The 121726-nt window shown below is 43.8% G+C and overlaps 5 protein-coding genes and 1 non-coding gene across 14 annotated transcripts; 4 read left to right on the forward strand and 2 right to left on the reverse strand.

Annotated features, from left to right (window-relative positions):
* Positions 1-1080: 1080 nt before the first annotated feature.
* Positions 1081-17723, forward strand: DDX55 (DEAD-box helicase 55). 3 transcript variants are annotated; one of them, XM_032603284.1, is made up of 14 exons: positions 1081-1230; positions 3804-3854; positions 3948-4034; positions 5210-5301; positions 5381-5443; positions 7308-7457; positions 8686-8875; positions 10566-10648; positions 12514-12645; positions 13492-13584; positions 14660-14774; positions 15252-15420; positions 16422-16714; positions 16977-17723. In XM_032603284.1, exons 1-14 carry the CDS (start codon positions 1123-1125, stop codon positions 17151-17153), a joined length of 1803 nt encoding a protein of 600 aa, XP_032459175.1. In that variant the 5' UTR covers positions 1081-1122; the 3' UTR covers positions 17154-17723. The 3 variants fall into 3 exon arrangements, with proteins under 3 accessions (XP_032459175.1, XP_032459176.1, XP_032459178.1); XM_032603285.1 differs by having other exon boundaries at positions 1089-1230; positions 15264-15420; positions 16977-17721; XM_032603287.1 differs by lacking the exon at positions 13492-13584 and having other exon boundaries at positions 1089-1230; positions 16977-17721.
* EIF2B1 (eukaryotic translation initiation factor 2B subunit alpha) lies at positions 14361-28503 on the reverse strand. 3 transcript variants are annotated; one of them, XM_032603289.1, is made up of 9 exons: positions 28345-28503; positions 27370-27471; positions 24815-24951; positions 24589-24705; positions 22730-22842; positions 22110-22178; positions 20807-20882; positions 19386-19511; positions 14361-18697 (listed from the first exon to the last, which is right to left on the reverse strand). In XM_032603289.1, exons 1-9 carry the CDS (start codon positions 28355-28357, stop codon positions 18533-18535), a joined length of 918 nt encoding a protein of 305 aa, XP_032459180.1. In that variant the 5' UTR covers positions 28358-28503; the 3' UTR covers positions 14361-18532. The 3 variants fall into 3 exon arrangements, with proteins under 3 accessions (XP_032459180.1, XP_032459182.1, XP_032459181.1); XM_032603291.1 differs by having other exon boundaries at positions 28107-28486; XM_032603290.1 differs by lacking the exon at positions 28345-28503 and adding an exon at positions 28083-28101.
* A 63-nt stretch (positions 28504-28566) lies between these two features.
* GTF2H3 (general transcription factor IIH subunit 3) lies at positions 28567-50330 on the forward strand. The gene is made up of 13 exons (XM_032603288.1): positions 28567-28656; positions 31664-31743; positions 37607-37713; positions 38107-38273; positions 40504-40566; positions 41450-41479; positions 41628-41656; positions 44418-44492; positions 45267-45320; positions 48946-49014; positions 49393-49528; positions 49642-49678; positions 49766-50330. Exons 1-13 carry the CDS (start codon positions 28644-28646, stop codon positions 49833-49835), a joined length of 930 nt encoding a protein of 309 aa, XP_032459179.1. The 5' UTR covers positions 28567-28643; the 3' UTR covers positions 49836-50330.
* LOC116739386 lies at positions 42169-42273 on the reverse strand. The gene has a single exon (XR_004345563.1). It is a non-coding gene; the product is annotated as a U6 spliceosomal RNA (small nuclear RNA).
* Positions 50331-52910: 2580 nt separating the features above from the next.
* On the forward strand, positions 52911-80139 carry TCTN2 (tectonic family member 2). 3 transcript variants are annotated; one of them, XM_032602468.1, is made up of 18 exons: positions 52916-53102; positions 53281-53388; positions 53818-53894; positions 55346-55541; positions 58295-58395; positions 62289-62479; positions 62997-63123; positions 65061-65202; positions 66473-66538; positions 67829-67963; positions 68204-68281; positions 72291-72371; positions 73566-73677; positions 75841-75947; positions 77503-77659; positions 79307-79432; positions 79586-79674; positions 79918-80139. In XM_032602468.1, the coding sequence occupies exons 1-18, from the start codon at positions 53021-53023 to the stop codon at positions 80037-80039; spliced, it is 2097 nt and encodes a 698-aa protein (XP_032458359.1). In that variant the 5' UTR covers positions 52916-53020; the 3' UTR covers positions 80040-80139. The 3 variants fall into 3 exon arrangements, 2 of the variants coding, with proteins under 2 accessions (XP_032458359.1, XP_032458360.1); XM_032602469.1 differs by lacking the exon at positions 72291-72371; XR_004345350.1 differs by lacking the exon at positions 55346-55541 and having other exon boundaries at positions 52911-53102; positions 77503-79432.
* Positions 80140-83440: 3301 nt separating this feature from the next.
* Positions 83441-120143, forward strand: ATP6V0A2 (ATPase H+ transporting V0 subunit a2). Of its 3 annotated transcripts, XM_032602464.1 has the most exons (20): positions 83441-83772; positions 89066-89144; positions 91136-91233; positions 93245-93382; positions 94414-94502; positions 95686-95812; positions 102546-102628; positions 104439-104532; positions 105490-105702; positions 107755-107905; positions 108181-108317; positions 108823-109010; positions 109109-109199; positions 110221-110339; positions 111757-111967; positions 112578-112697; positions 114249-114368; positions 116144-116261; positions 118168-118339; positions 118989-120143. In XM_032602464.1, exons 1-20 carry the CDS (start codon positions 83656-83658, stop codon positions 119086-119088), a joined length of 2565 nt encoding a protein of 854 aa, XP_032458355.1. In that variant the 5' UTR covers positions 83441-83655; the 3' UTR covers positions 119089-120143. The 3 variants fall into 3 exon arrangements, with proteins under 3 accessions (XP_032458355.1, XP_032458357.1, XP_032458358.1); XM_032602466.1 differs by lacking the exons at positions 83441-83772; positions 89066-89144 and adding an exon at positions 90125-90266; XM_032602467.1 differs by lacking the exons at positions 83441-83772; positions 89066-89144 and adding an exon at positions 90136-90187.
* Positions 120144-121726: the final 1583 nt, after the last annotated feature.

A 121726-nucleotide genomic window follows, 5' to 3' on the forward strand; every position in this document is an offset into this window, starting at 1 on the left:
ACATCTGTTACCTTGGGTGCTATTATAATCCTCATTATGGAAATAAGCAGGCTTGGAAAGGGTCCCCAGATCAGAAAATTAGTAAGTAGACCCCAAAATGAAAATGCAGCTATGCGTTTTCCTTCTCTCTTTGCTCTCAGACCTGTTTGGAAGTCCTATTTTATAAAACAGTTGTCAAAGACGTTTTGAGGATGTGATGATGGCATTAAAGTGAATGTTGCCTTAGGCTTTACTCTCACTTTCTAGTTTGAGATGACTGGAGTTTGCATAAGTACTGTCCCCATTTATTCATTCCTAAAATACTTGGGTGACTGCTGTGTGTAACCAGTTGTAGGCACTGAGATAAATAGAACAGAAAAATTCCCATTATCCTAGGATTTACCTTTTAGAAATTATATGGCATATTAATGATAATGATATGGCGGAAAAATAAAGCAGGGTAAGTGGATTAGGAAGGCATCACTGAAATGATACTTGAAAAGTCCTGATGGATGTAAGGGAGCAAGCCAAGCTAAAGGTATGGGCCCAGCTCATAACATCTGGTCAGTAAAAGCTTGCTGAATGAATGGACACGTGCACGAGTCAATCCAGTGGTCAATCCAGTGGTGAACACAGGAATAAGCTGCAGTGTTCCCGTTTAGGTCTCTGACCTCACTTCCTCGGAAGTAAACCAACATTTATTGTGTAGTAGGCAGTGGATCCCCACCATGACCCTGTTTTGCATATTTGGGGCTCCCGGGCTGGGGTACATTTCTGTCAACTCCCTCCAGACCTACTACTGTCCTTTGGCCAGGACGCGGTGTTGTGCAGCCACCTGCTTCCGACTGGCAGGGAAAGTGTGAGAGCCGGGGCAAAATCCCTCCCGCCCAAATGCCTGCCCGATGTGGAAAGGCGCTCCGAGCCCAGGTGTCTGCGCTGGACGAATGGCACCATGGCCGGGCCCCCGCGGCCGGCTTTCACCCGCCAGCTCTCGGCTTTCCACTCTCCTGCGGCGAGGGCGCCTTCCCCTGCCCTCCGGAACTTTGCGACTGGAGCACGGTTCCGGGCGGGGCCTGTTGGCGAGCGGAAACGGAAGTGTGCCAGGGAGGCGTAGTACTGGTAGCTGCGGTGTCGGAGCGAGCCATGGAGCACGTGACGGAGGGCTCCTGGGAGTCGCTCCCGGTGCCGCTGCACCCGCGGGTGCTGGGTGTCCTGCGGGAGCTGGGTTTCCCGTACATGACGCCGGTGCAGGTACCCGGGGCCGGGGAGGTGGGCCCTCGGTACGCAGGGGGCAGTTGGGGAAGGGGAGGCTCAGGGCGGGCCCGGCAGCCGCTTAATTGGATGCGGCCGGTAGGTGTTAGGACTCGCATCCTGGAGTTTTTACTCCTCCGGCTGGGACTTTTGCCACGTCTTTCTGCTGCGCCGACTCGGGAGATGCCAAGCTGGTTAATGATCGCCAGGCAGAGGCGGCAGGCGGCGGCTCACCTGTGCCAGGGTCTTCACCGCCCCCCACCCCGCCCTTAGGTGCTGGGACCCAAGTGCCTGGTTCGTATTCTCCCCCTACCCCCTCTAGCTGTGAGACCTTGGGCAAATGGCTTAACCTCTCTGTGTTTCATTTCCTTTCTCTGTGAAATGACGAAAATAGTATTACCAGAGGGTTGTTGTGGAGATTACCGAAGACAATTTGGGGCACATCATGGGCGCTCAGTAAATGTTACCTGCTGTCATTGTTTTTATTACTTGGGCTAAGTGAAGTGTCCTGGTCCAGTTTATTCATTTATTCAAGAAATTTCTTGAGGACAAACTACGTATTGGGTAATTTTTTCTAGGCTCCAGGGATTTTGCAGTGTTGGTCCCCACTCATGGGCCTTGTTTTCTAATGCCCGAGAGAGAGAAAGGGGTAAAGGAATAAGGTAATTTCAGCTGGTGATAAGTGTTGTGGAGGAGACAGTGACAAGAAGGTACAGGATAGGAGATAAGATAGGGGAGGCCTCTCGGAGGAGGTGTCATTAAGCTGCTACCTGAATGAGAAGGACCTGGCTGTGGGGTGATTGGGGGCATGATATTCCAGCAAAGAGAAATGCCCGTGCAAATGCCCTGGGGCTGGAAATGAGCTTGGAGGAACAGAAAGAAGGCCTCTGTGACTGGAGCAGCATGAGTAGTGTAAGAGGTGAGCAAACCGGGTGCTGGATCGTGCAGGATCTTCCTTGTAGGAGCTTGTATTTTATTCTAAATGCAGCGGGAAGCTGTCTTCCATGGGAAACTGTGCAGAGAGGGAAGGGATGTGACTGCGGCGTAGAAAATAGACTTTAGAGGAATAAGAGGAGAAGTGGGGAGGTCCATTAGGAGGCCACTGTCAAGTTAGAGGTGATGGTGGCGTGGAGTAGAGAGGACGCAGTGGATATTGAAAAGTCAATGTTGGGATAGCTTTAGGGCTCCTGAGGGGCCAGATGTGGGGTTCATGAAGAAGGAATCTACAGGGACCCTGAGGTTTTTGACTTAGCAGCTGGGTGGATGGTGGTATCATTTATTGAGATGAGGAAAGCTGGGAAGGATAACAGGCTTCAGAGGGAAAATCAAGAGGGTTCTGTTTTGAAATGTTAAGTTGAGATGTCCATAGGCTCCTCAGGAAAGGTGTGGAGGAAGCAGGCAGTGCTCTGTGCCATGCCTCGGGACTGTAGTGCAGACAAGACCCAGTGTCTGCCATTGGAGTCGATGGTCTAGGTGCCGTCCACTATGGTAGTCACTCACCTGTGGCTGTTGAACACTTGAAACATGGTGAGTCCATATTGAGATGTGCTCTAAGTGTAAAATGTACAGTGGATTTTGAGGACTTAGTGTGAAAAACAAATGAAAAATCTCATTCTTTTTTTTTTTAATAAATTTATTTTATTTTTGGCTGTGTTGAGTCTTTGCTGCATGTGGGCTTTCTCTAGTTGCGGCGAGCGGGGGCTACTCTTCGTTGCGGTGCGCGGGCTTCTCATTGCGGTAGCTTCTCTTGTTGCAGAGCACGGGCTCTAGGCATGTGGGCTTCAGTAGTTGTGTCATGCGGGCTCTAGAGCGCAAGCTCAGTAGTTGTGGCGCACGGGCTTAGTTGCTCCGCGGCATGTGGGATCTTCCTGGAGCAGGGCTCGAACCCATGTCCTCTGCATTGGCAGGCGGATTCTTAACCACTGTGCCACCAGGGAAGCCCCCCCACCCTGTTTGACAACCCCAAATGTCTTCAGATATTGCCAAATATTCCCTGCGGGCACAGAAATCACCCAGGCTGAGACTTACTTGTGTTGAAGCAGTTAGAAAAGTGCTACACGTGTTGCAATGGGTGAGCTCAGGCTCTGGGGACCAGGAGTGGAGTGTGGTCCTGGAGGGGGCGACCTTGAAGCCAAGACCTGAGTCTGCTTCAGGTTCAGCTGCTTGTTGCTGCAACCAAAGGGCCAGGCCTCTTGTAACCCTGTGGGTTTTCTGCGGTGTTTATAATTAGAGGGCCTATTTAAATCGTTGTTCTGTGATACTAGAGCTGGAAGGAACACAGTGTCTTCAAACCCTTCTTGGTCCAGAGAGGAAGAGTAGGCGAGGCAGGGCTAGAACTCAGGACCCCCAAATCCCAGCTTGGCTCACTTCCCCTCCATGCCATCTGTGTAGACACCGCTGCTGTATTACCTGTGAGCTGACCCCACTGGGGCCCCGGTGGGTGACTGTAATCGGAGTCCAATTTGTGGTGGGGTCCAGTGTGACCAAGGCCAGCCTTGTGTTCCTTGGGCTTTGGGCCTCATCGGTGGAGTCACGGCATCCCCTAACCAGTGCTCTGCCATCTCTCTCTTCAGTCTGCAACCATCCCTCTGTTCATGAAAAACAAAGATGTTGCTGCAGAAGCGGTGAGTACCTTGTGTAAATGCAGCTTGTCTTCCTGTTTTCCTTCCAAAATGAACTGTGAGGAAAAGCAAACGGAAACTTTCTGCCCTTTGCAGGTCACAGGTAGTGGCAAAACACTCGCTTTCATCATCCCCATCCTGGAGATTCTCCTGAGAAGGGAAGAGAAGTTAAAAAAGAGTCAGGTGAGGATAGCTAAATGGTTTATTTTCACTTAGTCATCAGAGAGTTCACAGTTGAGGAAGAAGCTGGTCAAAAGCTTGAAAAAATAAGAAGGAAAAAGTACAGTCTGTCCTCATTACCTGCAGGCTCTGTGTTTATGAACGTGCCTACTGCTTAATGTTCATTTGTAGCTCCCCAGAGCAGCACTCAGTGTGCTGTCATGCTCGTGCCTGCACCTATATGGGGCAGCGACAAATGGGAGTCGCCTTATGGCACTTTCCCAGCCGAGTCTGATCAGGGCGATACTGCCTTCTCGTTCCAGATCTCAGGCTGTAAGCACGTGTCCTTTTCCCGGTCAACTTGCTGCTGTGATTTTTTTTTTTTTTTGGTGATTTCACTGTTTAAAATGACCCCCAAACATAGTGCCGAAGCGTTGTCGAATGTTCCTGAGTGCAGAGAGGCTGTGATGTGCCTTACGGAGAAAATACATGTTGCATAAGCTTCTTTTGATAGTGCTGTTGGCTATGGGTTCAATGTTAATGAATCAACAGTATATATTAAATGAGGTGTCTTTATTTAATAATTTAATTGAAGTATAGTTGACTTACAAAATAAGGTATCTTTAAACAGAAATATATGTAAAACAAGCTTATGTATTGATAGGTCGACACAGATGTGGCCAGAGGCTTGCAGGAACCTAACCCCATTTCCCCAGGAGCAATGGTCCAGTGTTCACTAACAGCGTATGTGGCCACTTTGTAGAACAGAACGAGGACTGACTATAATTCAAACTACAGTTGACCTTTGAACAGCAGGGGTTTGAATGGTGCAGGTCCACTTAAACACGGGTTTCTTTCAGTAGTGAATAACTATAGGTCTACACCAGCCGAGGTTGGTTTAATCCCTAGATGCGGAATTGGGACATGGAGGAACGAAACCGGTTGTATGGAGAGCCAGCTATAAATAGTTTGCGGATTTTCGACTACGCAGAAGGTTCACATCCCCAACCCCCACATCATTCAAGGGTCAACTCTCGATGTGTACTGTGACCGGGCATGACCGGGCACTGCTGAAAAAGCCCAGGAAGTGCTGTTTCTCTGGGAACCTTCGTCCATTAGGTGGAGGGTGCAGTCTCGTGTGAGTTCAGCTCTGCAAGCCCTGGGCTCTGCTAATCACGTGCCTTCCCCCGCGTGGGCAGGTTGGCGCCATAATCATCACACCCACGCGAGAGCTGGCTGTGCAGATAGATGAGGTCCTGTCGCATTTCACGAAGCCCTTCCCACAGTTCAGGTAAATGGGAGGCAGAGTCCCTGTCAGCCATGGGCTGTGATTTTGCCTGACCTGCTCAAAGACGCTTTTCTTGTTTTAGCCAGATTCTCTGGATCGGAGGCAGGAATCCTGGAGAGGATGTTGCGAGGTTTAAGGAACACGGGTAAGTTGCCTTGCTTGCTCTTGGCATTGAACCCAAGAGGAATCGACACATGATCTAGGCTTAACCGGAAACCCCCCGCTTCAGAAGCCCCCTCCCCACAAAAAGTTCTTTCTTCAGGCCAACCTCCCATTTTGCTCACGGGCTCATGATCTCGTCCCTCCCGTGGTGGTCCCTGACCTCTCCCCGAGCCCCAGACACACAGATGATCCACCTGTCTGCTTGGCATCTCCCCAGGCATCTCACAGCTGTTGCAAATGCGTCTACAACAGGAGCTTGGAATTTTCATCCCCAGACTTGCACCTCGTCTGGAGCTTCCTGTTCATCTGCCCCCGTTGCTTCTCCTGAAGTCAGGGGCCCAGCCTCAGCTCGTCCCGGCCCCTCCATTCCCCCTCACAGCCAGCTGACACCACGTCCTCTGCGTTTTCTCTCCAGAGCGCGTCTCTAACCGTCAACCTTCCCATCGCCACCTCTCCTACTCATTTCCCCCCCGGACTCCTGCAGTGGCTTCTCTGTCTCTCTCTCTCTCCTGTGTGTGTCTACTATTGCCCCCAATAGTCCACTCTGCGTAGCAACCAGAATGCCAGTCGGGTCATGTCACTCACTGAAAGCTTTTCAGTGGCTCCTCCTGGCCCTTGGGGTAGATCCTAGTGTCTGCCTAGGGCCTGTGAGCCACCACTCTCCACCGCTGCCCGCTTCACAGCCCACCCTGCTGCCACAGTGGGCTGGCGTTCTCCCAGGTACTGCACGTGCCAGGCTCTTCCGTGTCTCCAGGAGGCTCGGGAAAGTCGGGGTGGTGTCTGTCCGGCAGCATTTTACCTTCAGAGCCTAGTGAGGCGCTGAGCACACGGCTGGTGTTTAAGAAGCATTCGGAATGCGTGTTTGAATACGCGATGGCCATCACTCCTTGGCATTTTATTGTACCACGATGAATAAGGTTTGTAATGAGCAGCAATAGAATTTATGCCCAGTTTGTCAGTGAATCTCCATAAAGAAAACTATTTTTCTTGAGCACTTGCTGTGTCCAGCTACAATGGGAGATACTTTGCAGCAGGGGTCACAGACTCGAGTTGCTGCAGGGCTCAGAGGATAATATAAACGTGTGAAGGGGGTGGGCGGGGAGTGGGAGGGACTGGCTAGTTCACGCCTGAGTACTCACCTCCCACTGATCGCTGCCCACAGAACTCTGGGCTCAGTTCTCCAGGTTTTGAATGTTTTACAAGAATATGGAATTCCAGATTTCTGTGTGTTATCTCCAGATTGTTTTAACTGTTGGCATGTAATTCACATTTAAAAACAACAACAACAAAACTTTCCTGCAGGTCACCCAGTGTGTGGGGGCCATGTTTGGCTTTCAGTCTGCCAGTTTGTGATCTTTACATAAAATTATCTCTAGTTCTGTTCACATTCTCATTTTATAGATAAGTGACCTGGGACCTAAAGTGGTTGAGTAAAGTCAGGGGGTCAGCAAACCCTTTCTGTAAAGAACCAGATGGTAATTATTTTACCTTTGTCGATCACACAGTCTGTCATAACAGCTCACCTCTGCTGTTATCGTGTGAAAGCCACCAGAGGCAACCCATGAATGAAAGAGGATGTGTAATTACGTGCCAGTAAAATGTCATGAAAGTAGCGGAATCCATACGTGACCTAAGAGCCAGTTTGCTGAGCCCTGCCCTTGATCTCAGCCTGGAACCCAGACCTGTCCCCTCACGGCGCAGCCTTGTCTTCCCGCTGTGGTGGTCTCCCTTCTCTTCACTGGCATTTTAGATGACTTTTGCTGGGGGGAATACAAAACTTGGTGTTTGGAATCACAGAGGTCTCTGAGATCCAGCGAGTGCGGTAAATGTTAACTTTGTTTTCATAGTGGGAACATCATTGTGGCAACCCCAGGCCGCCTGGAGGACATGTTCCGAAGGAAGGCAGAGGGCCTGGATCTGGCCAGCTGCGTGAGGTCCCTGGAGGTCCTGGTGTTGGATGAAGCGGACAGGCTTCTGGATATGGGGTTCGAGGCGAGGTACTGGAGTTTGGACTTCGTGGGCTTCGGGTGACACAGGATGAAAGGGAGCTCAAGATGGAATTCCTTTGTTACTCCATGACTGTCTCTGTTAGCCACATGTGTATTTCTTTTTTTAAATAAATTTATTTATTTTATATTTTGGGTGCGTTGGGTCTTCGTTGCTGCGTGCTGGCTTTCCCTAGTTGTGGTGAGCAGGGGCTACTGTTCATAGGGTACACAGGCTTCTCATTGCAGAGGCTTCTCTCGTTGCAGAGCACGGGCTCTAGGCGCGTGGGCTTCAGTAGCTGTGGCTCACGGGCTTTAGAGTGCAGGCTCAGTAGTTGTGGCGCACGGGCTTAGTTCCACGGCACAGTTCCTGGACCAGGGCTCGAACCCGTGTCCCCTCCACTGGCAGGCGGGTTCTGTTTATTGATTGATTGATTGCTGCCTTCGGTCTACGGTTCTGCGTGTGGGCTTTCTCTAGTTGCGGCGAGCAGGGGCTACTCTTCGTTGAGGTGCGCGAGCTTCTCATTTTGGTGGCTTTTTTTGTTGCGGAGCATGGGCTCTAGGCACATGGGCTTCAGTAGTTGTGGCACGCGGGCTCAGTAGTTGTGGCTCACGGGCTCTACAGTGCAGGCTCAGTAGTTGTGGCGCACGGGCTTAGTTGCTCCACAGCATGTGGGATCTTCCCGGACCAGGGCTCGAACCTGTGTCCCCTGCATTGGGAGGCAGATTCTTAACCACTGCGCCACCAGGGAAGTCCCCACATGTGAATTTCAAATCATTAGGTTGTTTAATCCTTCAGATTCTACCACACAACTTAAATTCCATTTCTTATGTCTTTGATGTTCTTAAGATGTGTTTTCCTTCATGGCTTCTTTAAAAGTTTCTGTGAGTTTTAAAAAAGTAAGTAGCTTTATTGGGATATAATTCATATGTTACACAGTTCACCCATGTAAAGTGTACAGTTTCATGGTTTTTAGTCTCAAAAAGTTTTGTCTTAATTTCACTCTTTTAATTGCCCCCCATTGTAAAAGTAAAATTATATGCTCACATTGAAGAAACCTTGGGAAAATGAGAGTATAAAGAAGAAATGAAGATCGCCCATAATCTCACCTCCCAGTAGTAGCTACTGTAAATATTGTGATGGTTTTCAGTCTTTTAAAATAACCTGTTTAGTATCATAAAACACCATTTGTTGATTATGCTGTTAATTGAGGGGTTAAGATGAGCCCTCTCTTTTTAGCATAAACACCATCTTGGAGTTTTTGCCGAAGCAGAGGAGAACGGGCCTCTTCTCGGCCACTCAGACACAAGAAGTGGAGAACCTGGTGAGAGCAGGCCTCCGGAACCCTGTGCGCATCTCGGTGAAGGAGAAGGGCGCGGCGGCCAGCAGCACGCAGAAGACCCCCTCCCGCCTGGAGAACTACTACATGGTGAGTGCTGGGTGGTCTCACTGACTCCTGCAGGCCATCGAGGAGGCTGTAGGGGTCTAAGGTACAGCGTGGGGACTGGGGTTAACAGTGTCGTGTACTTGAAACTTGCTAACAGAGTAGTTCTTCAAGTACAAAAGGGAACGATGTGAAGGGTGTGTTAATTCACTTGATTATGATAATCATTTCACAGTGTACTCGCATGTCATCACTTCGTACACCTTCAATGTATACATGTATAGATTTTTAACGTGTAAATATGCTTAAATATATACAATTTTTATTTGCCAATTATACCTCAGTAAAGCTGGAAAAAATAAAACAAGTATTAAAAGCCAAAGCAATTTACTGAAAAAAATTACTAATTTTTTTTGACTTGAACTGCTTTCAGTAAGCTTAGTTATGTTTTTTCGGGGTCTGCGCCGCACAGCACGTGGGATCTTAGTCCCCCGACCAGGGATCGAACCCACCCCCCTGCAGTGGAAGCGTGGAGTCCTAACCATTGGACTGCCAGGGAAGTCCTGGTTTTCCTTCTAAATGATCAGCTATAATAATTGTTTTAACAACTTATTAGATTTTCCAAGTTTTATCAATATGGTGTACAGTGTTCCCACTGATATATGTTAACTCTTAGCAATTAAAACAAATTAATAAGCAAATGGGACTTCCGTGGCTGTCCAGTGGTTAAGACTCTGTGCTTCCACCGCCGGGGCACAGCTTTGATCCCTGGTTGGGGAACTAAGATTCTGCATGCTGTGTGGCGTGGCCAAAAAAAAAAAAAAACAAGCAAGCCAAAAATAAGTGCTCTAGAGACTGGCTTTCAGTTTTCTAGGAAACTAAATCTATAAAATGATACCCTGTGGCACATTTTTTTTTTTTTTTTTTTTTTGCGGTACGCGGGCCTCTCACTGTTGTGGCCTCTCCTGTTGCGGAGCACAGGCTCCGGACGCACAGCCCCAGCGGCCATGGCTTACGGGCCCAGCCGCTCTGTGGCATGTGGGATCTTCCCGGACCGGGGCACGAACCCTTGTCCCCTGCATTGGCAGGCGGACTCTGAACCACTGCGCCACCAGGGAAGCCCCTGGACACTCTTAAGTATTATGGACCCTTGGGTCCAATTCCACAGCTGTGAATCGTAATCTGTATGCTGTGTCCAAGGATCTGCATTTTAAAGACCTCCCCGGGGGTGGTGGCCGGCATGGCGCTGTCTGCATGTTGGGGTTTGGGAGGTACTTACTGCACTGGGTGACTCCCTGTCCTCAGTTACATGACTTTGTGACTTACGTGTGTCAGCAGCCCAGGCTGATGTTTATTCTCATCTCGGTAGACTGAGTAACATTCTGACGAAAGTCTGTCCCTTTTCATGGAGGAAATTAGATTCCTTAAAATTTAAGGCCGGGCTTCCCTAGTGGCGCAGTGGTTGAGAGTCCGCCTGCCGATGCAGGGGACACGGGTTCGTGCCCCGGTACGGGAAGATCCCACGTGCCGCGGAGTGGCTGGGCCCGTGAGCCATGGCCGCTGAGCCTGCGCGTCCGGAGCCTGTGCTCCGCAACGGGCGAAGCCACAGCGGTGAGAGGCCTGTGTACCGCAAAAAAAAAAAAAAAAATTTAAGGCCGAAACTGAAAATAGCTATGGGGTTATTATTGTCAGCAAATTTGTTTTTATTTTATTGGTTTTCCTTTTTATTTTATAGGTATGTAAGGCAGATGAGAAATTTAATCAGCTGGTACATTTTCTTCGAAATCATAAGCAGGAAAAACACCTGGTCTTCTTCAGGTAATACTTCTGGGGTTCAGCCACACCCAGAACGTGCACATGTGTGTAACCTTCAGGTTTGGAATTCCCTTCAGGTTGTTTGTCTGTTAGGAATGTGTTTGCTGCAAATGACTTCTGCAGCTCAAGCTGGAGGGGTTTATTTTTCTCCTGTGAAAAGAAGTCCAGAGGTAGGCAGTTCCTGACATTGGTTTCTGTCTCAGCAACGTCAAGACCAGTGTTTCTTTAACTGTCTTGGCCTTTCCTTCCTGTAGGTCACCTCCTAGTTTTAAGATGACCACTGTGACACCTGCTGCCACGTTTGCATTGAAAGCAGATAAAAGGAAAAGCAGGGAGAGGGGGAAGGGCAGTGCTTGCTATATCCGACCCTTTTAATCAGAAAAGCAAAAGACTTTCTCAGGCAGCCCCCTCCCAAGCTGACTTCTGCTTTCATTGTATGGGCCAAAGGTGGGTCACCCAGCAGCCCCTCACTTTAGGAGATGGGAAAAAAACAAGTGGGTAGCTGTCCCAGCCTCTGTAGTAGAGGGAGGTGAAGGAGGAAGTGGTTGGGAGGGCGTTTGATCCGCCAGCCTAGTGTCTGCCACACTGGGTGTGTCCTGTTGTCAAGAGCGCAAGATAGGAACAGTTGTGTGCATCCTTTGGGCTGTTTTTTTCCTCCTCCAGATATACCTGTGGTGTTGTCTTTTTTGCAATACCAAAATAATTTTATGTTTGTTTTCCATCCATCATGTCACCAATAAAATACATTAGCTGTACTGTCCCACAGTTAGAAATACAACCTGGTACCCACACCACACACACACACGCACACGCACACGAAACTGAAACAAAGATTTCATAAAACTGCGTTTGACTAGGTGGGATGCATTCTGATGCTTTCTGTTCTGTTCTGCTCTAATTTTTAAAAAATGCTGGTCCAGACTCACTAAATTGATTTCAGAACCCACCAGATTGCTTTCAGGATCTGTGGGTTGTGACCCTAGTGTGCAAAACTGCTTTATTATGTACTGATGTGACTCTTGGTGGAAACTGGGGAATCTGGCAGCAGTCAGTTAGCACAGGTGTTTAAGACAGGAGAGTTAGACAGGAGTTAGCCCGAATTGGAATCCTGCAGCCTGGTGTAGTGGGAGAACATGGGAGACGGAATCACACCTTCCTCTGGTTCTCCTCTGCCACTCACTCGTACTGCCTCTCTGGAAGCTTCAGGTCCCTCATCTACAAAAGGATGTGACATCCCTTTGGGATCCCTCAAATAAAAAAGGTGAACTTTATTAGAAGGGGGCTGTGTAGGGAGCTCACAGACTCAAAGAGAAAGTTGGGTGCACCGCCTCTAGGGAAGACAGGATCTGGGGGACCCAGATGGCCATCTCTTTAGGGCACAGCCTCATTGGGATGACCTTGCTCCAGTCCCCTTTTGTCCTTGACTCCAAGTCCAATATCCAGGATAGAGGACCTGATAGGTCTGACTTCTGCTGAGCCCTTGGGAACTGCACTGAATGGGGAAGAAGCAGTTCCCTGAAAGAAAAGCAGGAGTAAAGCTGTATTTAAGACGTCATCGTTCTTGTTGTGAAGGACTCCTTCCGTTTAATTAGTTCCTCCGGGAGCCAGGGAGATCCCCTTGCTAGAACAGCTTTAGACAAGAGGAACACGTTGTTTGGGTTTTAACTCCTGCTGAAGGGGTTTTGTCAGAAGATTGGCCTTCCCCTGGCCGAGAGCTTAGTCGTGGATGATAAGCACAGGCATTCTCCTCTGCAGTCTCCCGGGACGACTGGGTGGTCCCCACTGCATCTAGTGCTTGCGGCCTCCCTCCCCCATCGCAGGAGGACCAAGGCGGCCTACGACTCTAAGCCCTCTGTCCCCTCTCGCAGCACTTGCGCCTGCGTGGAGTACTATGGAAAGGCTCTGGAGGCCCTGGTGAAGGGCGTGAAGGTAATGTGCATTCACGGAAAGATGAAATATAAGCGCAATAAGATCTTCACGGAGTTCCGCAAATTGCAAAGGTGGGTTGGCTTCCTTGGAGATGGCGGATCTCCAGCCACTCTGCTCTTTTGCAGGTTGCTCTGCCTCGAAACCTCACATGTGTTTCCCTGCCTGGAACTCTCTTCCTCCTCAACCTGGTTATCACATCTTCTCTGTATAAACATCCAGAGCCCCTGCCCTCTGTCCTGACCCCATTACACTTTGCTACACTGACTTCCTTACTTATCTGTCAACTTCCCTGCTAGGTTGTAAGCTCCATAAGAACGGGAACCTGTGTGTTGTGTTCGCTCCCCCAGTGGGGCTTTGGTAGCTGTTTGTTGAATGACGGAACAGACAGGAGCAACCCGTTAAAGGCTGTAGATTGTCAGCTGGTGGCTAGGCTGTAGGGAACTTGTGGCTCTAGTGATCATAACTTGATTCTGTTTGTGCATAGAAGTAATACTTCTCTGTGTTTCTTAATCATTGAGCCTTCTGGCTATGTTAAAAGCAATCTTTTAGGCAAAGTGATAGAATTGATGGATACATGACAGTCTGGGAGGGAAAATTTCATTTGTTTTTTTTAAACGGCTGCAAAGGATTAGACCAAATACTGTGGGTTTTTTTTTTTCTTTTCCCTCAATGGAAATATGCTAATTTAAAAAAATCTCTTCAGTGTTTCCTCCCCACCTCTTTACAGATTTCACTGACAACTTGTAAAGTCCTAGAGGTTCTTAGGAGGAAGAAAAATCAAAATGTTATTCCTATATATTTGCTTCTGTGAGAGATTCTGCAACCTGTGTTATTACTGTCATCCCTCAGTAAAGACTGCTTGATGGTGAGGGAAACAGTGGCCTCCTTACTCAGTGTGGTGTTTTCTCATTTTCTAGTGGGATTTTAGTGTGCACTGATGTGATGGCCCGAGGAATAGATATTCCTGAAGTAAACTGGGTTTTGCAGTACGACCCTCCCAGCAATGCCAGGTACAGCATGAGAGAATGTTACCCACTCTGTCTAGGAATCTAGGCTAATGAAATAGGAATCCTGAGGAAGAAGACATAATGATGGTTGTCAAAACATTACAAAATAGCAAAAATAGGGGAACTGGTGAGTTATCATTGATAGGTCAATAGTGATACTATATTATCACTGAAATTTCAGTCATTTTCAAATACTTTTTTTTTATTTTTTGGTACGTGGGCCTCTCACTGTTGTGGCCTCTCCTGTTGCGGAGCACAGGCTCCGGACGCACAGGCTCAGCGGCCATGGCTTATGGGCGCAGCCGCTCCGCGGCATGTGGGATCTTCCCGGACCGGGGCACGAACCCGCGTCCCCTGCATCGGCAGGCGGACTCTCAACCACTGCGCCACCAGGGAAGCCCCCTCAAATACTTTTTAATGGATCTTTTTTATTTACTTATTGATTTTTAAATATTTTGGCTGTGCCGCACAGCATGTGGGATCTTACTTCCTGGACCAGGGATGGAACTCATGCCCCCTGCACTGGAAGTGCAGAGTCTTAATCACTGGGCCATCAGGGAAGTCCCTTAAAGTTCTTGCAGAACTGCACAGGATAGAGTGTTTAAAGGAGAACAATATATACACCATATATGAAGATGTCAGTTATTCTCTGAAAGCAAGCATATATTCCTGATAAATGCCTCCAAACATAGGAAAGCACCTGTAAATACAAACTCCTAAGCAATAGTTGTTACTTCCGGGGGGGGGGCGGGGGTGCGGTTCCTCATAGGTCACTTTTATTTTCTTTTTTACACTTTTCATTGTTTTTCAAATTTTCTACTGAGACTGCTTCCTCCTACCTGTACCGTCAGATAGGCATAAATTTAAAAGTTTTATAGTTCATAGTAAATGTCTAACAGAACCCTCCCTGGTTTGCACGTGTACTTTAATAGCCAGCTCTTCTATAGCACTAATAAGCGGCGGGTTGGTATGGAGCTCCTCGGGTCATTTTAGGTGCATCAGCCGTGCAGCTGCAGGCCTGTGCTCTGCTCGGCCACCGTCACGTGGTAACCATGTTCCCGCCCCTTGTTGTTCACAGTGCCTTCGTGCATCGCTGTGGCCGCACAGCCCGCATCGGCCACGGCGGCAGCGCACTTGTGTTTCTCCTTCCCATGGAAGAGTCGTACGTCAATTTCCTTGCAATTAACCAGAAAGTAAGCTGTCTTCCTTTTTCCTATGGAATGTCCAATGCTGGGGTAGTTGAAAAAGTTCTTTTCCAGCAAGTGGGGTCCAGAACTTAGATTAGGGGTTGCAGACACACAGGGGCCAGGCTGGTGATGTCCGTGCGGGAACCTGGCTGGCTTTATGGCTGTGGAGAGGCTCTGGGGTACGGCCACTGCTCGGCCCCAGCTAAGTATCACTAGTTGGGAACATAGACCTATGTTACCATACTTTCCAACCAGAAATCAGTATTATTAGGTAAAATCTCATTTTAAACTTTGCTTTAAAATTTTTAAAATACTTTCTGGACCAAGTAAAATACTTTGCTTGGATTTGGGCTTCCAGGCCTCCGCTTTAAGATTAAAATGGATTGTTCTGCCTTTGGTTTTATTGGCACTGGCTTTTATGGGGTAGCCTTGGTTGGGGATGAGGGGATTCCAGCCAGAAGTGATGCTGTGGTCCCTGTGCAGTGCCCCCTGCAGGAGATGAAAGTCCAGAAGAACACAGTAGACCTCCTTCCAAAGCTCAAGTCCATGGCCCTGGCCGACAGAGCTGTGTTTGAAAAGGGCATGAAAGCTTTTGTGTCGTTCGTCCAGGCTTATGCAAAGCATGAGTGTAACCTCATCTTCAGATTAAAGGGTAAGTTGGACTTCTTCACATAGTTGTATCTCCATCTGAAACATCTGGTGGTTTTAGAAGTATTACAAGTATGAAAACTGCTTTGTTTTATAAAAACGTCAGGCCTTATTACTCAGCCATAAAAAGAAACGAAATTGAGCTATTTGTAATGAGGTGGATAGACCTAGAGTCTGTCATACAGAGTGAAGTCAGAAAGAGAGAGACAAATACCGTATGCTAACATATATATGGAATTTAAGAAAAAAAAATGTCATGAAGAACCTAGGGGTAAGACAGGAATAAAGACACAGACCTAATAGAGAATGGACTTGAGGATATGGGGAGGGGGAAGGGTAAGCTGTGACAAAGCGAGAGAGAGGCATGGACATTTATACACTACCAAACGTAAGGTAGATAGCGAGTGGGAAGCAGCCGCATAGCACAGGGAGATCAGCTCTGTGCTTTGTGACCACCTTGCGGGGTGGGATAGGGAGGGTGGGAGGGAGGGAGACGCAAGAGGGAAGAGATATGGAGACATATGTATAACTGATTCACTTTGTTATAAAGCAGAAACTAACACACCATTGTAAAGCAATTATACTCTAATAAAGATGTTAAAAAAAAAAAGTCAGACCTATGCCAGGTTTAATGTATTCTAAACATTTAAAAGAAAGTCTTCCTGGGAATTCCCTGGTGATCTGGTGGTTAGGACTCCGAGCTTCCACTGCAGGGGGCATGGGTTCGATCCCTGGTCGGGGAACTAAGATCCCATGTGCTGTGCAGCGCAGTCAAAAAAATAAATAAAAATAAAATAAAAGAGTCTTCCTTGGGTTTGAGTAGACAGAGAATACGCTGGCTGTCGAGTATTCCTTTTTAGTAAAAATGTAATTATTTTAATTCTAATTAAAATGAGCCTGTTAGATCATTTAGGTAGACAAAATTATATTGTTATGAATGTTCTGTGGGTTGATGCCAGTAACCCTGTTTTGGGCGTGCTAACCGCAGTGTTTCGGTTTTATCAGACCTCGATTTTGCAAGTCTTGCTCGAGGTTTTGGCCTGCTGAGGATGCCCAGGATGCCAGAGCTGAGAGGAAAGCAGTTTCCAGATTTCCTGCCTGTGGATGTCAGTACAGACAGCATTCCATTTAAAGATAAAATCAGAGAAAAGCAGAGGCAGAAGCTATTGGAGCAACAAAGAAAAGAGAAAACAGAAAATGAAGGGAGAAGAAAATTCATAAAAAATAAAGCTTGGTCAAAGCAGAAGGCCAAAAAGGAAAAGAAGAAAAAACGGAGTGAAAAAAGGAAAAGGGAAGAGGTAAAGTTTGCGTTTTTATTATTTAAATACTCAACTTAGAATTCTGAACAAGTTTCACTGAAGTGTCGTGTATAGTTATCTTCTAATAGGAATTGCGTAGGACTCTCCGATTTCTATACTCCCTTGGTGGCTTGGGTGGGGAATGCGCTGTGTTTGTGGAAGCTGATCTAAGAGCAAGTAGTTACCGATTAAAAATTGCTGGTTTCACTTAGAACACTGTTGCTGAGAAATTCAGTAGCTTGTTGGTCTCTTCTGCACTCAGGGTTCTGATATCGAAGATGAAGACATGGAAGAACTTCTTAATGACACAAGGCTCTTGAAAAAGTTTAAAAAAGGCAAAATTACTGAAGAAGAACTCGAGAAGGGGCTGTTGACGAGTGGCACAAGATCAGTCGAGACAGCAGATTTGGGGATCTCAGATTTGGAAGATGACTGCTGATTCCTGCCGCTCAGGCGAAGTGCATGAGAGCAACGGCAATGCCACGAGCTGCCCTGCGCTCGCAGATAGCCTGCGCTCGCGTCTACTGAACACCAGAACTTCAGCAGATGTCCGGGAAGAACCACATCTCCCAAAGCTGCTGTTGCAGACGGCAGAGATGTGAGGGGTTTCACGCTCATGAATATTTTATGAAAAACATACCAGCCTTTGGAGTCTAACAGAAGAAAACGTAAATTAACTGAGTGTAAATAACAGATGTCAATATTTATTTTGATGGGTTACTCAAAGAGCTCATTGTTTGGTGGCTATTTTATACTTCTTTTTTAACATAGAGATACTGATGTAGACTTGATTTTAGGCCTTTTAAAATTCCTGTGTTTTCAGGCACCTGATCTCCCTGGATGTCCTTCTCCCTGGACTTCAGTTCTCTCTTTGATGTACTGTGCAGAACACCTGCACAGCCCCTAGTACTGTTTTATTGATGAGTATCTGAAAAACAGAGGAAGCAAGTCATTCTGGAAAAGAAAATTATTATGCCTTCTGTTGAATAAACTGTATTTCATTCTAATTGTGCCTTAAGTGTGTGAAGGTGGCTGCATAGTGTCTTTACCAAGATGGACAATACATTTGGGCCTGGGGTCAGCTTGCAGTACCGATACAACGCCGTATCAAAATCTTTCATACAATTTGAAAAGATGCTGAATTGTTCCCAAGAACAATTTTAAAAAAGCTGTTCAGGACCCAAACATGTTTAAATTCACATCTTTCCCAGATACAGAATTAAAGTTTGCAAATATTCTGGAAGGCGTCTTCGTAAGTGGTGAGGCGTGCAGGGTACTCCTGCCAAAGACGCTGTTTCTGTCTTGGGTTCTCACGTCCACTGCTGGAAGCCTGATGCAGGTTCAGCAAGTGTCTCCTGCCTTTCTCACACGGCACCGTGTAGCCTGCGTCCTGGGTGGCTGTTGGTCGCTGGAGGGGCGCCTGGCCGCAGTTAGGACCCCTGCTCTCTTAGGCCTGCATGGCTTTCACTGATGCTTCTGGCAGGTAAAGTCTGGAGTGTGGGGAAGATGAAGGGAGGGGGACGGGGCACATCTTCTTTCATCAGTCAAGTAGCCAATAATCTAACTTGTATTTCTGGAAACTGGAAATGAATGAAAGTGTCTGGAAACCATAAGCACAATTTAGGTTGGGTTCTAGGGGAACCATGAACATATTTTAGATGGGACTGAAATGAATAAAAAATTCTCCAAGACGTATGATTTTAAGTCCTTAGTCGATAAAATTTCATAAAAAAACAATTCAGTTTTGGCCTGGCTCATTGAGGGGCCAAGAGGCTGCTCCCAGCATCAGCTGTTCGCCGGCAGGAAAGGGCCCGGCGGTTACAGATAGAGCTTGATGAGTTCGTCGCTGACTGCTGAGGGCGTCAGCACCCCCAGGTCTGTAAACAGCAGTGTGATTAAGGAAGGGGAGGTGTAGTCGACCCATGGGTGCTCCTCTTTGAGATCCTGTTCAGTCTGCGTGGACTTCAGAGTATCTGCCTTGTACTGAGGAGACAGGAAGCATACGTTAGTCTGCCCCATGTGCTCAGGGCTCTGAACTGGAGAGGCCTTGGCCTGAGCAATTAGTGTGCTCCTGCCTCAGAGTGCTCTCTGGAAACGGGGGGAGGCCAGCTGTGCGGCACACTGGCGAGGGGGACGAGTGTGGCTTGGGTGAGCAGATCATTAAAGAAAAACTTAAGCCATGTGTCCCCTCACTGGTGTGCTGGATTAACTCCTCCAGACCTCTCAAGACAACCATTTAGAGCATTTATAGAGTGCTTACTAAGTGCCAGGCACGTGCTAAGTTCTTCCCATGGATTATCTCAGAATTGTCATAACCCTTGTACAGATAACTGAAGTTCACAGAGCTTACAATGAAAGGACTTGCCCAAGGTCACATGGTTAGTAAGCAGTGGAGATGGCAAGTGAGCCCAGACAGCTGAGCCAAAACTTCGACTATTACCAGTTTCCCCTGCCTCCTTGGCCTGTATCTAGTGCTTAATTGAATGAGAGACAAAGACTTAAATTCTGGGGACAAATTAGGCTGTTCAACAGCCACCAACTTACCTTTGTATCCTGAGTACTGGAAAAAAGTGGGAAGTGAGTAACTTAATGGAACATTCTTAGCACTGCGTTTTTCTTCAAAGGTTTCAGTTTAGACTCAAATACCCCTTCAAATATGTAAAACTCTTGCCTTAAACTTATCTGGGACATCTTGCTGGTTTAGTGGGAAGAGCCGTACAAACTTGAAACTTTCTGCAACAACATAAAAAGGCTTGTTCTGTGCTTTGGCACACACGGCCATCTGGTTGGTTCCAATCTGGGAAGTCAGAGAAAAGCGGAGAAGGGTGAGATCTTATGGCATATCTGAAGTGGAAGCAACAGAAAGTATATGAGTGAACGTAATATATGTACTTCTGGCTTTGGAATTACAGAAGACCTTTAAAAAAGAAAACACGTTTCTCCAAAGATATACAAATGGTCAACAGACAAATGAAAAGATATTCAAGATTCTTAGTCATGAGAGAAACACAAGTCAAAACCACAATGGGATACCGCTTCACATCTACTAGGGTGGCTATAGTTAAATAAACAAGTGTTGGCAAGGATGTAGAGAAATTTGGAATCCTTGTACGTTGCTGGTAGGAACGTAAAATGCTGTAGCTACTATGGGAAACAGTTCAGCAGTTCCTCAAAAAGCTAAACACAGAAATACCATATGACCCAGCAATTCCACTCTTAGGTATATACCTCAAAGAATTGAAAACAGGAACTCAAATAGGTAATCGTACACCCGTGTTCCCAGCAGCATTAGTTACAATAGTCAAAGGATAGAAACAACTCAAGTATCCATCAACAGATGAATGGATAAACAAATGTGATGTGGTACATTATGCAGCCATAAAGAGGAATGAAGCACTGACACATGCTACAATATAGATGAGCTTTGCAAACATCATGCTAAGTGAAATAAGCCAAACTCAAAAGGACAGATACTGTATGATTCCACTTATATAAGGTACCTAGAATAGGCAAAAATCATGGAAGGAGAAAGATTAGGGGATGGGGAGAGGAAAATGGGGAGTTTTGCTTAATGGTGACAGTTTGGGGTGATGTAAAAGTTTTGAAGACAGACAATGGTGATGGCCACACAACAATGTGAGTGTAATGAATCCCACTGAACTGTACACTTAAGAATGATTAAAATGGCAAATTTTTATGTTATATATTACCACATACAACAAACTATCGTGAAATCTTTCCATGTTAAGCAACAGATAAATTTGAAACATTATACTGATGTCAAATATGCTCCATTAAAAAGAAAAACCAACCAAAAACTCAATTCCAGTTAAAGCATGTTTTGAAAATATATAAATTACATTCTCCTAATTTACACAAATCAGTCTCCAAAGCAGGAAGAAATCTGAACAAAATTTGACCGCTGCAATGGCTCATGGGAACTGGGAAGCCATTGGCTGCAGTGGTGGAGTCTTGAAGCTAAGCAGGGTTAGAGGAACGAATCGTTAACAATACAGAGCTAGCTGGATGTCTGAGGTCAGTGATGTAGCTCCACGCCCTGAGCAAGGGCCTGTGGAGAACTGATGCTCCTACCTTGTTAATGATTCCTCCGTTTTCAACAACTCCTTCAGCACCAACAATGACAAGGTCCACTTTCTCCATGATGTAGCTAAGGAAATTAAAAACAATTTTTTAATGCTCCCTTGTCTTTGCTCTTCTTAGTAGCAACATCGCCTGCAAAGATTAATACTCCATTTTCACCAAGGTAAGTTCCTCTCATAACTGTCTTCCAAAGAGCACTGAACTCATGAGACAACCGCTGGCACCGTTACCGGTTCTGCTACAGGGGCACCAAGACCTGTTTTGGTCACGACACCACAATAAGACATGTAACTCATCCTGCCACCCAGTAATGTACATGCATACGTGTGTAGCTGAAGCAAGGATTTCATGACCCGGCATTTATCCTTACTATATGTGGCACATTCTATTTTCCTTTCTACGTTAATACAAACAAAATTTAAAGACCTGATGTGATCTGAAGTTGGAAAAAATGTTATGTAATTCAAGAATCTTGCAGGTAGGCTGAAGGCCAATCTACCTTTTGAAATGAGCAATTAGGGACTTCCCTGGTGGTCCAGTGGTAAAGAATCCACCTTACAATGTGGGGGACGTGGGTTTGATCCCTGGTCGGGGAACTAGGATCCCACATGTTGTGGGGCAACTAAGCCCGTGCGCCACAACTACTGAGCCCGTGCACCTCAACTAGAGAGAAGCCCACGTGCCGCAACAAAAGATCCCACGTGCTGCAACTGAGACCTGACGCAGCCAGAACTAAATAAATAATAAATAGATCTTAAAAGAAAATAAAATGAGCAATTAGTAGAATTCTTTAAAATGTTTACTCTTAAACACATTCCTAACTTCCTTAATCATCTCCTTATGTGTTTCCTTTCCAAGGGATTATTACTCCTGTTTTCTCTTGGGAGGCACGCTGCCAATCCATGGAGCATGTCACCTGGGCTTTAGGAGTGAAGTTGCACAGGTGAGACGAAGAATCCCAGAGTGCCACTGAGGGCAGCCCGTGTCTTCAGATGAAGAGGGAGCACTGGTCACGTGTGCTGACCTGACCTCTGCACCTTGCTCTTAAAATGCACTATGATACCGCCATGTAAATGACTCCCCCTCTCCCTGACATCCTATAGCCCTGTCTGTACACTATCAAGGCCTTATAATGAGCTTGCTGGTTTAGCCCAGCTATCAGTTAAGAGGCAGGACGCTGCCCAGTCCAGTTTTATGAACGAGACTCAAACCTTCCAACTGGAAGTGCTGTTCCAAGCCACCCCTGGGAGTGGGCGAGGAAGAGTAATTGTGGCGGGGGAAGCCAGGCACTTACCCAACAGCGGCATCCAGTACGACGGTGACGGGGACACTGAGGTGGCAGAGGGCTTTGGCCATTTTCTTACTGAAAGCGACAGTTTGAGAACATTAGAAAAAAGTCCAGGAAAGTCTCATAGTGGTGTATGGTGAGTCACTTAATTTGGACAATGATAAATCACTTTAGTTGGAAACTCAGTTCACATTAATGGATTAAGGGGCACATCCTGAGACTTTGGACTAAGGAAACAAGAATTTGGGTCCTTTAGAAGGAAGTATTTGTTTTAGGAGAACTACGCTCTTGGGGATACAAAAAGATATGTAAATTCAGAAAAAAAGGGTTTTTCTTTTACTATGTTCTGGCTAGATATGAGGTGAATTATCTATTCCTTGATAAAAATCTTTCAATTGCTGTTCCTCTGACTTAAGTACTAACTAAAACCCCTAGATCCTGTACTGTGACCTACTTCAAATTCACGGTGATTTTTCTTCCAGGGGCAGGAATGGGCACTGTCAAAGGCAATGCTGACTGATTGGCAAATCAGGGGCCTATTCTGGCTCCTCTTACAATGGATTCTAATCCTCAGTTCGCTCTTTAAAAGGACTGCTGGGCTCATAACCAAATGGAAGGATACTTGCCCTGATAAGTCAGGCTGTGACTCTGTAATGTACACACTGAAACGCTTCTTGGCCGCCACGGCTGCTTCCAAGACTCTCAGGACCACTCTGGAGTAGGCGTGAGTTAATATTCTCTGTGGGCACAGAAAGCTCTGTCAAAAGGGCAAGCTTCTGGCGATCACCCATACTCTATGACCCTCTGATGCGTGTTCCTGGTACCCTAAAGCTTCTCCATATGCTTTCTCACAAATCAGCTGTAATCAGAAAGGAGATCCTTGATAGTACACTGACTTTAAGCCCATATACAAGCTGAAAAAGTTTTCTGCCAGAGGAATATATTATGGGTCTCCTCTTCCTGTAGCAAGCGCAGAAGTGACATCTCCACGTGGTGTTACTCAGATACAAAAGCCTTTATATCTGAAGGCTCTGTTAGGTTCCTTTGGGTTGGCTTCCCTAATTCTAAGACATGGTTCGCACTCTTGGGCATACAGGCACCAGGCAGGTAGCATAAAGGAATGCAAGGGGCCGGTTGGGGCCAGCAGCAGAGTAGAAAGGCTGAGCTCCAGCTGTTGTCATGTGGGCCCACTGTGGTCAGATCATCTGGTTTTTCTAGAGGCGCTGAAAATCCAATATTTCAATGTTAGCTAACTAATTTTTAAAAACTTATAAACGCTGTTTGGGGTAAACACAACCCATCTGTGGACTGGATACAATTTGCAGATACTTAGATGTAATCTCCGCTCTGGGGAACAGAGTGCAGACGACAGTGTAAGCAAGGAGGAGGGACGTAGCTCCCTAGCTCCTTTCTGGGCCTCGCCCAAGAGCTTGTTAGAAATGTAGGTTCTCAGGCCCCACCCTTGTCCGACTGAATCAGAATCTTCATTTAAAAGATCCCCAGGTGGTTCATCTGCATTTTCAAATTTAAGCAGCTGTGCTGGAAATTTAGCCAAAATAGCACTGATGCGGGTGGTTATTACACATTCAACTCCACTAGAGCAAATGAATCCTGCAGCGAGTCTGCAGAAGGAGAAGGCCTCGGCGAGAGGCAGTCACAGGCTTGCCTCCACTTGGCCCCAAGATGGCTTTGTTTGCAGCTGGCTTGTGTACAAGTTCCACTCGCATCTATTACGTCATTTATTTAATAACATACTCCAAAAAAAAAAAAAGACTTCAAAAATTGGGAAAGGGGTAATAAACAGTGGACAAGAGTCCAGATGCAAGTGAATACTTTTATGGTCTATGGAGGCTTAGATGGCAGAAAGAAGGCGTGCTGCCGGGAGAGATGTCATAAAAGTTTTACGACCCCTTTGCTGGGAGACTGACTTGATGTGCAGCTCCCGTCTTTCCTCACTCAGCTTATGAACACTTGGTGGTATCTCTGTAAGAGCGTTTGGAATGAAGATGAAAAAATCTCAATCCAGTGCTAACATTCAGCAGGAAGACAGTCAGTATGAACCAATGACAAGAGCTGTGTTAATTTAATTCAGATTAATTTAGTACATATCCAGTAATAAAAAATACTTTTTTTAGTAAGACACCTTATCAAATCAAGAATCATCCATGCTGTCCAGGGTTTTTCTCTGCCTGTTTAAAATGACAACCACCTATGATAATAATATCTACATTTAGACAGTGCTTACTATGTGCCGGGCATAGTGCAGAGTCCTTACACATACCATCTCATTAATCCTCACAACACCCCTATGAGGTAGGTGCTGTTATTACCCTTATTTAACAGATGAGAAAACTGCAGCACAGAGAGGTTAAGTAACTTGTCCAAGGTTACACAGCAAGTAAGTGGCAGAGGCAGGATTTTAGCCCAGGAGTCTAACTCCAAAGTCCTTGCTCCCAATCACCACACATGATCAAGATCTACTCACCGCCCCATCTTTGATGAAAGTATGGCACAGATCTGCAATTTTATTTCTCGACAGTGATGTTCTCCTGAGAAAAATCTCTCCCCGCTCAATCATGATCTTTTTACATTTGGAGTAATCCTAGGAAGAAAAGAGCAAAATGAGGTGAAGGGGAGGATCCAGATAAAGCTGAGAATATTTGTGGCCAAACAGAGAAACGGAGAGGTAACCGAGGAGGGCAGGGGCTTACGGAGTATTCCAGGGAGGTAAGGCTAATGAAGCGCAGGAAGAGCTCCCCGCCCGAGGACACGGCCACAGAAGAGTCCACGCCACACAGGGTTTCTATGGCACTGGTGAGATTCGCTCTCAGGCCCTGGAGTGTCTCCCCTGGAATGATCACACGAGGAATGTGACGTTCATTTTTGACCCTTGATGGGTCTGTGATTCACTTACTCATTCAACCAGTGTTTACTGGGTGCAGGCTGTATGCCAGGCGCTGTTCTAGATTGTAGAGATACATCAGTGAACGTGACAGACAGGGTCCCAGCTAACGGAACTCCCTTTCTAGTGGGAGAGGCAGACAGTAAACAAGCACACAAAGAAATCAACAAGTTAATTACAGACTGAAATGAGGACAGAAAAAAGCAGAATGATGAGAAAGGTGGAGCTACTTTAGACAGAGTTAACAAGGGTGGTCTCTTGGAGTGCAGGCCTAAGCAGAGACCTGAGTAAGAAAGGATCCAGCCGAGTAAAGATCCAGTGGGAAAAGTCTCAGATGCAGACTATAAACGCAAAGGTCCCAAGAAGGGAATAAACTTGGTATGAGAAACAAAGAGAGGCCAGAGTGAAGCACAGCTCAGTGAGGGACAGCATAGAAGGAAATTAAGTAGCAGTGACAGAAGAGGTCTGCGGGGTGGGGTAGGTAAGGCTTAGGTGTTTGGATTTTTTTTTTTTAATACTTATTTATTTGGCTGCCCCGGGTCTTTAGTTGTGGCATATGAACTCTTAGTTGCAGCTTGTGGGATCTAGTTCTCTGACCAGGGATCCAACCCGTGCCCCCTGCATTGGGAGTGCAGTCTTAGCCACTGGACCACAGGGAAGTCCCAGGTGTTTGGATGCTATTGTAAGTGCAATGGGAAGATGCTGGAGGTTGCCTTAGAGACATGCATCTCTAGGCCAGCGCTTCAGATTAAAGAACACTTTGTTGGGCTTCCCTGGTGGCCCAGTGGTTGAGAGTCTGCCTGCCGATGCAGGGGACACGGGTTCGTGCCCCGGTCCGGGAAGATCCCACATGCCGTGGCGCGGCTGGGCCCGTGGGCCGTGGCTGCTGGGCCTGCGCGTCTGGAGCCTGTGCTCTGCGGCGGGAGGGGCTGCAGCGGTGAGAGGCCCCTGTACCGCAAACAAACAAAACACAAAACAAAACAAAACAGAAGAACGCTTTATTATTTTTATTGTTATTATTATTTTGTTTATACCCAGATGCTTATATTTAGGATGTCTGAATTAGTAGTAATCACGATGACATTAAAACCAGAATTTATACTGGAACATTCTCTACAGCAACTGCAAAGAAACTGTCACAAGACAGAAGCTCAATAAATCCTTGTAAAGCTCAACTATTGCTATAATTTAAGCTTCAAAGTTAACCTGGTATAATATGGTCATTCTTTTTTTTTTTTAATTTTTTTTTCTTTTATTTCTAATTGTTTCTTGAATTCTATCACTACATTTCTGTTTTTCTAAATCTGATTTATATTATGTCTCATGTCTTGTACCATTTAAAAAAAATTTAGCTCATTGTGAAATAGCATTTTTTTTTTTTTTTTTCTGGTTGTTGCTCTTTTTTGGGGGGTTTATTTATTTATTTATTTACGTTTTGGTGTGATTTCATTGTCTGCAGGGATATTATTCTCATTCTGTCTTCCTTACAGTAACTTTAATGGGGTTTGGACATAATCATTTCATTTTTAAGTGAAATGAGTTTTCCTGATCTTTTAGAAAATGACTTCGTTCAGTTGTCTTTTCTAACCCCACAGAGCTCCCTCTTCCATTGTTTTATGTAGTGTTAAAAAATACAGTAGCTTGCTTTCTGAGATTTCTTGGTTCTGTTCTCCTCCCCAAATCTTTTCTGGACTTTCTCTTTCTTTCTCTTCCTTTTCTTTTCATTACCCCAACCTTCTGCAATGTTGATTCCACTCCCCACTATTCAGTGGGGACCCTGGCAGGATCTATGCTGGTCTAGCCCCTTCAGTCCATCTGGGTGGCTCCCTGCACTCACCTGCTATTGTAGTGAGTAGAACCACAGCATCCTCCCAATTTCAGCTGCTACTCTCAAAGTGAGACGGTGCACCTCAGATTGGGACTTGAACCCACATGCCGGGACTCAAACCCGGCCAAAACGCACCGTCTTCCAACTGAGATCACACACCTGGCTTCAGGACTTAATGAAGCTCAGGTTCTTGATGTCTCATCACAGAAAGAATTCAGTGAGAGACAAAGTGATGGATACGAAGTGGATTTATTTAGAGAGAAACACACTCCACAGACAGAGCGTGGGCCATCTCAGAAGGTGAGAAAGGCCAATAAGGTCATTCCTGATTCAAAGTATATTTCATTGAAAGGAGACCCATTCAATGATAACTTGAGGGCTCTCTTCACATTAAAAGGACAGAAAAAGAGGGAGGAGCTGAGTTTGGGGCTGCATTACCTTATGTAGGCACACATCCGTCTCTCACTTGCTACACTTCTAACAGTTATGAGCAGACTTTCCTAACACCTGGAGTGATGGAGGATGACCGTCTTTACCTTTATCTCTCCTCAAGTACTCCAGCAAAGTCCGGATGGCAGCTACTGCTGAGGCCATGTCAGGATCTTCTTTCATCTGAGACTTAAAGTATTCAATTAACTCTGGGAAGGGAGAAAAAAGTGATTCATCAAATTCATTTAGCAGGATAGACGACCAGAGAGCTTATCAATGACTGTTGACTTTAAAAAGCAAACTAATTTAAAAAATATTTTCTTTGCAGGGTGTTTGGCTTCAGGGGCACCATAAATGTTGACGGGAATAGATATGACATCACTCTACTATTTGCAAACTCTTTCTCTCTCATTTTGCAAAAGCTAGCCATGTACAATGGCATAAAATTTAAGCCCCATCAAAAGGTAGTGAAAGGTCATTCTCCCCCTTATCCTAGACCCCAAGTCCGGAAAGAATCCCAGAGTCATCTCCTTACCGATTTCTCCTGCACCCTCCAGTCTATGCCAAGTCAAGCGTATTCACCTACATACATATGTACATGTATGTGATGCAGAGGTCCACCCTGCTCTTATTTCTTTTTTTACATGAAAGGTACTGTATACACATTAGTTTGCCCTTGCTCTACACTTAATAAAACACCTTGATAACCACATTAGACAAGCAAATCAAATACGCCTTTCTTTTAATTCTAGTACCAGATCCAACAGGGCAGGGAGTCTTACTCGTACTTCACATAAGAGGAAATCAAGACTGCGAAGACCTGCACATGCGTCCGAAATCTCACTTTTTTGGACGGCACTGGAAAGCGTGGGGAGAAGGGGTGTCCGGGGATACCCCCAGGACCCATTCCCTGGATACAGGAGCAGCGAGTGGTTTTAGCTGTGACTAGAGGAACCACATCCAGCCAAACAGCCTGAGCTTGGAAAGTGACCTCTCCCGGAGCCCAGTCTGGGCGTGCGAGGTGGAGGGATCCCTGCGCGGCTCCGCTTTAGGCCCAGCAGGCCCGTCGCGCCCCAATTTACCCTTGTCGTCCATGGTGCCCTCTGGACCGCGGGGCCCGAGGGGCCCAGAGCCGCTCGCGCCACTTGGATGGGCCCAGCGACCGCGCGGGCTCCGAATCACAGTGACCGAGAGCGTACAGCACGGCTCTGCAAGGCTCTGCACTCCACTTCCGGCGCCTTGGGGGCGGGGCTGTGGCTACGGCTCGCGGCCCGAGCCCGCACTCTCTTACGTCACTCGGAGGCGCCGGAAGTTGGGGTGCGCCGTACCCCGGAGGCCCGCTTGACTGCAAGTGGCTGTTCGCTGAGGGACACGGGCAGCTATGGTCTCAGACGGTGAGTGCTGCGATGGCGGGACCCGGACCCCGGGGCTGAGCAGATTTTACCCGGCCAGGACCGGCCAGATGGAGGATCAGTATATTCTGGGGGCTGGGTGGAGCTTGTTTGGTCTTTAGAGGAGTAGCGAATGTACTCATTCAGTAAATATTTTTGGGGCGCCTCTTGTGTGCCCGGCGTTATTTCATGCCCTGGGAGATACATAGAGAACGTTACAGACTCGTGGAGGTTACCGTCTAGTGAGCGAGACAGACAGTAGGCAAGTAAATAAAAATAATTTCGAAGGGTGACAAGAGCTGTGACAACAATATAAGGTGATGATGGGGTCGATTGTGATTAGGGGATGATCAAGAAGGAGCTGCTTTCGATAGGGGTCCAGGGAAGACCAGTGATATTGAAACTAAGACTTGAGTGATTTTATAAAGACCCTGTGGCAAGTTGAGCCACTACATTGCAATGGGAAGACGGAAAGGGGGCACCCGGGGGTAGAGGAAGGTGGAGAGACTTTCGTTCATACATTAAGCTACCAGTTATAGAGCCTGATATCTTAAAGGGAGAAAAAAGGCCAGGGTGGGCTAGAAGGGTGAGATCAGGGAGCTAGCCAGGTGCAGGGCCCTTGTGGGGCTTGATCTCTATTTTAAGTGTAATACAAAGCCGTTTTAGGGCTTTAAGCAAGGTAGGTTTACTATCTGATTTACGATTTTTTTTTTTTTTTTGGCCACGCAGTATTTTGCGGGATCTTAGTTCCCCGATCAGGGATAGAACCTGTGCTCCCTGCAGTGGAAGCGTGGAGTCCTAACTACTGGACCTCCAGGGAAGTCCCTGATTTATGATTTTAAAAGATTACTTTGGCTGCTGTGTGGGAAATGGACTGCGGAGAGCAAGAGTAGAAATAGGTCCTTTCAGAGGCCATAACAATTGTGCACGCATCCTTCATCTGTTTTAATCAATATCACAGCCCTGCGAGGGGCGCAGACCTTGTATGGCCCCTGTCTACAAATGCGGAGGTAGAGACCCAAAGAAGGAGATTCATAGGGACATTCCATGTGTATATGGAGACACACCTCTCCTGACAGGCAGCACTTTCTGTTTTTCTCAGGCTTGATAGTAGCAAGGAAGGCCCTGAGAGTTGGGAGGTGGGACCTGATGGAGAATAAGGCCAAAGGCTTTTGGGTAGAGGAGTGAGGGCCTGTGGGAGACACAATTAAGTGCCTCTTCTGTGCCAGGCACTTTCTTCCGTGATTTATGCAACATTACGTTATTCATTCCTCATTCTTTGAGGAGTCCACGGTTTAGAGGGCAGAGCTGGGAAGAGAGATCAGAAACACAGCTAAGTGTAAAATGAGGTAGTGAGTGCTGTCATGAGAAGAGAAGTGATGCTGTTGGTGTTGAGAAGTAGGCAGTGGGGCTTTGAAAAGCCACAGTCATTAGAGTCAAGCAGATCTGTCTTCAAAGTTGGGTGTTAGCTTTGCTACTTGCTAGCAGGCCATGTGACTTAGAGAAAGTTACTTTCTCTTGCAAAAGAGAAATACCATGTTTCCCCTAATCTAAGATAGTATTGATTATGAAACGTGCTTTTATTTTATTTAATATACCACTAAGAGAAAATAAAATGTGATCAGTCATAAGGGTAAGATACCATCCTCAGTTCAGCATCTGTCAAACTTAAAAAAAAAAAAAAAGAAAAGAAAAGAAAGGAAGGAGTACATCTTATAAGTGGTGAAAGATAGCAAAAGATAGCAACAAGTCCCTTGCTGAGTTGTCAGCATGGGATGGGATGATAGGATTACACGTGCCGCACCTGATGCAGAGGGGCTGAGATTTCCAGTCTCCTGAGATGGGGGAACCAGGACCCGTTGGGAGACCTAGGGAGGACTTCTGGGTGAAGACGTAGCATTGGTTTGGGGCCTTAGAGAGTAAATAGGATTTGGGTATGTAAGCAGACATCAAAGACGGGGTGGGATTATTCTGATATAGGGAACAGGGAACTGGAGGGTGGAAAGTATGGGGGCAGGAAAGGCATTGTTGCTTTTTGCTATTAAATGAACATCCTGGGTTTTTTGTAACAGTGTGTGCTTATGGGTTCACATGTCTGTCACCTCAGAATGTAGGCTCCTTGAGGGCTTGGACTCAGTATCCTCAACACCTATCCCCAACACCTAACACTGGTACTTAGTGTAGATGTTTGTTGAATGAATATAATATAATAATATGTTAAGTTAGCCTCTTTAGTTGTGTCTGTCACTTTGTAGAGAGTAGCCTAATTTTTTTCACAGTAAAATCTTGACATAGCAAGTGCTTTCCACTCTGGTTTTCACCTGTTTTTTCTTTTTTCTTTTTTTTTGGCCTCACGGTTTATGGGATTTAAGTTCCCCGACTAGGGATCGAACCCGGGCCCTCTGTAGTGAGAGCTCAGAGTCCTAACCACTGGATTGCCAGGAATTCCCCTCGTTTTCACCTTTTAAAGATTGGTTCCTAAGTATAATTGACCTTGCTGCTAGGTGATTTGTTGGACTTGGAGCCAAACTGATTCTGTGTCTCCCTTTAAATCTACCCCCCTCCCCGCGCCATTCCATGCCTGAAATTCTACTAGTGATTCTAACTACTGGTTAATCAGTGCTTTCTGTCCTTGACCAGCTGTTTAAAATGCATATGTCTTTGGATTCATAAAATACATATTTATTGATCATCCACCACATGCTAGGCATTGTGCTCGGAGCAGAGGATAAGCAGTGACAAAAGAAACAAAAATCCCACCTCACAACGCTTACATTCTAGTGCATGAAAGGTACAGATGTACAGGAGGCAAGCAAGAGCTTGCTAAGGGCCCCCAGAGCTTTAAATCTTTAAAAGAACTTGGCCTTGTGTTAATTTCATGATTGTAGGATGATAAACATGTAAAGGCACGTAGTGGTTCTTGCTCTGGATCTAATTTACAAATCGAGAATGTTAGCTTTGTTTCTCTTTTACGAGGCTAATGTTTTTTATTTTTTGTTAATATTTTCAGAAGATGAACTGAATCTTCTGGTTATCATAGTTGATACCAACCCAATTTGGTGGGGAAAGCAAGCATTAAAGGAATCTCAGGTAAGATTGCTTGAGAAGGCTTTTGGATAATTCTGGTTTGACTGAGTATATGTTTATGTTGCTTTTTTATTAAGGTATAATTTACATATCATGAAATTCACCCATTATAATGTACAGTTCAGTGTTTTTTTAAAGTAAAAATCACAGTAAAGTTGTTTAACCATCACCACAATTCCATATTAGAACATTTCTATTTCCCCCAAAAGTTCCCTTGTGCCTGTTTGCCGTCACTGCTTCTACCCCCTAGTTGTAGGCAACCACTGATCTACTTTCTGTCTCTATGTTGACTTTCCTGGACATTTCATATATCGATTCCATATAATATGTAGTCTTTTTTAAAAAACACTTTCTATTTTGAAATATATTGTTTTGAAATAGTTACAGACTCACAGGAAATTATAAAAGTGGTACAGAGAGGTCCTGTGTGCCCTGGCTTCAGCGTCTCCCAGTAGTAACATCTTATATAACTGTAGTGCAATAGCGAAACCAGGAAATTGACATCAGTACCATCTACAGCCTTTATGCAAATCACAGCAGTTTTGCATCCACTTGTGCGTGTATGTTTAGTTCTTGCAGTCTTATCACATGTAAGATTTGTGTAACCCCAACCAGAATCAAGATACAGAGCTGGAAAAAAATAAAAATAAAAAGATACAGAGCTGTTTCATCGCACAGGAGCTCCCTGGTGGAGGCATCCTTCATGGTTGCTGTAACTTTCTAGTCCCTGGTACTAATCCACTAATCTGTTCTTCATCGCTAGGATTTTGTTATGTAAATAGATCAGACAGTATGCAACCTTTAGACTGGCTTCTTTTCACTCAACATAATGCCCGTGATCTGTTCAAGTTGTTCCATGTACAAAAGTTTCTCCTTTTTATTGCTGACCAGTAGCCCATGGTGTGATGTACCATAGTTTGTATGATCATTCACCTATCAAAGCACATTTGGGCGGTTTCCAATTTTTGGCTATTACATAAAAAGCTGCTCTGAAAATCTATATACAGGTTTTTGTGTGGATGTAAGCTTTCATTTCTCTGGGATAAATGCCCAGAAGTGCAACTGCTGGGTCTTACGTTCATCACATGTTTGATTTTATAAGAAACTGCTTTACCGTTTTCCAGAGTGGCTATACCATTTTACATTCCCACCAGCAAAGTATGAGAGGTCCAGTTCTTTGTATCTTTACCAGCATTTGCTGTTGTGACTTTTTTATGTTGGCTGTTAGTATTATTAGCCGCACCTTGCAGCATGCAGGACTTTAGTTCCTCAACCAGGAATTGAACCTGGGCCCTCAGCAGTGAAAGCGCAGAGTCCTAACCACAGGACCGCCAGGGAATTTGCTCATTAGCGTTTTATCAGTTTTCATCAGACAAGTTTTGTAGATTTATACCTAAATACATGTTTTTTAGCAATCGTAAATTAGTGTGTTTCAAATTTTGGTTGCCACCTGTATAATATTAGTATATAGAAATATGATTGATTTTTGTGTGTTGCTCCTATATGCTGGGACTTTGCTTAACTTATTTATTAGTCCTAGCAGTGTTTTTTTGTTTTTTGTTTTTTTTGTGGTACGCGGGCCTCTCAATGTTGTGGCCTCTCCCGTTGCGGAGCACAGGCTCCGGACGCGCAGGCTCAGCGGCCATGGCTCACGGGCCCAGCCGCTCCGCGGCATGTGGGATCTTCCCGGACTGGGGCACGAACCCGTGTCCCCTGCATCGCCAGGCGGACTCCCAGCCACTGCGCCACCAGGGAAGCCCCCCTAGCAGTGTTTTTGTAGATTCCTTGGGATTTTCTAAATAGACAGTCATGTCATCTGCAAGTAGGCACAGTTTTATTTTTTTCCTTTCCAATGCACATACCTTTTATTTTTTTCTCTTGCTTTATTGTACTAATAAGACTTACAGTACTACATTCAGGAAGAGTGGTGAGAGTGGACATCCTTACCTTGCTCCTGATCTTAGAGGGAAGCATTCAGTCTTTCATTGCTAAGTATGGTGTAATTTGTAGCTTTTTTTTGTAGATGCTCTTCATCAAGTTCAGGAAGTTCTCTTCCTAGTTTTGCTTGGAGATTTTTATCATGAATGGATGTTAAGTTTTGTCAAATGATCTTTCTGCATCAATTAATGATTTTTCTCTTTAGCCTGTCAATATGGTGGATTACACTGATTGATTTTCAAATATCGAACCAGCTTTGCATTCTCAGAATAAACCCCACTTGGATTCAGTTTTTATTTATTTTATGATAGATGCTGGTCTATAGTGTTTTTTTTCTTTTTTGTACTGTGTTTGGCTGATTTTGGCTTAAGGGTGATACTGGCTTCATAAAATGAATTGGGAAGTGTTCTCTTCTGTTTTCTGGAAGAGATTATTTAGAATTGGTATCAGTTCTTTAAACTTTTGGTATAGTTCTCCAATGAAATTGTCTGGACCTGGAGATTGCTTTTTGGTGAAGTTTTAAACTATGAATTAAATTTCTTTAATAGTAATTAAACTATTTGAATGATTTTTTCATATTGGGTGAGTTTTGGTAATAGGTAGTCTTTTGATTTTGGCTTTTTTCACTTAGCATAATATTTTTGAGGTTCATCCATGTTGTAGCATATATTGGTGGTTCCTTTTTATTACTGAACAGTATTTTATAGTATGAATATACCTCTTGCTTCCTTGGTGGTGCAGTGGTTGAGAGTCCGCCTGCCTATGCAGGGGACACGGGTTCGTGCCCCGGTCCGGGAAGATCCCACATGCCGCGGAGCGGCTGGGCCCGTGAGCCATGGCCGCTGAGCCTGCGCGTCCGGAGCCTGTGCTCCGCAACGGGAGAGGCCACAACAGTGAGAGGCCCGCGTACCGCAAAAAAAAAAAAAAAAAAAAAAAAAAAAAAAAAGCTGCTTTGAATGAATATACCTCTTGTTTATCTGTTCACAGACATTTAGATTGTTTCCCCTTTTTGACTATTATGAATAATGCTGGTAATTCACAAACAAGTCTTTGTATGAGCATATGTTTGCATTTCTCTTGAATAGTTAGAGACCTATGAGTTGAATTACTGGGTAATATGGTAAGTTTAGACTGAACTTTTTAAGACGTTGCCAAACTTTTCAAAAGTTGGTACACCCTGGGACTTCCCTGGTGGTACAGTGGTGAAGAATCTGCCTGCCACTGCAGGGGACACAGGTTCGAGCCTTGGTTCAGGAAGATCCCACATGCTGCAGAGCAACAAAGACTGTGCACCACAACTACTGAGCCCGTGAGCCACAACTACTGAAGCCCACACACCTAGAGCTGGTGCCCCGCAACAAGAGAAGCCACCACGATGAGAAGCCCATGCACTGCAATGAAGAGTAGCCCCCACTCGCCACAACTAGAGAAAGCCAGCCCACAGCAACGAAGACCCAACGCAGCCAAAAAATAAAATAAATAAATGAAATAAAATAAAATAAAAAGAAGTGGCCAAAAAAAAAAAAAGTTGGTACACTCTTCTCCATTCCCATCACAAATGTATGAGAGTTCCAGTCTTTTCTTCACATCCTTGCTGACACTTGTCTGTCTTTTTGATTATAGTCATTCTAGTGTAGGTGGTAATATCTCATTGTGGTTTTAATTTGCATTTCCCTAATGACTAATGATGTTGAGTATTTTGTTCGTAGGCTTATTAGCCATCCATATATTTTCTTTGGTGAAATTTGTATTCAAATATTTTGCCCAATTTAAAAATTTTTAAGTTGGACATTTTCTGAATGGTGTCTTTTTAAAATTAACTTTATCAAGCCAGAGTTGACATACAATGAGCTGCACGTGTTTACTTTGTTATGTTTTAAGTGTTTAATTTGTTATGTTTTCACTTATGTATACATTCATGAAATTATCACCACAATCAAAATAATGAACATATAGATCCATCACCCCCAAAGTTTCTTCCTGTTCCTTTGAATTCATCCCACCCACCTCTCTGCCTGTCCCCTCCCGAGGCAACCAGTGATCTGCTTTCTGTCACTATAGATTAGTTTGCGTATTTTAGGTATTTATATGTATGGAATGAAAGAGTTTTTTGGTTTTGTTTTTTCTTTTTTGGTTTGGTGTTTTCACTCAGCATAATTATTTTGAAATTTGTCCATGTTGCTACATGCATCAGTAGTTCATTCCTTTTTATTGCTGAGTAGAATTTCATTGTACAGCGAGACCAGTATATCACTGCATATTACCATATTCTCCAGGAAGACTGTCTTATTTTGAACTCTCATCAGTGGTGTATGAGGATTCTGGGTTTTTTTTTTTTTTTTTTGGTACCAACACAAGATGCTCTGTTTCCTTATTTTATCTTTTGCCAGTATGATGTACCAAAATGATCTCAGTTTGCTTTTCGTATATTTAATGGTCCTTTGTATTTCTCCTCTGGGGCATTGCCCATTTTTCTCTTTGCATATTCCTTTTGTTTATTTGTTTTTAATGGTTTGTGGACACTTTATATTAAAGGTTAACTCATCTGTCATACGTTGCAATTATTTTTTTCCGGTTTGTAATTTGCCTCTCACTTTTTTTTTTTTGCGGTACGCGGGCCTCTCGCTGTTGTGGCCTCTCCCCTTGCGGAGCACAGGCTCCGGACGCGCAGGCTCAGCGGCCATGGGTCACGGGCCCAGCCGCTCCGCGGCATGTAGGATCTTCCTGGACCGGGGCACGAACCTGCGTCCCCTGCATCGGCAGGCGGACTCTCAACCACTACGCCACCAGGGAAGCCCTCACTTTTTTTGTTTAGTCTTTTTTTTACCATACAGAAATTTTAATAGGTTTGTTTTACATTTTCAAAAATAGAATGAGTGAAATTTATCAGTTTTATTTTCTGCTTGAAGTATTTCTTTAAGAGAAACATGCTTTATTACATGATTATAAAAATATCCACCTGTGTTTTTTTAGTAATATTAGTACTTGTCGGAATGTAAACTCCATGAAAGAAGGGGTCTTCGCCTGGCACATAATAGGTGCTCAGGATATTTAATGAATGAATTCAGAAGTTTTACAATTACCAATTTAATCAGTATGTATTAATTGTCTATTCCGTATGTAGCAATAGTTTGCTAGTAATTTTATCATAGAAGTTGTGATATGTTTGCTGTTCCCTGAATGTTATGCAGAAAACATTTGTGGAATATTGTAGTGATGTAGAATTGGTTTCATAAGTAAAATTAGAAAACTATAGTTTCTTTTTTTCAGGTTTATCCATATTTTTGCTATGAATATATTTATTTATGAATACATAGGTTGTATCAATTAACAGTATAACAGCTGGAAAAATAACAGTGAAAATGAATGTCTTTGCATATGATTTCTTGTCTCAGTTGGAATTTTTGTCTTTCTTGGGTTTATATTTCAAATTGGACTGTTCTCATTATCGTGGAGGATGAAAATGCAGCAGGTAGACAGTTATGTAAGGGAGGAGAAAAAGTAAGGGCAATTCTCTATAACCGGTATTAGTAAAGATTGATGCTACTGACTAAATTATACTTAGGTCATCTCTAGCACAAATCAGTCATCATGTTTATAAAAAAGGACCATATCTCCTTACTTCCCCAGTTCAGTCCCATCCCCCAACAGCAATTCTTCCTTCATTTTGCTCTGCTCTGTGGGATCTGACCTACCATGTGTTGTTTTTCTAAGCAAGTCAGAAATGGGCAAGTCTGTGCTGTTCAGTATTGGAAAACTGTAGGTTTCAAATGTTTTTGCATATGACTTTGGAGCGGGGGAGCTCCAGAGCAAATTTTTAGAAGTGAATAATTGTCTAAAATTTAAATGAAATCTTAATCATTTCAAGACCTGACATAGCTATTTGGATAGCTAATTTACCTTTCTTTTGTCTTCTGTTTTTCAACAGTTTACTTTATCAAAATGCATAGATGCAGTGATGGTGCTAGGAAATTCTCATTTATTCATGAATCGTTCCAACAAACTTGCTGTGATAGCAAGTCACATTCAAGAAAGGTATGACCATTATGATTACTCTTCCTGTTCAGTGCTTAGGGACCCTTGGACCAGTTATTACTGGGGTAGATAAATATACCTCAAATAATAAACTAGTAGTAGGTAAGAATTTGGTATGAAGCATTTCAAGAGACGGTAACCCAGTACCTTCTTTATTCTTCTCGTTTTTTAAGAAAACAGTGGAATCATCAAGATATTCTGTGGTGGTAGACTCATGTTTGCCCACTTGCCTATTTTCTGCATTCTTTAAAACTGAAATTTATTATGGAATCTTGAGAGTCTGGAATTGGTGTGGTTTTTGTTATGTGTGCTGGATTTCACTTTGATGTTTAGTGAGGGCTTCAAGTCCTGGTGTAACTAGGTTCTTTTTGGTGTTTTGTTTTTCTGTTTCAGTCGATTCTTATATCCTGGAAAGAATGGCAGACTCGGAGACTTCTTTGGAGACCCTGGCAACGCTTCTTCTGAATTTACTCCCTCAGGAAGCAAAGATGGAAAATATGAGTTGCTAACAGCAGCAAATGAAGTTATTGTTGAAGAGATCAAAGATCTAATGACCAAGAGTAACTGCTTTCAGCTTTTTTTTTCTTCCATTATTGCTGTTTGCAAGTGGAGTTGAGTGTGGAGGTCCTTGAGGCTTTGAGTCCAAAACTTTGAGGATCTCGATACTATTTACTTCATTCTCTCTTTTCTTTTAAAAAATCTTTTCCATCAAAGCCTGTGCATTAGCTGCTTGACCTCTGCAGCATTGACCCTGTTCGCCATCCTCCGTTTCTTAAAATACTCTGGTTTCTGAGGATAGCCTGTTGACCTATTTTTCCTCTTTTTTGGACCATTCTTTCTTCCATTTCTGACTTTTTCTTCTTTCTTCTTAAAAATATATTCATTTTTTTATTCTGCCGGGTTATTTTCTTATTTTCTCCCTCTGCGTGTTCTCATCCACTCTTGTCATTAATTATCATTTATTTATGAACACTTCCCAGTTTTTGTCTCTAATCTAGCCTTTCTTTCAACTTGCAAATGTCTCCACCTAAATGTCCCACAGTCTCATTAACACGGCCCAGACCAGTTTGTCTTTTCTCTCAGACCACCATTTCCATTTCCTATTTCTGTCACCCCCCCCAGCCACCTACTTTTCCAAAATTTTCTGTTTTGACTCCTTCCTCCTCATCCAACATCTAGTCAGCTATGAGATCCTATTAATCTATCCTCAGCAGTATCTCCAAAGTCTGACCCCTTATTACCTGCCATCTAGCTGAGCCTTGGCAGTGCTGACATTTTGGGCTGGGTAATTCTTTATTGTGGGGCTTTCCTGTGCTGTGAAGGATACTTAGCAGCATCCCTGGCCTCAACCAACTGGATGCTGTAATATCCCCCGGTTGTGAGAACCAAATGTCTCCCGTGGGGCACAGTTGCCCAGGTGGAGAGCCTTTGCTCTAGATCGTTGTTACTAACTTCTTAACCGACTCCTGTCTCTCTCCGTTCCAGTCTTTCTACTCAGCCTCTAGAGGTATCATCTTAAATATCAGAGCTGCTGTTCCTGCCCTTAAAGACCTTTTGCTGATTCCCTGTTGCCTGCAGGCAGTGGTTTCAATCTGTCTCCTGTGTCCAAATCACCTGTAGGGAAAAGGCAGTTCTAGAGAAAGAAAGTGGATTAATGATTTCTTCTGGGGCTGGGGAGGAGCAGAGAAGTGATGGGAATGGGCCCAAGTGATCTTTCGGGGTGATGGAAATGTTCTACAATTGGATTGTGGCGAGGATTTACATCCCTAATAAATTTACTAAAAATCATTGACTTGTGTGCTTAAAAAGATAATTTTGTGATCTGTAAGTTATACCCCAATAAAAATGTTAAAAATCACCTGGAGGGCTTGTTAAAATGAAATACTGAACCCCACTCCATAGTTTCTGATTCACTGGGTTTAGGGAGGGCCCAAGAATTTGTGTTTCTATTGAGTTCCCTGGTGATATTCCTACAGCTGGTTCTCGAATCATGTTTTGAGCAACCACTGGCCCCCAGGGCAAAGTCCCAACTTCTCAGTATAGTGTTCCAGACCTTTCCTGGTCTGACCTCCCCATGGGGTATCAGTGCTCCTGGACCAGTTGCAGGCCCTGTTCGCACAGCGTGTCAATCTGGGCTCCCCACCTTCTTGTGCTGAAGGTATAGAATTTTTATTTTTATGAGAGTGACTGTTTTTCACTCAAGTCTCCGAATAAGTTGTAAACCTTGTCCCTGCCTCCCACAGCCAGGGCACTTTCTCCAGTCCTCTTTTCACGGCTTTCCCAGGCAGGTGGGAGGCAGTGGGAAGGGCTCGGGGCCTGGCCAGGGGCCACTGTCCAGGCTGCCTGCAGTTGCACAGGGCCTCTGCTACCGCTTAGGTCATTGAGCAACCACAACCTTCCCCAGTAACACCAGGATATTTTTTATTATCTGTTTTTTATAACATAAAATTTACCATTTTGACCATTTTTAAGTGTACAGGTCAGTGGCGTTAAGTACATTCGTGCTGTGGTGCAAAGTCACCACTGTCCATTTCCAGAACTGTTTCATCATCGAAAACTGAAACTTTATACCCATTGAACAACAACCCCCCATTCCTGCCCCTTCAGCCCCCAACCACCGGGGTATTTTAAGTTGAGAAAATGTTTAAAAATTGCTTATCTATGTTTTTAAACCCAGTTTGAAGATGTCATCTGATTTCATTCATGAAGAAGAATGCTTTGGTTTGAAAATGATTTTAGGTCAAGAAAGGACCTAAAAATTCCCTTTTTAATGTTTTTTGTTATCTACAGGTGACATAGAGGGTCAACATACAGAAACTCTGCTGGCAGGATCCCTTGCCAAAGCTCTTTGCTGTATCCTTTGTGTTTTAATCATTCAGAAGGTGTTTTCTTGTAATAAAGAGATCTGAACTTGTGATAGTTCTCAGAACCTTGGGTGCCCATGTTAATGGAAGGCATGAGTATTCTAAAGTGGTAGATAATCAAAAAGTAGTTTATCTTGGCTTTGACATGTTTTTCGGACAAGCTAAGAGCAAGAAGACTAGTTTCTCCAGCATGTCTTGCTCGTAATGCATTGTTCCTCAGGATGCTTCTTTGCTTCTTATTAGACAAATTCAAAAAAAAATTTTTTTTCGTCTCTCGTGTTGGAAGCAGGGTTTGATTTAAAAAGCCATTTACTAACCCTGGGGCTTATTAAATGAGTAGCTGCTTCTCTACGGGAGAATGCATTATTTTGCACACCTTTATAAGCATTTTGATTATGTTTGTGTGATATTTTCTCAGTCTTAAGTAATTTAGTTTGTTAGTTTTGTACAATATTGAGTCTGTCCAGACCTTGATTGGGGGTGTCTGATCATCTGGGTATGCTTTTCAAATTCATTATCTCATTTGATGGTGTATTGATTTACTTGTGTTCCCAGTATTCAAATCCAGGACATGGTGGATAATCATAGAACAAGCAGGTGGATAATCAAAGAACAATCAAATCTACTAATTTTAATTTTCTGGGATAAAGATCATATTTTGGTCGGGTTACAAAGCCCACTTGATTACAGAGTTAGTAATTGGAAGCTCCCAATCAGTCTTGTTTTATGTGTTTATTGTGGGCCCTGGAGCTTTTCCTTTTTTCAGCTGGGTGGATGCTGGATTTATTTAACTAAAATTGAGGTTATTTTTCTGTTTACTATTAGTATTTATGAAATAATATTTTTAAATTCCTTAATGCTAAGAAAATAAGACATTCATAGAATGAGCAAGGATGTTAAAGGTAGGCGCCTACATTCTTCTATGAGACTGTAATCTTTATTTTACTACTATAACTTTCAGGTACTGTTTAAAAATTGGTGAGAAAACCTTATATGTAATATGTTTAATAAGATTCAGTTAAATTGTACACTGTTTTTATCTCTTTATAGATAATCAGGAAATGAAATCAAGGATATTGGTAAGATTAAAAAGATATCAGAACGATGTTTTTATACCAGCTAAAGCCAATTAGAAAACATAATGGGAAATAAGACCCATTTATAATAGAAACAATAATTATTAAGTACCCAGAATTAATTAACAAGGAATACGTAAAATTGATTATGATGAAAAACGAAAATTCTGAGAGACATGAAATAATTGAATAAATGGAGAGCCATATTTTTTTCTTTTTAAAATTCGTACTTTATTATTTATTTATTATTATTGTTTTTAACATCTCTGTTGCAGTATAATTGCTTTACAATGGTGTGTTAGTTTCCACTTTATAACAAAGTGAATCAGCTATGCATATACATATGTCCCCATATCTCCTCCCTCTTACGTCTCCCTCCCTCCCACCCTCCCTATCCCACTCCTCTAGGTGGACACAAAGCACCAAGCTTATCTCCCTGTGCTATGCGGCTGCTTCCCACTAGCTATCTGTTTTACATTTGGTGGTATGTATATGTCCATGCCACTGTCTCACTTAAAAATATGGAACGCTTCACGAATTTGCGTGTCATCCTTGCGCAGGGGCCATGCTAATCTTCTCTGTATGGTTCCAATAAAATTTGTATTTTTTTTAAATTGAAGTATAGTTGACATACAATATTATTTCGGTTACAGGTGTATGATACAGTGATCCACAATTTCTAAAGGTTATACTCCATTTATAGTTATTATAAAATATTGGCTATATTCCCCATATTTTTGTACAGTTGTACAGTGTATCCTTGTAGCTTATTTTATGCATAATAGTTTGTACCTCTTACTACTTTACCCCTATATTGTCCCTCCCCTCTTCCCTCTCCCCACTGGTAACCACTAGTTTTTGGAGCTCCATACTTTATTCTTCAATGTCAATTTTTCCAATATTAAACTGTAAGTTCAATGCAATCTCAGAATATTAATCAGATTTTTTTTTCCTGGCAGAGTGGGGGGATTTAAGAAAGCCAACAGTTTATCTGAAAGAATAAATCAATGAGAATAGCCAGGAGCTTTCTGAAAGAAAATGGTAGGCAGGAACTTGCTCCAGTTGACTTAAAGAAAGACACACAACATAAGAGTTGTGAGTTGTAAGTTTTATCCAGAGTCTTACTGAGGATTATAGCCCAGGAGACAGCCAGTCAGCTGTGAGGAAACTGCCCCAAAGAGGTAGGGGAGAAGCCAGTTTATATGTGATTTTTTTGGCTAGGAAATTCATGCAGTCAAGCATATATCTTGGTAAAAGATTACTGCTAATCACGAAGAACAGATATCTCAAGTTAGTGATTTTAGTGCTTTTCTATTTCTTTTTTCAGTTCTTGTCTGCGAAGAGGCAAGAATCTGGGGTCATTGAAATTCTTCCTGAGATATGCATCTAACTATCTAAAGGCCTATTTATCCAAAGCACAGAGTCCCTCATCCTGTTTTTCATCCTGAACTCCTCTCAGGGTGCGCTGTCGGTGGGCAGCTGCAGTGAGTTCCCCGTTAACCCTTGTAGAACTGGGTAGTGAGCAGTTCTCTTTGTTCTTCTTTGTGCACACTCCTTTAGGCATTAAAACACATTATAAAGCTACAGTAACTGTGGTTCTGGTATAGTAGTAGGCAAACAGATAATGGAAAGGACTAGAGTCCAGAAACCAGGTACAGTGGGGTTTGACATATGATAAACGAAACACTTCAAGTTAGTGGGAGGGAAATGGATTATTCAGTAAAAGGTACTGGGCCAGCTGATTGGCCATTTGCGGGAAAGCAAAGCTAGATCTCACTGCTTATACCTAAACACGTTCTAGTAAAGATCAAACACTTCAATGTAAAAATTCAAGTCATAAAAGCTCTAGAAGAAAATATCTGTTTATAGTCTTGTGTTGATGAGTATCTTGCTAAGCATGATATGAAACTTTAAAAGGAAGCATAAGACCTCAAAAAAATAAACCCCCCAAAACAAGGATGGGAAAAAAAAACTATTAGGAAAAAGTACTTTCAGTACAGCTACCTGACAGGATTAATGTAATCTTTCTAAAATAAAAAAGAGCTCTTGTAAATGAATTTTTAAAAGTCAGGGTTGACTCTAAAGAAACAAGTGGGAAACGAGCAATCTGCAGAAGAGGAAATGAAAATGACCAGTTAGCATTCGGAAATATGGTCAGCCCTACTAGTGGTTATTCCCTTGCATCGCCCATGGGAGGATAAACTGGTACAGCTTTTCTGGAGGGCAGTTCGGTAATATGTATCAAAATTAAATGTGCAGACACTTCAGTAATCTCACTGATGATTTTAGGAGCTAATCGGAGAGTTGTGCAAAGGGTAGATGAGAGCGTTCGTTAGAGCAGTTTGGAAACTGCTTCAATGTCTTCTATAGATAATTGGTTAAACGGTGGAAATCTATGAACTCAGCATGAAGGATGGTTACATCCAGATTTATTGATGTAAGATTTTCCCCCCAGATATTGTGGACTGAAAAAGCAGGTTGCAGAACACTAGATAGAGTATCATCCTGGGGGGTGTATGTGTGAGTATATATACATGGCCACGTAAGTGTTCTTTAGAAACTATTAACAAGGGTTATTTCTTGAGGGATAGGATTTGGGGGAGATTTTTGCAGTCATCTTTACAGTTTTAGGTATTATTTAATAATAACTTCAAAGACAAATTAGAAAGATGATATTGGTTGTAATTTGTAGTATATTGTGATGACATTTGAGTGAGAATGCTAGGATGTGGCTGAAAGGTATTAACATGGATGTGATTTTTAGGTTATTAAGGCTGCAGAAGACAGCGCGTTGCAGTATATGAACTTCATGAATGTCATCTTTGCAGCACAGAAGCAGGTGAATTGAGAGCCTTCTTTTTAAAGAATATTGGTTTCATAATGAAGGAGTTAATTTTATTGTTTGAATGACCTACTTAGAGAGGTATTCTGACTAGATACTTATTAAGGGATTGGGAATCTGGAATCCATATTTTGTACAATACTAGTCATTTCTCTATTTTGGGTCCTGGACCCTTGAGAATCTGATGGGTCCCCAGAAAAATATGCACTCAAACAGTTTTGCAGATAGTTTTGTGGTATTCCTGCAACCATTTAGCCCATCCTTGGACCCCAGGCTAAGAATTCTAGGTTTTATAGTTTGCTGCATACCTTGCTTCAATTTCTCTGTCTCTTTGCTTCAGGGAGGTCTTAAAAAGATTTGATATTTTTACTTTGCAAATAACCGAAGTGTTCAGATGAGTTATCACTAATACGTTTTCTTCTTTGATATGTTAAAAAAAAAACTTCCTTAAAACTTCAGTTTTAACCTAAAGTGCTACTATAGCCATGTAAAATATTCTCCATCTTGGAGTGGTAGCATGATATAGTGAAAAGACAATGGACTTTGGGGACAGGCAGACTGGGGGTGACAGCACTGCTTCCCCTTGGCTCTGTGACCACCGCCCGGCCAAGGCCTGGGTGCTTCAGCTGTAAAATGAAAATCAAATATCTACCTTGCAAAGTTATTCATGTTAAATGAGCCATTTTAAGAATAGAGTCCGGCATATAGTAGGTTCTCACTGTAAGGTAGTCATTGTTATTCCTATAATATTTTTTGAAATGTTCATTTCAGAATATTTTGATTGATGCCTGTGTGTTAGACTCCGATTCAGGACTCCTCCAACAGGTATATTTTATTTTATTATTATTTTTTAAAATAAATTTATTTATTTATTTGTTTATTTTATTTTGGCTGCGTTGGGTCTTCGTTGCTGTGCACGGCCTTTCTCTAGTTGCAGCGAGCGGGGGCTATTCTTCGTTGCAGTGTGCAGGCTTCTCATTGCGGTGGCTTCTCGTTGTGGAGCATGGGCTCTAGGTGCGCGGGCTTCAGTAGTTGTGGCTCGCGGGCTGTAGAGCACAGGCTCAGTAGTTGTGGTGCATGGGCTTAGTTGCTCCACGGCATGTGGGATCTTCCCGGCCCAGGGCTCGAACCTGTGTCTCCTGCATTGGCAGGCGGATTCTTAACCACTGCACCACCAGGGATGCCCAAAAGGTATATTTTAAATGAATGCTTGGTGTTGGTGGTTATGAAAGCGTGGTGTGTTCTCTTACTTTTTGTTAAATGCTTTTCATCTACCAGTCTTCACACATTTTTATTTTTTAATATTTTATTTATTTATTTATTTATTTACTTATTTAGGCTGTGCCGAGTCTTAGTTGCGGCATGCGGGATCTAGTTCCCCGACCAGGGATTGAACCTGGGCCCCTGCATTGGGAGTTCGGAGCCTTACCTACTGGACCACCAAGGAAGTCCCCACACATTTTTGGGGATTAGCCTGTATGATGCTTTAGATTAGAGCACCAACATCTCTCTGGTTTCTTTGATATTTTTATTTACATTTTACACAATGATTTGATTGAATTTGTAAAAGTAATTTACACATTTAAACAAATTCGAGCAACACAGAAAAGTATTTTTTAAAAGTTAAAAAACGGGCTTCCCTGGTGGCGCAGTGGTTGAGAGTCCGCCTGCCGATGCAGGGGACACGGGTTCGTGCCCCGGTCCGGGAAGATCCCACATGCCGCGGAGCGGCTGGGCCCGTGAGCCATGGCCGCTGAGCCTGCGCGTTTGGAGCCTGTGCTCCGCAACGGGAGAGGCCACAATGGTGAGAGGCCCACGTACCACAAAAAAAAGAAAAAAAATTCCCTTCAAATCCTATCATCTGAAAGTTACTGTGAACAGCATGACAGATCTCTCTATACATACAGATGGAAGAATAGGTCACTAAGCAAAGACTTTTATAAAAATAGGATCATATGCCAGATCTGCGCTATTCTTTATGGTAGCCATATGGCTGTTGAGCTCTTGAAATGAGTCTGATCTGAATTGAGGTGTGCATAAGTATACACACTGAATTTCAAAGACTTAGTATCGAAAAAAACAATGTAAAATATCTCATTAATGATACTTATACTGATTACATGTTAAAATGATAACATTTTGGATATATTGAGTTAAATAAAAATGCTCTTAAAATTAATTTTATCGCTTTTTAAAAAATAAATTTAATTTTGGCTGCATTTGGTTTTCCTTGCTGTGCACGGGCTTTCTCTAGTTGCAGCGAGCGGGGGCTACTCTTTGTTTCAGTGCGTGGGCTTCTCATTGCCGTGGCTTCTCTTGTTGCAGGGCACGGGCTCTAGGTGCGTGGGCTTCGGTAGTTGTGGCACACGGGCTCAGTAGTTGTGGCGCACGGGCTTAGTTGCTCTGCGGCATGTGGGATCTTCCCGGACCAGGGCTTGAACCCATGTTGCCTGCATTGGCAGGCAGATTCTTAACCACTGCGCCAGCAGGGAAGTCTCTTATCTCTTTATTTTTCCTTTTTTATGTGGCTAGAAAATAAAAAATTACATACATTGCTCACATTATATTTCTGTTAGACAGCACTGTTAGATGTTACTTTTATTTTATTTTTTATTTTTATCGGAGTGTAGTTGCTTTACAATGCTGTGTTAGTTTCTACTATACAGCAAAGTGAATCAGCTATACATATACATATATCCCCTTTTTTGGATTTCCTTCCCATTTAGGTTACCACAGAGCATTGAGTAGAGTTCCCTGTGCTATACTGTAGGTTCTCACTAGTTATCTATTTTATACATAGTATCAATAGTGTATATATGTCAGTCCCAATCTCCCAATTCATTCCACTCCCCAGATGTTCCTTTTTTTTTTTTTTACATTAATTTTATTTATTTTTGGCTGCGTTGGGTCTTCGTTGCTGCACGTGGGCTTTCTCTAGCTTCGGTGAGCGCGGGCGACTTTTCATTGCGGTGCATGGGCTTCTCACTGTGGTGGCTTCTCTTGTTGCAGAGCACGGGTTCTAGGCGCGCGGGCTTCAGTATTTGTGGCACGTGGGCTCAGTAGTTGTGGCTCGCGGGCTCTAGAGTGCAGGCTCAGTTGTTGTGGCGCACAGGCTTAGTTGCTCCGTGGCATGTGGGATCTTCCCGGACCAGGACTTGAACCCGTGTCCCCAGCAATGGCAGGCAGATTCTTAACCACCGCGCCACCAGATGTTATTTTTAATCAAAATATGAAACTGAATTTTACTTTAACTAAAAAGGGAAAAGAAAAAAAAAAAACAGAAATAAGACTGAAGAAATTACTAAACTTTTGATAAACGTTTTTTGACCGCAAGAAATATTATTTCCTAAAAGATTAGTTAAAAGCACAAAATTGTAGAAAACTTTGAGTTTAGGTTACTGCTGGGGATGCATGGGGAAAGGGAGATACAACCAGAAAGTACACCAGCTTCAAAGGTTCTAGAATTATCCTATTTCTTAAGCTTGATTGTAAGTGCATGGTGTTTGTTGGGAATGTGAAAAGGTACAGCCACTTTGGAATACAGTCTGAAACTTCCTCAGAAAGTTAAACATAGAATTAACAGTTGAGCCCACAATTCCATTCTTAGATATATATATTTAAGAAAAATGAAAACGTGTCCATAAAAGATACTGTACGTGAATATTCATAGCTGTGCTATTTGTAATAACCCAGAAGTGGAAACAACTCAAATGCCCATCAGTAGATGAACAGATAAATAAATTGTGGTCTGTCCATGCAATGGAATATTATTTGGTCATAAAAGGGAATGAAGTACTGATACATGCTACAATATGAATATACCTTGAAAACATTATCCTGAGTGCAAGAAGTAAAAGGAAACATATTGTCTGATTCCATTTGTATGAAGTGTCCAGAATAGGCAAATCCATAGAGACAGAAAGCAGATGAGTGGTTGCCAGGGGAAAGGAGGGATGGAGAATCACTGTTAATGGGGATGGGATCTCTTCTTAGGGTGATGAAAATGTTCTGCAACTAGATAGCGGTGACAGTTGCACAACTCTGTGAATGTTCTAAAAACTAGTAAATTGTACACTTTAAAAGGGTGAGTTTAATAGCATGTGAGTTACATCTCAAACTGTTACTAAAAGACACAATGAGAATGAATAAACATGGCAAGAATAGAAACTTATCAGTAGCAAACTAACAGGAAAAAGGGCTTGTACTCTTATACTACAGTCTTCAAAGGGTGAAAGGGTGTGGGCCAAGGGGAAAACGCAAGATATTTGAACATCTGAAGAGGTAGCTGCAAGTTTCTGGTCCTCCTGCACTCTGGGAAGAGATTCCCTTTTAAGTTGCTGTGTCGTATCTTCCTCTCCTTCCGGAGACCTGAAGAGTTGCTGGTGAGAATGACCTCCTGTTGGAAAAGCTAAGTGAGTGCTAGTTTGGCTGAGAGCCCTTTGTCTTGCAGGCTTGTGACATCACAGGGGGACTGTACTTGAAGGTGCCTCAGATGCCCTCCCTTCTGCAGTATTTACTGGTAAGGAAATGTCAACAGTGAACCTAATGCCTTGAGTCCAGTGAGACCCCTGTTTCCTGGGGAATGAACGGGAGTAAGATGGCTGATGCCTAGTAACTGGAAGAAAGGAACAGAGGGGTGACCTAGGGAATTCGAACCTAAGGGAGTCTTTGGACCCTGTAAGCTGTATGCAGAATGTTGTATACCTGTGTGGTGGTGCTCAATAATTGTGGGATGGCTAGAAACACATTTGTAATAGTCTATTTCTAATAGACTTTCAAGGAAAATCTAATTTAGTATTCTCAGTGTTTACTGTCTAATATCTGATATCTATGTCCTGGCTTCGGGTTGTTTTCCCCCATGTTTTAAATAAAATTTCCTTGCTTTTTTTTTAAACAGTGGGTTTTTCTTCCTGATCAAGATCAGAGGTCTCAGTTAACCCTCCCACCCCCAGTTCATGTCGACTACCGGGCTGCTTGCTTCTGCCATCGAAATCTCATTGAAATCGGCTATGTGTGTTCTGTGTGCTTGTCAAGTAAGTTCACGTAGCGCTGAGTTTTTCTATGTTGTGGAGGAGTGTGCAGAAAACATCTCCAACTGTGTGGCTGTTAGACCGTCCTGTTCATTTTTCGTTTTTTCAATTTGCAGTATTCTGCAACTTCAGTCCTATCTGCACTACATGCGAGTAAGTATCTTTGAGGCTGTGTGGCTGGCTTGCCCTTTATAGAGATTTAGAGCATTAAAAAGTATTTCCTTCTCTGTATTATTTCAGGACAGCCTTTAAGATTTCTCTCCCTCCTGTACTGAAGGCCAAGAAAAAGAAACTGAAAATGTCCGCATGACAGTAAAAATTGTTTCCCCATCACTTAGAGCTATTAATAGAAATTATATGCAGAATCACTGTTAGGAAGGCTCTGAGAAAAATAGAGATATGTGTAAGATAAATTTTAGTGAACTTTCTTATAGGAAATATACTAAAACATCATCCTCATCCCTTGCTTCTTGGGGGCTGATTTATTTGAGGGAGTCATTCTATGCAATATACCCTAAAATTTTTTCTGACTGGTTTTTGTCCAGAAATGGAGGAAGAAAGCACAAATTTGTGATTTTTTTTTTTTTAAAGGAGGTGATCGTTTGTCAAAGCTATTCTGTACTGACTGATTATAAGCGTCAGAACCTACCAAGTCTAGGTTCTTACTGTGAAATGTATGATGTGAAATTTGAACACAGTGTTAGAAAAAGTGACTGTTTTTGGAGTAATGGCAGTAATCAAGGTAGAACATGTTACTTGAGTCAACACTTCAACAGTAGTCACATAAATAAAATCCTTGTTTTCTAGATTGAGATTTAGCTCCAGATATTAGTAGATACTTATTCTTTTGTCTGACATTAGTACATGTTTGGTCAGAGTTATCCAAATGATAGTTTGTCACTGAATATCTCTGAAATCTGATTTTAAATGAGTAAGGAGGGTGAGTGCAGTAGTCTGGTGGGAACTTCTTCTTTAAGAACAGTTGTGTGAAGAGCTTATTTGTGAAAGCCAGGGTCTGGGTTCTGAGGGGGAATTTCTTGGGGAGAATGGATTCTGTACAGTGAAGTGTTGCCCCACATAGAATTCATCCCTTTTTTAATGAGGAGGGGGAAAGCATTAATACTGGAGAACTGTTCTCTAGAAGCTTTGGACTTAATACTGAAAAATTCTATAAGTTCAAAAGAAAAATTATTTGCAACAATAAAAAACGTATTTTTCTATATAACCTTGAAGTTATTAAAAGACCTTTTAAATTCCAGCAGAGTGTAGGAAGCATTTTTAGGAATGGTGGCCAATTTAATTTTTTTTTTAAAGTAAATTGACAAAGACCTATTTGTGTATACAACCTTGTGTATAAATAAGATTTTAATTTTCTCTTGATACCATCTCAGAAACTGAGTCTCATTTAAGCAATTTGGTGTTTGGTTGGATTATTTCAAGTAGATTTTATATTCTGCATTTACAATTTTGTTAACAAATACACAAAGATTTTGGTGATCACTTTGCAAGTATTTGCTAATCTTTAAGAATCTGTTTGTCTTTTAAAAATAATATTTAATATTTCACAGCCTAACTATGTATAATGGAGATCTCTATTTTAAGTCTAGGAAACAAAGAATCATATATCTAAATATGAATAATTTCAAACAAGCTGATAAGGTTTTTGTTATTACTATTTCATTTGACATGTTTTATGAACTGGCCTAATTCTGTTTAAATTTTATTTTTAACAGTTGTGTTTGTTGTTTATTTTGTATAAATGTTTATAATAAAATAATTTAAACTTTCATATTTGCTTATTTCCTCTCATTCATTGTTTATTTCATGCTCATTCAATTCATCTTCAACTCTGTACATTTTACCTGGATTTGGTCACATGTCAGACAGTTTTTTCTTCAACTTTGAAGAACTTTAATTTCAAATCTTGCCAAAACTCTCACAAAAATATTGTTACAAATACTATACAATTATAGATTGGTATGAAGTTTTTAATACAAGATTTCTTACACACCATACATGGATTCTCACAGTGAATTGGTTCACCACTGCTCTGATGGCTAACAAAATGAGTGGACATTTATTGAGTGCTTACTATATGCCAGGCATTAGCCTAAGCTCATTAGATGTGCTACCTCACTTAATTCTCACACAATCCTATTTGGGAGAGACTATTATCTCCTTTTTAAAGATGAGGAAGGACTTCCCTGGTGGTCCAGTGGCTAAGACTCTATGCTCCCAATGCAGGGTTCCATCCCTGGTCAGGGAAATAGATCCCACATGCCGCAACTAAAGATCCCGCATGCCTCAATGAAGATCCCGAGTGCTGCAACTAAGACCTGGCGCAGCCAAATGAATGAATGAATGGCTTCCCTGGTGGCCCAGTGGTTAAGAATCCGCCTGCCAATGCAAAGGACACGGGTTCAAGCCTTGGTCTGGGAAGATCCCACATGCCGCAGAGCAACTACGCCCATGCGCCACAACTACTGAGCCTGCACTCTACAGTCCACGTGCCATGACTACTGAGTCCGTGAGCCACAACTGCTGAACCCTGCACGCCTAGAGCCCATGCTCCTCAACAAGAGAAGCCACCGCAATGGGAAACCCGCACAACAAAGAGTAGACCCTGCTCACCGCAACTAGAGAAAGCCCGCACACAGCAACGAAGACCCAACGCAGCCAAAAATAAATAATAATAATAATAAAGATGAGGAAGCCCAAGCTTAGAGAGGTTAAGTGACTTTCCCAAGGTCACTTAATGTAGAAGGAAGGTGAAACCCAAACCAGGCAGTCCGACCTCAGAGCCTGCACCCTTAGTTACCGAACTATAATAACGCTTGAGATACTTTGAGGCTACCGACATAAAAATGAATTTTTTTTCAGGCAGAATTTTGATGCTTTTGCATCTCCCTAATGCTGGGCAAAACCTCTTGTGTGTTCTTTGATAAGACCTGCTTTCGGAGTTCTGAGAGCTCTGTCTGGTACAAACAAAGCCTTCAAAAAACTGGGAGAATAATAAAAACAATTCAACAACACAATTATAGCACTGCAGCCTCACCCCCTTTTTGTCCCCCCAAATCACCATAAAAATCAAGTTAAGTTGCTTGTTTACAATCCAGTGTCTGCAGGCTCGCTCTTGCATTAACTCCAGGTTGATTGAATTAACGGCAGGTTGGAGGAACTCTGGCTTTTAAAACGAGCGCGCTTTCCTACTTTTTCTTGATCCTTTGCGTGGAGTGAAGGCGGCGGAAGGACTTAAGGCCCGTGGGCTGGTCTGAGATGCGGCGGCTGGCTTTGAGGGTGGGCGCTCTCTGCTGCTGGCCCAATCACGGTGCGCCGCTCCGCCAGACCGGCGACCGATTGGTGGTTGCCATAGCTCCGGGTGTTCGCTTGACAAGATGGCGGAGAGTTAGACGGGGCCGTGTCTTGGCGTCCCCGCGCTTCCAGGCTTCTAAGACGGGCGCGGTCCTGCCGTGCAGGCCCAGCGAGACCCCAGGCATGCGTTTGCCGCCGCCGGTCCCTCTACTCTTGAGGCTCCTTCTTCTGCAGAGCGTCTTGAGGCCTCTGTGGGGGGACCTGGGTGCGTAAGGCGGGGCACGGGCCTGCAGGACCGGGGCTGAAGGAGGGGACGAGGCTTTTGAGGCCAAATTTGGGACTCCTCCGGGAGCTGCGGAAGACCCCGCCAAAGGAAGCCACCACCCAGCGTAGGCAGGGGCTCTGCAACTATTAACTCCATTTTGTCCCTTTCTTCCCGCTAGTTTTCATGCCTCCTGTCATCCGCATGTCCGGCCCTGCAGTCAGCGCGTCCCTGGTTGGAGGCACCGAGGATGTGACCGTGTCCCTGACCCAGCTGCGGGACGAGATGGGTAAAGAGCCCGGCCCTTCCTGTGGGGAGGGAGGAGGTTGGATCAGGTCCAGGCCGCCCAAGAAGCTTGGCCAGGTGGCATCCCCTGGGTCCCTTGCCGCTGTCCACTTCAAAGTCGGGATGGCGGGCTGCTGTGGAGCAGAGGACCGAAGGACAGGTTCAGTAAAAGCTTGAAATCTTACTAGTTAGCCTTCGCTGAGCTATCCGCTGTACTTAAATGCATCACCTCATTTTCCTAATACGAACAGTAATACCTTTTAATTCGTTTAACAAATGAAGACACTGAAGTTCAGAGAGGTGGTCACTTGTCCAAAGTCACACAACTTGTAAAGGGTCCAATCCTAGGCTTGGAAAGGGATTCCTGACTCAAGAGTGCACCCTGTTAGTGGCTGGGCAATAGTGCCTTGCATTCTGATCTTCTCTCCCGTAGGATTCTTGCCAGTTCCTGCCTGCGGAGTGCTGAGCAATGAGACCGGAGACTGGAGTTTGACTGTCAGCCCCACTGTGGTAAGGCCAGAGGTGAAAACCGTTTGGGTAGCATTTGCGGAGCCCACATCTAGTGTTCCTGCAGTGTTGTTCTCTCTCTCTCTCTCTTCTTTTTTTATTCTTTTTTTTTTGGCTGCAACGAGCAGCTTGCGGGATCTTAGTTCCCCTACCAGGGATTGATTGAACCCGGGGCCATGGCAGTGAAAGCCTAACCACTGGAGCGCCAGGGAACTCCCCCTGCAGTGTTCTCTCTTTTTTTTTAAGAACACACATTTATTTATTTATTTATCTATCTATCTGTCTGTCTGTCTGTCTGTCTTTGGCTGCGTTGGGTCTTCGTTGCTGTGTGCTGGCTTTCTCTAGCTGCAGCGAGCTGGGGCTACTCTTCGTTGTGGTGCGCGGGCTTCAGTAGTTGTGGCACGTGGGCTCAGTAGTTGTGGCTCGCGGGCTCTAGAGCACAGGCTCAGTAGTTGTGGCACACGGGCTTAGTTGCTGCGTGGCGTGTGGGATCTTCCCAGCCCAGGGATCGAACCCATATCCCCTGCGTTGGCAGGTGGATTCTTAACCCCTGTGCCACCAGGGAAGCCCTGCAGTGTTCTCTTAATCGAACAAGATAGAGCTTTCTTGGGACTTCCCTGGCAGTCCAGTGGTTAAGACTCCCGTGCTTCCACTACAGGGGGCACGGGTTAGATCCCTTGTCCAGGAACTAAGATCCCACATCCCGCGCATCGCAAACAAGCAGACAGAAAGCTTTCTGAGCGCTTGGAACCACCATGAAACTGTGGACTATCAGATCTCATAGACGTCCATCCAACCCAGAGGATCTTAGGGGTCCTTGGATGAGTTTCAAGAAGCCTGTGAACCCTCTGAAACTGTGTGTAAAATTATGCGTGTGTGCATTTTTTCTGGTGAGAGCATTACCAGCTTCCGTCAGATTATCAAATGGATTTGTGACTCAAAAGAGCTTCATAAACCACTGATCTCACCCAACTCTTGAGCTTATGTGTAAGGACACTCAAGCCTGGAGAGATGAAATATTTTCCATTTAATGAATATTTTATTGAGTGCCCAGTATGTGCATAGCATCAACTCTGGAGATAAAGGATGAGAAAGACAAACTTTGCTTGCACCCCAGGAACCAGGACCTGTTTTCATGGACTTTTTTGTGTGTATTTAATCTTCTGCTGGAAGGATGATAAAGGTGCTAGACAAACTGAGTTACCTTATCAGACCTGTGTTCAGCTTTCTCTAAGCAGCCACAACTTGCTTGCTTTTATGTTCAGTTGAGGATTAGGAATCAGGGCTTGCATATTGCTGTAGGTTTACAGGGTAGAATTGAGCAGAGTGATGTCTTTCTTATGTACAGTTCTTTTGTAAAATGAACGGAGGCTGATTGCGCTTTCCATTATGTGTTCTTATAATAGATGCCATTTTGAGTCACTATAAAAAGTACAGCAATATTTTCCTTTCAGAATTCTTTGGAAGTGACTGTGAGGTTGAAGAGGGGTCTGCCATCATGTTTGTCTAATGAGACAGATCCGTTCCCGGAGGCCCCGTGTATTGTCCAGACTCTTCTGGTTTCAGCCTCTCGTCATTCATCCTGTTTAGCACATCTACTCGTTCAAGTGGAAATTTATGCCAACTCCTCTCTGGCCCAAAATGCATCAGGCAAGTAAAGTCTCTGACTATCAAAACGTTTACTGCAAACATATTTTTTTTTCTGGCCACGCCACGTAGCATGTGGGATCTTAGTTCCCCGACCAGGGATGGAACCCGTGCCCCCTGCAGTGGAAGCTTGGGGTCCCAACCACTGGACTACCAGGAAAGTCCCTGCAAACATTGTTTGATTGTGTGTGCCATGCAATTTGTGTGCTTCAATCATGAGTGTGTCTTGCTTTCCTAAACTTATTTTCATTTTGTTTAATTTTCTTATTTAAAAATTTTCCACTTTGTATTATTTTAGTTAAGATTTATTGTATCTTAGGAATTCCCTGGTGGTCCAGTGGTTAGGGCTCAGCGCTTTCACTGCCACAGGCCCGGGTTCAGTCCCTGCTCAGGGAACTAAGATCCCACAAGCTGAAGCACAGCCAAAGAGAAATAAAAAAATAAAAAAGATGTATTGTATTTGGATCTACTGTGTGTATCTTTGTAAGCCATTTTAAATACTTTTTGGGAGAAAGTAAAGTTTTTTCCTTCTATTGATTCCTGTGACTCCATCTCAAAACAAAACAGAAGGAAGGGAGAGACAGATGAATGAGTTTATAGAAAAACAGCAGATTTTCAGTGAACGCTTTTGACAGCCAGCTGCCTTTCCCAGAGGCAGCTTGCTTAATTATGCTTATAGGAGCACATTTTCCTCTCTTTAAGAACAGACCCAATAATAATGTACAATTTGTTGTTCTATACCTTTAAAAAGTAGTATAAGTTAGAAAATTTTTCATAGGAATGCAAGTAAGTTCTCCTCATTCTTTTTCTATTCTTTTTAATATAATATAATTCTTATATTCTTTTTAATAGCTGCATAGCATTCCCTTGTGTGGATACACCGTTGTTTATTTGCTAAATAACCATTGTTTATTTAATTAAAAGTTTTCCAGCTTTGGATACTGTAACTAGTGCTACAGCAAATATCGTAGTGCACATACATCTCTGGACATGAGAAAACGGTTTTGTGTTGCTCTTCCTTTCACATCACGGCAGTGTCCTAAGGACAAAAGGTGTGCTGATGTTGATCGGTCCACTTCGCTAGGTGCCACCACCATGTCCCCTGTTGCCTGCGAAAAACGCTAACACCTCTTACCTTTATGGTCACCCGGGATGAAGGGAGAAGTGTTCCTCTTTAGTAGCAAAGGTCTGCCACTTTGAGACTCCCACAGTGCCATTTCGCACATCACATCCTGTAACTGTGGTCCTCCTTGTGGTTTTGGAAGTTTAGAAGGATTAGGTAAGTTACGGTAATGACATTCAGTGGGCCACTCTGCCCTCAGTGTATTTGCTTGGAAAGATCTCCAAGCTATATTGCTAAGTGCCAAAAGCAGGTGCAGATGGGTGCATATAGCATGGAATAAGAATATGTATATTTATATTTGCATAAAGAAATTGTGGAGGGGGACTTCCTTGGCAGTCCAGTGGTTAGGACTCTGTGCTTCCACTGCAGGGGGCTCACCCATCCTTGATTGGGGAACTAAGATCCCACAAGTTGTGCGGTGCAGCCAAAAAAACACAAAAAACAAAAACCAAAACTGACAGGAGGGCTTAATGGTAGCTATATCACTCAAGGCAGTGACTTTTTTTCTTTTAAAAAATATGCTTGACTATATTTAGGTAATATTTCGGAATGTCTTTGTACAAATAGCCAAACTTAGGAAAATTAGAGTATCTGTATATTGGTAATTATGAGATGTCCACTCTGACCCACGAAGGTATAAAAAATTTTGTACCCAGTCAGACAGAGTTCCGAACAAGAAAAAGTGTGGAAGGACAGCCAGGAGGTAAGTGGTATGCCTGGTAACAAGGAAAGTAGCAAACAACGTGGGAGACATATAGATAGATATACAAACATCTGTCTATATATCACATAGCAAAACCCTATTCTAAAATGCCTTGCTTATGTCACACGGGTTTGATTAAACTGAGGGTCAGACCCTTACCCTTGTGTCACGGTATGTTACTCGGACCTTCTTATTCCTTATAGCATAGAATGTATAATAGTTCTTTGGATGCTTCAGCTGTTGTGTCATTGAAGTTGACTGTTACATAGAGTTTAAACAAATAATCGCTACATAGTTTTCCAACTATTAGTCTCTGGATTCCCAGTTAGGAGGCTGAAATGTAATATAATGTATTCATTTTCCAATCAATGTAAAGATTACTGATTTCCCCCACACGTGAACTAGAATCAGGATGTGAAAATTTGGATTCACAGTGTGGTGGGACTTGAGGTTGAGCGTGTAGCATAAATAAATGTGATCTCGTGGTCAGATGGCTTCCTGATAAGCTGTCTGAAATGTCACCATGGCTTCAGTTTTATCTGCTGAAAGGGGTAATGAATTTGAAGGGGTAAATGCTTAAAATCAGTCTGTGTTATGAAAGGGATCGTTCAGTGTACTGATAAATAAAAGCAGTGCATTACATTTATCTTAACTCGTAAATTTTAGTCACTTGGTTATTTTCAAGTTCAACTGTGACTTCTTTTTAATTCGTATAACTAGCGTATTTTCTTCTATTTGGGTTTTTGTTGGAGGAGTAGATACAAGCCTCAGTTATGCTCTATGCATAGCTCATTTCAGGGATTCTTTAATGTGGAATATTGGTAATGGTGATTGGTAAAACAGCGATTCAGCTTTCTTTGAATGTCAAAACTGTGGCAGTGTTTTGTCAGTGTTTCACTGCTGAACTTCTCTGTTGTTTGTACTTTTCAGAGAACGTGACTGTTATTCCTAATCAGGTGTATCAGCCCCTCGGTCCTTGCCCTTGTAATTTAACAGCCGGGGCCTGTGACGTTCGCTGCTGCTGTGACCAGGTATGGTCTTTCTGATTATTGGGCACGAAAGCTATGGTACCAGCTGGCATGTGAAGAGCACCAACAGTTCCCCATCAACAGCTTTTTAAAACCTTTTTAAAATACAAAACGAATGGGGACTTCCCTGGCGGTCCAGTGGTTAAGACTTTGCCTTCCAATTGCAGTGGGTACGGGTTCGATTCCTGTTTGGGGAGCTAAGATCCCACATGCCTTTTGGCCAGGAAACCAAAATATAAAAACAAAAGCAATATTGTAACAAATTCAATAAAGACTTTAAAAATGGTCCACATCAAAAAAAACAAAAAAAAACTGAGATTGTATTTTGTGTTGCACATTGTTTTCAAATTGAGTATTTTCTTTTTTTTTTGGCTGCATCAGATTTTTAGTTGGGGCACACGGGCTCTCTCGTTGAGGCGCATGGGCTCAGTAGTTGTGGTGCATGGGCTTAGTTGCCTCACGGCATGTGGGATCTTAGTTCCTCGACCATGGATCGAACCCACGTCCCTTGTGTTGCAGGATGGATTCTTTACCACTGGACCACCGGGGGAGTCCTGAAATTGAGTATTTCCTTATCCAGCCTGTTCAGCCTAGTTTATGGATGAAAAAAATGTATCTCTTTGGATAAAGTCCTGATTGTGATGATACTGGGAGGATGGTTTTAATGTCTTATTTAGAAGCCTTTAAGAAAATATAAAAAGGAAAGAAAATATATTTTTTCAATGATTTTTAGTAAATTTATAGGGTTGTACAACTGTCATGACAATCTAATTTTAGAACATTTCCATCTCCCTCAAAAAAGAAACCTCATGTCCATTTGCAATCACTCCCATTCCTGTCCCTCATCCCCAGGCCACTTTTTTTTTTTTTTCAGTTTTCACTAGAAATTAAGTTTGCTTAGTTATTTATTGTGGTATAGTTGATTTACAATATTACGTAAGTTTCAGGTGTACAACATAATGATTCACAAATTTTTTTAAAAATTAATTTATTTTTGGCTGAGTTGGGTCTTCGTTGCTGCGTGTGGGCTTTTCTCTAGTTGAGGTGAGCGGGGGCTACTCTTTGTTGCGGTGTGCGGGCTTCTCATTGCAGTGGCTTCTCTTGTTGTGGAGCACGGGCTCTAGGCGTGCGGGCTTCAGTAGTTGTGGTACGCGGGCTTCAGTAGTTGCGGCTCGCGGGCTCTAGAGCACAGGCTCAGTAGTTGTGGCGCACGTGCTTAGTTGCTCTGCGGCATGTGGGATCTTCCCGGGCCAGGGCTCGAACCTATGTCCCCTGTGTTGGCAGGCGGATTCTTAACCACTGCGCCACCAGAGAAGCCCTGATTCACAATTTTTAAAGGTTATGCTCCGTTTATAGTTATTATAAAATATTGGCTATATTCCATGTGCTGTATAAAATATCCTTGTAGCTTATTTATTTTATGCATAGTAGTTTGTGCCTCTTCATCCTCTACCCCTGTCTTGCCCCTCCCCACTTCCCTCTCCCCACTGGTAGCCACTAGTTTGTTCTCTGCATCTGTGAGTCTGCTTCTTTTTTGTTATATTCACTAGTTTGTTTTCCCAGGCCCCTATTAATCTACTTTCTGTCTCTGTGGGTTTGCCTCTTCTGGACATTGCATATAAATGGAATCCTACAGTCTGTCTGTCTGGAGGACTTGTGTCTGGCTTCTTTCACTTAGCGTCATGCTTTCAAGGGTCACCCGTGTTGTGGCATGCATCAGTGCTTCCTTCCTTTTTATGGCTGAATCATATTCCATTGAATGGATATATCACATAGGGCTTAACCCATTTATCAGGTGGTGGACATTGGATTGTTTTCACTTTTTGGCTGTTATGAATAATACTTCTCTGAATATCTGTATACAAGTTTTTGTTTGGATGTGTATTCCCATTTCTCTTGGTTATGTTACCTAGGAGTGGAATTGCTTTGTCATATGGTAACTGCATGTTTAACCTTTTGAGGAACTGATTTTCAAAGCGGCTACATCATTTCACATTCCCATCAGCAGTGTATAAGTGTTGTAATTTTCCATATCGTCACCAACAACTGTTAGAATAATCTTGATTATAGCCATCCTTGAGTGTGTGAAGTGGTATTTCATTGTGATTTTGGTTTGTATTTCTCTAGTGGCAAATGGTGTTGAACATCTTTACGTGGCTGTTTGTATATCTTCTCTGAAGAAATGTCTGTTGAGACCCTTTGCCCACTTTTCAATTGGATTGTCTTTTTGTTGTTAAATTATAAGAGTTCACTATACATTCTGGCTACTAGTCCCTTATCCGATATATGATTTGCAAAAAACTTCTCCTCTTGTGTAGGTTGTCCACTTTCTTGTTGGTGTCCTTTGAAGCCCAAAAGTTTTTTAATTTGATGAAGTCCAGTTTATCATTTTTTTCTTCCAGTTTTATTTAGATAGAATTGACCTCCAGCACTGTACAAGTTTAAGGTGTACAGCATAATGATTTGACTTATATACGTCATGAAGTGATTATCATAATAAGTTTGATGAACATCCATCATCTCCTATAGATACAAAATTAAAGAAATAGAAAAAAAATTTTCCTTGTGATGAGAACTCTTAGGATTTGCTGTCTTAACAACGTTCATATGTAACCTGCAGCATGTTAACTATATTTCTCACGTTGTAGTTACATCCTTAATACTTACTTACCTTATAACTGGAAGTTTGTGCCTTTTGACCACCTTCATCCAGTTCCTTCTCTCTCCACCCCACTTTTTTTTGTTGTTGTTGTTGCTTGTGCTTTTGGTGTCATATCTAAGAAACCATTGGCCAATCCCAGGTCAAATACATATTTTTAATCCTTATTTTAGATTGAAGGGGAATAAGAGATGCAAAAGAGGCACATGTACGAGGACCCCAGTCACTCCCACTTTTGGATGAGTGCAGTTATTTATGTCATGGTTGGTTTTACAAAACGGAAAAGGAAAGCTTAGGGTCTATATTGGAGCACTCATACTGGCAATTGTATTTATAATAACAATCATGTTTAATTTTAAAAATACAGCACATCATAAATCTGTTCAGGTATCAACAGAAATGTCAAATGTATTCTCTCCCTCTTTCTTTCAGAGTGCATCACTGTGCCCTATTTCTAATTTCCTTCATGTTTGTTATATATGGTGTATATGTATACTTATAGCACCAACCACTGGAATCATTCAGGATTCTGGGTCAGTGACATCTTCAGACAGCTTCAACTTACCTACCACTTTAGACATGATCAATTTTTAATTTGAATTGCCCTTGTTTAAAACAATCAGATCATTTACTTTTCTACCTTCAGTAAACAAAGGATTTAGAACGTATTTAACTTTTAGCTCTCTCAGTCCTTTGGGAAACAAGAATACAGATGAGTAAATGAAAGCGTGAATAAAGTGACTTCTTGACATTAATTGGGTCGTGATATCATAATAGTGAGAGCTTCAAGGATTCTTATGGAATATGGACTGTCTGGCCTAACTCTAAATGTCCTTAGGTTTCTCTGGGCTAGGGATTTGAATGGTGATGACAACTGAAAATTCTCCATTTGTTGTCTATTCCATATTATCTTTTCTTTTTCCCATCTTGTTTTTTTTTTGTGTGTGGTATATCTTAGGTCCCCAGTTAAGATGTGATTTCCTTGAAGGTTTGAAGTTCCTGACTTGGAGGCTTGTAGGGCGCTGACTAAAATTTTAGCATGATTTTACTTCCTGTAAAAAGCACAAAGCACCCTTAGCCTGGATGCAGGCTGTGTTTGTTTCTGCTTCCTCGGGGGCCGGGGCGGGGGTTCCTGCTGGCCTCAAGCCGCATGTTCATCACACTGGCCAGGAGATCCTGATGGCGGGCACAGGGGAAACTTTCCTCTTTTCACTTCTCCTTTACATCTTCTTTCCAGGAATGCTCATCAGATTTAACAGCGCTGTTCAGGGAGTCCTGTTTCCCTGGCGTTTTTGGAGGAGACGTTAATCCTCCCTTGGATCAGCTCTGCTCTGTTCAGACGGCACGTGGAGTCCCCGACTGGTTTCCGTTCCTGTGTGTGCAGCTCGCCAACTCGCCTTTCCTCGGGTACTTCTATCACGGTTCCGTGTAAGTGTCCAAGGGGCTGCCCAGGAGAGGGCCATGTGCCAAGGGGACCCTAGAATATGGGCCACATCCTTCTTGGGACCTCTCCAGAGGCTCCATGCTTCAATTCCTCCATTCTAGATTCAATTCTAGATTTCAATTAGTAACTTTATATTGTGTTAAGTATTTGAAAGAATTGGAAAAGAAGTTGAGTCACTGAATCAATTGAATCACCGAAAAGAAATTGATTGATACCACAGATAGTCAATAGTGATTCTCTGGGTTGGGGGAAAGAGTGGTGGGCTCATGGGGGACTTTAACTTTCTGTCTTTTACATTTCTGTCTTGTTGAAATTTTACAACAACTTTATTATTATTATTGAAGTAAAATTCATGGAACATAAAATTAACCATTAACTACTTTAAAGTGTACAATTCAGTGGCATTTAGTACAAATATTATTTTTATAATTAAAAAAACAGAAAAAATTTAAAAGAATTGTTTTTAGCACATTAGTGATGGTTTCTCTCATTGATTTGCAGTTCCTCTGGACAACATGCTCCCTTTGACATGTATTTGCATACTGATCTAAAAGACTTATCAGACTTTGGTTACAAACAAGGAGATCCAGTTATGACTGTAGATAAGGCGTATTTTACTATTCCGCAGGTAATCATTTCAATTTTAATATGCTAGAGGCTTTTCTCATTTTCCCCTTCCTCTTGTTAATTTAACTCATATTACTCTAAAAAAAAAATCGCTTCCTAAGTTACTTATTTTTCTCCTATGGATTTTTCAGGCACTCAAATATTTAAGGCCTCTGGATTTTATTTTTCCTTTTAATAGTCACTCTTTTTTTAAAAAAAATTTTAATTTATTTATTTTTGGCTGTGTTGGGTCTTCGTTGCTGCGTGCGGGCTTTCTCTAGTCACGGCGAGTGGGGGCTACTCTTCGTTGCGGTGCGCGGGCTTCTCATTGCGGTGGCTTCTCTTGTTGCGGAGCACGGGCTCTAGGCACGCGGGCTTCAGTAGTTGTGGCTCGTGGGCTCTAGAGTGCAGGCTCAGTAGTTGTGGTGCAGGGGCTTAGTTGCTCCGCGGCATGGGGGATCTTCCTGGACCAGGGCTCGAACCTGTGTCCTCTGCACTGGCAGGTGGATTCTTAAGCACTGCGCCCCCAGTAGTCACTCTTAAATTAATCTGTCTTTGCTAAATCTCAGAGTGAACTTACTAAATAAAGCCAAAAGACTTTCTAGAAATTTCCATGGAAGTAACTGTCGTTTTTCACTTCTATTAATTTAATAGCCAATTTCTAGTAAGCTATAAATATTTTTTAAATTTTATTTATTTATTTATTTTTTGCGGTACACGGGCCTCCCACTGTTGTGGCCTCTCCCGTTGCGGAGCACAGGCTCCAGACGCACAGGCTCAGCGGCCATGTTTCACGGGTCCAGCCGCTCCACGGCATGTGGAATCTTCCCAGACCGGGGCACGAACCCGTGTCCCCTATATCGGCAGGTGGACTCTAAACCACTGCGCCACCAGGGAAGCCCAATTTATTTATTTATTTTTTATTGAAATATATTTGGCTTACAACGTTGTGTTAAATATTTAATATAATATTAAAGAATTTTGAAAAATATTTTAAGACTATAGAGTTTTATGTGAAATCTTTATTTTTTTTTAAAGTTCAAAATTAGGAGAAAATATTTATGGGAAGAAAACATGGGAGGCTAAACCATTTTTCTTTACTATCCATAGGAATCTATTTTTATTTATCTATTTATTTGTTTTAAAATGTATTTATTTATTTTTGGCTGTATTGGGTCTTTGTTGCTGCACATGGGCCTTTTCTAGTTGTGGTGAGTGGGGCTTCTCTCGTTGCGGTGCGCAGGCTTCTCATTGCGGTCGCTTCTCTTGTTGTGGAGCACGGGCTCTAGGCACGTGGGCTTCAGTAGTTGTGGCACGTGGGCTTCAGTAGTTGTGGCTCAGGGGCCCTAGAGCGCAGGCTCAGTAGTTGTGGCACACGGGCTTAGTTGCTCTGCGGCATGTGGGATTTTCCCGGACCAGAGCTTGAACTCGTGTCCCCTGCATTGCCTGGCGGATTCCTAACCACTGCACCACTAGGAAGTTCCCATTTTTATTTATTTATTTTTTTGGCCTTGCCGCTCGGCTTGTGGGATCTTAGTTCCCCGACTAGGGATTGAACCCAGGCCCTCAACAGTGAAAGCGCAGAGTCCTAAACCACTGGACTGTCAGGGAATTCCCAGAATCCATTTTTATGGTTTTAACAAAAATCTGGTTGTAATGAGGGAGAGAACATGAAATTGAGTATAATCATGTTTCTGCAAAGTAAATGATGCACAGCAGGGAATTTTCTTTAGCAACTATACTTACTGTGACCCCTCAGCCAGTGGCTTCCAGACTTTGAGTAGCAAGTCAGCTAGACATTTTACTGAAGTTGGTCAGTTAGTCAATGTCCTAGCCTTTGCTGAAGCTAACCCAGCAGTAGGAGCAGGCTGCAAAAAGAGTACTTTTACAAAACACTGATCTCTTTTTTATGATTAGAAGGGAGGTCGTAAATCTGTCGGGATTTCCCCTGGCCCTCAGGTATCCCTGGCTGGGCAGTGCATGCAGAATGCCCCGGTGGCCTTCCTTCAGAATTTCGACGTTCAGTGTGTTACTAGCCTGGAGGTGTACCCAGAACGAGACAGAATCACCAACGTGAAGGTAAAGAATGGTACTATGGGAGGTAAGTGACGTTCGTTCAGAATAAGAGCATGGACCTGAGTGTTGAGATAAACTCTGATCTCACTTCTACTGGATCAACTTAGAATAACATTTCACCTGCCAACTGAGGAAGGTGTTTTCTTTGGAAAAAGTTCAGTTCCCTAAGAAAGCATATTGCATATCTGTTCTTTTTTTTAAAAAATCGAGCTAAAATTCTCATAACACAGAATTAACCATTTTAACGTGTACCGTTCAGTGGCGTTTAGTACACGCCCAGTGTTGTGCAGCCATCACCTCTACCTAGTTGCGAAACATTCTTATCGCCCCAGATGGAGACCCTGCGCCCATGTAACAGTTCTCCCCCTTCTCCCTCCACACTGAGCCCTGGCAGCCACTCTGTGGATTTGCCTGTTCTGGACGCTTCGTATAAATGGACTCATACAATACGTGGCCTTTTGTGAGTGGCTTCTTTCACTCGGCACCGTGGCTTTGAGATTCATCTGCACTGTAGCACGGGTCAAAGCCTCATTCCTTTCTTCAAAGAAAATTTTATTTGTTTTTTTATGCAGCAAGTTCTTATTAGTCATCAGTTTTATACACATCAGTGTATCCATGTCAATCCCAATCGCCCACTTCAGCACACCACCATCCCCCCCTCCCCCCCGCAGCTTTCCCCCCTTGGAGTCCATACGTTTGTTCTCTACAGCTGTGTCTCAACTTCTGCCCTGCAGACCGGTTCATCTGTACCATTTTTCTAAAAACCTCATTCCCTTATGTGGCCAAATATGCTGCACTTTGTTACCATTTATTAGTTGACGGACATTTGGGTTGTTTCCAGCTATTGGTTATTGTGAATAACGCTGCTGTGAACACTTGTGTTCAAGTGTCTGTGCGGACATACGTTCTCACTTGCCTTGGGTAGATACCTAGCAGCGGAATTGCTGAGTCACAGGGTAATTTAACTTCCTGAGGAGCTGCCAAGCTGGTTTCTACAGTGACTGTACCATTTTACGTTCCAGACCAGCAGTGTGCTGCATATTGGTTCTTATACAAGAGTGACTCTCCAGATTATTTTCACTGACTTTTGAGATTCTCCTTCTCAGTTCTAATTAGATGCCAAGAATGGTGGGATTCCCATTTGATGGCGTTTGGGGAGTTGGGGGGAGCTGAGTAGTTGGCATACAGGGCGGGCACCGTTACCGTATTTGCTTGGCAAGCTTTCATTTTCATAGATAAATGTGATCGTGTTAGGTCACGTACTCCTGTGGAAGTTCATTTATGTATCTTTTCAGGCATAGTTACACCAAAAGTAATCTATGAGGAAGCAATTGACCTAGACAGATTCATCACCAATACAGGTATTTTAATGTTACACTTTTATATCATTTCTATGGGAATATATGTCATTTCTTGCAAGTAATATGTAGTCCCAGGGTAAAATACACTTTTATTGAGAATTTTAGGAGGTTCACAACCGTTAGAAAGATATCCCACTACCATTTTGCTTGTTCCTTGTTCCGTCTTGCCTTTTTGGAGTAACATCTGTGACCTGAGCCAGACCCTTCACAGTCCTGGATGACGTGGGTTCCACGGTCCCTCCTCATTCTCAGGGCCTGTGGGCCTTTTCTTAGATGTTTTTTAGAGAGTTAAAGAGTACTTTAGGGACTTCCCTGGTGGTGCAGTGGTTGAGAATCCGCCTGCCAGTGCAGCGGACATGGGTTCGATCCCTGGTCTGGGAAGATCCCACATGCCGGGGAGCAACTAAGCTCGTGTGCCACAACTACTGAGCCTGTGCTCTAGAGCCTGTGAGCCACAACTACTGAGCCTGCGTGCCGCAACTACTGAAGCCCGTGCGCCTAGAGCCCGTGCTCCACAATGAGAAAAGCCACTGCAATGAGAAGCCCGCGCACCGCAACGAAGAGTAGCCCCCACTCACCGCAACTAGAGAAAGCCTGCGCGCAGCAACGAAGACCCAACACAGCCAAAAATAAATAAATAAAATAAATTTAAAAAAATAAAAAAAAGAGTTCTTTAGGACCTAGCATTTTCACTTCTCGCTTGCTCTTCTTTTTCTGATCATTAAACTTTGCATTTGTGAGGCAGCCAAATAAGGTATGTACAGTTTGGCCGATATTTCCAGGACTTTTGTTTTTAATGAAGGATACTACTAGTGGTTCTTTTCAACGTGCTGTAATTCTAGAACTTATTCTTTACTTCATCGGATATTAGTACAATATATTAGTGAACTAGACAGCAGGCCCCTGCTCTTAAAAAGCTGACATTCTGTAATCTTTCATTTAACAAACATTCTTCCAAGCATGTGCTCTGCATCAAGCTATGAGCCGGGGACCAGGGATGCTGAAATGAAAAGGACAGAGCTCACTCAGGATATGAGGATGGTGTAGAGAAGGTGGCTAACGCTGACTTGGGCAGAGGAATGGGGAAGGCTTCTGGAGGAAGTCATGACCCTGCTGTGTAAGGGAACTGGGTAGGCAGGGCAGGGGTGGGGTGTGGGGGGAAGGCCACCCAAGCAGAGAAAACCACCAACTTGAGCCCAAAGAAGGTCTTTAATTTTTTTTTTTTAGGTCTTTAATTTATGAAAGTATTCTATTCTTGTGTGTTTTTTTTTTTTTTTTTTTTTTTTGCAGAAACATTTTTAAGTACTGGATCAGCCCCCAGGAATGTGAATGTGGAAGAACATTATATTTTCAGATGGAATAATAATACAATCAGTGAAATAAATGTCAGAATCATTAGGGCAAAAATTAACACCCACCAGAAAGGTAACTTGGTGGAGGGCAGCGAGAATGCTTTCAGTTTAAAATATTTTCTCCTTTCTTCATGATTTTCATAATTATAACAGATTAATTCAGACCTGTTTTTATTTGTATTTATGATTTAATCAGAAAACAGTATTTTTTTTTGCATGTCAAAATGCAATTATAAGGTAAAGAAAACACTATGGGGGATAATTTCTTTTCCTAGTGATGTGGTGACATATTTTTATTTTGTTTTATTTCTAGGGATCATGACACAGAGATTTACAGTGAAATTTTTAAGCTATAACAGTGGTAATGAAAAGGAATTGTCTGGAAATCCAGGTGAGATAGTATATGTCAGTCACTGATCTTACAGACATATTTTAGTTCAACACTCCTGTGCTGTAACGATGATTATAAATAGCTCCAACTTCAGTTTGTGACTCTGACTGTTTTTTCTTTTGTGATACTGTATGCTTTTCCTGATAACAGCTTAATTTTTTACATAAAGTGTATATTGTAACAAGTTGTTGTAAACCTAAAACATCCTTTCTCTTTAGCTACTGGTCTTTTTTTTTTTTTTAATTGATGTATAGTTACAATGTTGTGTTAGTTTCTGGTGCACAGCAAAGTGACGCAGTTATACACATTTATATATACATTTATATATACTCCCCCTCATATTCTTTTCCATTATGGTCTGTCACGAGACACTGAATATAGTTCCCTGTGCTACACAGTAGGTCCCTGTTCTTTATCTATTATATATATAATAGTTTGTATCTGCTAATCTCAAACTCCTAATTTATCCCTCCCTCCCCCTCTCTTTTTTTTTGGCTGTGCTGTGCGGCCTGTGGGATCTTAGTTGCCCCACCAGGGGTCGAACCCACACCCTCAGCAGTGAAAGCACGGAGTCCTAACCACTGGATCTCCAGGGAACTCTCATCTTTTGAAAAAGAAAATAAGGCATTTAAAGCCTTGGTAAGGGGGACTTCCCCGGTGGTCCAGTGGTTAGGACTCCACACTCACTGCCAGGGCCCAGATTTGATCCCTGGTTGGAGAACTAAGATCCCACAAGCCGCACAGCATGGCCAAAAAATAAAAAATAAAGTGTTGGTAAAATTAATTTTTAAAGAAATAAGCTGCAGATGATGGGTTCCTAACCTGGAATCTGTGGAGAGACTTCCCGGGGACTGTGAACTCCCGGTCATATTGCGCATTTTGTATTTATGTGCAAATATATCACCACCCGCTTTGTCATGTATTTGTTTATTTCTTTTGTTCACTGCTGCCTTCTCAGGGCCTAAACCAGTATGTGGACTGCACTGTTCAGTACTCTAGCCACTAGCCCCATGTAGCTGCTGGGCACCTGAAATGTGGCCAGTGTCATATGTGGAAATAATATTTTGTATATATTGGGTGGAATAAAATACATTATTCAAATTAATTTCACCTATTTCTTTTTTTTTAATTAATTATTTTTGGCTGCGTTGGGTCTTCAATGCTGTGCATGGGCTTTCTCTAGTTGTGGCAAGTGGGGGCTACTCTTCGTTGTGATGCGCGGCCTTCTCTTTGCGGTAGCTTATCTTGTTGTGGAGCACGGGCTCTCAGCGCGTGGGCTTCAGTAGTTGCGGCACATGGGCTCAGTAGTTGTGGCTCATGGGCTCTAGAGCGCAGGCTCAGTAGTTGTGGTGCACGGGCTTAGTTGCTCCACGGCATGTGGGATCTTCCCAGACCAGGGCTCGAACCTGTGTCCCCTGTATTGGCAGGCAGATTTTTAACCACTGCACCACCAGGGAAGTCCCTAATTTCACCTATTTCTTTTCCTCTTTTTTAATGGGGACACTAGAAAAAAATTTAATTTCTAAAAATTTCTAAAGATACATATTATTCTAAAATCAAATATGAGGTTTGCATTATATTTCTATGGGACAGCTGTGGCTTAGACCATAGTAGGTGTTCAGTAAATACTTGTTGGATAAACCTGTCATTGTTTCTTAAAAAAATTTCTCCGTCCTTTTGCTATCCTTTTTTTACTTTTAAATAAGTTTTTATTTTGCATGATCTTCAATACTTATATATACTGATTTAATCATACATGACCCATTTTATATATATATATATATTTTTTTCTTTTAAATAGGATTTTAATGTACTTATTAATGTGGAGCTTGGGATTTATTGTTGGCTTTAAAAGCGGACTCCTGGAATTTAAGGGTTTTCATTTCACTGAGTTAATTTGACAAGATTTCTGAGAAGCACTATCAGAATATGTGAAAAATGTTGACACTGTCATCAAAAACGAATAAATTAAGAGCCAGAACTGATCAGGCAGTGAGACAGCTTGAATAGATACAGCCACTGTCTCTAGCGCTTTCTGAGGCAGGACGGGGTTTTCAGAGGACTATGTGACATGGGCCCTGTCCTCAAGGAATTCACTCTCTCATTTGGAATGACAGCACCAAGTTACAGGAAACAACAGTGAACAATCCAAGATAATTAATAAACGGGTGAGGGACTTAGGGACAGTTACTCCAGGATTCAGAGGAGTAGAATGTTGACCGCTCTCCCAGACTTTGCATCACTAAGGAGCAGTGTTGAGTGTCCAGCGCTTGCCAGGTTCTGTTCTCGGTGCTGGAGGAAAAGCAGTGAGCGAGTCAGAGCCCTGCCCCTGGCGGGTTTCCTCGCTGGGCTGCAAAGAGGAGATTGCGCCTTGAGAAGCAGATAATTGGAAAGGGTGCTGGGAACGGGAATAACCTGGCGGAAGCCAAGGAGGAAGACGTGAGTGTGATGTGTATGCGGGCAGGGTCGGACCTGTGGCCAGAGGGGAGGCCTCTGATTCAGGAACGGTGGGGCGTAGTGCTGGAAACACAGACACCGTGCATGAACCTCATTTGCATCCCAGTTTGTAAAAACAGCGCTAAAACACATTTTTGGTGGGAATCTAAGAGGAAATATGAGTATGAACTGGATATGATATGATTATAAGGGATTATTATTAATTTTCTTAGGAGAAATATTGGCATCATGGTGATATAGGGGAATGTTTTTTGTTCGTTTGTTTTTCTTTTTGGCTGCACCCCTTGGCCTGTGGGATCTTAGTTCTCCGACCAGGGATTGAACCTGTGACCACGGCAGTGAAGGTGTGGAGTCCTAACCACTCGACCGCCAGGGAATTCCCTGTAGGGGAATGTTCTTAATTTGGGGAGATGTGTGATGGAGGTTTTAGGGGTGAGGTGTCATGATGTCTACAACTTATTTTCACATGGTCCTGCCCCTCCCCTCCAATGTATATATGCTTTTATAATAGATAAGTCATATATGGCTAAATATTAACAGTTGTTGATTTTAGGTGTTGGCTGTATTGAATAAGGCTCACTTTCAAGTTTTCTGTACTTGTGAACTTTTTCATATTAAAAAGGTAGAGGGACTTCCCTGGTGGTGCAGTGGTTAAGAATCCGTGTGCCAATGCAGGGGACATGGGTTTGATCCCTGGTCTGGGAAGATCCCACATGCCACAGAGCAGCTAAGCCTGTGCACCACAACTACTGAGCCCACGTGCCACAACTACTGAAGCCCGCGCGCCTAGAGCTCGTGCGCCGCAGCAAGAGAAGCCACCGCAATGAGAAGCCCGCGCACCACAACGAAGAGTAGCTCCCGCTCACCGCAGCTAGAGAAAGCCCATGCGCAGCAGCGAAGACCCAACGCAGCCAAAAATAAATAAATAAATAAGAAAAGAAAAGCACTTGATGACATTAAAATTAAACAAACAAAAAAAAGGTGGAAACAATAAACTGGATTACTAGGAGATGGATGGGAATAGGATCTAAATCAGATCTTGGGGTTGAATTGGTTTACCGGCAAATCATTCCCTGAGAAGGTAACTTTGGTTTAAGTTTCCCTTACGAGCCCCTGTGATAAGTGGTATTAATCACTCAGCAAGTGTGCATGAACCGGCCTGCCCAGCAGCTAATTGTTCTCCAGGGTGAGAGGTCCAAGATCAACTCCTGCCCGCTTTTCACTTTTCAGATTTTTACTTTAAAAATGTGTTCCAAAAAATCACATGGACATCTTTGTTTCAGAATCTGATTCAGTGACACCTGAATCACTTTGCTGTACACCTGAAACTAACACAATATTATAATCAACGATACTTCAATAAAAAACAAAATAAAACCAAAAACAAATGAAGGTGACGTCCTTTTTCTCGAGGGTATTCTGAAAAAGCTTTGCCTGCATATTTCCTTTTACTGTGGATTCCTCCTTTCCGTTATTTGATGAGCTAACGTCTGTTGCATTAAAATAACTTTAGAGGGAAAGATGCTCACTCTCCTGCATTGTGTTTGTCTAGGTTACCAACTTGGCAAGCCTGTTCGAGCTCTAAACACCAACAGGATGAATAATGTCACGACTTTACACCTTTGGCAATCCGGTAATCTGGTTTGGTAATATGATTAGCTCTCTGGTGAACTAGAATTGAAAATATTACCATATTTGAATCCGATTAAGGAACCAATTACTTTAAAGCCGAGTTTGTTTATTTAGCTTGTGTGTGGGGGGGTGGTTTTCCATCCTTCTGCAGCTTTCTTTTCTTTCTTTTTTTTTTTTAAATGTTCACATTGTTTGCACTCGAAGTGCTGGTTTTTTTTTTTTTTTTTTTGCGGTACGCGGGGCTCTCACTGTTGTGGCCTCTCCCCTTGCGGAGCACAGGCTCCGGACGCGCAGGCTCAGCGGCCATGGCTCACGGGCCCAGCCGCTCCGCTGCATGTGGGATCTTCCCAGACCGGGGCACGAACCCGCGTCCCCTGCATCGGCAGGCGGACTCTCAACCACTGCGCCACCAGGAAAGTCCGAAGTGCTGGTTTTTAGTAATAGAGATTTAAATATGAAAGTGGCTGGAGAGTCCATTGTCTTTGTAGTTATTGATTAGCCCAAGATGGTGCTAATCGGAGACATGAGAATAGTTTTATTCCAAACTATGGAAAATCTTTGCAACAGTGGTAATTACCCACATCTGCCAGAAGGCATTAAATTTCAGGTTCAGAGTAAACCCTTGATCCCTGTCCAGGTATTTTGATACAGAAAGAGCCTTTTGTTCAGCTTTCAAAGGATTAGAGTAACATTGACCTCAGTTCTCGAAAATTGGAAGCTTTATTTCTTTTCTTTTTTAAAATTAATTAATTTATTTTTGGTTGCATTGGGTCTTCGCTGCTGCGTGTGGGGTTTTCTCTAGTTGCAGCAAGCAGGGGCTACTGTTCATTGCGGTGCCCGGGCTTCTCATTGTGGTGGCTTCTCTTGTTGCGGAGCACGGGCTCTAGGCACACGGGCTTAAGTAGTTGTGGCCCAAGAACTCAGTAATTGTGGCTCGCGGACTCTAGAGCGCAGGCTAGGTAGTTGTGGTGCACGGGATTAGTTGCTCTGTGGCATGTGGGGTATTCGCGGACCAGGGCTCGAACCTGTGTCCCCTGCATTGGCAGGCGGATTCTTAACCACTGTGCCACCAGGGAAGTCCCTGGAAACTTTATTTATGCTTTTTGTTCTCTCTCTGTTTTGTAAGAAAAACTTTAATGTAAATATTTTACTTACTTTTATTTTGCAAAAATAGGATAATCTTTTTATTTTATAGCTGGAAGGGGTTTGTGTATATCAGCAACGTTCAAACCCATTTTATTTGGAGAAAATGCACTGTCTGGGTGCCTTTTAGAAGTTGGAATTAATGAAAACTGTACTCAGCTCAGGTGAGTGTCTCACTGATGAATTTATCTACATTTTGAGTGGTTTGCTTAAATTTAATTCACATGAATACTAGCAACAACATGAATGTGAAAAATTTCAGTCTGAATAAAAACATATAAAAGTGATAGTAAATAATACAAACTTCCAATACAGTTTAGAGTTGATTCAAACATCAATATAAGTGAAAATAGACATTCTTGGGACTAAAGCTATTTCATCCATATTTATGTAGATTTCTCTGGGAAGTTTGTTCACATCATTGGAAACCCATGAAATAGAAGGAGGGCTGGAGCCAAGTATTGTCAGTGATTAACATTTAAAGAATTCTTAAGCTGTGTAACATGATGTATAAAGTATTTTCCACTTAATTATCTGGGTGGCATTTAGAAAATTTATGGATATGCATATGCATTTTTTTAAATGGAGGTAAAATTCAAACAACATAATCATTTTAAAGTGAACAGTTCAGTGGCATTTAGTACATTCATAATGTGGTGCAACCACCACCTCTGTTTAGTTCCAGAGCACTTCCGTCTCTGCAAAATGAAACCTGTACCTTTTAGTAGTCACTCCCGATTCCTCCCTCCCCTCCGCTCTGGCAACAGGCAATCTGCATTCTGTCTCTCTGGATTCACCTACTCTGAATATTTCATGTAAATGGAATCATACACTATGTGACTTTTTATGTCTGGCTTCTGTCACTTAGCATCCTGTTTTTGAGGTTCATGCATGTTGTAGCATGTGTCAATACGTCGTTCTTGTTCATGGCTGAATTTTATTCCATTGTATGGATATACTACATTTTGTTTATCCGTTCGTTAGTTGATGGATATTTGGGGTATTGCCACCTTTTGGCTGTCGTGAATAGTGCTTTGAACATTCATGTATCAGTTTTTGTTTGAATACCTGTTTTCAGTTCTTTTGGGCATATATGCAGGAATGGAATGGCTGGATCATATGGTAATTCCACGTTTAATTTTTTTGAGGAACCGCCATATTGTTTTCCACAGTGGTTGTACCATTTTACAGTCTCACCAACAACATAAAAGGGTTCCAATTTCTCCACATCCTCGCCAACAGTTGTTTTTTTTGGCCGTGCCACTCGGCATGTGGCATCTTAGTTCCCCGACCAGGGATCGAACCCCTGCCCCCGGCAGTGGAAGCATGGAGCCCTAACCACTGGACTGCCAGGGAAGGCCCCCTCGCCAACACTTGTTATTTTCCATTTTTTGAATAATAGCCGTCCTAGCAGGTGTGAAGTGGTATCTCCTATCCCAAGTGGTGCAGTTCTTTGGGGAGCAGGGAAAAGGTGGGGGCACATTGTGAAGGGAAGAAAAACTGTGGGTATACGTCACCCATGGCGGCTCCTGGTTGCAGGGTGCGGGACAGTCAGAGCCTCTCCCTTGTGGTTTGTAAGATTTGTACCCTCCAGTGACGTTACTGGAACAGAGAGGTGCCAAGTTCCAATTCTTAACCCTTACCTAATTTTATAGCTCAAAATTCTAACTAAATATTTAGGTTCCTTTTACTATTGGGTCACTGTGTCCCATGAATTTATCCTGGTAACTTGATATGTGATCTACCCACCTCCCAAGTTTTGTGACACTCAAAGGAACCTGTAAACCACATGATACCAACATAAGTTACTAACATTTTAAGGCCAAAGTGAAAGATTGTTTCTATGTGTCCTCCCCTTGCTGTGTAAGTTCATCCCAGGAAAGCCTCCGAAAGAGGCAAGACTCCCAGCCAGATCCCCTGGCAGTTTTTTGTTTTAGACATCCAGCAAGCACAGCCTGGACACTCTTTTTTTGTTTGTTTTTGTTTTGTTATTTTTTAACATCTTTATTGGAGTATAATTGCTTTACAATGGTGTGCTAGTTTCTGCTGTATCACAAAGTGAACCAGCTATACACATACATATATCCCCATATCCCCTCCCTCTTGCATCTGCCTCCCACCCTCCCTATCCCACCCCTCTAGGTGGTCTCACAAAGCACCGAGCTGATCTCCCTGTGCTATGCGGCTGCTTCCCACTAGCTATCTATTTTACACTTGGTTGTATATATAAGTCCATGCCACTCTCTCACTTCGCTGGACACTCTTTGTAAGGACTTCAGGACGAGACCTGCTGGCCATGCGCTGAGAAATGTCTTCCTCTCTTGTAGGGAGAATGCTGTTGAACTACTTGATTCATTAATACAAGTGACTCATGTTGCAATGAGAGGCAACTCCAATTACGACAATCTTAGTGATGGCTGGCTTGAAATAATACGTAAGTGAAAGCTGCACACATGTAAAATGTGTACCTTGGTTGCTGTGATTACATAGCGTCAGGTGTAGTGTTACAGCCTGACCTGACAGGTTGTCTTTCTTTGCTGTGGCCCAACGGACATTTGTTTAGAGGTTAGCTTTCCGGGCAGGAAGCTTTTCATGTCTTTTACCTCTTATTCATGATGGCTTTTTTTTTTTTTTTTAAAGAGGATGCCAACAGGAAGTTCAAATTGCCCAGTTGTTTTACAAGCTAACGGTCTTTGGAAAAGGAAGTCTTAATGAAGTTTGAGGATTTTCAGGGCATGTCAGTTTGCATTTCTTTTTTTTTGTGGTCTGTGGGCCTCTCCCCTGCCCCGTGGGGTGGCCACGGATCACGTAATATGTCTGTGTGCATGAGGTGCCCCGACCGCCCTCTGACTCAGGCAGGGAGTCCTGCTGGCCACGATTTGCCAGCACAGTCTGCGCTCAAGTCACTAGGCGCAGAGTTATGGCCTTATTTGGAAACAGAACCCAGAGGTCTGGGCTTGTCAACCCCTTGTGAACCTCTAGGCCAGCCAGGTGGGCCGTGGAGTGCCTGAGGGATGGCGGGAAGGGGTCAGTAAAGCATCTAAGAAGTAAAAAGCGTAGGAAATTTCAAGACAGAGAACCGGAGTTGGTGAGGTGGGAAATCAGAGGTGGTGGCGTTCTGTTGCCTTCAAGGTGGAAGCTGTTAGCTTCTATTTCATGTCTAAGATTAAAATCAATCCTGATCCTGGTCGATAGAAGAGAAATGATGTTGAACACATATATCAAGGAGGAGGAAACTAGAAACAGTGTTGCCAACCTTCCAAATCCCTGAAGGAACAAAGAAATCCCCTCCAGAGTCTCATAGGACTTGCCATCCACATCCTGTAACTGACCTTGCTGTTTTTTCCCCCATAAGGGCCAGTTTTTAAGATGAATGAAAATGAATCTCTTACTCAGTTTTATTCTCTTCCATTTGTACTACTGCTGTGGCAACACATCAGGAAATTGCTTTTGAACTATTTAATCCGTAGTAACTAAAGTTGTTAGTATAGACTTTAAATGTCTTATACAGCTTTTACTAGAATAGTGACTGCATGGGATAAGTCTCATGGCATTTTACTGCAAGTATATGGTATTTCTGTTAAAACTCTGGGTGGATTTCAATGAGGGGCTTGGGAACTGATTCATGATTTAGGGTTTTATTATGTGGGTCAGGGATTTTAAAGTTCCGGTGATTGACCTAACATCCAAGGGAACATTTTGAACACGAGGGGTAACACAGTTACAGAGTGACATGTAACTAGAGCCTGTTAGGGATTAAAGCCTCATTCGTTGTGATTCCTGTCTGATAATATTTCCCATTTTGGGAGTATCACAGCATTGTAGGAAAACTGTTAAATAATTAAATTGTTATTTAAAAATTGTTATTTAAAAATATATAAAATATATATAAAATGTTATTTAAAAATATATAAATTGTTATAAAAATAATTAAACTGTTAAAGAATTAAATAATTCTTTCCAATATGCACAACTTACCATTCCTCCAGGTGCAGATGCCCCCGATGCAGGTGCAGACCCACCTGTCGGCAACGCGAGCGGCATCTGCCTGGGTGTTCCCGCTCAGCTGAATATCCGCATCCTCTTCTCGGATGCTGGCGCAGTAGAAGGGATGACTCAGCAGGAGATACTCGGCATAGAAACACGGTGTGATCATATCGGGGATAAGTGGGGTTTAGAGACAGGAAAGTTGAGGGCGCTCCGAAGAATAGGGGAATGCTAATTTAGAATCTGACTGGTTTATTTACAAATTGCAATGATTAGCAAATGATTACATGTATAAATGGAATATGGATAAACTGTGTTTGTAATGGAAACTCATTCTCACTCACAAGTATCCGTAAAGCTACGTATAAGGGAGTCTGCCAGGTATTTCAGGGAGTACAAAGATGAGTAAGGGGCTGCTTAGTGCTCAGCATATTTTGAAATTCATGAATACCATTGGCATACTGATCAGGGAATATTGCCCAGTGGTTAGAGATTTTGGTGGCAGATGTGTGGGTTCAACTCATGGCTATTCCAGTGTGAGCTGTGTGACCTTGGACAGGTTACTCAACCTCTTCTGAACTGCAGTTTCCTCATCTGTAAAATGGTGATGTACCTTTACATGTCAGACCTCTATCACCTTTAAGTGACAGGGTCCCAACTGACACTGACTTAAGCAAAAGGTGGGTTTATTGGTTCAAGTTATGAAAAGTCCATACACAGTGAGTTCATGGTTCATGGTTCCCGTGTGGTCAAGGGTCTTTCCCCCTTTATCTCTGGGTTCCTCTTTGGGTGGGCTTCATTCTCCGGGGGGGGGGGGGTTTCCTCAAGAGCTGGCAAAGATGAACACCAGCAAATCCAGGCTTATATCAGTTTAGCAAATCCAGGGAATTCCCTAGAGATTCAGTGGTTAGGGGAAAAAAAAAGCTCTTCCAGTTTAGCAAGTCCAGTGGATGGAGGGTGCCTCCTTTCCCCATCTTTCTCAAAAATGTTCTGGGAAGACTTTTATTGGTCCAGTTTCGGTCATGTGCTCCTTTCTGAACCAATTACTATGGCCAGGGGCATAGCTCTGATTGGCCAGGTGCAGGTTATGGGCACATCCCTAGGTTCAGGTGGGTCCCTTCTTGTCCACTCAACTGAGAGTGGGGAGGGGTAGTTCCGCCAGGGAAAACTGGGGTGCAATTACCAGAAGAAAGGCAAAGGCATGCTGGGTAGGCAGAAATAACATGGAAAGCCTTTAAAAATCATTAGCTGCTACTGTTGTTATTATTGTTGTTGTTATTACTATTATTATAATATTGTTTGAGACAAACAAGTGATAAAACAAATGAATTTTAAAAGCACCAGTATGACATGAGTTGAGGGGGGAGGAGACATGAAACAGAATTGGCAAAATGCTGGCAGCTCTTGCAGCCTGTGATAGGGCCATGAGGGTTCATTATACCTCTGTCTCTGCTTGTCTGTGCGTTTGAAAATTTATATAATACAAAGGGGGAAAAATAGCACCAGCAGGATATGGGAAACTTCTTTAGGAGAATCTCAGCTTGTATTGTTGTTGTCAGTTACCTGAAGTTCTTTTTCTTTTTTAAATCTTTATTGAATTTGTTACAGTATTGCTTCTGTTTTATGTTTTGGTTTTTTGGCTGCAAGGCAAGTGGGATCTTAGCTTCCCGACCAGGGATCGAACCCACACCCCCTGTATTGGAAGGCAAAGTCTTAACCACTGGACCACCAGGGAAGTCCCCCGATGTTCTTAACAGACCAGAAACGAGCGGTGGATTTGTTGTCTGCTTAACCTTTCCCTCCCAGGTTCTCCTCGGTGACCTGGCAGTTCCAGTGTGGGCTGACTTGTGAGGATGAGGTCAACCTTTTCCCCATCAGTGCATCTGTCCAGTTTATTAAGATACCTGCACAGTTACCCCGTCCACTTACAAGGTAATACAGTTGCTGACCTAAGTGACATTAGTAAGAAGCAGAAAAATATATGTTCCAAAGTAAGAAGTTTATTTCTTTAATTAGGTTTTGATGCTTCTCATCAAATGCATGTGCTTTGCTGTAGCTACTGTAACTTCCTAAAATGTTTTGTAGATTCCAGATCAATTTTACAGAGTACAACTGTAACAGAAATGAGGTTTGTTGGCCACAACTTCTATATCCGCTGACCCAGTATTATCAAGGTAAGGTAAAGAACATTTCTGAAATGGTTATCATTGTGTTGTATCAATTAAAAAACTTTAAAAAAAGTGTAAATGTCACAGAAAACTTAAAACATATAGCAAAGCTTTAAAAAGAAAACACTTACTGATCATGTTGCCACTTAGAAAGGATCACTATTTATGCTTTGGCTTACTTCTACCTAAATAATTACCCAAAAAGTTAAGAAATAGGAACGTTGCTTAATTTGATTCATTGCCTTGCAGGGGAACCTTATTCTCAGTGTGTTGCCAAGAGCTTACTGTTGGCATCCTTCATCACATTAGCGGTGTTCCTCAGTAACCCCTGGACTGGAATATGCAAAGCGTGGAATTCAGCTACCATCTGACCTCTTACAGATCATCAGCTTTTACTTCAGGGGTTTGTTGTCCTCCCGTGTGCCTCTCTATAAAATCTTAATAAATGAAATGTTTTATTTTTATAGAAGATTTTGTTAGGTGCTCTGCAAATTTACTTCACATATACAGCTAGCCAGACGTTCAAAGCAATGCAGAACGGGCGTCCTCACCGCTATACCAGACTGAGCAAAATGCAGGAGAGGGTCAACCGAGTCAATAAACGTTATTAGGAACTTTAGTTTTTTCACAAATGATGAAAGTCATAGGAGTTTTGGTCCAAATGTTATTTGCACCATAGAGAGTCAGTCTTTTAATTTTTAATATATTTATGTTGATCCGGTTAGTTCCCACTGTTCCAAAGACAGGATTAAGAATGCATTAAAGCCTTTAAAAGCGTATATTAGTGCAAAAGTCTAAGAAAATGGATGAGGCAAGATGGGGGGGGGGCTGCAGGAGGGGGACATGACTAGGTAAGTAAACAGAACTAGGAGAGAACACAAGCCCCCGAGACAGTACGCCAAAGACCTTGCATTTAGCAAAGGCAGGTCCCTCATGTAATGTTCAGTTTGCCAAAAAACCAAAATATGATTAGCTATAGGAATCATGGGGCCCATCGATTAAAAAACAAGCTGGCTTTCAAGGAAGGACAGTTTTTCCTAGTTGAGAGAAATTCCTCTTGGGGCCCCCTGGGGGACAGACAGCACGAGGCAGCCGGGGGAGGGAAGCAGGGAAGCAGAACGGACGTCTCCCACCACAGCCCAAGAGCGGCCACACGGCCACGTCCAGTGAGGTTTCTTTGTGGGCCAGATAAACGTAGTCATCGTTTCACATGGACTTTGTGCACCGTGGATAAACTGAATTTTGAAAAGCGGGTCTCTTCCCTCTCACTCTGCTTGATTGAATTTTGAGTGCCTCCTGACATCCCGATGCTACCTATGTTGTGTTGTTGCATTTTGTTTGTTTTTTTCGGGGCGCACCGTGCGGCTTGTGGGATCCTAGTTCCCCAACAAGGGATTGAACCCAGGCCCTCGGCAGTGAAAATGCAGATTCCCAACCACTGGACCGCTAGGGAATTCCTGGCTGTTGCATCTTCGCTCAGCATTCTTGCCCAGAGGAGTTTCAAATATTCCTTCCCCTCTAAATCTACAAATCTAGTTCTATTTTTCCTAATTCATATTAAACATGTAACAAATAACATAAGAAATCCCTCCCCCCAAGTACCACTGTTTGTATCACACCGTGGAAACACTGGATTTCTCCCCGCTCTGCCTCTTTCTTTGATGTGGATCTCTGTGGGTTGAGGTGATTACACCCACTAGGAGTTGAAATTGTCTTTTTTTGTCAAAGAAAACGAAATACCCAACTGACTCATTGCAGAGATTCAGAAAGTCTTTCTATGGCAGTTAGTATAACTAGCTCTGGAAAGTTAACTTAAAATTTCCAAATGACAGGTAATTTAGCCTGATTTTGTGGGCTTTGTTAGGGTGAATTTGTACGCAAGAAGGGAAAAACTCTGGCAGTAGAACGGGGTGGGGGGGGGAGCATACTATATGGTTTTGCCTTTTCTAAGCTTATACATTCATATATGCATTTGGGAAGTATTTATTGAGTGGCTACTGTGCTGGGCACTGGAGATACCAAGACAGTGCCCCTCGTCCAGTGGAGCTGTTGACTGAAAAAAAACAAAAAAACCTACAATCTGAAAGTTGAGAGTTTTATTTTCTTTTTTTTGCCGTACGCGGGCCTCTCTCACTGTTGTGGCCTGTCCGGTTGCAGGCACAGCCTTCGGACGCGCAGGCTTAGCGGCCATGGCTCACGGGCCCAGCCGCTCCACGGCATGTGGGATCTTCCCGGATCGGGGAACGAGCCCGTGTCCCCTGCATCGGCAGGTGGACTCGCAACCACTGCGCCACCAGGGAAGTCCCGAGAATTCTGTTTTATTTGGGGATCTTACTGAGGACTACAGCTCTGGAAAGCAGCCTCTCAGCTGAGGAGCTGTTTGGAAGAGGTAAAGGAAGAGCCAGGAGTTTCTGTTTAAAAAAAAAACAAGTAGTTGAACATCAAAAGATTACTGCTAATCATAAAAAAACAGTCATCACAAATTAAGGATTTTAGTGCTTTTCTATGTATGGGAAGATGCAAGAGTCTGGGGTCATGGAAAATTTTTCCTTTGATATGCATCTTAACTATGTAGGGTCAGTATCCTGTTTCTCTCCATTCTGAATCCCCGCAGGGTGAACGACTGGGGGCAGCTGCAGTGGCTGAGGGCTTGATGGCTGCAACGTCCTCTGTTTACTGAAATGGCAGGCAACTTGTTTTGTCCAGAGCTTACATTTCCAGTGGGAGAAAACCCGCAATAAAGGAAGATAATGTCAGACGGTGGTAGGTGCTATGAAGAAAATAAAACAGGACTGTGGTGGAGTGGGGTGGTAGGGCTACTCCCGCTACTGGTCAGGAACAGCCCCTCAGAGGCAGGGACATTTGAGCTGAGACTTGTAGGAGCTAATTTTGAGGTCTGGGAGAAGGGTATTCTAGGCAGAGACGGGAAGGGTCAGCAAGTTCAAGTGCACCCACCTGGAAAGAGAAAGAAAGAAAGAGTAGGGGAGTAAAGGGAGCCCAGGGCAGGCAGGTGGAGACCAGGGCTTGTGGAAATCAGAGGCCAGACCCGCTGGGGTCTTGCTGGCCGTAGTGAAAAGTTTGGATTTTACTCTGAACGCGGTGGGAGAAGCCAGAGGATTTTCAGTAGGCTCACATCCCATTTTCGTCCTGCCAGAGATCTCTGTAGCTGCTGTGTGCAGGAGCGTATAAGGCAAGAGCAGCCTGGCATCAGACCCTGCTTTCTGGTCCGCACACAGGCCAGGACCCCAGAGAAAAGCCAGCGGCTGGAGCTAGCTGCAAACACCGCACAGGGTGTAATTCTGTTGATAGGAAATATCCTAACAGGCAGATCTATGGAGAAGAAGTTGTTTAGCGATTGCCCGGAGCTTGGGGACGGGAAGGGGATTGACTGCAGCCGAGCAGGAGGAATCCTTCTGGGGTTGATGGAAATATTCTAAAATTGATCGTGACGATGGCTGCACAACTTTGTAACTTTACTAAATATCACAAAATTGTATACTCTAGTCCGGTGAACTTTATGGCACGTAAACTCAGTAAAACTCCTTTTAAAAAGCTGTGAACAGCGGAGCGAGTGGCAGCTTTTGGTCGGAGTCCGGACAGGTTCCGTGACCCCCCGCAATGCCGCCGGGTTTGCGCCGTTTGGCCCCGCAGCCTGCGCTGCCGTCGTCCGCAACTCCGGGCGCCATTGCTCGGCCGGCGGGGTGGGTGGTGGTGGTGGGGGCGAGAGCGCGGAGGGGGGGGGGCGGAACCGGAACCGGCTGTAGCCAGGGGGCGGGGCCTCGAGGGCGGCTCTGGCTGCTCCTGGAGCGGCGTCCGCGGCGGCGGGACCGGGGCTGGTTGGTGCAGACCGGAGTCCCATGGTGCGGGGCTACGGCCAGGCCGCAGGAGAAGCCCGAGCTCCGGGCCGCCCCAGCTGACCGTGCGGGCCCGCGCGGCCCGGAGCCGTTGCCGCCCTTCGGGCCCCGCGGGGGCGCGGGCCGGCCAGCCATGGGGTCCCTGTTCCGGAGCGAGACCATGTGCCTGGCGCAGCTCTTCTTGCAGTCCGGCACGGCCTACGAGTGCCTCAGCGCCCTGGGCGAGAAGGGCCTGGTCCAGTTTCGAGACGTGAGTGTCGCCCGGGAGATGCGGGCCGCACCTGCCCGCGGAACTCCCGCATCGAGGCTTTCGCTCGGGCCTCCTTTCCGTGGGCGCCTGGGCGCCCATTTACCATACGGGGAAGCTGAGGTCCACTTTCCGGCCAGAACTTCCGCAGAGCGGGGCCCGAGCCGAGGGTCGCCGAATGTTTGGTCCGCGGCCGCCCGGGCCGGGTTAGTTAGGAACGCTCCGCGTCGTCTTCGTCCACTCGGGTCGTGCCATCTGATGCTTCGGAGCACCGACTCTGGGCCAGGCACTGGGCTAAGCGGGAGAACAAATCTGATAAGGCCTCTTGGAGCCCTTCTGGAACTTACGGGGCGGGGGGAACGTGAGAAATATTAAGCAAATGAATACGTAAACAGGAATATGTTTGCTATACAGAAAATAAAACGGGGGGATGAGATAGTGCCTCAGTTGGGGGTGGTCAGAGAGGTCTCTCTGAGGAAGTGTTCTTGGGCTGAGACCTGAATGGGCAGGAGCCGGCGCTGGGAAGATGTGGGGGAACAAGGTCCCAGGTGGAGGGAACTGGAAGAGCCAGGAGCCTGAACTGGGAATGAATTTGGCGTAAGCTCCTGAGGGGCGGGATTTTTGTCGTTTTTGGTCACCGATACCTGATGATGTACACAGCACTGCCTAGGAAGGAGTTGGAGTGCAGTCAGAATTTGTTGAATGAGACCTGTCTTCCCAGCAAGTAGTAATAAACCCTTGTTTATATATCTGTTTATTTATTGTTTGTCTCCACCGTGGACTGTCAGCCCCCCCGGGGTGTGGGGTAATGGCCTTGCCTGCCTTGTTTATTCCTGATTCCTGAGTACAGTCCCTGACTTTGTGGACACTAGTATGCCTTTGTGGAATGAATGAACAAGCTTTCATTGAGTGCTTGCTCTGTCGCAGACACTGAGTTTGGTGCTGGGGACTCAGGGGTGAGCAGGGTGGACAAAGTCCCTGTGTTTTTGTTGCTCACAATGTAGGAGAGACACACTGATTATGAACTGTGATAAGTGCCCTGAAGGAAAAGAGCAGTGTGAAAGGGAGATTATGAAGCAGGACCTTTGCTAATTGAACTGGAATTCACTTGGATGAACATTTTATTTCCTGGGACCCAGCTTTCATCTCCTCTGGTTTCCCTTCGTCTTTCTGAGGGCTCCTTAGTTTCAAGAGGGAACCACCCGTACCTAAGATCTGGTGTCGTTGATCCCTGGGTTGGCCTCACAAGGCAACTGCCAGGTCAGAGAGAAACTCCTGAGTGGGAGGCGAGGCTGCAGAGAAGGCCCAGCTCTTCCTGGTTCCTGGAGCCATTTGGGCTTCAGCACGCGGTGCCCACTTTGCTGGCAGGTGCTGCTGTGCTGAGCTGTGACTTCGTAGCACCCGAAAGATTCAGGAAACAGTTGTGAGAGAAATGGGCTTCCTTCTTTATAACAGGTAGATTTCTTCCATCCTGTTAGTACTCAGGCCAAGAGGCTTAAATCAAGCTTAAATCTGAGAGGTTTGAACAAACACCCTAATTACCGCAAAGATGCAAGTTTCATTGAGTGCCATTACATTAGGTAGTAGGGGACACTTGGGATTCTTTTAAACTGAAAATTGGGGAAAGAAAAAGAAAGTGCAGTTCATCTTTTTCCAGAAGTAAAATAAAGCTGCCGTGTTAAAATGAGCTCTTCTTTGTGTGATGCTAGGTTTTCGGAGCTCAGGGGTGTGTGTGTGTGTGTGTCTGTCTGTCTGTCTTTGGGATGACTGTCAAGCAGCACCGGTGCTAGTGCAGAAAGCTCTGTCACCTGACACTTCTGCTCTTCTGGAATTTCTTCCTGACTTTGTGCTCACCAGGTGGGATCCCTGACGTCCGTCTTTTCTGATTTGCACAGGCTGGAGAGTTTCCGCCTTTCCTTTTAGTGATCCTTCTAAGGGAGAGGAGGCAGGGCAAGGGTTTCTGTAGTGACAGCCAAAGAGAAGACCTGGAAAAGAAAGGTTATTCAACTCACCAGTAGGACTCAGTGAAGGGCAAGTCCATCTCTCTTTTCTAAGGGTCTGGAATTGGAGGACAGCGTTCACCTTTTGTCCATTAGCTGCTGGAGTGGGAAGATGGGTGGCGTGCATACCAGTCACAACAGCACCAGGCAGCCTCTGCTGGTTTTTCTAGGTTAAATGTTAGTGTTAAAACGAATCTGCACTAAAATGTACTTCATAGGGCTTCCCTGGTGGCGCAGTGGATAAGAATCCGCCTGCCAATGCAGGGGGCACAGGTTCGATCCGTGGTCTGGGAAGATCCCACATGCCACGGAGCAACTAAGCCCGTGCGCCACAACTACTGAGCCTGCGCTCTAGAGCCTGCGAGCCACAACTACTGAGCCCGCGTGCCGCAATACTGAAGCCCGCGCGCCTAGAGCCTGTGCTCCGCAACAAGAGAAGCCACCGCGATGGGAAGCCCGCGCACCGCAACAGAGAGTAGCCCCCGCTCGCGGCAACTAGAGAAAACCTGCATACAGCAACAAAGACCCAACACAGCCAAAAATAAATAAATAAATAAATAAAAATGTACTTTATAGCGTTAGCCTGGAATTAAAGGTGCTGTTGCCTCCCTAAAAAGAAAATAGAAGCAAAATTTTATAAAAGGAACCATGCAACAGAAAAAAACAGTTAGCGTACTGTGTAAGATGGTGACGGTGGATGTCAGATCCAATCGTGTGTGTTGTTGCCACAGAAATTTGCCTCTTCCTGAAGATTCTATATGTGGAACCATAGGGTCCAATTTGAGTTAGTGTTTGATATTGACGAAAAAGACAGTGAAACTGAGAAGTCATGTCATTAATAGACAGCTTTTGATGGGTAGCTTCCTCTGCTCATTCTTAGTTCTATTGAGATAGATTGTGTCTGAATCATTAGGACTCGAAAGTGGTTACTACTTTGGATTAATATGACTTCCAGAAATGAATGCGAATGTGACAAACAAGTGAAATTCAAATTTTTATCTTTCTTCTGGTTAACTCTTTAAAAAAAATTTCCAAAAACTGAACAAGAACCAAGCCTTTGGGATAGACATTCTCAGGTTGTTCAAGCAGCTTCATGCCAAGCTGTTTCTAATTCTCCGTTTTGAGAGTGCCCAGTATAATGCTGCACGGAGTGAAGGTAAAATTCTTGCCCCAAATGCCTTTCAACATGGATGATTACTGTAATTTAAAAAATTGTGAAAGTAATATACGTCCATTGTGGGAAATTTGGGAAGCATGAGATACTAATTTCCATGATCCCATTACCTAGAAACAAACACTTTACCTTTTTGGTTCATATTGTCCAATCAAACATTATTTTTCTAATATTATTATTAATTTTTAAAAATAAATTTATTTATTTTTGGCTGCGTTGGGTCTTTGTTGCTCTGCGCGGGCTTCTCATTGCGGTGGCTTCTCTTGTTGCGGAGCATGGGCTCTAGGCGCGCAGGCTTCAGTAGCTGTGGCTCGGAGGCTCTAGGGCACAGGCTCAGTAGTTGTGGCGCACGGGCTTAGTTGCTCCGCAGCATGTGGGATCTTCCCGGACCGGGGCTTGAACCCGTGTCCCCTGCATTGGCAGGCGGATTCTTAATCACTGCGCCACCAGGGAATCCCTCTAGTAATATTTTAAAATGTATGTACATAGGTATTTTTAGATAATTGGAGCCACACTGATAATATCTTTAGTCTTTTTTCTCACACAAATCATGCATGACTAATTTCCTCATTTTATTAAATATTGTTTTACAATTTTTTTATGGTTTTAAGCTTTATATGGTAAGATGTTTTTGTTTTAATAAATTTATTTATTTTTGGCTGTGTTGGGTCTTCGTTGCTGCGCACGGGCTTTCTCTAGTTGTGGCGAGCAGGGGCTACTCTTTGTTGCGGTGCGCGGGCTTCTTATCACGGTGGCTTCTCTTGTTGCGGAGCACGGGCTCTAGGTGCGCGGGCTTCAGTAGTTGTGGCACAGGGGCTCAGTAGTTGTGGCTCGTGGGCTCTAGAACGCAGGCTCAGTAGTTGTGGCTCGTGGGTTTAGTTGTTCCGCTGCATGCGGGATCTTGCCGGACCAGGGCTCAAACCTGTGTCCCCTGCATTGGCAGGAGGATTCTTAACCACTGCGCCACCAGGGAAGTCCTGATAAGATGTTAAGTAAAGGGGAGAGTATATGGGAACAGTGAACTGTGGACCCATATTATAAACCAATGGTGGGACTTCCCTGGCGGTCCAGTGGTTAGGACTCGGCGCTTTCACTGCTGGGTCCGGGTTTGATCCCTGGTTGGGGAACTAAGATCTCAAAAGCCGTGTGGTCCAAAAAAACCCCAAAAAACCCCACCCATCAGACAAGATCATTTTGAAGCAAATCCCAGTTGTATAATTTCACTCATAAATATTTCAATAAGTTTATTAGAAATTTCTAAAAGGTAAGGACCCTAAAAAAATCATAACCACAATACCATTATCATACCTAAAAATTTTAATAATAATTTCTTAATATAATCAAATACCTCATCATTTAAAACATACTTTTTAATAAGTGCATAGTAATCAGTTATATTACCAAACCATAATTTTTATCCAACTTTATTGATGTATATCATAAAATTCTCCCATTTCAAGTGTACAATTCGTTGGTTTTTAGAAAATTTTCTGAGTAGCACGTCCATTGCCACAATCCAGTTTTAGGCCGTCACGTCATCCCAATAAGGTCCCTTATGCTCATTTACAGGTCATCCCCCTCCCTACCCCAAGACCCAGGCAATCACTAACCTACTTTCTGCCTCTAGGTTTTCCTTTCTTGGACATTTCATAGAAATGGAGTCACACAATATGTGGTCTTCTGTCTTTCATTTACATCATGTTTCTGAACATCCTCTGTGCTGTTGTTTTGTCAGTTTGTTCCTTTTTACTGCTGAGTAGTGTTCCCCAGTGTGGATGTAGACTGTGATTTCTTTAACCAGTTTTCCACTGTTAAGCATTTTTTCTCTATCCCTGAGGTGGATGCTCTTTTAGATACATTTTGGTCCGTATCCATAGTTTGTTCCTTTAGGTTGAATTTCTTCAGGGGGTATTTCTGGGCCAGAGGATACTTTTCAGGCTTTTTTTTTTGGTGACAGTTGCCAAATCGCTTTCCAGAAAAGATGTGTCAGTTTATACTCCTATTCAGTAGTATACAAGGATGTGCTTCCCCCCAAACCCTTGACTATCATATTTTATTTATAAAATCAAGTTTATTTTTAAATTGTAGAAAATTCAAAGCAAAATTTTCATCTTTTTCTCAGCTGAACCAGAATGTAAGTTCTTTCCAAAGAAAATTTGTTGGTGAGGTGAAGAGGTGTGAAGAACTGGAGCGAATATTGGGTAAGTTTATTTTAATAACTTAAATAATTATTGTTATATAAGTAAACCTTGTTCACTTTAGAAAAATTAGAAAATCTAGACAAGTAGAAAGGAAAAAAGAAGTCGTCCATATTCTCACCATTCATGTATTCACTATTATGTAGGTTTATATATTTTTTTACTGTTCATCTATAAAAGTAAGGATTTACATACATAATGGTCAGGTTATTTTGTTATTAGCTTTGTTTCTCATTTGATGGTACCTTAACATCTTTTCATGTCAATAAACAGATTGACTCATCATTGTTTATAATGGTTGCATAGTATTTTATGGTATTAATGTGCTATAATTTATTTACCAATCCCTTGTAATCTATTATAACTTAAAAACATTGTATACACATTAATAGATTACTTAAAATTATATCAGAGAACAGGGGAGGTAGGAAATGGCAGATACATTGGTTATAATTTCCTTTTTTTCAGGGCTTCCTTTGCAGAGATCAGTGTTCTCTGACTGTTAACCATTAAAACTCAGCCGTAAAACCTTTAACATCTTAGCCTAAAATATAATAGTCTTTTATCAATTCAAACCTTGAAATTCTGACTGAAATAGAGAGGGGGGGAACGATGCCAGTAATTGTCTAAAGTACCAAATTTGTTTTTAGAGGGATGAACAGAAAAACCTGGGAGTGAGAGTGTTGAGGAGGGGAGAGAAGATGACTTTTGGAAGGATTTCTAATAGCAGTTAATTATTGTGGATTTTATATTTTTTAATTGGGGATTTTTAAGATCGAAAGAAACCTGTTAGTCATCTGAAGTCTAGTCGTCTGCATATTGTTTGAGGTCCCAGTTATTTGTGTGGATCATGTAGGGTAGGGTGATACCACATCCCCATCCTTGCCATATATATAAGTCATTGGACAGGTCGTATATTTGGAATGAGTTTTCAAAGGCGGGGCAGGAGTGACAACACATTAGACTTGTCCAGGACTTCCTGTAGCTTAGACTATTTCAAAAAGAATGCAGACTTAAAAAGAAAATGAACTCTCAAGTAAATTTAGGTATAAAAAATAGGTTAAAAAAATTTACATCCATTTCCAGAAAGCTGTTAAACCCAGTGCTTCCTTTGCTATCTTATGGGTAAGACATCATCGCTTTTTTTCCTCCCTTCTCCCTTCCTCCTTCCCTTTCTCCCTTTCTTCCTTCCTTCCTTTCTTTCTTTCTCTTTTTCTTTCTCTCTTTCTCTTTCTAATAAAATAACTAGTTAACATTTCTCCAAAACATTATATCTGGTAATGACTTTACCAGGTATTATGACTTTTATCCTAAGGAAAAGAACGCTTCATGGAACTGAAAATGTAAACTAAAGAAATTAAGTTTTTTTTGGCTGGTTCATTATTAGTTTCATGAATCTAGTTTTTAATGTAAGTAGAGAAGGCAGCGTAAGTTGCTGTAAGTTAAAACATCACTGCTAACTGGGGACTCAGGAGAACCTGACTTTCTGTCCTGTGGTCTTCTCCTTATAGAGGAGACTGATAGAGGATGTGTTTTTCCTGATGGATGTGTATTTCCTCCTAATGGTGTCTGCAGGGAGGTTGCACTGACGTCTCTGGTGGGGACGATTATAGGTCCATCATTGGATTATTCCTGCACTTCCAAGTGTGTCCTTAACCTTCTGCTTCCTATACAGGTGCAGAGGCAACTGTGACTCCAAAGTTCTTTAACTAGAGTTTTAGAAATGAAGGACGTGGGGAATTTCAGAAAATGTGTATCCAGGTTACTGTTTGTTTTGTCACTGCACGCTGATCTCTCTAGGCAGCATTGTTTTGCAGATCTTTGGAAACAAGGCTGCAAAAGGCATCCTATCAGTCAGTTGGGACAGGCAAGATTTTATGCATTTAGACATTAGTTTTTAGATGACCTGGGAAAGGTTGGGATGTAAAATGTTCTCACTGAAATGTGCTGTAGTAAGTTTTTGAGTCTAATTTGTTTAACTTTTATTTCCACAGCATATTTGGTGCAGGAAATTAATAGAGCTGATATTCCCCTCCCTGAGGGAGAGACCAGTCCTCCTGCACCACCCCTGAAACAAGTGCTCGAAATGCAGGTAACTGGTTTCTGAAGAAGCAGTTTTAGGTCACTAACCTCAGAGACTGCTTATTCACTTACTTTATATTGTCTTGTGCTTTTCTGCCTTTCTTCTCAAAACTGTGGAATGAAAAGCAAAAGACCGTATTATGGTTAATTCTCAGTAACAGGTTATATGTGATAAATTTTAACTGGAATTCGGTTTTCTTTTAAAATGTAAGACAGGGCTTCCCTGGTGGTGCAGTGGTTAAGAATCCACCTGCCAATGCAGGGGACACGGGTTCAAGCCCTGGTCCGGGAAGATCCCACATGCTGTGGAGCAACTAAGCCCTGCGCCACAACTACTGAGCCTGCGCTGTAGAGCCCGTGTGCCACAACTACTGAGCCTGTGCTCTAGAGCCTCCGAGCCACAGCTACTGAAGCCCGCGCGCCTAGGGCTTGTGCTGCACAACAAGAGAAACCACCATGAGAAGCCTGCGCACAGCAACGAAGAGTAGCCCCCGCTCGCTGCAACTAGAGAAAGCCCGTGCGTAGCAGTGAAGACCCAACGCAGCCAAAAATAAAAATAAATTAAAAAAATATATATATTAGAAAAAAAAAATGTAAGACAGGTGGTATTGAACAGAGACTAACAAGAGTTAGGTTGTGAGATCTGGGCTCATGTGATGTGACCTCCGGGCCTGTGCAGGCCTTAGCAAGCCTCTCCTGCTGCAAGTCATGGAGGCTTCAGGCCTGTGCCCTTCGCATTCTCCCCAGTTCACCCTGACCCTTCCCCCTCTAACTTTCAGAAGCTCGTGTGAAGGTGCCAGGTGGTTCCCCAGGGGCAGCAAATGAGATTCCTTCTTCTGGAGTCCCCCACCACCGTGAGAGCACAGGCTTGTACATTAGCATCCCCCCTTTCCCCCCATGAATTATCTCCTGAGGTTTTGCTCTAGTCATCTGATAATTCATCACACTGGGAAATAGACTAGAGCCCTTCACAGCTCTTCTAAAACAATTGGTACTGTATAATTAGGACCATTCCATTGCTGGCTGCTCTGTTTGTTTTTCTGGGAGGATGTCATTTAACAGTTGGTGTATGAATGGACTCTAGAGAGAACTGTACAGTCAGATGAGAGCAGTCATCTGGTTTGGCCTGTCTGGTGTGTTGCTTTTGATGTAATTACACATGTAGTGATTACCGGCTGCTTATCGTCTATATAAGGCAGAACACAAGTACTGAATGTAGCGTGTCAGGTGATTTGTCTGAATACCGTGGGTTGTTTTACAGATTTCTGCTTCTATCATTTTAATACTTAAGGATTGTTAAGGATGCTTGGTATATAACTAATTGTTAAAGAAGATTTGTTCTCAAGTATCTTTATGCTTAATTAATTGTGTTAAGTGAAGCTGCATAGAAACTCTTAAGCTAGAGACCAGGAATAATATGTTTGGGAAAGATTACCTAAAATTTTTCTGTGTTGCGAATAAAAGGAAATGTAGTCTTGAAAAAGGAAAACTCTTTGGTGTATTGGTAATGGATAAGCAGATGGAGGGAAACCAGAAGAAATGACAGGACCTGAGATTAGAGATTGGGTCCAGCCGTAGGGCACTCATAGTCATCATGGCATCTGCGTGCTTGCCATCACAGGTACCTGAATTAATATGAAGCAGCAGATGATGGACTTTAAAAACCTGTGCGTGGGGCTTCCCTGGTGGCGCAGTGGTTGAGAGTCCGCCTGCCAATGCAGGGGACACGGGTTCGTGCCCCGGTCCGGGAAGATCCCACATGCTGCGGAGTGGCTGGGTCCGTGAGCCACAGTTGCTGAACCCGCGCGTCCGGAGTCTGTGCTCCGCAACGGGAGAGGCCACAACAGTGAGAGACCCGCATACCGCAAAAAAAAAAACAAACAAAAAACCTGTGGCTGTTTTCATATCCCTATCAAACTCTCATACATTATGGCTTTTTAAAACCTCTACTAGTTCTGGGGTACTGTGAAAAGCGTATTAGAACCAGACTTGGAACTAACCCTGCTGCCGTTTCATTTCAGGAGCAGTTGCAGAAGCTGGAGGCTGAGCTGAGGGAGGTCACGAAGAACAAGGAGAGGCTGAGGAAGAACCTTCTGGAGCTGACCGAGTACACCCACGTGCTGCGAGTGAGCAAGGCCTTCGTCAGGCGCGACGTGCAGGTGCTGGCGATGCTCGGGAGGAAGTGCATTTCTTCCTTTCTTTCTTTTGGTTGCGCCACGCGGCACGCAGGTTCTTAGTTCCCTGACCAGGGATCAAACCCGTGCCCCCTGTAGTGGAAGCGTGGAGTCTTCACCACTGGGCCACCAGGGAAGTCCCAGAAGTATATTTCTTTTATAAAATTCTCATTCCCGTAAAGTTTCGGGTTTTGTTACCAACTCCTGTAGAGGTGTTGCTTTTTAAAAGAGATAGAGGGACTTCCTCATTGGAAAAGATACTCCTTACTCAACAAGGAATAGCCCCCGCCCGCCGAAACTAGAGAAAGCCTGCGCACAGCAATGAAGACCCAACGCAGCTAAAAATTTAAAAAAAAAAAAAAAAAAAAAAAAAAGAGATACATTTTAAAAAAATGAGATACATTTTGATCTTACCTTTATCTTTCAGTTGGATTATATGACATTAAAAGAAGCTTTAAGCCTCTTCTTTGTTGTTTGGTTTTAAACATAACCACTTCCTATTCATGAAATGCTTTCGTTTGCAGTTGAAAAAATCTTATGATCATGAGAAAAAATTGAACACTGGAAGTCAAACTCTAAAATCTAGTTTGTTTTTTTTTCCTTCTCAAATTGCTGAGAGTAATGGAATTAAAAAAAAAATCTCTATGGGAATAAAGAACAGCCTATGCAGTAGTACAGCACTCAGCTGAGTATCAGAGAGGGGAGAAGTATGTCCCTTATGAACTTTGTTTCACTTCCTGTAGCGGTGACCTCTGATACAGTTACTCTGTTTTGGATTAAGGCAATGACATAAATTATAACTATACTTTTAAGTAAATGTCTTCAGCTAGCTTACAAATAAGGGACAGGGAAGTTATGCTCCTTATCTATCAGAGCTGAGTTACGTGTCTGAGTTACCTTGGGGCCTTGGCACCCAGATCTGAGTTCCCATGCCCTGCAAACTTGTTTGGAAACACGACTTGAGAATTAAAGTGTCACTTTCAGTGAGACACACTTGGTTTCATATCTCTATGTAGTTTGAACCCACTTACGAAGAATTCCCTCCCTTGGAGAACGATTCTTTGTTGGACTACAGCTGTATGCAGAGGCTGGGAGCAAAACTGGGGTAAGTGACAACTGGCGGGTCGAGCTTTACACTGTCCTTCTTGTCAGTGGGAGACGAGCTGTGTTGAGTGGAAGCACGGCCACCATCTGAAAGCCTGTGGTGGAATGAAAGAAAGTGAATATTTGTTTAAGAAAACACTGTACTCCTGTATTTGTTGAGTTGAATCACTCAGCTGTATTGACTTTTTAGCTAAATACGATGGGAATTTCTTCTTTCGGTATAATGAGGTGGAAAGAAGGAATTTATGCCAGTTTTGCCATTCTTCGTTACTCCATAGCCTAAAATGATTGGTCATTGAAGCGTCAAGTCCTGTTTCGTTTGGTGGAAACATAGGGGCTAAACTGAGTTGGTTAATTTATTAATCGTATTTTAAGGGTGTCTTTCTACTGTTCACTCTCTCTGTTTACTTGAACTAATGGTAACTTATTTCCTCATGTGATTTGTGATTTCTTTTTATTATGAACTGTTCCTCTATTCCTTATGTGTAGGAATTCAGTGATGTTTAGTTTGAGGCTGTATTCTTTCAGAGAGAACTTATTTTTATGTATGTCAGGTACTTGGGAGCACTCTACCTACCTGGAATCATTTTACGTTAATTTCCCAGCTTGAGTTTCTTTGTTTTTCTGTTTGTTTTCTCTCTGCCTGATGCATCCTAACATGTGGTTGTAAGTCCTCAAGTGACACTCTTCCCCTTCTCTCCAAAACCAAAGCCGAAATAAACAAGTTTGCTTGTAGGCTCCTTTGCAAGGTGGATTTTTTTCTAGTCCACCCATTCACTTAAGGTGTAGCCCTTTGTTGGGGGGCAAGAGTCCCAACTTTGTGGGGATTGGGGGTTCAGTTCCATCTCTTCACCTGATATCGACCCAGAGCCCATCTCCTGTCTCCCTTGCTGGCATTGAAACCCAAGGCCTTAAGATACTGGGTCAGTATAATACATCAGGGCACAGCTACGAGGTCCTGTTTTATTTTTGGAGTCCAAGAATTTCTTGAAATTATGGGCTCAGGTCTACATCGAAGAGGACGTTTCAAAAATATTTTATGCAGCATTTCAGATATTTTGCAGTTGGAGGGCTTTGAGGATATCGCCAGCACTTGGGCAGGCGTGAAGGGCTTCGCCGCCCTCTTCATGCGGTTTGGTAATCCTCATTGCGCTTACTGGACCACAGCCTTTGGTGTCTCACAGATTTGTGTCTGGCCTCATTAACCAAGGGAAAGCTGAAGCATTCGGGAAAACGCTGTGGCGAGCCTGCAGAGGGCACAGCATCGTGACGCACGCAGAGCTGGAGGGGCCCCTGGAAGACCCTGAAACGGTGAGTGGGCACCCCTTCCCCGTTTAGCAGTGGCGGACTTCGTGCTGAAGCTGGAGGCACAGCGCAGAGCAGAGCACTTCAGTGAGCTGTCCACCACGTGCCTTGGCATCCTTGGATGCGTTTGGGGGGTAGTTCTTAACATGGAGGACTCTCTCCCACACCGCCATAGTATGCCTGGGATGTTGACGTGGATACGTCGCCACCCTCCCAGCCTCAGATCCTGTTTGGGTTTCACCAGCCGTCCCAACACTGTCTGTTTTTTTTTTTTTTTTGGCATTTATTTATTCATTTATTTATTTGCGGCTGCGCAGCACGCGGGATCCTAGTTCCCCGACCAGGAATGGAACCCGGGCCCCCTGCAGTGGAAGCTCGGAGTCCTAACCACCGGACCACCAGGGAATTCCCACAATACTGTCTTTTATAGCAAAGGATCTAGTTTAGAATCAGGCCTTAGACTTAATTGTCATGTCTCTTTGGTCTCCTTCATTCTGGGATAATTTCTCAGTCTTACCTTGACCTTCGTGACCTGGACCTTTAAAAATTATTACAGACCAGTGGTTTTTATTTTGGTAGAATGCCGCTCTGTTTGGGTTTGTCTGATGTTTTCTCATGATTAGATTCAAGTTATGTGTCTTGGGCAGGAAGTGATGCTGCTTCCCATCAGGGGTGCACAATTCCTTTGTCCCATTACTAGTGATGTTCACTTTGATCACTTGCTCAAGGTAGCGACTCTTAAGCTTCTCCACTGTGAATTTATTACTCCATTTCCTTTGTATTTAGTACATGTTTTGGGGGAGGTGCTTTGAAACTCTGTAAGTACTCAATTTCTCGTCAGATTTTCAGTGCATTAATTTATTTCCTGTTTTATTCAATGAGTTATACTCTGTTACTGTAATTATTTTGATATTCACATGCTCTAGATTTGGCCATTGGAGCCCATTTAGCTGGCTTTTATCTTCTTTTTACATGTTCCCATCATTTTTTGAATGCTTCTTTGCTTTCCTGCATAACAAGATGTCCCGATTCATCTTGTAATTTCCCTCACGCAGCTCTGGAATCAGCCATTTCTCCAAGGAACCTGGTTCTCTTTAGTGGAGAACGGTAATTAGAAGCCAGGATGCGGTCTCCGGGTGTGCCCGTGGGGACTGAGGTGTCGCTGTTCCCAGCTCTGTCAGTGGACGGCTCTAGGACGCACACACGCACACGGCTCACACACACTCACAGCTTTATTTCTGTACCTGTGTGTATATATGAAAACTGTGAGTTTACATCCAGTTCCAGTCCAACACCACAGGGTTCATTCTAAGTTGTTCTCTTTCTGTGTTTGTAACTCCTTTCTTCAGTGGTGGGAAACTTGGCTCCCATTATTGTTAATGTACTGATTTGATCAGTCCCCTTGTGTGTGACCAGTCTGCCCATTGATTTCCCATCTCTGCTGCCCTGCTCCTCTCTCTGCATGGAGCTCCGAGTTCCCCAGCCCCCAGCCCGGGTTGTCCCCTAGTGTGGACTGCAGGGCCTCCTCACTTTGCTTGGGCTCTGACTTTGCCCTGGGCCACTGTTGCCCTCCCCCCCGCCCCCAGGTCCATCCCCGAGTGCACATCTAAGGCTTCAGGAATGAATTATTCTGGAAGGGAAGCAGGGCAGCCAAAGCCATCATTACCTTTTAAAATAGCTGTGATTTTTTTTTTTTTTTAAAGACTTCACCATAAAAATAACTATTATATATTGGTCTAAGTGAGGATGAACTGATCTACTAAGGGTAGGAAAGGAACTTGGGGATTCTCAATTTTGAGAAAAGCGTTCGTGTTTTCTTTCCTAGATCTGCCTCAGGATTTTTGGCTATAAGATTAATAGTTTTGACACCTAAAGGAGTTTGGCTGTGAAATAATTTTCATAAGGTTCAGCCTAAGTAAACCACACACGTTGGAAAATCTAATCAGTCAAACTGTTCGTTAACCATACACCTGTAATATTTTTTGTGGCTCCTGAAACTGCCAGTAGCAATATGTTGACTATCCTTCACCTGTGACCATTACGACCTCTCTATGTAAAGGTGAAGATTAAAACTGTTCTGAAGTAGCATTTACATGTTCTTTGAGTTTTTTCTTTAATTAAAAGAACATATCCATCATTCTCATGCAGAGCATTTACTCTGTAAAAAAAATTTTTTTTCTATACAGTGTCTAAGCTCTTTTGTGCTGAGTTTTTACCGGATTTGTTAAAGGGCATTAAATGTCTGTGAAGAAATATGGAGACATGGTTAGAGATATATATATTTTTTTAAAAAATTCTTTACTTTTTTTTCACTTCTAATTTTTTTGTTGAAGTATAATTGGCAGATTTTCTCTTGAAACTACAACTCCTCCCTCCCCCATGATTACAAAGGAAATGCGTGCTCGTTGTTAGAAAATTGGGAACAATATAGAAAACATGAAGAAGAAAATCAGTCACCTGTAATCCTCCTGCTTAGAGAGAGTCGCTATTTATGTTTCAGTGTGCGTTCTGTTAGTCCTTGTTCTGGGGAGGATATGAGATTTGATTTGGTAACTTTTACTCAGGTTCGAGGATTTATTTATAGTGTCATGTTTAATACCTTTTGGGTCGACCCCTTGAAGTCCTTACAGACCCCAGAGCATATCTCTAGCCATTTTCCCCTTTGTCAGTATCGTTTCTAGATGCTGACCAGTCTCTCTGTCAGAGCTGGGCTCAGGCAGTTTCATGTGGTTTTATGATTTGTATTTTTTATGTTGCATACATCCGTGTTCCATATGATGTCTTAGGTGGTTGTATTCCCTGGCACAGTACTATTTTTAAAATTGTTAAGGAATCTTCAAATTCAGATGCACTATAAATACCATTTCTTTCTTCCCCCTGGGTATTTTCTTTCTTTCTTTTTTTTTTTTAAACACTTTTTAGACATGAATATCCTAGTTTATTAGGTAAGAATTTCACAAACATTACTTTTTTTTTTTTAATTTTAATTTTTGGCTGCTTTGGGTCTTCGTTACTGCGCACGGGCTTTCTCTAGTTGCGGCGAGCAGGGGCTCCTCTCCGTTGCGATGCACGGGTTCCTCATTGCGGTGGCTTCTCTTGTTGTGGAGCACAGGCTGTAGGCACGCAGGCTTCAGTAGTTGTGGCACATGAGCTCAGTAGTTGTGGCACATGGGCTCTAGAGCGTGGGCTTAGTAGTTGTGGTGCACGGGCTTAGTTGCTCCGCGACATGTGGGATCTTCCCAAACCAGGGCTCGAACCCATGTCCCCTGCATTGGCAGGCGGATTCTTAACCACTGTGCCACCAGGGAAGTCCTCCCTGTGTAGTTTCTTCAATAGTTTATTTTGAAATAATTTCAGTTTACAGAAAAGTTGCCAGAAGAGAACAAAGTCTTCTGTCTCTTCACCCAGATTTCCCAATTATTAACATTTTGCCACATATACTCCACTCACTCTTTCTGCATATCTATCCCCATTTTCATTAGGCTCCTTCCAGACCTTCTGCGAGGAAGCCGTGGACATGTGTGTGTTGCCCCCTCATAACGACGCTATTTTATATAACCACCGTACAACCCTCAAAATGAGAAAAATCAACACAGATGCAACACTTGGTCCAATACAAACATGCCACTCAAATTCCCCACAGTTTGCATTGTTTCCTTTCTGGTCCACTGCCCTGCCTGGGACTGTGCTTTGCATTCGGGGCAGGCGTCACATTCTGCAGGATGACCCTCCCTTGGGGTCCATTCTGTGCTTCCTCTTGACCAGGCTCGGATCACACGTTGCTGGTGTTGACCACGGAGTCAATTATCTGGTCCTCTCAGCACCTCCCGCCAGGGGGCACGTAATATCGGCCTGGTCATGTTGGTGTCGTCCAGGTTTCTCCACCTTCATGTCACCATCTTGCTCTATTTAATTGATCAGTAGCTGGTGAGGAGGTGTTCCTAGGTTACTGGGGGCTTGTTCCTCAGCAGACCTCTGCCCACCAGCCTCAGCCTCCACGATGACTCTCTTGAACCCATCACCTCTGTTGCGGTTGCCAGGTGGTTACTCTGTTCCCATCCTTCCTTCTGTACTTACTAGTTACCGTCCTGCAGGAGGCCGTGCTTTCCCTGCCCTCTCAGTCACTCGCTCATTCATCCACGGACTTAGGCATTCCTATTTATTTAATGACTTGTAATCTGTTACGATCCTTTTTATTATTTATTTAAAATTATTTATTTATTTTTGGCCATGCTGGGTCTTCGCTGCTGTGCGCGGGCTTTCCTCTAGTTGCAGCGAGTGGGGGATGCTCTCCGTTGTGGTGCACGGGCTTCTCATTGCAGTGGCTTCTCTTGTTGCAGAGCACGGGCTCTAGGCACGTGGGCTTCAGTGGCTGTGGCACGTGGGCTCGGTAGTTGTGGCTCACGGGCTCTAGAGCGCAGGCTCAGCAGTTGTGGCGCACGGGCTTAGTGGCTTTGCGGCATGTGGGGTCCTCCCGGACCAGGGCTCGAACCCGTGTCCCCTGCATTGGCAGGCGGATGCTTAACCACTGCGCCACCAGGGAAGTCCCAGTCCTTTTTACTTTGATGCCCAAATTGTCCCTGATTTGGCCACTGGGAGTCCCTTCGTGCATGTTCCCCTGGCCTTTGGCGCGTCTGCGGCATTCACTGAGCAGCCCCTTCCTTCCTGGCACCACGGGATGGTCCCTGCCTCTGCCTGGAGTCAGCCATTCCTTCAAGGGCCGCTGGTTCCTTTTAGTAGAGGATGGAATTTAGAAACAAGGATCTGGGTGTTTGAGTTCTCATCATGTACTGGAGCGTCATTGCTTCTGGGCCCTTTCAGCAGTCAAAACACGGGCACACACACACACACACACACACACACACACACACACGCACAGAGCTGTATCCGCTTCTGCAGCCACCTGTGCACATTTATTATAAAACCGTTTGCTCAGACTCTAACCTACGATTCTGGACGTCTCTTCTTCGGTGTTTTGCACTCTCTTCTGACAGCGAGAAATCTGGCCTCCCTCATCCTCAGTGCGGTTCATGGACTGTGCGATTCGCTTGCTTATCCCACGTAACCAGCCTCCCAGACACCTCAGCCATCTCCTCCGCCCGCCACCTCCCTGGCCTCCCCTTCCCGGCCGCCCTGCATCCCTCCCTTCGGGACCCAAGTGCCTCTGCTCTGCCTGAAGCTCCCCAACCTGTTCCCCATCCCCTCCGCCCCAGAGCTCAATTCTTGGATTGCTTCTCTCCTCTGTGCCCTTAGGGATCCCGTGTAACTTCATGGCTTTAAATACCATCCCTCGAATGTATACATCTGGCTTGGACATCTCCCCTGAATACCAGACTTCTATTTAACTGGCTCCTCCATACCTTTGAAGTTTCTGGAAGACCTTTCCATGTGACACCTAAAACTGAACTGCCCATCTTCCCCCCCAGACCTGCCCGTCCAGGCTGGCCTGTCTCAGTAAGCGCCAGCTCAGCTCTTCTCCGCCCAGCATCCAGAATGATCCCTGTAAAACCAGCCGGAGCGTCTCACCACCACACCCCCGTCCCGCCTCAAAGCCCTCCTGTGGGTTCCTCTTCACGGCGTCCCATCTTGTCACCCCCTGGCCATTCCTCTTCAGCCAGGCTGGCCTGCTCGCTTCCCCTCGTCTTGCCTCTGCACGAGCTTTTCCTCGGGCTCAGAAGGCTCTTCCCCAGGATCCACGTGGCTCGCTGCCTCACCCCCTTCACTCCTCTAGGCCCAGATGTCCCCTCCTCAGGGAGGCCTTCCCTCCTCGCCTGATTTAAAAGCTCAACCCCCAGCCTCTTTGTCCCTGTCGCCCCTCCCAGCTTTATTGTCTTTATCGCCCTCCTCTCCATTTGGCATATTATGAACTTTCCTAGTGTCCCTTGCTGCTAACTTGATATAAGCTTCCCTCCCCTCCCTTCCCTCCCAGGTCAGGGATTTTTGTCTGTTTTGTTCACTGCTGTATTCCTAGCACTGGGAACCAGTGCCTGGCAAATTGGCCAAAAACCTATTCAGTTCTATTTGTAGAATATTTGTAAATACAGTCAGTTCTCATTATTTGTAGTAGTTAACATTGTACAGTCTCCGTGAGAACTGAACCCTTGCTCTTAGGGGAAGCACAGGGTTAGGTTCCTGTGAGTCTCTGGTCATAACGTTCTTGTCAGCCAATCACTACATAACCTTGTTTTATTTAAAGACACCTTATTTAATATATACTGTTGATTCATTAACATTGAACTCACTGCCGACCGCACCATCACGCCTGTCTGAACAAAGCTTACGGGACACACGTAAGTGCATGTCACAGCCTTCATGTGCTCGGAAACACTAGACAGCTCTGAGGACCATTTTGAACAGTGAAATCACCAAAAAAAGCACAAAACTGTGAAAAACTTGGCACTAAATAGATCACAAAAAGGACACTTGTTTGTAGTATGAGCTGAAATAAGAAGGCAGAGGGTCACGTCGTTTGACCTCAGCAGGAATATGCACATTGGGTGACTCACAATTTTTGTCACTCTGCATGTCCACAAGTGAATAAATGCTTGAGTATTGATTTGGGGGTTATGAATGACTTCTGGGGTGAATTTGAAGTTATGGAATCTGCAGATAATGAGGATGGACAGTGCTTAGTGTTTGTTGAACGAATGAATGAATGAACTCACTCTGACAGAGTGCGAGCTGCCAGAGCTTTCAAAGTTCTAGACAGAGAAGTAACAGTTATCTTTATTCTTTGTAGGGAGAAGTCATAAAATGGTATGTGTTTTTGATATCCTTTTGGGGAGAGCAGATTGGCCACAAGGTTAAGAAGATATGTGACTGGTAAGAAAAAGAAACCTTTTATTTCATTTATTTCTTTATCCTCAGTAACCTCTAGTTTTCTTAAAATATATCTCTGAAGAGAAATACAGTGGTTACAAAGGCTGCTGAGTTTTGTTACATGATTTCTTTGCTGTAATACCATGTTTTAAAACATTTAATTTGTCATCTCTCTTGCCAGTGTAATACTTAAAATAATTTAAAAATAGACACCATGTTAAGAACATTCCCAGATTTGATTTTTTTCCCTTAGGAATGAAGGCTGGGGAAGGAATCCAGTTTTAATATTTGGTGCCTTTCTGTTGCTTTTAGCTACGCGTAGGCTTATCTGTCCTCATGGAGCGTATGGCTCATCCTTCCCCAGCCCTCTGCAGTTACCTTCTTTGCAGCCTGGGGAAGGGGGCCTGGCAGGTGGTGGAGAGTGTGGGCTCGGAGAGGCCTGCCTGCCAGACGAGATGGTACACGTAAAAGGCTCCCGTACCGCGTAAGCCTTCGGTAAACGTGGAGCAGTATCACAGCAAGAATCGGTCTGTGGCTTAGTCTTGTCACCAGTGGGAAAACACGCAAAACCACATGAAAACTCAAAAGAATGGCCTTTTTTTTTTTTTTTAATAAATCTATTTTATTTATTTATTTATTTGACTGTGTTGGGTCTTCGTTTCTGTGCGAGGGCTTTCTCTAGTTGTGGCGAGCGGGGGCCACTCTTCATCGCGGTGTGTGGGCCTCTCACTGTCGCGGCCTCTCCTGTTGCGGAGCGTAGGCTCCAGATGCACAAGCTCAGTAGTTGTGGCTCACGGGCCCAGTTGCTCCACGGCATGTGGGATCTTCCCAGACCAGGGCTCGAACCCGTGTCCCCTGCATTGGCAGGCAGATTCTCAACCACTGCGCCACCAGGGAAGCCCAAGAATGGCCTTTTGTTTTCTTATACTTGGGGAACTTTTAGCTGGCCTTTCTTCTTGCTGGGGTAAGTAAGGGTGGGGTTCGGTTATTTCCTTCGGATTCAGTGTTCACCAGAGTTTGATACTCAGTCACTGGTGTTATGGAAAGTAACTTTAGGTGATACGTGGACTAGCCTATTCTTACTTAATAGGTATATATTTACTTTTTATGTAGATTAGAAAAACTATAGCCAGCACACAAACCTGTGACTTCACAGATATCATTGCTTAGGGTAAGGCTGGAGTAAGAACTTAATTTTAGTAGCCAGAGCTTAAAGAGGAGCATAAAGCATGGCATTAAAACACTAAGGCAGCATGGGAGTCGCAGCAGCTGAGGGGGTGTAGCTGCATCTGGGGGGGCATGGCTCTGCCTCCCTGCGTCCTGGTGTCACACGTGGGTGGCCCCAGAGGATGTTTACTGAAGCCCATGTCAGAGGCGACTGCTAGGCATCCAGAGTTTTCTCCTCCCCCGATTTTCTCTTTTTTTGTAAAAGGTAATTATTGTTGTATGTTCTTTGTCTTTGATTTATATTTTACACTTGTTTAATGATTTCCAGCCCAAGGGTGGTGGTGAATTTCAGAAAGTTGGAATTGGGAATGAGCTTTTGGGAATCATCGAGGGTAGGAATGGAATGTGGAGCCACGACAGAGTTCACTAAATCTGTGGAATTCTGTAGAAAATTTGTTGAGCGTCCGTGTGCAAGGCCTTACCGTGGCTGGGTGCCTGTGTCTGCACCTTTTTGTCCCAGAGGGTTGCTTGTATTCTGGTTTGGGAGGAAATACGCCCAGGCGGTAGACTGAATTTAGCTCTAGTTTTTGACCTAGCTTCTTGCAGTTCTGACAGCCGCGGCACTGTGTTGAACCCTGTCTTCTAGTTACCATTGCCACGTTTACCCCTACCCGAATACCGCCGAGGAGCGGAGAGAGATTCAGGAGGGCCTGAACACCCGGATTCAAGATCTGTATACTGTGAGTAAACCAGAAACTTGCCTTCTTATCCAAGGGTTTGTAAAACATTTACAAATCCATTTACTTTCTTTTTTAATGTGGAAAATTTTGGTTGTGGACAAATCAAGGTGTTTTAGGGAGTTTGGAATGGCACCTCCCTCCTCTTCGTGGGAGTTTTATTTTAGCAGGCTGTTAGAAACCTAGATGGTTTCTAAATGATGGGGCTTTAAAGAATAGTCTGGTCATCTTTAATCTGTCAGAGTTTAATTCTTTTTTTTTTTTGGCGGGTACGCGGGCCTCTCACTGTTGTGGCCTCTCCCGTCGCGGAGCACAGGCTCCAGACGTGCAGGCTCAGTGGCCATGGCTCACGGGCCCAGCCGCTCCACGGCATGTGGGATCTTCCCAGACCAGGGCACGAACCCGTGTCCCCTGTATCAGCAGGCGGACTCTCAACCACTGCGCCACCAGGGAAGTCCTGGAGTGTAATTCTTGGTCAGAGAGGACAAGCGAGCCCCATTTACAGTGCTGGCTGTAATTTTACCTGCACTATTTCAATTCCCATTTCTCCTTAGGTCAGCGAGGGCTCTTGGTAACAAGAAGCGGACTCTGACCCACTTGAGTGAAAGGGGATTTCTTGGCAGGATGGGATGGGATGGGAGTTGGTGGCTCATGGGTTTTGACAGGGAGCTGGGCCGAGGCTGGGAGTGGGTAAGACCCAGGCCCCCAGCTCTCTGGACCCAGCCAGGCCATCATGCCGCCACAGGGACCACGACTTCTAACCATTTCCTGTGCCCTGGGGTCCTTTCTGGAAAGGCAGCTCCAGGGCCTGGAGGAGAAGGACGGAACTTCCTTAACTGTCCCCAGAGAGGCAGGTGCCTGGAATTCACCCCCCTACCCATCACTGAGGAGAAAGTCCCTCAGAGGAGGTCAGGTGCCCAGTGGACACTCTGCTGAAAGTCAATGTTTGTCCTCACCCAGGTGCTTCACAAAACCGAGGATTACTTAAGGCAAGTGCTCTGTAAAGCCGCCGAGTCAGTCTACAGCCGCGTCATCCAGGTGAAGAAGATGAAAGCCATTTACCACATGCTGAACATGTGCAGCTTCGACGTGACCAACAAGTGCCTCATCGCCGAGGTCTGGTGTCCCGAGGCCGATCTGCATGAGCTGCGCCTTGCTCTGGAGGAGGGCTCGGTGAGGCGGCCCTCCACTCCCTGCCAGCCCTTCCCCGCAGGAAATAAGATAGAGGAGGAGAGGACACCGTGTTGACTCTTTTGAACTGAAATTATGGAGAGTTGGTCCCTCGAGGCTCTGTGTGCACGTGCATGTTTTTAATTGATGTATGGTTGATTTACAGTGTTTTTTTAATTGATGTGTGGTTGATTTACAGTGTTTCAGGCGTGCAGCAAAGTGATTTGCACAGGCGTTTTTAATTTGCTCTTTAGAGTAAGGAATTCAGTCTCATGGTTTAAAAGTCAAAAAAAAAAATTAAAAAATATAAAAGACCCAGTGAAGTGTCTTCCTCCTATCCAGAGCCTCATATGCCCAGTTCCTCTGCTCAGAGACAACCCTTGTTTTACTTCTCTTATGTCTTTGAGTTTCTTAATCATAGATAAGCAGATAGGAATATATAAAGGGAGAGAATTCCCTTCCTTCACAAAAGATTGTGTGCTATTCATACTGTTCTTTTCTCATAAGAAAACTTCCCTGTTTTTTAATAGCTATTTAATATCCTGCTGAATGGATGTACCGTGGCTTATTGAACCAGTTCCCTGGTCATTTAGGTGGTTTCTAACTTTATGAATACCAGTGCAGTGACTAGCACTTGACCTTTGACGGTTCAGACATGCACAAACCTATCTCCGGGTAAATGCCCAGCATGGAATTGCTGGATCAGTTTTGGCAAATATTGCCAGTTGTTGCATTTCTCTTATTTTGAGTGAGGCTGAATATCTTTTTGTACGTTTAAGAAGAGCCTTTGAACTTTCACTTTTTTGGTGAATGCTGTGTTCATATGCTTTGCCCATTTTCTGCTGGGTTGTTGGCCTTTTTCTTATTAATTCCCTTGGCTCGTTGTCTGTGATACGAGAACAGATATTCTCCCCAATTTGTCCCTTGTCTTTTGGTGTTTCTTTCTGTTTGTTTGCTTTGGTCGTGCAGAAGTTTTTTGTTAAATATAGTTGAACCCATCCACCTCTGCTCTTACAGCCTCTGAACTTTGAATAATAGCTTCTTTCCACTCCTGGGCTATGGGGTCAGTCTCCCACGTTCCTGTGAGGGTTTTTTCTGTATCAAAACTTAGTTCTTGGAGAGATAAATTAGGAGGTTGGGACTGACATATACACACTACTGTATATAAAATAGACAACCAACAAGGACCTACTGTTTAGCACAGGGAACTCTACTTAATACTATGTAATAACCTATGTGGGAAAAGAATCTGAAAAAAAGTAGATGGATGTGTATAACTGAATCACTTTGCTGTACACCTGAAACTAACACAACATTGTAAATCAACTTTACTCCAGTATAAGATAAAAAAAAAAAAAAATCTTAGTTCTTTACTGGAAATAGCAGGTTTACAAACTTCAAGTGGCAGTTAAGGAAACAAGTTTTCATAGGAGATTTTGGTTTATCACCTTGTCTCATTACATAATTCTGTTACGGCACAAACGTAAAACACGCAGTGCTGAGAAAGAAGGAAATACATAAATTAGTTATTTTGGAGTATGGGACATCTATTTTATTTATATATTTTAAAGCTCTAGATGATTCTTATTTATTGAGGTAACATCGGTTTTGAGGCACATGACTAATACTCTTGTTGTGTGTGTGAGTATATATAAGTAGTCCCAGGATCGCCAACATACAACTGGAACTTAGTGGTTTAGCTCTTAAAAATGTTCAAGAGGAATTTAGAGACAGCTACAGTATTACCTCATAAAACTGAAAAATAGGCAAGAATAAACCAAAATGTCAGTACGGCAAAATTTTGTGTTTTTTTTGGCATACCTGTCCCTGCCTGCTTCCCACCACTCAGCCTTGCTAGGTTCTTCCTTCTTCAAGACCACGTCCCCCAGGAGCCTTCCTCATTTCCTCCTGTCACTTCTGCTGTACTTGAACCTCCAGCGGGGTGGTCAGTACTTCCCCACATACTCAGGGCCTTTCCGTGGCAGCCAACGAAGATTTGTTGAAAGAGCTCTTGGGTGGTAATTTTTTCTTTCTCTGTCTCTTTTCATGTGAAAGAGAGAGAGCGGTGCTTCGATCCCCTCATTCATGAACACAATCCCAACAAAAGAAACACCCCCAACTCTCATCCGCACCAACAAATTCACCGAGGGGTTTCAGAACATCGTGGATGCCTACGGGGTTGGGAGCTACCGAGAAGTGAACCCAGGTTGGAAGCCTGAATTTGCCAGTCTTTGTGTCTTATACATTTTATACATCACGCTGCTTTTTTTCCCTATAAGAATATAATAGATATTTGGAAAAATAGGCCCACTATTACTGTTTTGTTATCTTATTTAGTATAAAGTGTTAATTTTAACCTGTCAGTTCTCTCCTGAGAATTTGGGAGAAAGTCAAGATCATTATACAGTATGTGGTCATGTTTGAATTAACTAGAATTTTCTGCCTTTGCTGCGAATCAGAAATCGCTTGCTTTTCCCGCAGCTCTCTTTACCATCATCACTTTCCCCTTTTTATTTGCCGTGATGTTTGGAGACCTTGGACATGGCTTTGTGATGTTCTTATTTGCCCTCCTGTTGGTGTTAAATGAAGATCATCCCAGACTAAGTCAGTCACAAGAGGTAAAAACATAAACACTCGGGCTCATTGTATCTGTTTGGGCAGTATTAGTAGTGATTCTCTTCTGTTTAACTAGAAAAAGAGACATTTAAAGATGTTCAGGGACTTCCCTGGTGGCGTAGTGGTTGGGGGTCCGCCTGCCGATGCAGGGGACGCGGGTTCGTGCCCCGGTCCGGGAAGATGCCACATGCCGCGGAGCGGCTGGGCCCATGAGCCATGGCTGCTGAGCCTGCGCGTCCGGAGCCTGTGCTCCGCAACGGGAGAGGCCACGGCAGTGAGAGGCCCGCGTACCGCAGAAGAAAACTGTTCAGTTTTGTTCAGTTTCATAACCGTAACCTACCTGAGACATGGTTTCGGGGGCGGGTGGGCCTTCACCCCTGTGTGATGGGGGCGTCTGTGCCGTGAGCTTGCTTTTGAGCAGCCCTGAGAGGAGCGGTTAAGAAAGTGCCCAAACCCGGTCGGTCACGCTGGCTCGTTCTCCCGGTGGCCCCGCTTTGCGCCCCACAGATTGTGCGCATGTTTTTCAACGGCCGCTACATCCTCCTGCTGATGGGGCTGTTCTCAGTGTACACGGGCCTCATCTACAACGACTGCTTCTCCAAGTCGGTCAACCTCTTCGGCTCCGGGTGGAACGTGTCTGCCATGTACAGCTCCGGTCACAGCGCAGCGGAGCAGAGGAAGGTGATGCTCTGGAAGTGAGTGTCCTGCTGCCAGACAGTGTCTTAGGTGGAGGGAGTTTCTCCGAGTCTCCTTCCCCCTCCGCAGGAGGCCCTCACCCTGCTTTTTGTTACAGTGACAGCGTCGTCAGGCACAACAGGGTTTTGCAGTTGGATCCCAGCGTTCCCGGAGTGTTCCGAGGCCCTTATCCTCTTGGCATCGATCCCGTGAGTGTCCCCCCCTCCCCATTATCTCGGGTTCCTCGGTGCTGCCACCTAATTTTTTAATTAAAATTAAAAAAAATTTTTGGCCATGCCGCGCGGCTCGTGGGATCTTAGTTCCCTGACCAGGGATCGAACCTGTGCCCTCAGCAGTGGAAGCGCGGAGTCCTAACCACTGGACCTCCAGGGAATTCCCAGTGCCACCTCGCTTTAACTGTCACAGAGGTTTCTCAGACTGCTCAGCACGGTTCAGGTGGTCGTACGCGAGGGGGTGGTACTCTGGGGGTTTCTGCCTGGACGCCAGAGGCTCACTGTGTGTTCTGAGTCAGGCTGCTGTACAGAAGAAGCTGACGGTCACTGCCCAAATACAAGACCACGGGGAGCTGGGGCTACGGTCTGTCCTACTTCCTGACCTGTTTTACTCTAGTGAGAAGTGGCACTTCCGGAGCCATGTAATGTGCACTGTTTCTTTGATTTCTTCTTTGTACAGGCGAACTGTTTTTTTACCCTTTGATGTAGAAAGAAATAGTATGGAATTTTAGAGTGGAAAGGGAACTTAGGCTTATCATGGTGCTTATTGAGGTGGTTGTTTGAAAGGGAAAAAGTGTGGGGAGAAGGAAAGTGAAGCTGGGGCTCCAGGGCCGGGGTTGCCCCTGTCCTGCCCCCAGCATGGCTCACCAGGCTGCTGCTTATGAGGCCCAGGTAGCATTTCCCTAGACCCAGGGGTCTTCACGAGGAACCTCAGCCTTAAAAGCAAAGCTTAGAAACTACCTCGAAATTTGTTTGGAGTGATGCGATACAGTAGTGGAAAAAACTGTGACAAAAGTCTAGCATTCCCTAATCTGAGCTCTCCAAGGTAGCTCTCTCCTAAATGTACATTCTCATCTCTAAACATAATTGGTATAATTTAATGTTGTGAATATAATTGGAAACTTGAAAAAACCTGACAACAGTCTCCTTAAGGAACAGCACTTTTCTCCTAAGGCAGTTGAAGGAAGTAAAAGTTTTATTTTTGTTTTGTCTTTAGATTTGGAACTTGGCCACAAATCGTCTCACTTTTCTGAACTCTTTCAAAATGAAAATGTCTGTGATTTTAGGAATTATTCACATGACTTTTGGAGTCATTCTGGGAATATTTAACCACTTGTAAGTACAGATTATTTTTTAACCAGTATTTATAAGCCAAGTATTTGTTATTTCTTAAACTTTGCTTCTTGATGGTAGACTACATGGATCTTAAAGGCAGCCAGCATAGTGGTTTGTTGTATTAATATGATTCTGTTTTTTATTTATTTTTATTTTTAAGAATTTTTGGCTGCGTTGGGTCTTTGCTGCTGTACGCGGGCTCTCTCTAGTTGCGGCGGGTGGGGGCTACTCTTCGTTGCGGTGTGCTGGCTTCTCATTGTGGTGGCTTCTCTCGTTGCGCAGCGTGAGCTCTAGGCGATGTGGGCTTCAGTAGTTGCAGCACGTGGGCTTAGTGGTTGTGGCTTGTGGGCCCTAGAGCACGCGGGCTTCAGTAGTTGCGGCGCATGGGCTTAGTAGTTGTGACTTGGGCTCTAGAGCACAGGCTCAGTAGTTGTGGTGCACAGGTTTAGTTGCTCCGTGGCATGTGAGATTTTCCCGGACCAGGGCTTGAAGCCGTGTCCCCTGCATTGGCAGGCGGATTCTTAACCACTGAGCCACCAGAGAAGTTCTATGATTCTGTTTTTTTTTTTTTTTAATTAATTTATTTATTTTTGACTGCATTGGGTCTTCGTTGCTGCATGCGGGCTTTCTCTAGTTGTGGCGAGTGGGGGCTACTCTTCGTTGTGGTGCGCGGGCTTCTCATTGTGGTGGCTTCTCTTGTTGCAGAGCACAGGCTCTAGGCACGTGGGCTTCAGTAGTTGTGATATGTAGGCTCAGTAGTTGTGGCTTGTGGGCTCTAGAGCGCAGGCTCAGTAGTTGTGGTGCACGGGCTTAGCTGCTCCGTGGCCTGTGGGATCCTCCCAGACAAGGGTTTGAACCCGTGTCCCCTGAATTGGCAGGCAGATTCTTAACCACTGCGCCACCAGGGGGCCCCAATTCTGTTTTGATGATAAGGTTTTTGTCAGCTTCATTGATTCAGCAAATATTTGTTGAGCACATAGAAGGTGCCTGGCACTATTCTAGGCACCAGGGATTGAACAGTGAGGAGGACAGAAAAAAGTTTTCGCCCGCATGGAGTTTACTTTCAAGTGAGGGAGACATGCAACATGTACATTCGTATTTATTTCCAGAGGTGATTTTTGTCATATCGTTTTTTCATTTTCTAAATCAGAAAACTTTTGTTTGTTTCTTAGAGCTGGTATATTAGGGGAAAGAAATTATGTCTTTTTTCTCTAGCTGGATCTGACAGTGAAACACTAATCATCTCTACTGTCCTCACATCTCTTTTCTTTGTGGTTACATCTGAATCGTAAGACAGATGACGTTATGCTGAGATAGACTTTGTCACAGAGAATTTAAGATTAATTTACTCTTTCCTTTTTCTCTTAGTCCAATGTTGTTCATGGGTTGATCGATTCCTTTGGTTTTTTTTCCCTAGACATTTCAGGAAGAAGTTCAACATTTACCTGGTCTCCATCCCGGAACTTCTCTTCATGCTCTGCATCTTTGGCTACCTTGTCTTTATGATCGTCTATAAGTGGCTGGTTTATTCAGCAGAAACCTCCAGAGTCGCTCCTAGCATTCTGATTGAATTTATTAATATGTTTTTATTCCCGGCTAGTGACACAGGTGGTCTTTACCCAGGACAGGTAAGCAGTTGTGTCTTCCACTCTGAAGAACTCAAAGGAAGTCCTCCTGATAGCCTTTTTGTTTTCATCAGTAGAATGATTAAAGGTGCTTTCCACAGGCCTCCCAGGCACAGAGGGGCTTTCTGCTCCTCTGTGTGTTATCACAAGAGGGTGCCATCCTGCTCTGAGAGCTGTCTCGGGGGCCCTGGTCAGACTGTGTATTCCAAACTCGCTGCCCCTCAGTAGCTGTGAAAACTGGTGGGAAGAGAATGTATTACTGGAGGGTTCCTGAGGGCTGTCCATCCATCCATTTTTCCAGTTTCTTTAAAATCAACCCCTGACTAAGCCAGGTCCTCAGAGATCTGGCACTTGGACCACAGCACACTGGCCCTCTCCAAAAATGGCTTTTCTATAACTGTGCATTTGTGTGATGCCATGCACGTCAGCTGTGAGTTTAGGAAACGAAAGGAAAAGACACCCTGGCGAATGTAATTTAGCTTGCGTTTACTTTATGTTCCTTGTTAATCAATAAAGAGACATTTTACTTGGTTTCCACTAGTTTAAGTACACCAATGATATTGTTAGCACATCTTCACGTTTTAACTGGCTTCCTCCCCTTTTGCACCGACAGGAGCACGTCCAGAGGCTGCTTCTGGTTATCACAGCGTTGTCTGTCCCTGTGCTCTTCTTGGGAAAGCCACTCTTCTTGTTGTGGCTTCACCGTGGGCGCAGTTGCTTTGGGGTCAGCAGGGTAAGTGTGGGTTTGGCTGCATGTTTGTAAATGGTGAGCAAAGTCTGTTTTTAGTTGTGAAAGGTTTTGTAAAGAAAACTCCTTCCAAGGGGTCCCAGACTCTGATTTAAAAGCCAAAGCTTCCTTTATCGAGAACTTTTGCGTTGCCTGTTCTGCAGAAGCGTGGTGCAAAGAGCCTGCCATGTCTGGGCACGGGAGACAGGTCCTCTGGTAATGAACCACAAACCTATCAGTAGATGGAACTGAATCCCTCAGTACTGCTTGTCATTAAGCATTTTTGTTCCTTATTCTTGCCTCTTGATTTTTCAAGGTTTTTTTGTTGAATTTAAATAACATAACTAAAGGAAATGTGGAAAATATAGAAAATAATGCCTACTATTTCTCCTACTCAGTTATAACCAGTGTTAACCATTTGTTGAGTTTCTTTCCAGACTGTTTTCTTGTGTGTCTAGTTTCTCATTTTATTTTATTTTTTATAAATTGTGGTAAAAGATACATGACATAAATTTTGCATCTTAGCCGTTTTCAGGTGCGCATTCAGTGGCATCACGTGCACTCACGTTGTGCAGCCATCCCCACCATCCGCCCCCAGAACTTTTCCGTCTTCCCGAGCTGAGACTCTTTACTCATTAATATTAACTCCCCATTTCCCCTCGACCCAGCCCCTGGCACCCACCCTTCTACTTTCTGTCTCTATGGAGTTGACTGCTTTAGGTACCTTATATAAGTGGAATCATATAATGTTTCTGCTTTTATGACTGGCTGATTTCACTTAGCCTAATGTCCTCAAGATTCCTCCATGTTGTAGCTTGTGTCAGATTTTCCTTCCTTTTTAAGGCTGAGTAATATTCCATCATATGGATAGACCACATTTTGCTTATCAGTTCATCCATGAATGGGCACTTGGGTTGTTTTCACCTTTCAGCTGCTGTGAATAATGCTCCTGAGAACATGGGTGTATAAATATCTGTTGGAGTCCTTGCTTTCAGTTCTTTTGGGGATATACCTAGAAATGGTAATTCTTTGTTTAATTTTTTGGGAACCACCAAACGTTCCACAGTGGCTGTGCCATTTTATGTTCCCACCAGCAATGCACAAGAGTTCCAGTTCCTCCATACCCTAATCAACACTTATTTATTTTCTTTTTTTGTTTGTTTGTTTACAATAGCCATCCTAGTGGGTATGATATGCTTATTTTCTTTAAAGGACTTTTTTCTTTATTCCTAAAGAGCTGAATTTTTAAAAGAATCGAAGGGGTGCTAACTTTGATTTTGTCACAACCTTGTGATTTTTTTTTTTTTTTGCGGTACACAGGCCTCTCACTGTTGTGGCCTCTCCTGTTGCGGAGCACAGGCTCCGGACGCACAGGCTCAGCAGCCATGGCTCACGGGCCCAGCCGCTCCGCGGCATGTGGGATCTTCCCGGACTGGGGCACAAACCCGCGTCCCCTGCATCGGCAGGCGGACTCTCAACCACTGCGCCACCAGGGAAGCCCCACAACCTTGTGATTTTAAAGGCACTGACTCTGTATTCTTTGGGTTGTCTTTTTAGAGTGGTTACACACTTGTAAGGAAAGATAGCGAGGAAGAAGTTTCTTTGCTGGGAAGCCAAGACATAGAAGAGGGAAACAACCAAATGGAAGATGGTTGTAGAGAAGTGACGTGTGAAGAGGTAACCTTTTCAGTTACTGTTGGTGATGTTAGGTAAGGAGCCAGGCTCGCACAGAGATGATCGTCATTATGAGAGTGATAAGAATCATCTTAGAAAACAAAGTTCAAACAAAACAACCGTTACTCCAAGCTTTCCACATGCTGTTCTGGTCATACAATTGTCGTCATAATATAATGATTCTGGGTTAACATTTTGTGAGTTTCAGTCTTACAGTGGGATTTATAGTGTTAACATTACAAGTTGTGATGCTGAGTGACTTAAGGTGCCATGAACATTGCTTTGAGAAGACTCTCGTCTTCATTAGAACTTGCCCATAGTTGTAAGAAAGAGACCCAATTCACACTGGCTTCAAGGGGAATCTGCTGGCCCACATCAGGATGGGGCAGAGTGGGCCCCAGGAGGGTGGGGCTTTGGATCTCCAATCCCAGCAAGTCTGAGTTAGTTTTTCTTTGCAAGTTTGCTTCATACTCTGAAGCCAATTGGCCCCTTGGTGTTGGAACCGTGGCCACAGTGAGCACTGGGTTTATTTTCTTCAATCAGAGAAAAGTGCACTTCCCTGCTTGTTACCATGAGGAAAAATCCCAGGGAAGTGCTTTGATTGGCCTGGCTGGGGTCACTTGCCATCCCTAGACCAGTGACTGCTGCAGTAGTCTGCATGGGCTGCCACGACCACAGACTCGGGGGCTTTGGCTACAGAAATGTATTTCCCACGGTTCTGGAGGCTGGAAGTCCAAGGTCAAGATGTTGGCCAGGTTGGTTTCTCCTGGGGCCTCTCTCCCAAGCTTGTGGACAGCCACTTTATCGCTGTGTCCCCACATGGCCTTTTCACTGTGCGTGCCTCTTTGGTGTCTCTTCCTCTTCTTATAAGGACACCAGTCCTATTGGGACATAAGCCCCACCCTTATGACTTCATTTAACCTTACTTATCTCCTTAAAGGCCCCATATCCAAACACAGTCACATTGGGGATTAGGGCTTCAACAGACAAATTTTGGGGGGAACACAATTCAGCCCATAACAACTGTGTGATACAGGGTTAGATGGCAGAAGAAGCAGTTCCTCCCAAAGAAGGGAAGCACAGTCCTGGCAGACAGAACAGAGCACGTCTGTTACTGTGGTCTGCTTTATTTTCTTGGAAACTTTTTTGGCTGTCCGATGAGGACGAAACAGAATTTCTTAGTCAACCTTTTGTAATTATTATGTAATTTAGTGTTTTAATTTGGGACAATTAATAATTAAGTTTTTAAGATCATAAAGAAACAGAAAGCGGAGCTGGAAAGAATGTGGGAGCCATCTTGCCCAGTGTTCTGCAGCCTTTTCACTATCAGGGACTCTTTTATAATTTCCCCTTGTCAGACTTGTATTAAGATGCTCTTATCTATTAAACACACACACGCGTTCACAGTCTCCTAATCTTGTGGTTGGTAGATGTCTGTTTCTCATTACACGTTTTGTAATTACTAAGAGTACCTCAAGAACCTCGTTGGGCTGCCTGAGGGCCGTGGGCATTGTGCCATCACAGTTCTGGTCCAGCCACACTCGCCTTACGTGCAGGACTGTGGCCTGGGAACAAGGGGGCGGGAGCTCTGTGGGTCGGGGAGCTGGTTAGTGGCGGAGTTGTGAGCAGAGCTCTGTTCCTCACACGCCAGCACATCCTCACCAGTATTCCAGAAGCCAGTCCTTTCACTGTAATCCTGAAAGTGGAGCAGACTTGTAGCTTGTGGAAGTAAGCATGTCACGGGTGGAGTCTAACACATGTTGTGTCATCTCTCTCAGTTTAATTTTGGAGAAATATTAATGACCCAAGTAATTCATTCCATCGAGTACTGTCTGGGATGCATCTCCAACACCGCTTCGTACCTGAGGCTCTGGGCACTCAGTTTGGCTCACGCACGTAAGTTTTGCTTAGACCTGTAGCTCCCAAACTCTGTGTTGAGACACCCCGCAGCGCCTCGGTTAACTCATGGGGGCACCATGGGACATTGAAAAATTTTGATGGAAAGGGCACTATTTTTCAGATACTGTGTGAACAGGGACTGTTAAGTTGTTTGGACTTGACTACTTACTGCACTGGTCTCCTGGGTATTTCTTTTGGCCTCAGGGTGCTGTGAAAAAAATCACTGGGACACACGAGGGGCTTCAAGGACCGAGAAGGCTTGGGAACGTCTGGCGTAGGCATTTCGCTCCCTCTGCTCTGACCATTATTGTTTTTGTTATTACTATTATTGTATTCAATGCTGCCTTACCAAGTGTGAATGTCTAGTTATGTCAAGCAAGTTCTAAAACAATGCTGATTAATAGTTTTGATGCGTGGATTTCAGTTACCTGCGTTTAGTTAAGTCTCAGCAGTCCCCCAAGAACATGGTTGAAATTTCAGTTACCACAGTAAAAATTGTGTGTATGGGTGCGAAGTGCAGGCTTCACTGCTGGCCCTTCAGCCCGCAAGCCGCTATGTAAATAGCACGACGCGCATCACCATCAGAGACCAGCCGCATCACTTCTCGGAGTCTGTTGCGGTTGGACCCTGTGCACCTGCTGCGCAGTTCATGCGCAGACAGCAAGGCGCATGGTGGCGCTGGCTCCTTGCGGGCCGGTGGTAAACCCACATGGCATTTAAAAGCGGATTGCTGAACCGAGGGAATTGGCCAACAGAGATGAAAAAGTGCAGCAGAGGAGCAGACAGTGATATGCTGGAAGTGAAATGCAGATGGAATGTAACTGGAAGTTTAGGAGAAAGAGCTGACACGGGAGTGGTGACACTGGTGCCGTTCGAGAGGCGAAATCTGCAGCCAGAGGAACTTGGTGATGTACAGAAAGAAGATGCAGGTGTCCCAGAAGTGGTGCCACAGGAACTCTAGGAGGTATTTCAGGACATTGAAGGTGCAAAGCATACTGTGTTAGAAGCTGATCCAAACTCAGAAAAGAGTCGGACAGCCAAGTAGGATGCCAAGCATTAGAGAAGAGGCTCACTCCGTGTCAAGGTGCCCAGCAAGCCCAAGTCACATGAGAAGAAGGCTGTTCAAACCACCCTTGATAAGTTCTTACCAAAACCCCCAGCAATTGAATGCTCAATGTTTCTAATGTTTTAAGAACAGATTTACTCTTCTTTTTTCATTTCTCTGTGCATTTATAACCAACAGTAAGAGAGTTTTTAAAGTTTTGACAAAAATTTTGAAAGGTCCCAGAACAATTGTAATTTTTCCCGTTGACCATTAAGGATGCTTTGGACGGTCATTGCTCTGCTCCTGCATTACTGTGCAAAGACTGTACTTGGGAAAACTACCAGATGATAGGGGTTTTTTCTGTTGTTGTTACATTGATATTTTTGTAAGCATAGCCGCAAGTCTAGAACTTGCTGGCGGGAGGGGGTCCATCATCTTCATATCTTCATATCACAGAGGAGGAGACTGAAGCCCAGTGAGGGTTGATGCTGGCGCAGGGTCACCCACCTGGCCAGTCAGTAGCCGAGTCAGGACTGACGCCCAGCTTCCCGCTGCCTGGCCCAGTGCTGCGTTGGGACAGAGCCAGCCGGACCCCTATTTGGGTCAGGATCTCTCACTGGCAGGCAGGCAGGGCTCTGATTTCTCTGGAATGTCAAGTCTTCCTCCGTGTTTGAGATGATCAAGTTGCTGGTTAACTTTTACGTGGGAAGCCGATTACGTCTGTCTTATATAGGTGTGTATTTATTTTAGGGATAACAATTCAAAATTGTTTCAGAAGGAAACCCAGTCTAAGTAGCTAATTGAAGTGACTCACTGAAGGTGAACAGAAGTTAACTTTGCAAAATGCTTGCCTTGCAGAGCTATCTGACGTGCTGTGGGCCATGCTGATGCGGGTCGGCCTCCGCGTAGACACGACCTACGGGGTCTTGCTGCTTCTCCCGGTCATCGCTCTCTTTGCGGTTTTGACCATTTTCATCCTTTTGATCATGGAAGGGCTTTCTGCATTTCTTCACGCCATCCGCCTCCACTGGTGAGTTTGGAATTTAGCTTTGGAACTGTTACTTAACAAAAATCTAACACCCTACTCCCCCAGTACGTACATATATGTGTAACAGTTCCAGTGATATGTATACTTATACATATATTATTTAGGCTACTTCTCCCCTTCCCGGGATTGGGATCTGTATTCCGATCCCCTGAGTTAAAATTGTATTTTGTTTCTGAGCTTTTGTCGCCGACACATAAAAGCAAGTTTACGCTTGCTGAATAATTTTGTGTATTTCACACTTTCGATTCACTTTGGGTCCGACAGGTTGCTTTATCTTATTGTAAACCATACTTCTTAATGTTTTACAGTGTATATCAGATTACTTGTCTGTGTATCCAGTTACTGGGGTGAGAGAGGTTCCTAGTGCTCATGTGTATGTCCATAGGGTGGGAGGTGACGTGAGGTGTCAGCATTTTCTTCATGAGAAAGCCAGCAAAGGGCCGGCGTGTGTGTGTATTTTATCTAAGCAAAAGTATTTGTGCCAAGAGCATGTATGCAATGAAGCAACTTCAGAAGCACAGGAACTTTTTTCTTTTTTATCTTATAAATGTTGTTTTAAGGAATGTAGCAAGTGTTATTCAGAATCTTTCATTAATACATGGTTTTGTTTTGTTTTGTTTTGTTTTTTTAGGGTAGAATTTCAGAACAAATTCTACGTTGGTGCAGGCACCAAATTTGTTCCTTTCTCACTCAGATTACTTTCTTCGAAGTTTAGTGACGACATGGCATGATCATATTGCCGTATCCAACAAGCTTTCAGATTTAAGGAGAATTATCATGTTGTAGAATTTCCTTATGTTAAATTGATGATAGGAAAAATTCCATCTTCATTAACTGCCTTATGAGATAGCCAAATGATTCTGTAAGATATACCTCTTCCTCATATGTTAAATAATTTTGTAAAGTTTCTCAATTTCAGATATATAAATTTCTTTCAGTTTTTATGATGAGCAAATATAAGTTAATGCCAAAAGTTATGTTAAAGTTATTTTTAAAAATATAGGCTTGGGGGAGAGAAGCCAATTTTGAATGGCTAATTGAAAATGGTCTTAAATACTTGATTCCTTTTCAACTTATTTAAAAAAAAACTAGAGTTATTCTGTCACCTGAAGTTGTCAGATAATATTTTCCAACAGCTGAAGTTAAGTAGTTTTTAAAAAAATTTAATGATGGTTAATCAAAAGATTCACATTTATTTTGCTTGGTTAAAAGTATGCAAACTTTTTTTATCGTATGCTATCTAGAATTACCAGTAGAATTGTTTCTACGATTTTGTCTTGTTTTAATAATTGGAGAAAATGGGATAAAATAACATACAACAAATGGTTATCCCACTTGTATATTTTTTTAAAGACTCTTATCTTGTTATCCTTACATAAAACCAATTATGATAATTGTATGTTTGGGAAGATAAACTGTGTACTGAGCCTTAAAATCCAGTGTGACTGTAGATGATGTAATATGGATATGATTCGAACTTAGTGACCAGCTTGGCTGATGTCCCTGAACCAAAAGGGGTTTATACTGAGTGAAGGAAAGGTAAGAAGTGGGATTTTGTATATTTTTATAATAAAATGTAAATTAAGGTATTTTACCATGAAGAGGTTGCACCTGTCCTTGAGAACAGCATAATTATAATGATTCCGTTTCAGACTAATTCGAAATAAATGTCTAATAAAGGCATTTAGAGTTAAACTTTTAAAAACTATTTAGATCAGTTGAAAACCAATTCTTACTAAGCCATTAATGTATATAATCTTCAGATTAAATTCATCTTTTCACTTGACATTTGAGTCAGTCCTGTTGAACATTTTGATCTGTCCTGTATTCTTGTAAATTATGTTCGTTTTTCATATTTTACTGTAACTGATTTTAGATAATTATTTTCAAAAAGAAACCTGCAGTATTTTCGCTTTCTTAACATTTTGAGTAACTCACATGAAGAGGCCCGCTTGTCTCCTTCACCTTGGCTGGTGGTAGAGAGTTTGGTGTTTTCATTACAAGTTAAGATCATGGTAGCCCTGAATTTAAGCGTATCTTTTCAGGTAATTTCAAGGCCTATTTGCTGAGAGGCATGAATTGAACATCATGACATAACTGTGACTCTGACATTAGATCTTTTTCTTTCTTTTTTTTTTTTTTGCGGTACGCGGGCCTCTCACTACTGTGGCCTCTCCCGTTGCGGGGCACAGGCTCCGGACGCGCAGGCTCAGCGGCCATGGCTCACGGGCCCAGCCGCTCCGCGGCATGTGGGATCCTCCCGGATCGGGACACGAACCTGCGTCCCCTGCATCGGCAGGCGGACTCTCAACCACTGCGCCTGAGCAGGGAAGCCCTGAACCTTTTAAATTGTAGTAAAGATTCCATGCTACTCCTCTCATATGAGATGCTGTCCCTCATAATATCAAACATAAAATGATGCTGATGAAACTCTTAAAAATGATACTGCTGGGCTTCCCTGGTGGCGCAGTGGTTGAGAGTCCACCTGCCGATGCAGGGGACGCGGGTTCGTGTCCCGGTCTGGGAGGATCCCACATGCCGCGGAGCGGCTGGGCCCGTGAGCCATGGCCGCTGAGCCTGCGCGTCCGGAGCCTGTGCCCCGCAACGGGAGAGGCCACAACAGTGAGAGGCCCGTGTACCACAAAAAAAAAAAAAAAATGATACTGCTGTCAACGTGAAGTCTCTTCAGAAAGGCACTTGGACACTTCTTTTGGGTGAATATGAAATCTGAATAATGCCTTCCAGGTTTCAAATGTGTCCCTCACAAGTTCTTATTTTTATTATTTTACTCCAAGATGGTAACTAATTCATTCTTAGGAAACCCACCATTTTAACTGACTAGTAAACTGACTAGTTAACTGACTAGTAAACAAGAGACGTACAGGATCTGCTAGAATTCTTTTCTGTCCCCATTGGCAGTTGTCACGGGGGCCACTTTCTAATTCCAGTGAACGCCTCTCTCAGGGCATAGAACAGAGGGTGAAGAGTCACTTTTCAACTGAAACCTATGTAGTACTATAGAACATAATGGTATAAAAGACGGACTGTCAGTCCTAATTTTTGTGAAAGAACTCTCTAGAATTACAGTTTGATGGTGTCTTTTAGGCACCAAGGTAAATTGTCTTTGTTAATATAAAGCTGCTGGTTCCAGTGTCGTGTTACCAGAGCAGTTGCTCTGTTTTGTTTGTTAAGCTGTTTGGTAGAACTATTATGTGTACAGTTTTTAAGACATAACTTCATGCCCTTGATAGCAAGCATCCAGAGGAAGAATGCTCAGTTGTCTGGATGATGCTAAGTTGACCCGTTTATTTTCCTAACGCGAAGTCACGACTGCCACGTCTTCCGGTTTTCATTCAGGTGTGCATCCTA

Source organism: Phocoena sinus, chromosome 14 (assembly GCF_008692025.1).
Source record: "Phocoena sinus isolate mPhoSin1 chromosome 14, mPhoSin1.pri, whole genome shotgun sequence".
NCBI lineage: Eukaryota > Metazoa > Chordata > Mammalia > Artiodactyla > Phocoenidae > Phocoena > Phocoena sinus.

Excerpts from the sequence above, each read along its gene's own strand:
- DDX55 (XM_032603284.1), top strand. The coding sequence starts at position 1,123 with ATGGAGCACGTGACGGAGGGCTCCTGGGAGTCGCTCCCGGTGCCGCTG. Across the intron at positions 3,855-3,947 it reads AAGATGTTGCTGCAGAAGCG|GTCACAGGTAGTGGCAAAAC; the intron begins GTGAGTACCTTG and ends TGCCCTTTGCAG. Across the intron at positions 4,035-5,209 it reads AGAAGTTAAAAAAGAGTCAG|GTTGGCGCCATAATCATCAC; the intron begins GTGAGGATAGCT and ends CCGCGTGGGCAG.
- EIF2B1 (XM_032603289.1), bottom strand. Across the intron at positions 22,843-24,588 it reads CTTTCATCAAAGATGGGGCG|AGAATATTAACTCACGCCTA; the intron begins GTGAGTAGATCT and ends CTGTGCCCACAG. Across the intron at positions 19,512-20,806 it reads ACGGAGGAATCATTAACAAG|ATTGGAACCAACCAGATGGC; the intron begins GTAGGAGCATCA and ends CTGACTTCCCAG.
- GTF2H3 (XM_032603288.1), top strand. Across the intron at positions 38,274-40,503 it reads CAAAGATCTAATGACCAAGA|GTGACATAGAGGGTCAACAT; the intron begins GTAACTGCTTTC and ends TGTTATCTACAG. Across the intron at positions 49,015-49,392 it reads CCCTTCTGCAGTATTTACTG|TGGGTTTTTCTTCCTGATCA; the intron begins GTAAGGAAATGT and ends TTTTTTAAACAG.
- TCTN2 (XM_032602468.1), top strand. The coding sequence starts at position 53,021 with ATGCGTTTGCCGCCGCCGGTCCCTCTACTCTTGAGGCTCCTTCTTCTG. Across the intron at positions 63,124-65,060 it reads CGTATTTTACTATTCCGCAG|GTATCCCTGGCTGGGCAGTG; the intron begins GTAATCATTTCA and ends CCTGGCCCTCAG. Across the intron at positions 68,282-72,290 it reads GGAATTGTCTGGAAATCCAG|GTTACCAACTTGGCAAGCCT; the intron begins GTGAGATAGTAT and ends GTGTTTGTCTAG.
- ATP6V0A2 (XM_032602464.1), top strand. The coding sequence starts at position 83,656 with ATGGGGTCCCTGTTCCGGAGCGAGACCATGTGCCTGGCGCAGCTCTTC. Across the intron at positions 111,968-112,577 it reads GTGGTCTTTACCCAGGACAG|GAGCACGTCCAGAGGCTGCT; the intron begins GTAAGCAGTTGT and ends TTGCACCGACAG. Across the intron at positions 112,698-114,248 it reads GTTGCTTTGGGGTCAGCAGG|AGTGGTTACACACTTGTAAG; the intron begins GTAAGTGTGGGT and ends TTGTCTTTTTAG.